At 31.7% G+C, this 142,742-nt stretch overlaps 1 protein-coding gene and 1 long non-coding RNA gene across 2 annotated transcripts; one reads left to right on the plus strand and one right to left on the minus strand.

The window, feature by feature from the left end:
- Positions 1 to 3,111: 3,111 nt before the first annotated feature.
- On the plus strand, positions 3,112 to 87,961 carry LOC130665453 (MAPK regulated corepressor interacting protein 2-like). The gene is made up of 4 exons (XM_057465852.1): positions 3,112 to 3,314; positions 87,323 to 87,435; positions 87,499 to 87,624; positions 87,694 to 87,961. The coding sequence occupies exons 1-4, from the start codon at positions 3,310 to 3,312 to the stop codon at positions 87,768 to 87,770; spliced, it is 321 nt and encodes a 106-aa protein (XP_057321835.1). The 5' UTR covers positions 3,112 to 3,309; the 3' UTR covers positions 87,771 to 87,961.
- Positions 87,962 to 97,277: 9,316 nt separating this feature from the next.
- On the minus strand, positions 97,278 to 99,007 carry LOC130665297 (uncharacterized). The gene is made up of 3 exons (XR_008989531.1): positions 98,832 to 99,007; positions 98,036 to 98,174; positions 97,278 to 97,523 (listed from the first exon to the last, which is right to left on the minus strand). It is a non-coding gene; the product is annotated as an uncharacterized LOC130665297 (long non-coding RNA).
- Positions 99,008 to 142,742: the final 43,735 nt, after the last annotated feature.

Genomic DNA, 142,742 nt, shown 5'->3' on the forward strand with positions numbered 1-142,742 from the left:
ATATCTCGTACTTGTATTAGTAAGAAGTATAAATGTATAAGTATATAACTAGAAAGAACGTTGATATGTATAAGTACATATATAGCACAAGTATGTGTATGAGTATGAGAATGGTGGGAGAAGTCGAAGAGTGAAGAGTCAGAGATCTCTCTGCCGGCTGATGTAACTTCACTTCTCTCCGAGAACTATTGACGAGCACAACTGTTATTACTGATCAAATCTAATCTACACTTTATAATAAAACTCAGTCTTCAGATAAAAGTTATTTTATCAATTACATCCATCCTTATCCATAATTCCATTATTTCATTAAATAATAATCATAATCATCATCATCATCATGGTCAACAATAAATTTATCACTGTTTTCAAATTCAAAATTGGTCCCGCGTGACAACGAACTGCCCACTGTCCAGGAGGTGGCGTCTGCTCCGATCCTAGTAACCTTCCAGGACATAACATATTTGTTATGTCCTCAGTGGCCTCAGGTGCCTCCACCTGTTAATTAATTAGTGAACTTGAGATCCATAAATAGGCGCGCATTTAAATTTCATTTGAAATTATATATTAACATCTTACAACACTTATTGCGTCTTATCAATATTTAGTCAATAATTTAAATAATAAATCGTCGTGGCACATACTTATTAAATTATATATTTTTATTATAAGAAACTTTAAATAAATAGATAAATAAATCTTTATTTTGTATTCAGAGAAATATAAATACCGTTTGAGTGGTCTTGGAACGTTTCCTGTCACCCAATACTTAAAACCTAAACAAAACACACGCATAAAAATCATGAATAGGCCCTTGTTCTATAGTTAACAGTAAATATGGTTATAAACAAATGCATACTCTATAAACAAATAAGAAAAAGATATATTTGATAAATAAATGTTACTTATAAATGAAAACCATATCACAAGAACTCAATTATTATTGTTAATATATATACGTATTAAATAAAGAGTGACTTGTATAATAAATAAATTAATAGAAATATAGAAATATAACATTAGAATAACTATAATGATGTTTCACGATAAATGATAATGTCAATCGTATCAATTAATTAAATATAGAATAATTATAAAAGAATACACCTCTGATAGTCTAGAATATTTAACTGAAAGATTGTATGCAAATACAGAAAAATAGAATATAAATAATATAAGTAATAAGTAAAGTCATAGAATGGGTAAAGTAAAGAACGTAAATATGTAAGTTTATGTCTCGAATTAGTATTAGTAAAAAGTATAAGTATATTTGGTAAAGAACATGGATATATATATATATATGTATATTGTATGAGCCTGAGTGTGAACATGAGAGTAGTGGGGAGAAGTTGGAGAGTAGAGGTCAGAGATCTCTCTGCCGTCTGATGTAACTTCACTTCTCTCCGAGAACTATTGACGAGCACAACTGTTATTACTGATCAAATCTAATCTACACTTTATAATAAAACTCAGTCTTCAGATAAAAGTTATTTTATCAATTACATCCATCCTTATCCATAATTTCATTATTTCATATTAAATAATAATCATAATTATCATCATCATCATAGTCAACAATAAATTTATCACTGTTTTCAAATTCAAAATTGGTCCCGCGTGACAACGAACTGCCCACTGTCCAGGAGGTGGCGTCAGCTCCGATCCTAGTAACCTCCCAGGACATAACATAGTTGTTATGTCCTCAGTGGCCTCAGGTGCCTCCACCTGTTAATTAATTAGTGAACTTGAGATCCATAAATAGGCGCGCATTTCAATTTCATTTGAAATTATATATTAACATCTTACAACACTTATTGCGTCTTATCAATATTTAGTCAATAATTTAAATAATAAATCGTCGTGGCACATACTTATTAAATTATATATTTTTATTATAAGAAACTTTAAATAAATAGATAAATAAATCTTTATTTTGTATTCAGAGAAATATAAATACCGTTTGAGTGGTCTTGGAACGTTTCCTGTCACCCGATACTTAAAACCTAAACAAAACACACGCATAAAAATCATGAATAGGCCCTTGTTCTATAGTTAACAGTAAATATGGTTATAAACAAATGCATACTCTATAAACAAATAAGAAAAAGATATATTTGATAAATAAATGTTACTTATAAATGAAAACCATATCACAAGAACTCAATTATTATTGTTAAAATATATACGTATTAAATAAAGAGTGACTCGTATAATAAATAAATTAATAGAAATATAGAAATATAACATTAGAATAACTATAATGATGTTTCACGATAAATGATAATGTCAATCGTATCAATTAATTAAATATAGAATAATTATAAAAGAATACACCTCTGATGGTCTAGAATATTTAACTGAAAGATTGTATCCAAATACAGAAAAATAGAATATAAATAATATAAGTAATAAGTAAAGTCATAGAATGGGTAAAGTAAAGAACGTAAATATGTAAGTTTATGTCTCGAATTAGTATTAGTAAAAAGTATAAGTATATTTGGTTAAGAACATGGATATATATATATATGTATATTGTATGAGCCTGAGTGTGAACATGAGAGTAGTGGGGAGAAGTTGGAGAGTAGAGGTCAGAGATCTCTCTGCCGTCTGATGTAACTTCACTTCTCTCCGAGAACTATTGACGAGCACAACTGTTATTACTGATCAAATCTAATCTACACTTTATAATAAAACTCAGTCTTCAGATAAAAGTTATTTTATCAATTACATCTATCCTTATCCATAATTTCATTATTTCATATTAAATAATAATCATAATTATCATCATCATCATAGTCAACAATAAATTTATCACTGTTTTCAAATTCAAAATTGGTCCCGCGTGACAACGAACTGCCCACTGTCCAGGAGGTGGCGTCAGCTCCGATCCTAGTAACCTCCCAGGACATAACATATTTTTGCATAGGAATCTATTTAAGAGAGTTGTATGTTGGTAGAGTACTAAAAGTAGAAAAGTAAAAGGCACGCTTGTAACCAGGTACGGTATGAATACCCGCCGCTGATTGTATGTGCTGTAAGCGCCTCAAGACGAATGCCGCCAGAGTTCTACCGAAGCAACTAAGCCTATAAGTATGTATATAGGCTCCGTCATCAAAGCATATATTTTTGTATAGCCAGTGATGTAAACTACGCGTGCGATTGTTTAAGGCGCTATTATGTGTCAGTGTTTTTGATAGTTGTATGAACATCGCTATTTACTAGATTGTTTTAGACAGTTATTGAGTTATTGTTTTAAAATTATTTATTATTATTTCAGTGAATAATTGATTTTATAATAAAAATAATACAATGAGGTACGGTTATATATTCTAATCGTCTTTGAGGGTTTTACATTTACTGATTCTACTGTGTGAAAATGTTAGATTTTGATTATCTACTTATTTTATCGTCTCGACAGAAATAAATATTTTCTGTTATTTTTGCTTATTACGAGTAATAATCTGTGAAATAGATCCTGGAATCTCTAAAATGTGTTTTTATTCAGTTTCCATGTCACCGTTGTATTCAATCTCCTTTCATGTACACTTGCTGACATTAATGCCTAGCCCCCTGTCTGGTTTGGATTTTAGAGTTTTTATTGTTGGCAAGAAGTTCCAATTTACGAGATTTAGAAGTCTCAAAAAACTATAACACAGGTGAGTGCTATGCTGTCGCCCTAAAACCTCTTGTAATAATAGTAAGAAAATAACTAAAATCAGAATTAGCACCTCTATTAAGACAACGATATTCTAATTTATATATTAGACAGGCTTTATAAACATTAAATATACAACAATGTCGTTGATTTACACTGAGAGCTTTTAACTAATGTTATAACTTGAAAACAGTTGAAATAAAAAAAGATAATATAATTCAAAAAAATGCAGAAAAAAGAATATGTATTTATTTACAAAAAGTAAAAAATTAAAATAAGAGTAAATATAAAAGAGTAAAGTATAATGAAAAAATTGGTTTCAACTAAAAGAAAAATAGTAATGTGCTTGTGTTTCCCGTAAGAATGCAATATCTTTAGGTTTATCATTAAAAAAGTAAATATTTCATTCTGTTCTAATATGGAGGAGAGGTGAACAAAACATGTATGAATTATCCCTTATAGCACTAGTTGCTCGTCAAAAAGTTGGTATTCATTAGTTTCCGACCGACTTGACACCAAGTTGTCGACAACTCTAGCTTCTGCAGCTTTTAGCTACAGGTTACCGCCAACTTTCTGAGAAAGTTGGTGCCAGTGAAGAGTCGCAATTCGAAGGCAGGTTTCTGAGAAAATTGAAGGCAGCATGCTGTCAACTTATGGATTGCCAACTTATGGCCACCAACTTTCTCAGCAAGTGACCGTCAACTTATTGGATTTCCAACTTGCTACCAACTTTCTCAGAAAGTGTCTATCAACTTTGGAAATACCAACTTTTTCGCCTAACTTGGCGTCTAGTTGCGACTGTTAGTTTGACGCCAGTTTCTCGCTAACTCGGCTATCAAAGTACCCTGATAGCTGCACTCTAAATACAATTGCTTAGCAAATTCTGCAGTGAAACACTTACGGCTAATTTAATGACAAGTTTCTGGAAAGCTTTGGCTGGATAATACTTGCGTGCAAGTTGTTGCAAATCTGCTGCCGTCATCTGAATGTTATTTGACAGAAGAACTTGCCGGCAATTTGAAGTGAAACTTTCAATCAACTTAATGTCATTGTCTGACAGTATCACTTGTAGTCAAATTGAATTCAAGTTTACAGACAATTTATTGTCAACTTAAAGGTAACTGCTTGCTCTCCAACACTTTCCTTTAAGTTGTCTTCAGAACATGGCAGTAGCTTGAAGTTAACTTACGGTTAAGGTGGCTATCAGGGTACCCTGATAGCTAAGTTCGCCGCAACTCGTTGACAACCTACTGCCGCAATCTGTCGCCAAGTTGGCCGCAAAAGTTGGCATTTCTATAAGTTGACGGCAACTTTCCGAGAAACTTGTCGACAACTTTAAGCTCGTATAACTCTTGCTGACAACTTGTCTACAAGTCGTTCAGAAACTTGGTGACAAGTTGCGGCAGTAGATTGTCGTCAAGTTTCTGAGCAACTTGTAGTCAACAGTCACACAAGCTAAAAGTTGTCAACAACTTGTCGTCAAGTTGTCGCAACTCAGGCACACCAATTTTCTGATCAGAAACTCTGGCTATCCGGGTAGTTGCAGTCGATTTAGTTATTTTACTCAGAAGATAATACTGACTATTGTTGATAATATAGAATTGACGTAAAAATGGTTTTGAAATGTATATATTTTGACCCTGATAGCCAAGTTGGCCGCAAGAGTTGGCATTTCTCTGAGTTGACAGCAACTTTCCGAGAAACCTGTCGACAACTCTCAGCTCGTGTAACTGTTGCTGACAAGTTGGCTAGAAGTTGTTCAGAAACTTGGTGACAGGTTGCGGCAGTAGGTTATCGACAAGTTTCTGAGCGATTTGTAGTCAACTTGTCGACAACGGTTACACGAGCTGAAAGTTGTCGACAACTTGTCGTTAAGTTGGTCGCAACTCATGTACACCAACTTTCTGATCAGAAACTCTGGGTATCTAGACCGGTCATTTCACTCCTAGGCTACCTAAAACTCGATAACATGTGAAATTTTTTTTTTTCAAAAATTTTTAAAAATAGAAAAAAATTAAAAAATCAAAAATGTACAAAAATCGGAGAGTTGCGATTTTTGTTATTAACAAAAAACTAAAAAAAAAAACAATTTCCCTCACTTAAAATTGTATTTTAAACCGATTGAATGAATTAAAAGAAATATATAAATGGCTGATATTGTAAAAAAAATATCAGAGATAATATTTAAAAAAAAACATTTGCCCTAAATGCCTTTGTTTATTTATTAAAAATGTTTTTAGATATTATTTATTAATGCTAAGCTGAAACTTTTACCGACTAGACTATGACATCAAAGTGGCGCTGCTTTCACTCAGGGGGCGTGGCTTACATTAAAATCGCTTAAAACTCCGACACTCAATTTAAAAAATTGAAATTTCTTTTCTTAACTTTTAAACAATAATAAATGAATATTAATAAGTTTAAATAAGTAAATAAATAAATAATTGGATATATTATATATATTACATGATATATTTTATTAATTTACTTACCTTGAGCCATGAAAATGATAAATTTTAATTTCTAAAAAATATTTATTATCATTAATATAATAAATAATATTGTTATTTAATTAAAAAAATGGTTTTGAAATATTTCAGTACTTATTATATACTTAAAATTTTAATAATCTGTTATTCTAATTTATGATTTTTTAAATATTATATCCGAATAATATTTTTATCATTTAACATACTCACCAAAATATTGTCAAATAAGATTTTTAATCACAGTTTAAATTGTAATAATAAATTTTTATATGTTTATGGAACAAGTTCTTATCACGTAACGTTTTTTTTTTTATCAAATAATAACAAAAGTACGACAAACCTTAATTTTTCTAATTATTTCCTGCCCGAATTTGTCATTATTTATAATTTATTATTTTTTATTTTAAAATTATTTCTTTATGTTATTTAGTTTTAAGTTAAAATAATATTTAAAATTTTAAGTATATAATGAGTACTGAAATATTTTAAAACCATTTTTTTAATTAAATAAAAATATTATTTATTATATTAATGATAATAAATATTTTTTACAAATCAAAATTTATCATTTTCATTATTTATTTATTTATTTTTAGAAATTTTTGAAAAAAAAAAATTTTACATGGCATCGAGTTTTAGGTAGCCTAGGAGTAAAATGACTGGTCTACAAGCTACTGCCGTATTTTGAAGCCAATTTAAAGGAAAGTGGCGGTGAGCAAGCAGTTACCTTCAAGTTGACAGTAAATTGTCTGTAACTTTGAATTCAATTTGACTACAAGTGTTACTGTCAGACAATGACGTTAAGTTGATTGAAAGTTTCACTTCAAATTGACGGCAAGTTATTCTGTTGAATTGCATTCAGATGATGGCAGTTGATTTGCATCAATTTACACGCAAGCATTATCCAGCCGGGGCTTACCAGAAACTTGTCGTTAAGTTAATTGAAAATGTTTCACTGTAGAACTTGCTGAGCAATTATGTTTAAAGCGTGGCTATCAAGGTATACATGAGAAAGTTGGTGCACGGCGAGAAAAATCTCCCCTGGTTAAAAAAGAGAATTAAAAAGGATTAAAAAGAATTAATTTTTCAATATTTTTAATACTGCCAATCCTATCTTAAATGGCCAAGTTACATGGCTCAATCCTTTTAAATTCTCTTTTTTAACCAGGGTCGTCAAAACAACTGAAAATTTCGTTATTACAGCTATACTGTCTATGGTCAACTTTTTTTACGATATTCTGTATAGTCATTTTGGTGATGCAAGTATCGTCTCAGCGTAACGTCAAAATGGCAATATCATTGTCATTATAGCTCCCAAGTGGCCAAATGTTAACTTTTTTGTATCGAAAAAGTTAACAAAAGAAATGTTAACATTTATTTTGCGACGTAAAAAGGCAAATTTATTTCAACAAATATCACTACCAATATTCAGCAAAATGTTAACTTTTTTCTGTCTCAAAAAGCTAACTTTTTGGTAACAAATCACAATGTGTTTTATGTTACCAAAAATATAACAAATTGTTAACTTTTCATTGGTAACAAATTGCTGGAAAAAAGTTGATCTTAATTTAACAAATTTCTCTTATTTCAGTTGATTTAATGTTAACAATTTTAAGGATCATTAGAGGTTAGGGGTAGTATAAACCGCGGAAAATTTACAAATAAACAAACTTAAATTCTAAAAATATTTGATCATGAAATGAAATATTTATTTTTTCTTGTTCAATATATTGAATCAACTAAACAATAACAAACAAATATTTATCTCAAGATCGAAAATTTTTAAAATTGTGTTTATTTTTATTTGTAAATTGTAACCCTTATTAAAGGAAACGACACGGAGAAAAAAATATTGTTCTCAGAAGTATACTGTATAGTTACAGTAACAGTACGCTATAGTTATCTACTAGATTGTTACTGCAACGATTTACTGTATCGTTCTGACAACAATACGGTGGATAGCTCTGAGACCTATACGGTATCGTTCTGAGCCCTATCTGACGTCACGCGCGTTGCAAATTATATGAGATATTTAAAAACCTTTATCATTCATAAATAAATGATAAGCAAATAACTTTGATTAAATAAAATAATTTATAAAACTGAATTATTAGTTAGTTATAATCTAAACAAATTTTAAATATAAATATAAATATATCTTTTAATTTTCCCAATTTATTTATTAGTAATTTAATTTTAAATTTAATATTAATTCAGATCTCATTTGTTTATTGATTATTTTTCTTCTATTTACGTATCACATTTAAATTATAAAACATCGACTATATATAATATTTAGATTTTTGGTTATGAATGTATATTTGATTACAAAAAGCATAAAAAAACACTTATCAATAAATGTATCAACATAGTTATGGAGATTCTACTCTGTTAATTTATTAATTACCCGTGGGTCCATATTTCAACATCACAATTATATTTTACACTATTTTTTTTATTAAACGTCTGCTAGCAACAATTATACAATATTCAAAAGTTGGCGCGAAAATGGATGTTTAGTTAGGTTAGACGGTGCCGTGTGAGGTGACGACTACGGAAAGTCGTATAGGGCTCACAGCTATCTAATAGATAGTTACTGGAACGATACGGTATTGTTACCATAAGCATACGTATTGTTGTGGTAACGATCTACGAGTTACTATACTTTAGATCGTTCGAGGAGCAATATTTTTTTCTCCGTGGATTTAAAACGATCAGAAAAAAATAATTTCAAATCCTTTTTAATACTTTTGAATAATTTGAATAGTTGTTAATCGCCCTTCTCATAGGCATTCAACATTACAAATCGTTTTGAATCGTTTCTTTTAATCAGGGAATCACTCGCAGTTGATTCTGACAAATATACAATTTTTTATAATCGGAATGCTTAAATTTATTAAAAATTTTTTTACAACACAAAATGGCTTATTCTATGTCAGGCACTATTTTTTTATACTATAATTGTAAAATTATTAAATTATTTTTTACTTTAATTAGGTCTAGTTACAAACTCATAGGTTTTATATTAATAACGATAATAGTAATAATAATTGTGAGCTTAATATCAAGACTAGTTTTTTGTGACTAGCACTGGTGACGCTAACTTATGGTTTTATTTTTATCTGATAAGCTTACTTTTATATTTTGAATGGGTTCCATCAGTAAAGCCTACTAATGAAAGTGGCTAAAGAGCAATGTGGCTAAATATAAATCGTAACATACACTGAGAAAAGAATTTATCAAATATTAATCAAATTTATCAATATTTGATAAACAGCTTACTTAGATTGTTTCCAAGTCAGTCATTATCAAATATTAATACAGTTTATTAAATATTAATAAACAGCTTATTAAATATTAGTAAACGTGTTTATTAAATATTAATAAACACTTTATCAATTATTGATCGGCGGTTTATCAAATATTAATAAATACAGACTGATCTATAGTTTACGTTTCTACATATCTTATATACTATCGTGATATGTAAGCAGTTTGTTTAGTTAATATAGGTTAGGTGGAATTTAGCAAGTCCCACTTTTTTAATCATTTTTCTATAACACTTTATTTTATTTTTTTTTTTTATTATTTCAGCAAGCATAAAAACAATTTGTTAGTTGTAACGCATGTATAAGGCAATATGTTAGGTTAGAAGGTACAACGCCACCACACTCATTAATACTATATACAAATCTCACATATCAATAGTTGATAAAAGTTTATTAAATATTAATAAACTTCTATTAAATATTGATCAGCGACCTATTAAATGTTAATATCAATTTATTAATATTTAGTCGATGGAAAGATCGATATTTGATATGTGTAGGATAGTATTTAATAAATACAGTCGAATATTTGATAAATCAATTTATCAAATATTAGTAAATTTTTCTCTCAGTGTATCACAAATATTCTAAATGGAAAAGCGGCAACATATGAAAGTGGCGACATGTATTATAGGTACACATACAATTGATTTCATGGTCATCGAGGCACTACATCATTACGGCTAAGTATCATTTCGACCGTATATCACCGAATTCGACTGTCGGCGAAAAATCACCCGTCGATATCGTAGATTTTGTAAAATTCATAAAATTAAACTAAAAAAATCTGGGCGTCGGTTGACCCTGCGGGCCAGCCCCAAAACTTCCCGCTGTTTTCGAGCTAAAGGAGTTTAAAAACATCACTGTGAATATATTTTCGAGCTCTTCGAGCTCGAAAATGCTATTACATGGAGTCATTTTTTTGAGCTATTCAAGCTCTAACAAGTTACGATTTATGCTAGAGTTTGAAAAGTTAAGAATCGAAAATCATTAATGAAGAAGCGGCTTTTAAATTTTTATTATCGATTGTGTTTTCTGAAATAAATGTGTTGAAGCAGAAATCAATGTCAGTGATCAAAATCAAGATTTAAATGAGTTTTGACTTAGGTCAGAGCAATAATATATGGAATATCCGAGAAAAACATTAAATACTGGGTTTTTCAATTTTTTGGTGACAATATGTTTAAAACTAAGGAACAAGTTACATGACGTTATCTGATGATCGAAAGAGACTATAAAGAGAAAGAGTTGGTATGATTTCAGACACATTTTAGCACATTATATTTTGATTTATCTGGAAAAAATAACATGACATGTTATTTTTTTAACTTTTCAGCGCCGATATCTTTTGAACGAATCAACCGATTTTGACGTTTGAGGTGGCAATCGGCGCGTTTTATTGAGTTCTAGAGTTGATTAGATTTTGAAATTGATTGGATGAGTCACTTCAAAGATAATAGAAAAAAACCGTTTTTTATCATTTCTTTCGCCAACGATATCTCTCGAACAAATTAACCGATTGAGATGGTTGAGGTGGCATTCGACGCGGCTTATAAAGTTCTAGAGCTGATTAGATTTTGAAGTCGATCGTTTAAGTCGTTTCTGAGAAATCACTAAAAAACTAAAAAAAATAATTTTTTTTTTCGTAATTCTCCAATATTTTCGAGTCTGCTTGATCAAATGATCTGAAATTTTCAGGAAAGTTGAGGGCCAATAAGCTCTTTCGATTGCCACCTCAACCACCCAAATCGATTCATTAGTTAAAAAGTTACAAAGAGTTTACACCCCCCCCCCCCCACATCCACACACACATACATACACTCGGACATCATTCTGAAAATAGTCAGAATAGCTCCCTAGGACCTCAAAACGTCGACATCTGATGAAAACTCGACTTTCGAAAATCGGGTGAAAACAATAACTTCCCAATTTTTCAAAAATCGTCGATTTTCTTAGCGGGAAGGTAAAAAAATTTAAATAATAATCATTAATTATCTGTAGACTGAAAAGAAAATTTTATTTTGCTTATATATCCCTCGAATGTCAATAAATTCTATCAAAATAATTATTAACATTTATATTTTTTGGATTAATTTTCGATTATAAATATATTTTCGTTATTTTTCTCTAAATCTACGATATCGACGGGTGATTTTCCGCCGACAGTCGATTTCGGTGATATACGGTCGAAATGATACTTAGCCGTAATGATATAGTGCCTCGATGACTATGAAATCAATTGTATGTGTACCTATAATACATGTTGCCACTTTCATATGTTGCCGCTTTTCCATTTAGAACATTTGTGATATGTTAAGATTTATATTTGGCCACAATGATTGGTTGGACGATTGATAATTTGTACATTTCGTATAGTTCCACTATATTACTTAGCCACTTTCTCTTTTAGCCGGTTTACATTTAGCCACATTGCTCTTTAGCCACTTTCATTAGTAGGCTTTCCTGATGGTACCCTTTTGAGTTCATTAATTTTGAGATTGAGTAACCCAAAGCATGAGAAGAAACATGCTGAGATTTTAATCTCACTGTGTAATCCGGACCATCCCGCATGAAAAAACTTTATATGTGAAAACATATATGATAGAATATATGAATATTATAATGTGATATATTGTACAATATATAAAATAATATTTATATTTTTGCCGTGTCAATATATGATAATATATTGAAAAAAAATATATTGTTGGAATATATTATCAATATATTTATCAATATATGACTTTTTATGTATGTTTTACATATATATTTTTATATATATCTTTTTTATATTGATATACACTAATGCAAAAAATTAAAGGAGCAGAAAAATTTTATAAATTTTTTAGTGATTTTTGGAAGGCTGTAACTTGGTGAAAAAAAATCGTATCGAAAATTTAAAAAAAGCTTTTTATAGCTTGAAATCTCTAGTTTAGGTGTATTTTTTTTTAATTTTTTAAAAGCTCCGATTATTGCGCAAACATGAGAAATTCCGCGAGCCAAAAAATTTCGAAATTTTTTTTTTTTTCCGAAGAGTCCACGGACCGCGGAAAAATTCTTTCAACTAAACGAATGCATACATCGTTTAGCAAATTTATTCAGCTTCAATTTGGTTTTTTTTTTAACCTGGTAGGACGCTTTGTCGCAGAGATATCAGCCTTCAAACAGAAAATGATCCTTTTGGCTTTGATCTTCGATATTTCAGGTACCAATGATCGCACAGAAAGTTAAAGGGCGGCGTTGAAAACTTGAATAAATTCTCTACAAGACGCTGTCATCATTTTTAAAAAAAAAAAATTTTTTTTATTTTTAACATCCATTAGAAGAAAGTACAAAAAAATGACTTTTTTTTGGTTTTTTAGTAAATCAACCGCTACTCTGCAAATATCGATAAAAAAAATAATGTTGCCAGGGACTTTTTTAGCTTAATGTACCCCCAAGACCCCTATAAATTTTTAAATTGATCTATCGAACCGTTTTTTGGGAATCATCGATCAAAGTTTAGCTAAACAATTAAAGGAGCAAGTTTTGTTCCTTTAATTGTGTAATCATAATCAAAATGAAAAAAATTTTTTTTTTTGACTTTTCTCAAATTTTTGCGTTGGTAACTCAGCAAATGCAAGGAAATGACAAAAAAAAATAAGAAATTTCCAAAAAATGTCAAAAAAATCGAAGAAAAAAAAAAATTGAAACTTGTTTTTTGTGTTCTAAATTTTTTTTTGACATTTTTTGGAAATTTCTTATTTTTTTTTGTCATTTCCTTGCATTTGCTGAGTTACCAACGCAAAAATTTGAGAAAAGTCGAAAAAAAAAATTTTTTTCATTTTGATTATGATTTCACAATTAAAGGAACAAAACTTGCTCCTTTAATTGTTTAGCTAAACTTTGATCGATGATTCCCAAAAAACGGTTCGATAGATCAATTTAAAAATTTATAGGGGTCTTGGGGGTACATTAAGCTAAAAAAGTCCCTGGCAACATTATTTTTTTTATCGATATTTGCAGAGTAGCGGTTGATTTACTAAAAAACCAAAAAAAGTCATTTTTTTGTACTTTCTTCTAATGGATGTTAAAAATAAAAAAAATTTTTTTTTTTTAAAAATGATGACAGCGTCTTGTAGAGAATTTATTCAAGTTTTCAACGCCGCCCTTTAACTTTCTGTGCGATCATTGGTACCTGAAATATCGAAGATCAAAGCCAAAAGGATCATTTTCTGTTTGAAGGCTGATATCTCTGCGACAAAGCGTCCTACGAGGTTAAAAAAAAAACCAAATTGAAGCTGAATAAATTTGCTAAACGATGTATGCATTCGTTTAGTTGAAAGAATTTTTCCGCGGTCCGTGGACTCTTCGGAAAAAAAAAAAAATTTCGAAATTTTTTGGCTCGCGGAATTTCTCATGTTTGCGCAATAATCGGAGCTTTTAAAAAATTAAAAAAAAATACACCTAAACTAGAGATTTCAAGCTATAAAAAGCTTTTTTTAAATTTTCGATACGATTTTTTTTCACCAAGTTACAGCCTTCCAAAAATCACTAAAAAATTTATAAAATTTTTCTGCTCTTTTAATTTTTTGCATTAGTGTATTATATTGAAAGAAGTATATTAATTAATATATAGTATTTTTTATATTTTTTATATATGCTTTCCAATATATTGCAAAATATATTGTAAAATTTATGGCACTTTTTTTGCTTTTCTTAGGTTATTGCCAGTAAATATAAGGTCAATGAAAAGAAGGAGAAAAAATTATAAATTTGACTTTTTTTTGTGGAATTATGTAGAAATTGGAAAAGTATAATGAAAAAATAAAATTTTTAATATATTGCGAAAAATATAAGTTTTAAATACTGGAAAAATATAATTCCAATATACCGCGAACCATATATTTATTCATATACACTTATCCAAAAAATTAAAGGAACAAGAAAATTTTATAAATTTTTTAGTGATTTTTGGAAGGCTGTATTTTCGTGAAAAATGATCGTATCGAAAAAATAAAAAAAGCAAATTGAAGCTTGAAATCTCTAGTTTGAAGATCTTTCAGCAAAATATTTTTTTGAGCCACGGTTTTTGCGGAATCATAAGAAAAAGATCGAGACAAAATTTTTCTAAATTTTTTGGTTTTGTTTTTTAGGTCTACGGGGCCGGGAAAAATTTTTTCAAAAAAACGAATTCATGGCTTGGTTAGAAAATTTATTTAGCTACAATTTGCTTTTTTTTTGTTTCTCTGTACGACAATTTGCTGCTGAGATATCAGCCTTCAAATGAAAAAGGATCCTTTTGTCTTTGATTATTGATATCTCAGCAAGAAATGGTCACACAGTAATTTAAAGGGTAGTTTAATAAACTTGAATAAATCCCCTACAAGCTCCATTTTTAATTTAAAAAAAAAAATTTTTTTTTCATCCTTGATATCCATTTGAAAAACCTTTAAAAAATGGCCATTTTCTGGTTTTTTAGTCGACTCATCGCTACTCTGCAAATATTGATAAAAAAAATAATGTTGCCAGGTAATTTTACAGCTTAATAATGTACCCCTAAAAACCCTGGAAATTTTCAGATTGATCCATTGAACCGTTTGTCCGGTCCGATTGCTCAAAGTTTTACAAAACAATTAAAGGAACAAGTTTTGTTCCTTAATCTGTGTAATCGTTATCAAAATGAAAAAATCAATTTTTTTCGGATTTTCTTTCATTTTTACGTTAGTTATTCAGTAAATGTAAGGTAAAGAGGAAAAAAACAAAATTTTCCAAAAAACGAGACCAAACAAGAATTTTTTCCGATTTTTGATAACGATTACACAGATTAAGGAACAAAACTTGTTCCTTTAATTGTTTTGTAAAACTTTGAGCAATCGGACCGGACAAACGGTTCAATGGATCAATCTGAAAATTTCCAGGGTTTTTAGGGGTACATTAAGCTGTAAAATTACCTGGCAACATTATTTTTTTTATCAATATTTGCAGAGTAGCGATGAGTCGACTAAAAAACCAGAAAATGGCCATTTTTTAAAGGTTTTTCAAATGGATATCAAGGATGAAAAAAAATTTTTTTTTTTTAAATTAAAAATGGAGCTTGTAGGGGATTTATTCAAGTTTATTAAACTACCCTTTAAATTACTGTGTGACCATTTCTTGCTGAGATATCAATAATCAAAGACAAAAGGATCCTTTTTCATTTGAAGGCTGATATCTCAGCAGCAAATTGTCGTACAGAGAAACAAAAAAAAGCAAATTGTAGCTGAATAAATTTCCTAACCAAGCCATGAATTCGTTTTTTTGAAAAAATTTTTCCCGGCCCCGTAGACCTAAAAAACAAAACCAAAAAATTTAGAAAAATTTTGTCTCGATCTTTTTCTTCTGATTCCGCAAAAACCGTGGCTCAAAAAAATATTTTGCTGAAAGATCTTCAAACTAGAGATTTCAAGCTTCAATTTGCTTTTTTTATTTTTTCGATACGATCATTTTTCACGAAAATACAGCCTTCCAAAAATCACTAAAAAATTTATAAAAGTTTCTTGTTCCTTTAATTTTTTGGATAAGTGTAAATTCTTTCATACATAATCATTTATATAGAGTCCATATACCACTAATTATATGAGTCAAAATATATGGATATATATATCAAGTTTATTATATTATACTTATAAATTATATATATACTGGTGACACGACCGATGATCCGAGGACAATTGATCCGCGACAATTAATCCGCGACAATTGATCCTTGCGACGATTGATCCGTCGATAAAATGCGTGTAACATGAAAAATGACACCCTTTTTTCACTAATTTGTGTGTGAGTATATTTTTTATGTTACACGCATTTTATCGACGGATCAATCGTCGCAAGGATCAATTGTCGCGGATTAATTGTCCTCCGATCATTTGTTACGTAACCATATATACTATCCATATATGATAAGAATATATTGAGCATTATATGAGATAATATATATAGAAAAATACAAAACATTATATACAAGTAAATATATTATGATAAATATATAATCCAATATATGTGAAAAACATGTATTTTTCAATATAGATATTTTTGCCGTTATATATATTTATCACATATTCACCATATATTTTTTTATATACTTTTAACAATATATAGCTTTTCCATGCGGGATGTCACTTGTTTAGCCAACTCATCAGAAATGAATGATTACAATGCGAAACGAATGGCTTTTTGCACATTGCGATCCCCAGCTTTCCGTATCATGTCTTTTTGTAATATTGTAATGATAGTCATTCAGAAATTATTAAATATTTATCAATAAATAATATTAAATAAATAAAAGTTGCGTACGTCGTTTTAGTTGTCGTGGTCCAAGCAAATCAAGCGGTTTTCGTTTCCGCTGTCGAAAATTTTCTATGATTATAAATAAAAATTTACCTCTTATGAGCCGTTGAGTATTGTTGATCAATAGTTATCAATAGTTATAAATAATATTATAAATGATATCACAGTATTTTTAAAGACAAAATAATATCAGGTTATATTGTTCGAATCACTCTCAAGCGTTCATATATCTAAAATGGCGGCTCATACAGCGTTTACCACCTTTTTTGTTAGTGAAAACATTTAAATGTTAACAAATTGATAACAAAATGAAATACTATAATAATAGCAAAATGTTAACCTAAAATTGTTGGAAAAATGTTAACACTAAAATGCTATCTTTTGAATAATCCCAAGCGGCACAAAAAAAAAATTGTTGACTGTATGTTAAATTTAAAACGACAATTTGTTATCATGAATTTAAGTTAACCAATTGTCAACTTAAATTCAACAAAAACTCAACAATTTTTTTTTGTGCCGCTTGGGATCCTAAAAAGTCAAAATATATATAACATTTTTGGGGTGAAAATTATCAACATTTAATTGGTAACTTTTATTTATTTCTACAGTCACCATTTACCACTACATTTTATGGTAACATTTTGCTAACTTTTTCATATTGTATTTTGTTAACATTTTTATGATAACTTTAAGATAACTTTTAAAAGTTATCTTTTTCAAAAGTACTTTTTGTTACCACTTTGATAACGTTTAGAAATAGCAAAAAGTTGACTTCAAATAGGTAACTACAAGCCAATAAAAAGCTAAGCTGGCCACTTAAGAGGAATCCAAAGAAACGCTAATAAGACAATCTTGTAGATTGTTTTGGATAAAAAAAAATTAATGTAAATTGAAAGATGTCGAGTTAAGAATAGAGAGTCATTAAACATTTCATAACATGATATGTTTCAAAATTCAGGCTCAGTGACTTATGTTGATTAATCAGTTACTTACAATAATTTAAAAAAAAAAAACTTTTGACAAATAATTTTATTGGTTAAAAAACAAATAATAAGACATTTTTCAAAACTGAAAATGTCAATTCGCGCTTGATATAAATCTATTAGTTATAACAAAGCAAAATAAAATTAAATGGAAGCTATAAAATTTTTATATATTGGAAAATAATTATTAAAATCAGTCCGTAAAAATTTTTAACCCAGTCATTCATTTAAATTAAATTATCTCAATTATAATAACCTAAAAGCTCATTAATCACTAATAAGAAGTATGTGACACAACGCTCACAAAAACTTTTTGATGGTTGGCTTGACATTTGCTTAACTGCGCAAGTTCTACATTCTTAATCAACGCTGTTACGATCCATCTTATCGTCAATATAATGATACGAATACTTACAATGACAAAACGATAACCTATTTTCTCAAAATAACTAAATCTCGATGGCAACTTTTCGAAGTATAGTTCAAATAAAAAAAAAAATGTATTCTCATTGGAGGACAAACATTGAATAGTTTATTTAACGATACTATACCCGATGAAAAAAGACTTTGTCTAATCATATATGAACAGATATGATTATATATAACCATGCATGAACGAATATAGTCATTTTTAGAATCTCATTTAGAATATCTGTAAATTATTAATTAAGTAATTTCCCGTATGAAAAAACAATATATGGTTGAAATATATAAAATCATATATGTTTGCAACAAAAAAATATATGATATATTATATTGGATATCATAAAAAATCTTATAGAGATTTTGGCCGATTTGATACAAAATTATATACGGTAGTAAATATATGTATTCCAAATATGTAACTTATATGTTTTTTATATTAAGCTATATATATATATATATATATATATATATATATATATATATATATATATATATAATTTGTAGCAAATGATCTATTTATCTTCAAATTTGGATTCCGTGAATGAATAAAATTTATTGAAAATATTCAATTTCATCGGCACTGTTATAAATAATAAGTTTTTAAAATTTATAAACATTAACATAATCTTAGAGTTAATTACCTTGTAAGAAAATGTTTTCGGAAAATCACCCAATTGCTGTACCATTTCATAAATTAGTACAGAATAACCTTTGAGTCACTTTTAGTTCTCTAACCGATTATTTTGGGAATTGATGCTTACTTAGGATTTTATTACTCGAATCGAAAATTTACATGGCGCCATCTGCCAAACAAAGACAAAATGAATCGATAGAAATGGTGTGGAAATAAGGCCCTTACATTTACGCAGCGTGGATTTATCAGAACTTCTCAAGTATGAACAAACATGTCCTATAATTAATCACGTAAATTATTTACTGTGAACCACCATAATGCGGCTGTGTACGATAGCTAGTAGGCTGTATTGTAATCAACAGTAAAGATATTACTCATAATAGTGAAGAACCAGAACTTTGTTTTGATGATCGCACAAATAGGTACCGTATTTTTATCATAGTTCTACCGTTAATTTACCCTATCTTGCAGTCATGAAATGGCAGGATTGGTGTAGAATTGCGGTAATATCATGGCAGAAGTACGGTAAAATAGGGTAGAACGACCGAAAATTACGGTAGAATTACGGTAGGTCTACGGAAAGACTACGGAGGGATTACGGTGAATTACGGTCGGGTTACGGTAGAACTACGGTAAGATACGGTATGTTACGGTATATTACCCTCGTACCGTAATTTACGGTAACTTACCGTAATTCTACCGTAATATCGGGTCCGTCAGGGCGTATATGATAGAAATATATATTTTTATGTATGATAAAAATATAGTTTTCGTATATGACAAGAATATATATTTTCATATATGATAAAAATATATTTTTCGTATATTATTGACATATATATTTTATATGTGCTAAACATATACGGACTCGTATATGATGAATATTATATTTTTTAATATAAAAAAAAAATATAGTTAAATTGGCCACATATACTTTCTGATATTTATCACATATTTTTACATATATTTTGACCATATATGTTATTTTCATACGGGTTAATCAAGATTTATTGTTTTTATCAATATAAATGTCGGTTAAAATTTAATAATAAAAAAAAAAATTATTATCCGTTGACTAGTATTTTACTACGAGGTCACCCGTCAAATTAATGTCCCATGCCGATGCTGCTTAACTTTGGTTATGGATGGATTGTAGTCTGATCCTCTAGTCTGTTCTACACTTATAATTAAGAAAAGTTTATGGCATTACTTAACTCAAATAATCAAATTGATACTTTATACTTTTAAATTGCTGCCGAAACCTTTGAACATTTTTTAAGTAATGGGGATTTAAGTTTGATTGATAGTTGACAGAATAACAATTTAATAACTTTGATATTAAAAATTGTCATATTATTTAATATATATACATATTAGACCGGTTCAAAAAAATCGACTATTTTTTTTTTTCCAAAACCCACAGTGAAATATCTTCCTAATATCTTCCTAGTCATGAAAGGAGGAGCCTGTGGAAACGGGAGCTCTTAATATCAATTTGAAATACCGCATTGTTTTCTAGTTATTTTCATTTTAATGCCAAGCCCGTAAAAATAATAGTCTTCTACTCTATTCTGAGAACTTAAGATCAAAACGAAAATAACTAGAAAACAATGCGGAATTTGAATGAACTTCATTAAAAATAATTTGTAGGGAATAAAATTGTCTATAAAAAAGATTCTATGACATTTTTTGATTAGCCTGATAGTTTTGCTGGAAAAGTAAAAAGATCTAAAAATTTATTATAGATTTGACTTCTAGCTCCGATAACTTTCGAATGGATGGATTTATCAAAAAATGATAAGAGACCTTTTTTGTAGAGCGTTAAATTCTCTACAAGAATATGCTATGGACTCATTGAGATGATGTGCAAATGCCGAGCTAGAATAATGAAAAAATAAAAAAAATTTTTTCCCATGTTATTTAAACGTAAAATAGAAATTTACGATGAGCGACCTTTTAAAATCGATATTAAGAGCTCCCGTTTCCACAGGCTCCTTCTTTCATGACTAGGAAGATATTTCACTGCGTGTTTTGAAAATAAAAAAATAGTCGATTTTTTTGAACCGGTCTAATACATATATTTATTGGAACTATATACATAATTAAATATTTATAGGTTTCATATCAATAAAGTCTGATCAGATTTAATCATACATAGACATATATAACTACATATAAGTTTATATCAGTCATGTTTGATCAGATCCAATCATATATAAACTTATGCACGACTATACATGAATTTATATTAGCCATGTCTGATCAGATCTAATCATGTATAGACTTATATATGATTATATATGGGGTTATAACAGCTAGGTATGATTATATCTAATTATATATAGACTCATATATAATCAGATCTGATCATATACCCGATGAAAAAAGATTTTATACAATTATATATAGACTATATATAATTGGATGGAAAAAATGGCCCGATCCAATTGTATACAATTTGTATAGAAATTGTATATAATTATATAGACTTGTATACATTTTGTATAGAATTGTATAGAATTTTTATACAGTTGTGTACAATTGGATCGGGCCATTTTTTGTATATTATTTTATACAATTGTATAAAATCTTTTTTCATCGGGTATAGACTTATATACGGTTTTAAATGGAATTATAACAGCCAAGTATGATCATATCTAATTATATATAGACTCATATATGATCAGACCTGATCATACATAGACTTACATATGATTATATATGGAGTTAAAACAGCCAGGTATGATCATATCTAATTATATATAGACTCATATATAATCAGATCTGATCAGATCTAATTACATACAGACTTATATATAATCAGATCTGATCATATATAGACTTATACATGGGCTTATAACAGCCAGGTATGATCAGATCTAATTATGTATAGGGTCATATATAATTATATATGACCCCATATATAATCATGCATGATTATATATAACTTCATATATGATTATATATAATCATATATGATCATATGAAATCTTTTTTCATCGGGTAGATCATTAAAATAAATAAGGGTGTTGTTAAATTAACTATACTTATTGCAATAATTAACAAATAAATAGTTATTTTCATTTTCATAATCAACTGTTTGAAATCTCCGAGATGCGACAAGTTGTCGAGTAGACAATCTCGTCGAAAAGAAATATCTATGATTAAACCAAAAGTTTAAAACTTCAAATCTGTAACAGTATAAATTTACGAAACAGAAAATTATCGAAAGAAAATTGTAAAATATAAATCACATCGAAATATTATTTATATAAAATAATTAGTAATAGAATAATAAATACTTGAATTGAAATAAATGAAAACAATCATTGTCATCGAAACATAGAGTATATAGAAAGTTCTATTATCTAAAGATCGATTAAGTTCTACATTGCCAACTTCCGTGGACAGTTAATAACACCAAAAACTATAATACTGACGACAGTTAATTGTACTCTTTATTGTTAGCAAAAAACAAAATCTGTTTTGAAAACAGATTGCTGTAATTATAAAAGAACTAATTAATTAAATTTGTAAATTAATTGTGTGAGTTTATTTTGAATTAATAATTTAAAGATTAACCCTGGTACACTTTAAATAAATTTTTTTTTGTTTTTTTTTTTAGTTGCGATGTCATGTGTTTTAAAATAATATCATATATCTAACTAATTGATTTGTTTAAATAATGGAAAAATTTTATTAGATTTGTAGAGAAGATAATTTTTATTATAAAAATTTCTATCGCATAAGAAATGATCAATACAAAATTCTGTAGATATTTTTTTTTCTCAATAAATCAGATACATAAAAAAATTGAACATTAAAAAATTATTATAAAAATGCTTTTATGTAAACATTTTTCAAGACCAAATGTTCGTGCTTATAATTAAACATAATTAAAGAATGGAAATTAAATAATAAACTTGAAAACATAGTTAGTTGAGTTAAAATAAAGGTAAGTTTAAGCAAGAGGAAAAAATCCTCGCTGGAATATATTCCAATAATAATATATACCCAGTGAACACATGACCTTATTTTGACGTCATACGTAGGTTATAGCAATGTCGCGACATCTTATGTAAATTTGATGTCAATCTGACGTTCTACATGACTTTAATATGATGTAAAGCTTGTGACATCATATTGATGTAAGCATGATTCTTGTACGATGTCACAGTTATGACTTATGTATTACTTACGTTTGACATAGAATCTACATCACATTGTTATGTAGTAATAAAGTCATTATCCGTATATCATAATGACGTAATTTTAAAATCATACATTTATGTCAGTAGCAAAGTCACGGTTATACGTAATGTGGATGTCACTCTTAAATCATATCTTTACATCAGTGACAAGTCAGTATTTTACGCAATGCTGATGTAATATCCGAGTCATAGTTTTTTATCATCTATTTATTGAAATAAAACAATCATAGAATGAATTTTCAAACATGTGTAAATGTGTAAAAATAACAATTAAACGTCGAACATTTTTGTGGTCAAAGTAATCGATAAACTCGATAATAGATCATTCAGACGTTTTAGATTAAAACATTAGCGTGAGCATAAAAAAATTAACTTTATTTTTTTAAATGATATATCGAAAATATCATTTAGGATGACAAAGAAAATGTAACGACAGTTTGAACTCTTTTACTATTATGATTTTAAAGTTTAGTATCACAATTTTTTAATCGATTGAATTTCATACGATTTTGTGAAATTATTTAATGTTTCGCAAAATTTTATATAAGATTTTTTAAATTTCACATCACAACAAAAAATTAAAAAATTTGATGAAACTTAATGAAATTTTATACAATTATCATCAAGGTCGACAAATATTGCTTCTATAAAATTTCATTTAAGTTCATGGAGTTTTTTAAATTTTGTAAAAATCCATCACGAAAACTTATTAACTCTGTCTTTTCCGGCATTTCACTCTAAATACATCAATTAAGCACGAGATTTGAACTCTCGTGATGTGGACCAGTGAGCAACGTTCAGGACTATCAGCCAAGAGGAGCCGTCTTCGAACCCAGCAGACGCCCAGGATTTTTTCATCATTTAACGTTATCTAATCTTGTTTCAGAATTCACAATGCGTTCGCGCGGTAATAATCAAATCAAAAATTCGGTATTTCATTTTATTTTTTTCTTTTTCAAAATATTTTTTCCGAATTGATAATTTTGACATCACCCATATGTCATATTGACGTCATAGAAGGTCACACAGACATCACAATTACATCATGCATACGTCATTAGTTTTACATCATTATCTTACGTAAAAAAGTGGGAAATAATGAGTCACAGCTGACTCATTCGTGACTTATATCTTACGTATATGATGACATAGCGTAACGTCACTCTGACGTCAAATTTACGTCAATGTGTTTACTGGGAATATTCCAATATAATAATTTTTTTATGTATCTGATTTATTGAGAAAAAAAAATATCTACAGAATTTTGTATTGATCATTTCTTATGCGATAGAAATTGTTATAATAAAAATTATCTTCTCTATAAATCTAATTAAATTTTTTCATTATTTAAACAAATCAATTAGTTAGATATATGATATTATTTTAAAACACATGAAATCGCAACTAAAAAAAAAACAAAAAAAAATTTATTTAAAGTGTACCAGGGTTAATCTTTAAATTATTAATTCAAAATAAACTCACACAATTAATTTACAAATTTAATTAATTAGTTCTTTTATAATAACAGCAATCTGTTTTCAAAACAGATTTTGTTTATTGCTAACAATAAAGAGTACAATTAACTGTCGTCAGTATTATAGTTTTTGGTGTTATTAACTGTCCACGGAAGTTGGAAATGTAGAACTTAATCGATCTTTAGATAATAGAACTTTCTATATACTCTATGTTTCGATGACAATGATTGTTTTCATTTATTTCAATTCAAGTATTTATTATTCTATTACTAATTATTTTATATAAATAATATTTCGATGTGATTTATATTTTACAATTTTCTTTCGATAATTTTCTGTTTCGTAAATTTATACTGTTACAGATTTGAAGTTTTAAACTTTTGGTTTAATCATAGATATCTCTTTTCGACAAGATTGTCTACTCGACAACTTGTCGCATCTCGGAGATTTCGCATCGAACGAATGTCTTTTGGACAATGGCTCTGGCCCCCTTCACTGGCACCAACTTTCGCAGAAAGTTGGCGGTAACCTGTAGCCAAAAGCTGCAGAAGCTAGGGTTGTCGACAACTTGTCGTCAAGTTGGTCGCAAACTAATGAATACCAACTTTTTGACGTGCAACTCGTACTATCAGGGTAGTACATTCGTTGTCATTTATGCCTGGTCCCTCAAACTATAGAATCTCTACCAAACAGGGGGCCAGGCATTAATGACAATGAGTGTAAATTAATAAATTTGAACTGTGATGGTATGAAACTACCCAAGCGGCACACTGGTAACATATAGACATGAAAAAAGTTTTAACTTTTAAAAGTTGAATGTTAACCATCATCGATTCCCAAAAGTCGACTAATGTTCTACCGCAACGTATCCCTAATGTCCTTACAAGAAGTCATCTCATAAAGTAACAAATTGATAACATATATAAGTTAAAACAATGTTAACTACAAAATGATGATAAAATGTAATATTTAAGATTACGAAAAGATAACTTGAAAACCAAATTTTTACATTTTGTTGTCAAAATGAGTAAATTTTTGTTTATTTTATGGTTGACTTAATAATGACTATTATTTCAATATTAATTCAACACTTTGTTGCACATAGCAATAACATAATGTGAACTTAAGGATAAAATTTAGTTATGTAAAAATTATTTTATAAATGACTACAAGTTAATATTACTATTTAGGCGTATATATATAATTTTAATTAAATACATTTACAAAATTTATGACAAAAAGAATAAACAATATGCACCGTAAATATTTACGTACAGACAAAATTTAACAGCGAAATCCGTTTACTTCAGTGTCAAAAATTTTATACACGTATTCAATTAGTAATAATAATTTGTAAAAGAAAATTGATATTTTAGAAATTATATAAAATTTTTTTTGGGATTTTTCCAAGAAATATTTATTTTTTTTATTATTTGACTTTATGTCTTTTTCAAAAATATATAATGCATTCAATCGATATCTGAGAACGGTATATCTATGCGACTAATCATATTATGCCTTAGTTTAACATTTAATAAATATTATCAATAAATTAAATTTCTTTCAATATTTGCTTAAATAAGTTGGTCACCTTTAAGTTTAGTATTTGTTTTAAGGAATAAATAATAAACAAAAAGTTTATAGTTTTGAGTATTATAATATCAAAATAGTTATTTATTTACAATTTTCTGACTATAATAAATTATTAATAATATAGATCTTTTTTAAAAATAAATATAATAAACTTAAAAAATTACAAAAACAAAATTTGCGGCACGTGGTCCCGTTGGAACTAAGAGCTCAAACTTGAAGGGAATTTTTTCTGTCGTAATTGAAGCTGTTTGTGAGGTGATCGTAGTGAATTCAAAAAATCCTTTCAAGGAACACTTTACTGCACAATAATGTAAAGTTCCTGATTACTGCACTGTTAGAAGTATTTATTTGAGCCAAATAAGATTTATTAATAGTTAATAAATGATTTATTAAATGAGATTTATTTGAGCCAAATAAGCCATTTCTTAATAGTTAATAAATGGCTTATTTGAATAGAAAGAAATGACACATGAAGTTCAGGTTATAACTTTGAATGGAATGAGTGTGATTGTTAGTAAAAATTTATTATAAAATTTCATTTTTTTTTTATCTTTTGTATAATAATTTTTATCTTCAATTAACATTAATTGTGTGTATTATTTTCTTTAAAAAAATAAAATTAAACAGTCTTATAAAATATTTGTCATAACCTTACTTAATTAACATCACGTGTCATTTCTTTCTATTCAAATAAGCCATTTATTAACTATTAAGAAATGGCTTATTTGGCCCAAATAAATCTCATTTAATAAATCATTTATTAATTATTAACAAATATTTATTTGGCTCAAATAAATACTTCTAACAGTGTGTATTAGTGCAACAAAGATATACCGTTCACCCACATAGGTGCAAAAATGAGAAAAAGTAAAAACTTCTGATAAGGATGCAGAGTGATTTGATATGTTATTTGAAAAAAAAAATTAGATAAAAATAAAAAGAATATTTTTTTTTTTTGATCTTGTTATAACTCCAAAATTATAGTAGCTAAAAATCTGTAAAAATTCTGACAAGTAGCTGCTAATAGAAGGATAAAGTCTACTGAGTTTCAAATTTTTTGAACAATCACTTCGACCGAAATAAAAAATTAATTATTCAATGCCAAAAGCCCCGTGTTATTCAAACGGGAAACTTACATCGCTGTGCGGCACGAATTAAAATTGAGATAGAGACCTGAAACTTGGAGGATATTTTTTTTTATTTATTTTGAACCACATAAGCCTCTGGGAGCATAAAAATTCGAAAATGTCCAAAATAAGGACCACCCGACTAATGATTATTTTAAATTAGACTTTGCCATATTTTTATTTTTTAAAATTGAAGGTAACGGCCGTTCAGCTCTATTTTTATCTTATACTCTTAATATTAATTACATGTAATAATATTATTTTCGCTCAGAAAATTATCACTGCAGGAGATAATATTTACATTTTTATATATTAAGAGAAAAAAAACTCGACGTAACATTTTTTTAAACACGCAAAACTTACAATCAAAGTCATTAGTGCAATATTTAAAATAATATTAACAGTACTTTCGAACACCTTACTTATACACGGAACAAAAAAAGGTTAAAATTTACTCTAATTATCAATACATTTTATTGTTTCAAATAGTAATGCGGTGCCCGGGTGTGATTTTGTTGTATATTATGAAGTATAAGGTTAAAATATATGAGTGATCTGTTAAAATATACTTATGCTCAAAGAAAAAAAGTACAGGGTAAAGATATAGTTTTTAAAATTTCCAATAGTAAAAATTATTATTTTGAATTGTATAGTGTCAATGGCAGAATGATATTTTTTAGACTGACTATAATAAAAATTAAAACTTGAACCATAAATTTTAAAGTTTCAAACAATAAAAATCTGCAAGTCGATATATATAATTTCATCGTCGATCGTTATTTTATGTTATGCTACAATAGTAATCATTTTTTGTTCTAAACCCACATTTTTATTGTTTCGAATAATAAAAAAATATATTTTTTTGTTCTATTATATATTTTTTTATTTTGAATCATTTCTTTCCGCCCTAATTAAGAAAAATAATTCGAAATGAGTCAAAACAATTTGAAATGACTAAAAATAATTTGAATCAACTAATACACTTATCCAAAAAATTAAAGGAACAAAAAAATTTTATAAATTTTTTAGTGATTTTTAGAAGGCTGTATTTTTGTGAAAAATGATCATATCGAAAAAATTACAAAAGCAAATTGAAGCTTGAAATCTTTAGTTTGAAGATCTTCCAGCAAAATATTTTTTTGAGCCACGATTTTTGCGGAATCATAAGAAAAAGGTCGAGACAAAATTTTTCTAAATTTTTTGATTTTGTTTTTTAGGTCTACGGGGCCGGGAAAAATTTTTTCAAAAAAACGAATTTATGGCTCGTTTAGGAAATTTATTCAGCTACAATTTGCTTTTTTTTGTTTCTCTGTACGACAATTTGCTGCTGAGATATCAGCCTTCAAATGAAAAAGGATCCTTTTGTCTTTGATTATTGATATCTCAGCAAGTAATGGTCACACAGTAATTTTAAGGGCAGTTTAATAAACTTGAATAAATTCCCTACAAGCTCCATTTTCGATTTTTTCAAAAAAAAATTTTTTTTCATTCTTGATATCCATTGGAAAAACCCACAAAAAATTGCCATTTTCTGGTTTTTTAGTCAACTCATCGCTACTCTGCAAATATAGATAAAAAAAATAATGTTGCCAGGTAATTTTACAGCTTAATGTACCCCAAAAAACCCTGGAAATTTTCAGATTGATCCATTGAACCGTTTGTCCGGACCGATTGCTCAAAGTTTTACAAAACAATTAAAGGAACAAGTTTTGTTCCTTAATTTGTGTAATCATTACCAAAATGAAAAAATTAATTTTTTTTGGATTTTCTTTCATTTTTGCGTTAGTTATTCAGTAAATGTAAGATAAAGAGGAAAAAATAAAAATTTTCCAAAAAACGAAAAAAAATAACCGCCCGAATAAAACGTAAAAAAAAAAAAATGTAAAAAAATTTTTGTTTTCGTCTCGTTTTTTGGAAAATTTTTATTTTTTCCTCTTTATCTTTAGGATAGGATTAGGATTTAGTTGGTTTAACCGGGCACTCAGCTTATGTTAGCCATTGTACCCGGGCCCAGTGAGGACAATTTTATAGTTATCGGAAAGGATCGCGGTCCTGGTGATCATTGTTATTAGGCCTTGCTTTATTGCCAGTCCACCTAACAACGAACTTGCTAAGCCCACTGTCCTTCCGACAACTATTTGTAATTTGACTACTGTAGATACTATTGTTTGTGAGTTTATAGGTGGAGGAGACATAGTTTTTATTTTTTTTTTATTTCGGTGATTTCCCGCCCCGAGTCCAAGGAAACACGTCGCGGGATACAGCCGCTGTCAGCAGTCCCCACAAGTTCAAGAAGAACCGGGACCTGGCGTTAGCTAAGCCCACCGTCGTTCTCCCGTCACTATGAGCCCTAGCCTTCAGCTACCGTGGCCATCATACGTCGTGTCCTTGTCATCGGGGGGTCTTGTCATCCGAAATTATGTCTCTTAAGAAGTTAATGTGGGTGTTATTATGGTCCATCCTTCAGAGCCCACTGTGTAGGGTAAGGCACTTATACAATGGAGGATGCCTGTTATCCAAGGGCAACGTTGGTGGTGGAGGACTCCCTCTATCACTGCTTTGACACGTTGGCTTACACCAAAGCTAGAGGTTCTGCGAATGTTTATGGGCCTCTGCCGCCACCTATGCTCGGCCAATACCGGTGTTCTTCTTTGATAAGAAGCCCCACCCGCTAGCCTAGTCATAGAAGCAGCAGAGCCCTGCAGATTCGATCGAGTTTTTGTGTTCCGCTATCATTTTGTAATGAAATCGGCGCCACTTCAATTCGGTCGAAAAATTGTCGGTATTTCACCACCAGGGAGCTGACAATATAATGCACATAAATAGTATTGTGAAAATAAAATTCATTGGTGCATGCCGGGATCGAACCTGGTCCTACGCTTTGATAAGCAAGTACCTTGCTCGATAGGCTATTGCTAGCCCCACTGTCCTCTTTATCTTACATTTACTGAATAACTAACGCAAAAATGAAAGAAAATCCAAAAAAAATTAATTTTTTCATTTTGGTAATGATTACACAAATTAAGGAACAAAACTTGTTCCTTTAATTGTTTTGTAAAACTTTGAGCAATCGGTCCGGACAAACGGTTCAATGGATCAATCTGAAAATTTCCAGGGTTTTTTGGGGTACATTAAGCTGTAAAATTACCTGGCAACATTATTTTTTTTATCTATATTTGCAGAGTAGCGATGAGTTGACTAAAAAACCAGAAAATGGCAATTTTTTGTGGGTTTTTCCAATGGATATCAAGAATGAAAAAAAATTTTTTTTTGAAAAAATCGAAAATGGAGCTTGTAGGGAATTTATTCAAGTTTATTAAACTGCCCTTAAAATTACTGTGTGACCATTACTTGCTGAGATATCAATAATCAAAGACAAAAGGATCCTTTTTCATTTGAAGGCTGATATCTCAGCAGCAAATTGTCGTACAGAGAAACAAAAAAAAGCAAATTGTAGCTGAATAAATTTCCTAAACGAGCCATAAATTCGTTTTTTTGAAAAAATTTTTCCCGGCCCCGTAGACCTAAAAAACAAAATCAAAAAATTTAGAAAAATTTTGTCTCGACCTTTTTCTTATGATTCCGCAAAAATCGTGGCTCAAAAAAATATTTTGCTGGAAGATCTTCAAATTAAAGATTTCAAGCTTCAATTTGCTTTTGTAATTTTTTCGATACGATCATTTTTCACAAAAATACAGCCTTCTAAAAATCACTAAAAAATTTATAAAATTTTCTTGTTCCTTTAATTTTTTGGATAAGTGTATATAGATATGCACTTAGCATGGAGTAAATCAATTTTCTTAATGAGGGCGGCTTTTACCATTTGCTCTCGCAGTACAAGGTCCTATTCGGGTTTCTGATTTTACCCCCTCCTTCGCCCTTCTTCCTTTGTCTGATTTCTCATTGTTGTGCATCTAATTTATTGCATCCTTGTCTGTATTATGAATCATTGATTCAGTCTGTCACAGTATGTAGTTTTTCGAATTTTTATATGAAAAATCATCAGAAAAATTTCAGCTGACTCACGGGCTCGAACCGCCAACCTTTCGCGAACAGAGTCCAGTCCCTGGCACTTAGAGCGCTCGTCCACCGCATGCGTATGAGAATCGAAAGTTATTTCCGTACTTGAATGGATGACGGTAGCACATGAAATTTTATCGCATCAAACAATAAAATTTGATGAGGCTGACACATACCTTTTGCAAATTGACGAAGTATAATATACAGTTTCACATAGTCAATCTTCATTGATTTCAGTTGGAATATTTAATATTTGCTTTAATAATAAATATCCGTGAAAATTTATTTATTCCCGTTTATATAATTACACTGTGAAAAATCCGGAGTGAATCCGGATTGAAATTAAATCCGAATTCACTCTGCCACTCGGAGTTCCGGAGTTTTTGAAAAATCACTCCACATGCGGAGTGAATTGGGAGTTTTTTTTAGCGGAGTGATCTCGGAGTGATGCGGATTTTATTTCACTCCGTTCCAGAGTTTTAACATTTAAATTAATTTATATTAAATTGTTAAACAGCGTGTGTGTCTGAGTGCGAGTGTCTGTGGATGTGTGTGTGTGCGAATGTGCGCGTGTGTGTGTTCGGGTGTGTGCGTTCATGCGAATGTGTTCGTGTGTGTGTGTGTGTGTGTGTGTGTGTGTGTGTGTGTGTGTGTGTGTGTGTGTGTGTGCGTGTGTGCGCGTGTGTGCGAATATGTGCGTGTGTGTGTTCGGGTGTGTGTGCGTGTGTGCGTGTCGGTTGATCAGTACTGTAATACACGAATTTTTATTTCGATTTTACTTAGTGGAGTTATATTTTATTAATAATACTTTTAAAACTCCCCTCCGGAGTGAAATTCACTCTGGAGGGATTAAATTAATAGAAAATTATTCACTCCGTGAAAACTCCCCTGCGGAGTGAATTTCACTCCGAGGGGAGTGAATAATTAAAAATTCAATCACTCCGCATTCACTCCGGATTTAATCCGCATTCACTCCGCGAATTTTTTACAGTGTAAATTTGACTGTTGATTAATATTAAAATTTAAAAACAACTGCTGGTAAAGTTTCTTAGTTGAAGGACTTTACAAAATAAAGTTCTAAATAAATTTATTATTTTGTATCCTTTATATTTTCATTGTTTGAGACTTTAATTTCTTAATTTACAAACGATAGATATTGAAGTTTTGGCTATTAATCTTTAAAGTTTAATTTTTTTAGTATTTACTTTGTCTTTTTTATAGTTTCAAATGATAATTTTATCTGAATAAACTGTATATTTTAGCATTTGATTTATAATTATTATTTGTAAAATATTAAAATCACGATATAACTATTTGAATTAATATTAATTGCTAAAAATATTATAATTATTAGACATCAAACTTTTTTTATTACAGTTCCTTTTTTTCCGTGTAACTATTACTTTAGCTTTAAATTTACGACATTCATGTTTCGTCAAATTAATATATATGACAGCGTAGCTTTTTTTCTCAACTTATTTTGATATCAATGATATGTGGTAGGATTATTTTAACTTTGAAAATAATCACAGGATGAGATCACAGTAAATATTTCGATATTAAATCTACAAGGAAACTTAGCATAACATTTTTTAAAACACCCCTGATTAAACAACTGAATTCGACCGGATTAAAAATTTTAATTCTGTTATATTCTGTCGAATTCTGCAAAACAGAATTCAACTGAATTGAAAATTTGAATTTGAATTAAACAGAATAAAACCGATTTAAAAATTTCAAATTCGTTTTAAGTCAGTTCAATTCGGATTCAGAACCAGAAATCGGAGAATTACTTTCGAATTAATCAGAATTAAATCGAATAGAATTATTTAAACTCGTTTTAATTTGGACAAATTCTGGTTTTCCTGCCGAATTAGGCAGAATTTATTTTTAAGTTACGTACCGAATTAACAGAATTTGTCTGAATTAAATAGAATTAAAAATTCAATTCTTTTTAATTCGATCGAATTTAGTTGTTTAATCAGGGACTCAACACTTTTAATCAAAGTCATTTATGCAATAAAGTAAAAGACCTAGTACCTGATCATTCCATGTATTTGTATATCTATATTGAGTAGAATATAGTAAATATAGATATACAAATACATGAGCGACCAGGTACTTGTATCTCTTACCGTATTTAAGATAATAGTAAAAGTAATTTTGAAACTTTTGTTTATAACTACTAGTGTGTTAATAAACTTTTTTCTTATAAATTGTAGTAATTGAAATTTTAGTAACGTAGTTATTTTCTTGTTAAATTAAAAAATACCTTATATTTATAATATAGAACTATTACTCCAGCTACGAATTATGTTTCTGGATTGTAAAAATGAATTATTCATGGAAACAAAAATATTAGACATTAATGTCATCATGTAATGTAGCATCTACTATATGACCATCGAAACAGGCACTTGTCACTCTGTTAAATAACAAAGGAGTACCGTGCCAGAATTGTTTTCAAGTATAGAATATAACAACTCTGAAATATATATCTAACCAGGAACAGCACAAGAGGTTGGGTGCGATCTAGTGGCGAGCACTGAACTACTTCCGCTGCTGCCTAGCACCGGTGACTTTCTCCTCCTCCATATATATCTTCTCACAGTAAATTTTTCTCTTCAGTCTTTTACATTAAAAATTAAAGAAAATAAAAAAAAAGTTGAGAAATCATTATATATATATATATATAAAAGGAAAGTGTATGTTTGTATGTCCAGCCTTTTCTTCATGACCACTCACTGCCACCCACTCATGGTTGCAGTGGTAGATAGCCCTTGGGCTGCACTCGCAAGTAAGGGAGATTGGTAACGGTGGGTGGAAGTGGGTGGATGTGGGTAGTAAAAATGTGTGATGGGATACTTCTGTCTCTTTTTTAACACATTTTACGCCTCATATAACTCGAGATTGTGCTGAATGTCGTTATATGCGTTTATGAGTGACTTTGTTGAATATTAAGAACTTCTCCAGAATATTCTAGATTCATCCAGAATCTTCGAGATTGTTCTCGAAATTTCGAAAATGATTTTACAAGTTTAGAAATTTATAGAACAATTCAGAACGTTCTGGACTGATGAGAATCATTTGTACATGATTTAAAAAATTTAGATCATGAGTTTGGTCGCGGTGGGTGGAAGTGGGTGGTTGTGGGTAGCGAAAATGTGAAAATATATATTTCTGTCCTTTTCTAATACATGAGGACTTCTGAAAAGATCTCAAAATTTCTGTTATGATCAAGAAAGTTACAAAATATTTAGAACTGTTATTATCGATCAGGAATGTTCTAGAATATTTTAAAATGAGTGCAAACTATTGTAATCGATTTATAATGTTCGAGAAATTTCTAGAATGATCTAGAAAATTTGAAAATGAGTGCAAACTATTGTAATCGATTTAGAATGTTCGAGAAATTTCTAGAATGATCTAGAAAATTTAAAAATGAGTGCAAACTATTATTATCAATTTAAAACGTTCAAGAACGTTCTGGAAATGTCCCGATTGATCTAGAAAGTTCCAAAATATCCAAAACTGTTATTATTGATTTAGAATGTTCAAGAACGTTCTAGAAGTTTTCCGATTGATCTAGAAAGTATCAAAATGGGTGCAAATTATTATGATCGATATCCGAATGAATCTGGCATTATAGAAAATAGAAATCTATAATATCTACATTAAAAAATGTATCCTTATATATTTTCTATACCATTATACATACGATGTTTTTTAACCCGAGCAACGCCGGGTTTCGCTGCTAGTTATCGATAAACAAGTGCCTTTTCGACGAAAATTTGTTTAACCTCACCGAAAATTATGGTTTTGGTTTTATTCAATTCGAAATGGCAACTAGAAAAAATCTTAAAGTGGAAAATGGGGGCTCGCAAAAATTGTATAAGTTGTAAACCATTTAGTAAAAAAAAAAGAAGAGGTTTGGTTTTTTGCAAATATTTCGAAAACTCCCTGATTAAGAAATCTAATTTGGGATGATTCGAGATTATGTACACACTGAGAATCTTATAGCAATGCTTCTTATCGAGGATTCTTAATAGTTACCATACTGTATAGTTATTTTAGAATTTTATACAATAATGTTATTAAAAACCATCATATGATGTTAACTATTAATTTCCCCGAGTAATAATCACTACAATAGTAGCGTAGGTAACAATTTTTGCTATAACGCGATGGTAATAGTTACCATCGCGTATGTAAGAGTCACAACAGCTTTTTGATTATACACTTAATTGTATTTCTTACACTGAAATCAAAATAAGCATACTCGATTGTTTGTTTACGTTTATAACAGTGCGTACTCCAACCTCCAACTGTCAATTCATAAGGGAGCTGCCATTTTTTAAGGCTTGCTCGCCCTTTACCGTATAGTTCAACGTACTAAAAAAATTTGAATTTCCAAATAACTTCTAATCTTCAAAATGGAGAAAACTATTTCTTTATCTTAGTCAAATATTGATTTATTTATTAAATGATAATAGATAAACTTATTTGTCATCCCAGGTTACTCTGGTACACTCTCAGTTGCTCACTGGAAAAAACATATACCTTCGATCCTCAAGACTGCTGGGACTAGACTCAAACTGCTAGACCTAGACGCTATCAAGATTAAACCCAGCTGCCAAATTACACTACACAAAAGCCTAGCCTCTCGGACATCAGCATACCTGCATAACAATCCTTTGTATCTCTCTGGGGTGATTGCACCAACCAGACTGGCAAAAATTTGAGAAATTGATTCACATTTTTCTAAAATGTCCTATATATAAACCCTACAGAGATCATTTTGTAACACCCTTGTCGGATCCACGATTTATTGATCCCTCGGATATACTTTTTTCCCGATCAAGCGATTTCTCTTCGACCACAATCAAATCCCTATTTTTATTCGTTACTCGGGCTTTAAAATTTGACGATTAAACGAGCACGCCGAAGGCGTGCGAAGTTTGATCGTAATTATACTACGAGCCTCGTTCGAAGAGATTAATAATAATAATAGTATATTTATTACTAGGTAGTTACCTCAATGGTCACTAGAGTGCATAACTTGTTTAGAGTAATCCAAAAATATCAGGTCTCCTTATCTCGAACTCCCCCTTTGTCTCTCATATTTTAGAGTTAAACGTGTAAAAGAAATAGAAAATTGGCCTCTCAAATCTTCCTCCGAAGGGCCGGGTGTCCAAAGGTCTTCTTTGCGGTGGTGGGACCTTAATCTCTTCGAACGAGGCTCGTAGTATAATTACGATCAAGCTTCGCACGCCTTCGGCGTGCTCGTTTAATCGTCAAGTTATACTACAAGCCTCGTTCTCGAGATTAATAATAATAATAGTATATTTATTACCAGGTAGCAGTTTAGAGATATTGGCCAAATTTTCTATTTATTTATTCATATGTTTTATTTCTTTCCATTTAACACTCTTCATAAAATTTAAGTAAGCCTAACTTAACATCTAAAAGGAACTTAGTTTGTATTTGTTAATCGACCACACCTCTAGCGAACGTTTAGATGTCTGCTATAATCGGTCTGTTGTTAACCCGTGCGAACATTCCTGATCCTCCCGACCAGCCCGCTGTTTTTCTAATGGAATCCAAGCTAACCCCTTTGCAGTAAGCAGCTGAAGTTGCAGCATGTCTCGTCGAGTGTCCTGAGAATACCGCGGTGTCTACTCCGCTCTTGGTCAAGACCGTCTTTATCCATGTACTGATGGTTTGACTCGAGACGGCTTTAAACGGTTTTTTAGTTGATATGCACAGCTCCTTCAACTCCCCTCGTGCTGCTTTCGATTTTTCGATGTAATACTTCAGTGTTGTCGCCACACACAACTCTGGCTTTTGTTTAAGGGACGGTAACACTAGCAACGGTTGCAAGCGTCCCCGACCTGACGTTTTCAACAATTTTGTGATTTTGATCTCCAAAGCATTTCTTTGTTCTACAATATTAGCTATTTCTATCGCTGCCAACGTTTGGGCCCGGTGAGCGGTGCATAATGCTAAAAGTGTCACCACTTTTAGCGTAATCGATATATCGATAGGTCCTCTAACGGGAACAACCCTGCCAAATAATCGAGGACCTTCGCTACGTCCCATGTGACAGCATATCTAGGCGTTGCAGGTTTCAGTCTAAATGCTCCCTTCATAAATCTAGCTACAAGAGGATCTGCTCCAAATTTTTCTTTAGCTATCAGGGAAACTGCCGACCTTAGAGTATTCAGCCATGAGTACGACACTCCTTCTTTTTGTTTGTCAGTTGAGAAAAGTAGGATAGTTTGGCTATCCGGCTCTAGAGGGTCGATGCCATTCAACGTGCAAAACTCGCTCCATTATTGGAGGGCTGACTGGTATTGCTTTAAGGGGGGGGGGGGGGGTAGGGGTTTAAAGGCGAAAAAAAAGCATATTTTTATGATTTTTTCTCAACGAAATGAGTAATATAATTTCATTTAACTTAATGACATATTGTTATACAACTTATAAACTATATCAGAAAAAATTTTCATTGGAAAATATAGAAAAATAAGCCGGTGACGTGGAATCTCCCGAGGCGCCTTCAAAAAAAGTTGTTTTGCGGTGAACATCATAGCTCCATACAGGATCATGTGAAAAAAAAAATTGATATGCATTTTAAAGGTGATGTATTTCTCATGGTAATGACGAAGCGTTTTTTTTTTTTTTTTTTTTTTTTTTTCAATTTTTTACAGCACTTGGAAGTGAAAAACGCGATTTTAGCTCAAAAAATCGACTTTAATTTGTTATTAAAAAATAGAAAAAAATGAAAAAAAAAAAAAAAACGCTTCGTGGTTACCTGTTGATTTGTTAGAAGAAGTAATGTTCAAATTTTCAAAGCGATCGGTTCAGTACATTTTGAGTGATGATGTTCACGGACTTTCAAAATAACGTTCTCGGGAAAATCGATTTAAAGTTTTTTTTACGTGAAAATTCGAAATAAACCATCAATAAAAGAATATGAATTTTTATACTTACATAGAGTCATCAATGCCAGCTCCATACAATGAAACACTGTCATTCAGTGTATCCAATGCATCTTTTTGCTCTTGTCTACGTTGAATTCTAGCCTCTTTTGTTGTAAGCGCAGCTTCTTCGTTCGCTCGGGTTATTCGTAGTTCATCAGTTAGGCGCGCCCACTGGTGAGCACTTGGGCCTGTAGAGATGCCCATTTCATCCAAAAAGGCCAAAAGAGCAAAAGATCCTTCATTGAAAACGGATGCTGCTACATTTGCTACAATTTCAACAACGATTGCAGTACCGCTTACTGATTTGGGAGAGATTCTCCAAATGAGTTGATTGAGACTCTCGTTGTTATTTTGCGTGAAACCTCCGAGACACCGCTGCAATAGTGCGTCTTTGCTCAAATCTTCATAGATTGGCTTTATGGCTGTTGTAACATCTATAGGAAGAGCATTGTAGCTGTGTTTGAACGAATCCAGAGTATTCGCAGCTGCCGATTTTTGCCATTCACACCAAGAGTCCTCACCGCTCGGGCATTTGTCGTGCTGTGGTTTCTCGTCTGTCGAGCAGTAGTGATAGTATGTCGCCCAAATCGCATTTTTCATTTTCGTTACACAATCGTGGTTGCGTCGAATGGCCAGTCCATAATATACGGTCAATTTATCTATCATTTTTGCAGTGATTTTACCTTTTCCAGATAGACTTTTCCTCTTTATTTTTTTGCCTTTTTTAGTTTCACTATCGACCACAGTTATTTTTACTAGTTCGCGTAAACGTGTACCCATTCTTTTCTGCACGTGTCCTATGCACTCTTTCTTATTTATTGTGAAATCTTCACCATACGGTTTTGAATTTATCACACCACTGTAGGTTTTTGAGTCACCATCTCCTATATAATTTTTAAACATCACTCCATAATATTCTGCGGACCGTTTGAACATCTGTATAATAGCGCTTACTTCCATGTTACCTGATGGACCTTCATGATTTGCTTTACAGTCTCCGCTGTTGACGTGTTCTTCGTGCCATTCTTCAAATTCGGCAGTACCTAACTTATTTTCCCAAGTTTTACATTGGTGGCAATAAGAACTCTTGACAAATATATCAATAACCTTTCCCGTGTAGTAACCGATCAAAGAAGAGACACCGAATAGCGAAGTGAACCCACGCTTCTTCCACGTTCCGTCACCTGATATAGTTAATTCGTTAGAATCTTCTACGTTATTCGCTTCGTATGTTTCCTCTTTTTCTTCTTTTACAGCAGCAGCAAGAAATCTTTTCGTAACATCATTTACAGCCGTATGTATCTTCTGTATATGTGTGTTATAACATGATCTTGATAAGAAAGATTCCGCTAAATCCATCAAACCGCAAAACTTATTACATCCAGCTAAGCCTAGGCCTAACAGACGCATCACGAAAGCAAAACGATGATTCACTTCATAATATGATTTCTTTGACTCTGTTTTCACTCTTTCACTAGTCGGAATATACCGAGGCGCTTTGCATTTTTCACATGACACTTTGATGGTGAAAGCTATACCTTCGGCTTTGCATGTGCGAAACTTCATTTTTCCATCACATTCAACGCACTTCACTAATGTACTTAGCGTTGAGAATACTAACAAGAAGTCTATAATCCTGTAATGTTTCTCCAAATCTTGCTCTACATGTTGAGAAGTACTGAGTTTTATTTTTTTATGCGACGCGCTGGACGCTTCAACACTATCATTTTCACGTTTTGAGATAGATCTTCTTCTCGGTCGACCCACAATAGTGCCACTTTCCAGGCGATCTTTCCGAGATAATTTCTTTGGCATTTTGCAAATAAATAAATAAATAAATTACCAAACAACACTAATCGAGTGAAAGTACAACTGTAAACGAACAAACAGGAACGAAAATTTAATAATAATTTCGAGAAAATTTTAGCTCTGTGAGAGTACACAACCGTTCAGCACAAAGTTTGCCAGTAAACTAGTATATACTCGATGTAACTGAAAATATATAATATGTACAAGGTCAGTGTACATCCTATGAAAGACACACAGACGTAAAAAAGGATTTGGGGAAACAAAAGAAATTCCAGCTGCTTTCTACTAGGGATCTCGAGCGGCTACCGAGCTAGTATAAAAATCAGGCATCACGGCCGGTCGTTTGAAACGTTGTAACTCCGTTAGTTGTACTCGGATTGATTTGAAATTTGTACACAATATTCTTGACATATTGTTCATTCAGAAAAAAAATTAAAAATAAAATTAAAAAAAAAAAAATTAAGAACCCTACCCCCCCCCCTTAAAGATAAGTCCGCTAGCGACGACAACATCACTTCCGCTAATTCTTCTGGAGATCCTCTTTTAATAAAGGCTTGTTTGATAATTGACCTTCCATCAATTCTAGCGACACTGATCTCGAGATAGAGCGGATACCACGCTTGATTGGGCCAATTAGGTACCACGACTACTCCTGCAGCCCCTTCTAGTTTTATTTTGTTCAATACTCGGAGAATAAATGCGAATGGCGGAAACGCATAAAATTTTAATTTATTCCAACTAATCGTGAATGCATCAATTTCAAGAGTGCTGGCATCTGGAAATCGCGAACAGAAATTAGTGTATTTCCTATTCGCACTTGTAGCAAACAGATCTATATCTTATGCTCCGAAAGTTTCGACAATATTCATGAATGCATCCACGGAAAGAAAATTCTACCAAAATTTACGATGTTAGCATCGTAATCTCGGACTAGACTTTTATTAATGTCAATTTTTAAATGTTTTGTTTCAAAATTTATTATGTGGGTTATATTTTTTACTATTTAACATCGTAATTTTAACAAAGACTTTTAGGATTAAAAATTACTGCAAAAATTACACTTAACATCGTAAAAAAAAAAATAAATAAAAATTACACTTTAAAAACTATATTTATTCGTACATTTAATATTTCTATTTACTTTTTAACAAAATAAATATTACAGTGCTGCCTCTGTTATAATACGATGGAAGCTATAAAAAGTACGATGTTACATCGTACTTTTTAAATAGTAACTGGGTCCTCCGCAAGAGGCGCTCTCGTGACTTATGACTGTTCATTCAAATCGTTTATATGGATATTGAAAACAACATATAGTGTGGGCCCTTCAGTGGCCGAGTGGTCCAAGGCGTCGGACACTTCGCACTCAAAAGGACTCGGGTTCGAATCCAACTGCCGAACGATTATTATTTTAATCTTTTATTTAAAATTTCTCTTCAAATTTTACGATGTTACATCGTAATTTATATTAAAGAGCTTAAAACTTCGTATTATTTGTCTGAAGTATAATTTCTTAAATGAAATTTCCAACCCTACATCGTAAAAATTACGATGTGAAAAGTCTAGTCCACCAATACTATAATTAATAGGACAAATTACGATGTTAGCATTGTAAATTTAACTAGAATTTTTTTTTCCGTGTACTCTGCTAGCTCCCATTCTGTGTCGTCATTAGCAAGCTTTGACAAACCATCAGCTTCAACGTTTTCTTCTGATGAGATGTAGGAAGAAAATAAAAAATTATTTCTCGCCTACGCCCATTGCCAAATCTCCCGTGTCAACTCAGTAAACTCCGGATGCCTTGTACCGCTTATCTTGTTGACGTACGCTATCGTGGTCGTGTTGTCTATCCTCAATAGAATTCGCTTTCCCTCAGTATCCAATGCCAAAGCTTCCAGAGCTAGTTTGACTACGAACAACTCTTTAAAATTGATAGGCCACCTCGCCTGGCTCTCGTCCCAGAACCCATGAATACTACTTTGCCTATCCGTCGCACCCCAACCTAAGTTTGAAGCATCCGTAAAAATTATTTTGCTGAAGTCAACACTTTTGATTTTACTAATGCCCAAGCTTGCTCAGATGTTCTGTCTTATCGCTCGTCAATTCCACTAGCATATTACCTGTGTCTATCGTAAATCCCAGAAAATTACATCTCTTTTCCGGAAGTAGATTGCTCTTCTTTTTATTTATTAAAAATTCCAAAGACTCAAGAAGTTTCACCGTGGCCTCAACATTCTTTGAACATTTATCTTTCGAATCCTCAACACAAAGAACGTCATCTAGGTAGACTACTGACTTAAAGCCTCTAGCTCGCAGACATTTCATCACCGGTTTTAGTACTTTAGTGAATACGTAAGGACAAGTGCAAAGACTAAATACCAAACATCTAAATTGATACATCTTTCCTCGGAATCTAAATCTCAGAAACTTCCGCCTTGACGGATGAACTGATAAAAGATAGTATGCATCCTCCATATCTAGGTTTGCTAAATAATAATCACGAAAAACCAGCCCCCTAGCCGTTCTTAAATCTTCCATCTTAAAATGAGATGGAGTTATAAACTCATTCAGGAGTTTAAGGTTTAAAATAAATCGGTCAGAACCATCTTTCTTCGGAATTAAAAAGTATGACGATAAGAATCGCCCTTGCTCCCAGCTACATTCCTCAATCGCGCACTTATTAAGTAATTTCTGGGCCGTCGACTAAAACCTATAGATCTCATTACCCTCAATTGTTTCCATGGGCTCTCTCAACTGTACCATCTGACTATTAAACGGTATTTTATAACCTTTTATACAACCCAATACAAACTCATTTTCCGTTATCTTTTTCCAAGCTCCGTAAAAACCTCTTAAACGTCCTGCAATCATACTTACTGGAGTTATTGGGTCTTGAGCTTGAGATTTCTCGCCGGAGGACCCGTGTTCCTCGCCCCTTGTCGGTTTTGCCTGGAAGGAACCTTCTGATTCTGCCGAAACGGAAGGCGTGGACGGGACTGGCCCCAACTGCCCTGATGGATGGGACCGGACCTTCGTCCCACCGGGCGAAACGAGTTTAAATTCTTACTCATGTTGCTTCCACCTCTCATCGCTGTCTTAGGTGTGGACACCACCTTCTCCGCTGCTTTTATCGATTAAATATTATCAACCAGATTCTTACCAAACAAAAATTCGTCTGTTTTCGCTTTTTCCAAAATATCTTTTGTCGCTTTTTCAAAAGCGGGCATTATTGTTGCCTTCCTAGATATCGATTTCTGATGAAAAGTGTCAGCTAGGATCTTTGTAGCCTCGAATAATTTTTCAAATGTATCCTCAACATCTATGTCTTCAGTTTCCGTTATTAGAGTTGAAGCCACAGAGCCTACCGCCATCAGCGCCGACCCAATAGCGTTTTGTGTTTCCATTCTGAACGAATCTCTTTTCTTAGCACTGGCTGATAATTTTGACTCTATCTCTAGGTTAATTTTTGGAGCTTCGAAACCCTCTGACCTCTCATATTTTGTCAAAAGTTTCTCTTTCTCCTCCGTGTCTAGACCTTTTTCGGTCCAATATTTCAGCCGCTTCTTTATAGACAGGTGCAATTTTAACAAAGAACCTTTTGCCTCCGATGGATCCTCACCCAAAATGTTTTTCAACCCTTCTGGAAGATCTAGTTCTGCTTCCACCCCCTCAGGGTCCACATTTTCGTCCTTATCTACAACCAGAAAAACAACAACTTTGACACTAGTTCGGTATTTCTCCGCTAGATGTCGGTGGATTCTCAGTTCACCATAACTAATTTTCTGTCTTGTTGTTAACAACAAGCGCCTAACAATAGTTATTAACTAATTACAATTAATTATTGCTCATATTTGACAAAGACCCAATTACTGATCAGTTCTGCCGCTCGTGCAGACGCTACAGTTTTCTGTCATGGCGTGTACTGCCTGTCAAGGTATAAACGTAACATGTGTGTGCCGTATGCGTACATGGCGTGCCTGGTAGTCGTCTTACCTCCCGTGAAAGCGCGAGCCTAGTTCCGCCATCTTTTTTTTTTGTTTACACCAATTAACGCATAATATATGATGCGAAAATACCTTTTTCCATTTCAGAATCCTCATCTTTTCCCAAAAACTCCTCGATCATCGATGGAGACTTTTGAATATCGTTTAAAATTTCTCCCTCGCTTTCAGACTCTGTCCCGTCTTCATCGTGCTGTTTCTCGGCGTCCTCTCGCTCTTTAGCCAACGAATCTTTATTTAAGTCCACTTGTTATTTAATTAAACAAATTACTCATTTATTTTTAACTTCCCGCTAAGAAAATTGTAAATTTTAAAAAATCCGGGAAGTTATTGGTTTCGGTCCGATTTACGAAAATCGAATTTTCATCAGATGTCGGTGTTTCGAGGTCCTAGAAAGCTATTCTGACTAATTTCAAGATGATGTCCGAGTGTATGTATGTATGTATGCATGTATGTACGTACGTACGTATGTAAATACCTGTATCTTTCGAACGGATGAACCGATTTTGAACTTTAAGGTGTCATTCGACGCGGCTTGTCAATATCTTGAAGCTGTAAAAAATTCAACTTGATCGGTAGGGCTCGTTCAGAGATATTCCAAAAATAAAATTTTTTCAAAAATGTTTTTTTTGATAAATTTTAATGTGCTCGATGGATTGATTCAAAAATCGACTGGGCTCTAAAGCTTTATAAGTTGCGTCGAATGCCACCAAAAAATCAAAGTCGGTTCATTCGTTCAAGAGAAACCGTTGTCGAAAGAAATAAAAAAAAAAATTTTTTTACTTTTTTTTTAAATATCTCAGAAACGACTAGATAAATCAATTCCAAAATCTGATCGGCTTTAGAACTCGATAAAATACAACGATTGCCACCTCAATCGTCTCAATCAGTTCATTCGTTCGCAAGATATCGTGGGAGAAAGAAGTTCTAAAAAACGGTTTTTTTCGACAAGAACGACATACAAAAGTATTTCCGAGCTCGGAGAGCTTGAAAATGTATTCACGATCATTTTTTCGAGCTCAAGGAGCTAGAAAACAGCGGGAAGTTTTGGGGCTGGCCCGCAGGGTCAACTGATAGACCGATTTTGTTTTTTTTATAACCGTAAAAAATACTTTCAATGTTAACCTGATGTTCACTCTAGTGCACAACAAAGAGATATAAGAGACATAGGGGGATTTCGAGGTAAGGAGACCTGATATTTTTGGATTACTCTAAACAAGTTGTGCACTCTAGTGACCATTGAGGTAACTACCTGGTAATAAATATACTGTTATTAGTCTAAGATCCGAAATTAAATCGACCTTCACCGGGCTGATAATTCAATAAAACTTATTCTATAATTAATTTAGTATATTAAAAAATATATTAAAAATAGGTTGTCTGAAAAAATCCTGTACAGAGTATTTTTAATTATTTTTTGAAAAATGATGTTTTATAAAATTTTGCATCATCATGATAATGATATAAATTTTATCCTGACTTAAAGTATAAAACATATAGAATGTGCCAACGTTGGGTTGTCTATTATTTACCTCTAGAAACTACTGGGTTGCCAGGTGTAAACAGGTACATCGATGTCAGTTACCTTCACTCGTTATGATAACTTAAAAAATATTATACCACAATGGAGGGGTTAAGGTACTTTTCCTACTTACATCAAACACGACTGAAATGTTGTGTCTTTTATTATTACACAGTATACTTACCTCGGATCTCTCTGTCACTCATGTCCACACGCGTTAAAATTGAAATCTTTAAAATTCGCTAACCGCTATTAGGACCAAATTTTTTGCAGACAACCCTATATCAACGTGTTCGCAATTAAACGGCGCTTATGGTGATATAAGATTTTTTAAATTATCATGACGAGCGTAGGTAACTGGCATCGATATACCTGTTTACCCCTGGCAACCCAGTAGTTTCTACACGTAAATAATAGACAACCCAACGTTGGCACATTCTAAATGTTTCATATTTTAAGTTAGGATAAAATTTATATCATTGTCATGATGTTGCAAAATTTTATGAAAAATCAATTTTCAAAAAATAATTAAAAATACTCTGTACAGGATTTTTTCGAACAACCTATTTTTAATATATTTTTTATTATACTAAATTTATTATAAAATAAGCTTTATTGAATTATCAGCCCGGTGAAGGTCGATTTTAGTTCGGATCTTCTACTATATTATTATTAATCTCGAGAACGAGGCTCGTAGTATAATTGAGAGCTTTTTATCAAGGTCAATAACATGATCTAATTCTACTCTCTGGCTAGCGTTTATATTGACACCAAAGGTTATGATTAATTGATTAATCATTCAATAATTAATTAATGTAACGGGACCTAAGTCCACCTCCTCCACGGAAGCCGTTTCCTCGCCCTTTTGGGCACACACGCGTTGCGAAATCCCATCTCTTTTACCCAGACGACACTCTCAGTCGAAACCAAGAGTGGACATTTACTGGGGGTATAATCAAAAATCCCCATTGCGTGTGGTATCTAACCACAGCCATCACGAGTCCTACCTCACTCGGCCCCCCATTCCTTCCATCCCAGAAAAGAAAGAGACTCTAGCCGAAATAAGGCTTGGAATGGGGCCCCCATGGTACCAATTCCCTGTATTGGTCTACAGGCTGCAGATAAGTGGTGAGTTGCAGCATAACTCATTACCCTAAAAAGGGTTTCTTCCACGTTATCCCACTTGGATCTCAGGACGGCAACTATTATAGATTGCCCTCTACCGTCATCACCAAGTGATTATCATTTGCTAACTATAGCTTGTGATAGTATTGTGTACGGGCTTGCATACCTTAGAAGTTTAAGACAGTCAAAAGGGTAGGTCTCACCCGCGCAGAGGTACCTATTTGCTTCCTGCAACCACGGAGTTGCCACATGTTACAAGGTGCAAAACATGCGGGCACTGCTAACGGTTGGAGTAATAGTCTCAGAACCCACGAAGAGGGTGGTACTTGCTTGGTCTGACGCCCCCTAGAGGGCGCCAAAACCTCTTCTGAGTAATCATCCAATAATTGATAGTGTTCAGTCACGAGCTTGATTAATTTGAAAAGCTTCGTGCACTTTCGCTACGTCCGGGGGATACACAAAGTGCTGTCGCTATTGATTGTGAACTTACTATTCTGGAAAGTTCACGGACTCTTGTCAAAAAAAGATGCCTCCAATCTCGCTTGGAAATGATTAATCATTCGCTACACTAATCTCGTCGATACATTAGGACGCTACATAGATGGATTCGCTTATTGAGGCACCGCTTCTCGCCAAGGTACCGAATAGTTCCAATTTCGATATCTTTTACAGAAATTTCTAACTCTTTCTGCTTTCAGTTAACTTATTCTCTATTAATTGATGTCTTACTCACTACCGCTATTATAAAGTTGAATTCGCTCACAGGAAGTACATGTACTGCTCGTGTACTGATTGATCAAGGATCGGAGCTATCCTTTGTAAGGCATTTGTTAATCAAGAAGCTGGATATACCACTCAGTAAAGCAGCTGTAATATTACGTGGAATTGGTAATGTGTCAGCTGGGCATTCACTTGGGTCATGCAAGATGACGCTGCATTCGCTACATAGTACCACTTCTATCACCATCCAATCTCATGTGCTTGCTCTATTAACGGTAAACTTACCGTCATTCACGCTAACTAACAAGAAATGGCCACATATAACTGGTCTACAACTCGCTGATCCAGTCTTCTTAACTCCGCGACCTATCGACATCATTCTGGGTGCAGCACTAGCTGCACATATAATCAATGCTAAAATAAGGAAGGGGAATGATAATGACCCAATCGCCCAGTCAACATCGCTTGGCTGGATCATTTATGGTTTTGTGGACACCACTACACAAAAATTGACTGCCTATGGTCATCATGTCACTGTTGATGACCAACTACAAGACTTGTTGAGCAAGTTTTGGTATCAAGAAGAGCCACAGACAGAATTCGCTACACGCTATACCGAAGAAGAAGAAGAGTGTGAACAACATTTTATTACAATACACTACAGACAGTCTGATTGTGGATATGTCGTTCGCTTGCCGCTTAAATCTTCGCCAAGTCAACTGGGTGATTCGCTACGAGCTGCACAATACGCTTTACTACGTCTTCGCAAACAATTGGAGGATGATCCAGTCTACAAGAAGTTGTACTTCGACTTTTTGGAAGAATATGAAGACTTGGGACACATGAGACGAGTAAAATTAAAGGATTTACCACCGAACAGATACCTGTTGCCTCATCATGGGGTTCTAAAAGAACAGAGCACTACCACCAAGCTCAGGGTGGTATTTAATGGGTCCTGAAAAACAACATTTGGCGTATCAGTCAACGAGATACTTCATGTGGGCCCCAAGATCCAAGTTGACATCAGTGACGTACTTATTCGCATCCGCTGCCATCGCTATCTATTTGCTACCGACGTAACTAAATTGTTTCGTCAGATTGCCAAGGAAGATTATCATCTACAGTGCATACTCTGGTTTGGCGAAGATGACATCCCAACAGTATTTGCACCCGCTACGGTTACTTATGGAACAACATCAGCTCCATATCTCGCTGGGCGAGCACTTTTACAACTCGCTGAAGATGAAGGAAATAAATTTCCAAAAGCTGTTGAACCGTTAACAAATACACGCTATGTTGACGACTTCTATGGATGCGCAGATGAACTCGCTGAGGCAATTCAAGTTGCTCTCGACACAAAAAAAATGTGTGCCGCAGGATGTTTTCCGCTTGCAAAGTGGGAAAGTAATTCAACGCAATTACTCTCTCAAGTCGCTCCAGTGGAAATTCAAGAAGATACACCAAGAGAACTTGGGATACTACAGTAAAAGTGTTCAGGTTAACCTGGAATTCAACACAGTATAAATTCCAGTTTGGCTATTCGCTTCCAGAAGTATCACCAACTACTAAACGCACAATTTTATCTGAAATTGCTCGCTTGTTTGATCCATTGGGGTTTTCGGCACTGATCATCGTGAGAGTCAAGATGTTCATGCAGAAGCTCTGGCTGCAGAACTTCAACTGGGATGCTACGCTATCACCGTTGCTTCTTCAAGAATGGAATTTGTTTCGAGATGAACTACATCAGATCTCGAAGATTCAGATACCTCGCTGGAATCATGTAAAACAAAACGTATCTATCGAATTACATGGATTCTCTGACGCTCCACAACTCGCTATGGCTGCTGTCGTTTATCTAAAAGTTACTGATGCTACTGGAAGCTCCAATATTTCGCTATAAAACATGGATCGCTGTGTTTATATGTCTCGCTACATCTGCTATGCACATAGAAACTGTCACCGATTATTCCACTGACGCTTTCGTCGCAGCATTTCGAAGATTTACTAGTCGGAGAAGCGCTTGCACTACCCTATACTCGGACTGTGGTACAAATTTTGTAGGAGCAGACACCACGCTAAAGAAAGAATTCGCAGCAGGATCGAGACAGCTAAAGGAACTTCAGTATTTACTCGCTACAGATGGCACAGACTGGAAGTTCAACCGGCCAAGCGCTCCCTGTTTTGGAGGCAAATGGGAAGCAGCCGTTAAGTGAATCAAGTTCCATCTCATACGAACTATTGGTGAATCGCTATTGACTTACGACCAACTCGCTACAGTTTTAACACAGATTGAAGTACCTTAAATGCAAGACCGATCGCTCCGCTATCCGAAGATCCTGCAGCTTTAACCGCTCTAACTCCCGGACATTTTCTCATTGGTGAACCGCTAATCGCTAACTTCTGAACTTTTCAGACCAATCCCTAAATCGTGTGTATTACCAGCTCACTCTCCAGATGAAAATCCTGTCGACACCGTCGCCAGCGCTGGGGAGAATGTTCAGCCATAAGCTTAATTAATTTGAAAAGCTTCGTGCACTTTCACTACGTCCGGGAGCTGCCGAACTCGCTACTGACTTCAAGGTCAGAATAGTGCCAGGTCACTCGCTATTTGGGCCCGACATATAGTTTCTCGCTCATGGCTGTGTCAAGTCGGCCTGAGAAACCCGCTACCAGCCGACCAATTAGGAAAAATGGCATTTTACATTTCATATGTATTGCTGTAGGTAATTCCTTATGAGCGATTATTTTAATAAATAAAATGAAACTTATTTGTCATAAAAATTAAAATCAGAATATATTCGATTTCAATAATTTTTTTTTTACTGCATATAGGTCAATTAATTTTTAATATTAACTTTAAAGCTGATGGTTATTTGATAAGCCATAGCTTTATATGAAAATTATTTATTTTTCAAGTACAATTAATTTGTACTCCAAAAAATTTCATGAGATTATAATAAACTCACAATAATCAAAAACCAATTAAAGTTTTCAGAAAAACCGTTGGTACTGTACTTTTAGAAACCTTTGAGTTCGAATTCGACTGAAGATCTTGGTTAACTATTTAAAACACATTGTTAAATAGACATATGGTGTTTTGATTAAGTATTATGTTTGAATTTTTTTGATTATGTAAAGAAAGTGATATTGATTCAGTATTAATAAATTTTATTAAATTTACATGACAATTATTCTTGAAAATCGAAAAAAGTTCCAACGGTCAATTTATTAAACTTAATAGTTTAGAAATACACTGGTCACAGAAATTAAGGGATAGAAAAAAAAAACCGAAATTTTTAGGTGATTTTCAACATGCTGTAACTCAGTGAGAAATGGTCGTATAAGAAAATTGAAAAAAGCAAATTGTAGCCTCAAGTTTCTAGTTTTTAGATCTGGACCTCAAAATTTTTTATCATGTACGGTTCCGGAGTAATCATGAGAAAACCAACGAGAAAAAAATTTTCAAAATTTTTGCTGGTCTTTAAATACCTCTATGGGCGACAATAAATTTTTTTGAATAATCCGATTGTCTGACTTTTCTAGGAAATTTTATGCCCTTTAATTTGGTGGCCTGAAAAAGTCTCTACGACGATTTGGTGCCGAGTTATCATTGATCAAAGCAAAAAAGTTCATTTTGGCTTTGATCATTAATAACTCCGGATGTATTGGTCGTACAGAGAATGGAAGTAGGGTTTTGAAAACTGAAAATCATTCTCTATAAGGCAAAATTAGTGGCATTTGATAGAAAAATTTTTTTTAAAGCGATATTGTTTTGTAAAAAACAGGTCAAAATTCACAAATTTAAGGATATTCGGAAATCTTGCTATAACTTTGGATATAACGGATGAACAAAGGATATCTTCATCTTTTTTTCAACCTCAAAGTGTCCTGAAAAAACCCTGAAAATTTCAAATCGCTGCGATTTTTCTTTATTAGTGCCCCGAAGCTTTAAATTTATTGATTTTGTCAAAAATCACCATAATTGGTAGTTTCTCGGCTTTTGTTCATTTTTTCGATTTGAAAATGTTTTTTTTTTACTGATAATCTTCATTTCTTCGATCAAAAAGATCGATTATCGAAAAAAATTGAAAAAAAAAAATTTTGAAGAAAATTTTTTTTTTGGTTGTATCTGCAATGATTTATCAATGTCAAAAATAATTCCTAAAATTTTTTTTACCGCTGTAACTGCATCTGCTTTAAATGTCAACTTAACAAACATACGCTTTGGGTAACTTTAATGCCGGCGGTAAAAAAAATTTTGGGAATTTTTGTTGACAATGACAAATCATTGCAGATACAACAAAAAAAAAATTTTGAAAACAAAAAAATTTTTTTCGATAATCGATCTTTTTGATCGAAGAAATGAAGATTATCGGTAAAAAAAAAACATTTTCAAATCGAAAAAATGATGAAGATATCCTTTGTTCATCCGTTATATCCAAAGTTATAGCAAGATTTCCGAATATCCTTAAATTTGTGAATTTTGACCTGTTTTTTACAAAACAATATCGCTTAAAAAAAAATTTTTCTATCAAATGCCACTAATTTTGCCTTATAGAGAATGATTTTCAGTTTTCAAAACCCTACTTCTATTCTCTGTACGACCAATACATCCGGAGTTATTAATGATCAAAGCCAAAATGAACTTTTTTGCTTTGATCAATGATAACTCGGCACCAAATCGTCGTAGAGACTTTTTCAGGCCACCAAATTAAAGGGCATAAAATTTCCTAGAAAAGTCAGACAATCGGATTATTCAAAAAAATTTATTGTCGCCCATAGAGGTATTTAAAGACCAGCAAAAATTTTGAAAATTTTTTTCTCGTTGGTTTTCTCATGATTACTCCGGTACCGTACATAATAAAAAATTTTGAGGTCCAGATCTGAAAACTAGAAACTTAAGGCTACAATTTGCTTTTTTCAATTTTCTTCTTACAGCATGTTGAAAATTACCAAAAAATTTCGGATTTTATTTCTATCCCTTAATTCCTGTGACCAGTGTAAATAGATATTGATAAAATTGAATAAGTATTTCATCAGATATTTAAATTGGAGTATCAAAAACCATTCTACAGTTCAAATTTTAAAGGTTAATTGTTTGTAAGTACAGTAGCGTGCAGTCGTGCCACGCAAAGTAATTGAATGCTAGCCCTGTTTAAAAATATTGATTGAAAAGAATTGAGAAGCGGTTGCTCCATGCAAACTGTATATCTATATATACAAAACAAAAAAATTCAAATTATTGAAAAGAATTTGAATTTCATCACTTTTAATTCTTTTCAATCAATATTTTTAAACAGGGAGGATATCGGGGTTAGTAGGGGATATATCTTGCTCAGTCTGACTTTTCATTTCTAAGAAGAATGGTCTCTAAAACTTGATTAAACGATTTCATACTGATGAGGACCTCATGATATGTTATGAAATTATTTTTTCCAAAGCTAATCATTTTAAATTTCACAAATTTTCGTGCGTTTCAATAATTACTTTCTCCAATAGTCAATAGAGTGGAGCACTTGATAAATTAGAAAAAAAATTGGCCGCCTCCTTCTAAAATGACAGTTGGGGCACATTTTTTTGTTTATAAGTGATGTATATATTTCCTCCGTGTAAAATATTTACATTAAACAATAAAAGGTCATGGGACGATAAGAATACTGAATCGGCCCCAGAAAGGTATCGCGCTCATAATTTCAGGAAATATTGGTACTCATAAGATACTTCGATGCTGCAAGTTTCAGGTCTTTATCTATTACCGTTTCTGAATAAATCAAGAAATACTGAAAATCAGTAAAAATTGTTATTATCAGCACCTTGTGAATCGATTGATCTAAATACCGAATATTTTTGGGGCATGATATTTTAATTTTTTACTTTCTGTAAATAAATACATATTCTTTTTTCTATATTTTGAATTATATCATGTTTTTTTATTTTAACTATTTTCAACTTATACCAATAGTTAAAAGCTCTCAATAAAAAACAACGACATCGTTGTATATTTAATGTTCATAAAAACTGTCTAATATATAAATTAGAATATCGTTATCTTAATAGAGGTGCTAATTCTGATTTTAGTTATTTTCTTACTATTATTGAAAGAGGTTTTAGGGCAACAGCATAGCATTCCCTGGGCTGTCACCGTTAATGATTCGAAATAATTTCAAATCATAACCGATGACATAAATTCGGATATTATTTTAGAATTGAAAAGTATTCACAAGGATTAAAAATCTATAATCCTTTCAAATACTTTTTAATCCTAAAATAATATTTTAATTTCTGTCTCAAGTTATATTTGAGGATAATTTGGTTAGAATACAAATTTTTAATGTTTCCGAATACTTTGATATCCTTACATATTATCCGAATTACTATCACCGGTGATGATTCAGAATGATTTCAAATCATAACCGATGACAGTAATTCGGTTATTATTTTGGAATTGAAAAATATTTGAAATAATTACAAATTTTTAATCTTTCCGAATACTTTGAGATCCTTAAATAAAATTCGAATTACTACCACTGGTGTTGATTCAAAATTATTTCAACTCATAACCGGTGAGTAATTTGGATATTATTTGAAGATGTAAAAGTATTCGGAAAGATTAAAAATTTGCAATCCTAACCAAATTGCTCTCAATTATAACTTCTCGTATAAAAAACAATATATGGTTAAAATATGTAAAATAATATATGTTTGCAGCAAAAAAATATACAATATATATACAATAATTGTATATTATAAAAAATCATATAGAGATTTTAGCCGATTTGATATAAAATTATGAAATGTAGCAAATATATGTATACCATATATGTAACTTATGTTTTTTATACTGAGCTTTATATAGGGCATTCCACGCCAAATCGATCACTTTTGACCCTTACCCCTTTCGATTCGGCTGAAAATTTATTTTCCTTATCTACTCCATTAAAATCATTTTTCAGGTAATTTTCAAATTTTTTTACCCAACCCAAAAATAGTTATGAGTTTTTAAAAAATAAGGCTTTTATTTTTTCAAATAGCTATAAGTTCTTCAAAAATTGAATAATTGGAACGTGTTTTTTTTCAAAATTTTTGCCTTTGAATGTACTTTTCAGAAAAAAATACGATGAAATTTAAAGATGATAAACTCTATGAAATTTTCGTCTTTTTTTGAGAAAAACCATTATTTTCTTAAAGTTCGCCATTTTTTATTTGTTTTTTTATTTTCTCAAGGAAAACTTCAATTCATTCTGCGATTTTTTCCTCCAATCTCAGAGTGGCCGGACTTTTATTTCTATTATTTTTCTATCAATTGAAAAAAAATTCTTGTTCAGTTGGGCTTATTTTACGAAACATCCCTCTGAAAATTTTTGAGAATTTATAGACGACTTCCCTGTGGAAAAGGTCTTATAAAATCTCATAAAAAAAATTGGCTATGAGAAAACGATCAGTATTTGTCCGCGAAAAATCTCAAAAATTTTGATACAATTGTTTTCTCATAGACGGTGCATCAAAAAAAATTTTTTCTTAAAATTCTCATATAAATTATCAGAATCTATAAGAAACAGAAGCTATAATATTGTCATTATAAGTATTTATAAGTTTTCGAAAAATGTAAAGTTTATAATTGAGTAGATTTTGGAAATGAATAAGATTGTATGAGACGATTTCTGAAGTAATCATACAAGATTTGATACTGATTAATCAATGTGAGTACAGTAATTTTCCATATAGTAACGAAAAAATTTATGAGATTGATTAATTTATAGTTTCTCTAGTATTGATTAAGGTTTATATGCTAAATTATTGAATTTTTTAGTATGAATTCAAAAAGTTTTCATTATGTGTACTCAAGAATATTTGTATGAGTATTTACGCGGAAAATCCTTAGCAATCTATTCACGAAAAATCTATGAAATTGAGTCAGTTCATTTATTCATCAAAAATTACTCAAGTAAACATTAATATTAAATATTAAAGTCATGATGTATTATGGGATATACTATAGTACAACCCAAGTAGGTACTTATTAGTCTGTCAAATGACAGAAGAGTGCTCGAATAAAATCGTATTGAAATTTGGAATATAACACTTCTGAAATAAATGTCTTACCAGGGACACTACAAATCGTAGGCGCGATCTCGTGGCGAGCACCGAACTACTCCCGCTGCTGCTACCTAGCACCGGTGACTTTCCCCTTCTCCATATCGATCTTTTCTCCCGAGAAATTTTTTCTCTTGGCTTAAGCAACTCTTGTTATTTTGGTCGGGGAATACAAAAATACTTGCGGGAAAAGAATAGGACTTGTTCCGAGAAATTTTATTCTGTTTAACCAAAAAAATGCAATATTGCTACAAAAAAATAATGTATCTTGCACCAAAAAAAAAAAAAAAAAATGGGGCAAGATACATTACTGGGTTTGTAAAAAATCACATAAAAACTTATATTTTCACTCATCTCCGAACAGTTAAAATATTCGAAGTACAAGAAAAAGTGATAATATTAGTATTTTTGGTATAAATTCTTATTAAAAAAATTAAATTAAGCAATTATTTTTGAATGAATCTGATGAAATTAATATTTTATGTGAATGAAAATTATTTATAAAATCTCATAAGTACTCCATAATATTTTATTAATAATAGCCTTCTAACTAAAACTTACAAAAACTCATAAATCACATAGCTTTTAAATTAAAAATAAATCTTCTAAGTTTTTACAAGTTAATTCGATTATAGATTTTCTTACTAATTCTCATAAAATTTTTATGAGAAATAGGTCTGCATTTGTCCATGTGATTCCTGATTCAGTCTCATAAAATTTCGAAGAAATACATGTTGAATATTTTCTTATAAAATATGACAAATATTTTATGATATTCAATAAGATATTATCTCCTAGGATAACTCTTACTGAAACTTATAAATTCTGAAAATTTCGTATAAAAAAATAATCTCATTGAGATTTTGTAAGTATTATAACATCGGAATTCGCCTGATCAATTCTTATTGAAAATACATTAGAATAAACTGTAACAATCTTATAGAAGTGAAAGTACTTATTCAATCTCATAATCGTTGGCGGAATTCGAGTCACAAAATCTCATAAATTAAAAAATCTTACTCATTCTTTTAAAAATCTAGTACGAAAATCATGATAGGAAAACATCAAAAGCTTGGACTCATAGATTCTCATAAAAATTCATATGAGAATTTTTTTAAATCTCACAGATATTTTCGAAGCTCATAGATTCTCATCAAAAATATTCAATATCTTATCAGAATTTATGAGAGCTTTTCCACAGGGTTCAGTGTCCGAATAATTGAGATGAAAAAATTAATTGAAAGTGGTAATCTTCGAAAAAATTTGGATTTTTTTCAAAAAATTGAAAAAAAAATAGAAGATACCTATAAATAATTTTACTGTAATTTTTTTCAAAAACTAAACCTGTAAACAAAGAAAATGAAAAAAAAGATTCCATTTAGTTTATTTTTGACCGAGTCACAGGCTTTTGAAATAGCGATGTTTGTTAGATTTATTTTTCAAAAATATTCTTCGAAAATTTTCAGCCAAATCGAAAGGGGTTGGGGTCAAAAGTGGTCGATTTGGCGTGGAATGCCCCATATACATCTGCATCTACCTTATAATATATTGTATCGATATATTTTCATTTACATTCATTAAATGTAAAATTTATATTTGAAATGAAATACCCTTACGTAAAAAATTAAAGGAACAGAAAAATTTTATTAATTTTTTAGTGATTTTGGGAAGGCTATAACTTGGTGAAAAATAATCGTATCGAGATTTTAAAAAAAGCATTTTATAGCTTGAAATCTCTAGTTTCGGTGCATTTTTATCAAAATTTTTTAAAAGCTTCGGCTATTGCGCTAACATGAGAAATACCACGAGACGAAAAATTTCGAATTTTTTTTTTTGCTGAAGAGCCCACGGACCGTGGGAAAATTCTTTCAACCAAACCAATGCAATGGGTCGTTTAGCAATTTTATTCAGCTTCAATTTTGCTTTTTTTTAACCTCGTAGGACGATTTGTCGCTGAGATATCAGCCGTCACTGAAAAAACAATTTCTTTATATTGAATATATTGATGGAGTTGATGCTTCTTAATAAGGTTTTATTTACATTAAAGATATTTTATTAATAATAAATATTAGGGTGATCCAAAAAATAACAAATTTTTTTTTTTTCTTCCAAACAGGTTAAAAAGTTTCACTTAGATAAAAAAAGACGCCTGTGAAAATTAGAGCTCTTAATATCAACATTAAGAGGTTCCTCATCGCACTTTTCTATTTCCCATAAGAATAACATGGGAAAAATTTTTTTCACGTCTTCTGATTTTTATAAGTAGCTAACAATGCGTCATAGAAATAATTGTCAGGCATATTTTTGTAGGGAATTGAATGCTCTACAAAAAAAGATTTTTATCATTTTTTGAGGAATCTATTTGTTCAAAAGTTATTTGAGGTTGAAGTCGAATTCATATTAAATTTTGAGATTTTCTTACTTTTCCGGCGAAACTATCAGACTTATTACAAAATATCATTTGACCTTTTTTGTAGATAATTTTATTCCCTAAAAGTTATTTTGAATGAAGTTTTTTCGAATTCCGCATTGTTTTCTAGTTATTTTTATATTAGTGTCAAGCTCTTAAAATCGATCAGAAGGCTATTTTTTTATGAGCATGTCATTAAAATAAAAATAACTAGACAACAATGCGGAATTCGAAAAAACTTTATTTAAAATAACTTTTAGGGAATAAAATTGTCTACAAAAAAGGTCTAATGATATTTTTTAATAAGTCTGATAGTTTCGCCGGAAAAGTAAGAAAATCTCAAAATTTAATATGAATTCGACTTCAACCTCAAATAACTTTTGAACAAATAGATTCCTCAAAAAATGATAAGAATCTTTTTTTGTAGAGTATTCAATTCCCTACAAAAATATGCCTGTCAATTATTCCTATAACGCATCGTTAGCTACTTATACAATTCAGAAGACGTAAAAAAATTTTTTCCCATGTTATTCTTATGGAAAATAGAAAAGTGCGATGCGGAACCTCTTAATGTTAATATTAAGAGCTCTAATTATCACAGGCGGCTTTTTTAATCTGAATGAAACTTTTGAACCTGTTTCGAAGAAAAAAAAAAAAGTTTGTTATTTTTTGGATCACCCTAATAAATACATATATAGTCATAATTTAAACAGTGACAAAATTTTAGAGTATTTAATACAAATAGATCATATACTTAAGCAATCGATTCTATTCAATTAGATATTATTTTATATTAAATAGATATTCTAGTTACCTTCAATTAGAACTGCGATTCTATTTAAACCAATGTTTTTTAATAATAAGACTACCTGAATTTCCCGCAAATGTGATATCTTAGTAGTTAAGATATCATACTTATTACCAAGATATGCCGAGGGCGTTCACACGCGCTAGCGGAAAATAATGAAATTAAAACAAAAAGAAACTGCCCATCTGTCTAAAAGATCGGTTAAATCAGCATCCATTTTTATCAATCAGTGTCAGTGTGATAATCATTTATAATTGTATATTGTTTTCAGCTAAATAAAAAGTACTAAAAGTGAATCTTAATAATCTATTAAGACCAATAAAACCCCACCTTTTGCAAGAAGAATACGCATTGATTTCAAAAAGAGAATTAGAATGAATAAAATACTAATGTGAAATTGAATAATAATTAAAAAACTATGATTGTTAGTTTCAATTTCACGATATAATTATATTATTTATATTATATTCATTCTTATAGTTATTTCACATTGATTAATGTTTTCATATCATTTAATTAAAATTATAATAATAAAAAATGATAATAAATGTGACAGTTTTATTATTAATTAAAATACATTCAATTTCCTCAAATAGTTTTACGATTAATTAAAAATTTTTTATTTTCAATTTAATCCAATATATTTTCAACGAAACCATTCGAATAATTAATATAAATATAGACTTATCTAATACAAGTACCACATTATTCAATTTGAGAATTCTACTTCTTTATTCAAATATCAATATCTTGACTATTAATATATCTAGAGTTGCGCTAACAGTGAAGGATATTAGTAATTAATAAGTCAGTGCTAGGCTCAAATACTGGTATCTTAACTATTAATATATGGGGCGTTCCATACCAAATCAGCCACTTTTTGAGGTCACCCCCTCCGATATTTTTGAAAAATTTATATGTTTTTGAGGCTGATAAAAAACGCTCTCATGAATTTTTTCAAAATTTTTTGACTACTCGTTTCTGAGTAGTTTTTTCAAAATCTTCGTTTTTAAATGTTCTTTCAAGAAAAAAATACGTTTTTATTCTTAATCAATTCCTTCATTGTTTATTTTGAGTTTTAAGGAAAAAAAAACGTTTTTTCGAAATGAATGCCCCCTTTGATTTTTTTGAAAAAATTCTCAAAAAAACTTGGATGAATTTAGAAAATTTTAAGACCAATCCGATCGTGGGCAAACAATTCGTTCTATTTTTTTTTTCTTATTTGGAAAATTTTTTTTTCCTTAAATATTATTTTTCGACTTCATTTGACTAATAAACATTCTCAGATCTGTCTATTCAGCTGCTATGATTTTTTTAAAAATACTGTGCCGTTCGGAGTATACTATTTTTTGAAGTTTTTCTCCTCATTCAGTAAATGAATTTTGAAAATCAACTAAGAACTACTTATGAGTTATCTTTATAACCTAGGAGAGGTGGCACCCCGAGTCAAACAAAAAATTCGGATTTAAGTCTCAAAGTTCTCAATGAGGTTTTTGAAGATTAATTTAGAAATTTAAGATTGACAACAGTATAGAAAGTTATTTTAGTTTAGTCCTTCGTTTATACAGTGAAGTTTTTCTCAATTCATCTATAAATTGTCTTATTGAGAAGGTTATTTGCATGTTTGCATGTTTAGGTTTCCACTATATTTAAATGGTGTTTTACCGTACGATGGACGGTGTGGCTCAATAAGTTATAGATCATATTGGACGGAATATAGTATAGTGCCAGATAGCTCAACTGGTAGAGCACTCAGCGCAATACCGAATTGGTCTGGGTTCGATTCCCAGTTCGGGCTATCTATATTTTTCTCAATTTATCTATAAATTGTCTTATTGAGAAGGTTATTTGCATGTTTGCATGTTTAGGTTTCCACTATATCTAAATTGAGAAAAAATGTTCCACAAAAAAAATTTCGAAAAATGACAACTTTGTCAAATTTCGAATTCTTGAAATTCTTCAAAAATGACGATCGGCATTAAATTTTTGGCTCAATTTTTTTTTGTATAACACCTCGTACGTATTTTAAAAGATCCTGAAATTTTTAGAACTGTGTTTTTTGTTTTTGCAAAAATATGAACTTTTGAATCTTATTAAATAAAAAATTTTTTTTTTCTTAATTTTTTTGTTAAGTAAAGTAAACAATCACGTAATTTTGTATATTTCAGCAGTACAAAAGCCGTGGGACGATAAGTATACCGAATCGGCCCCAGATAGGGATCGGGCTCATTTTTTCAGGGAATGTTTGTACCCATGAGATACTTCGATGCTGCGAGTTTCAGGTCTTTATCTATAACCACTTCGGAGTAAATCGAAAAATACTGAAAATTAGAAAAAATTGATGTTCTCAGAGCGTACTTATTTGATTGATCTGAAAATTGGATATGTTTTGGGGGTTGATAATAGCAATCTGGAAAAAAATAAGAGCTATTTCGGCTCACAAAAACCTAAAAAAAAACGAGTTTATATTTTTAATTTCAATTTTTAAGCATCTTACCATTACGACACAGTTATGAAAATATTTTTTTTGAATTCCTCACCCAATTTCCTATGAATCTTTGACCTTTCGAAATTTTAAAAAATGGTACTACATATTGAAAAAAAATAAAAACCATTTTTTGCTCAAAAATCGGGTTTTTCTAATAATTTTACTCTTGAACTGATAAAATACAAAACTTACTCGTTTACTAAGGTAGAGAAAACCATAAAAGAAATAAAATATCCTTACATTATTAAAATAATTTTTTTATTTATTAATTTCAACGCTGATATTTCATCCATAAACAATTAAAACTGCAATTAAATATATTAATCTACTACAAATGATAAATAAAATTGTTCTCCTAATTTGTGACTAGTCATCGTCGCTATCTTCATCAATCACAGGAGTAATATTATCTTTATTAAATAAAGTGTTGAGCATTGCTGCTGGTCTGGGGATTTTAGCCAAATATCGCCCGTATGCTAAATAGAAAATAATTGCAGCAACGTGCGAACAACAACCGATTGTCCTCAATCCATTAGCGCATTCACAGCAATATCTTGATATTCCACTCCATCCAATAGTATCAGGTTTATATTCAATGAAACATCTGTACACTTTTCTATTAATATGACGAGATTGCACTTGAGCCTTTAAAATATTGGTTTTATCTCTGACAAACTGGATAGTCATATTATCAGATTCGTCAATCGTCTCTGCTAGATATGGTACTGCTTGTTTATATTAATAAGAACCGGTAAAGAAAAGTTTCAGGTCTTTCTCTGTCATTTCTGGAAAGTCGATCAAATCAGAGGACAAAATCGTTTCGAAAGGAAGTTTTTTTCGCTGCCAACCATTTTTATCGACTTCATCAGCAAGTGTATTATTAGTGTAATTTCGAGTTTTAATCATTTCAACAATTTCGTCTGAGTACTCTTCATCAGAAATAAGACGTTTGTTGTACTTATTGTGAAGAAATGATGCGATTCTATAAAAATTACTGACTCTGGGTAACATTTTATTGTCGAATTTTAGGTCTAGTAGACGATATTTTTGTTTCAGCATTCCGTGTACTGCTTCAACTACCCAACGTATCTTGATGAATTAGATTCAGAAGTTGTTAACCGATTTCTTTTGCCTTTCAATGCTGGCATTAACACTTCATAACCTTTTTCTTCTAAGTGCGCCTGAACATCTCGAAACCCTCTATCAACAACAAAAACATCACCAGGTTCCAACAAATTGCTAATACCATCAGCAGTATCGATAATTTCTTTCATTATACTAGCATCATTTACATTGGCATGATAGGGCCCTAACATATCTACTATATATCCATTGGTAGTACAAATAGTAAATGGCTTACATAACGGTACTTTCTTCTGTCCAGAAAAAGACTTTCTCTGATAAGCGTTATTAGAGCTCTTTTGATGCCGAGCAAACGTTCCATCGCAAATCAAGAAAAGCTTATCACTACGATCAGCAAACAAACTTTTCAAAAGTGGTGATGAATGATTTTCAATGAGGTTTTTTCGAGACATAGATCGAAAACCAAAGTACTGAGGTAATATATCTTTCTCAAATGATTGGATCACTTGGTCACAATATTTTGAAACCAGCATCTCATTTTCCAATTGTAAGGTCGCTGATATCAACCTGTTAGAGTTACCGGTACGTAACTTAAATAAGAATACAATGAGAGCTTGAATAACTGAACGGGAATCTGTATTCCTCATAGTTGTCAATAAGTCTCGCAATTCGAGTATGTTTTCACGTTGTAATCCAGTAAATATAAAAAGTTGCTCATCACCCGAGTCGAAAATTCCACCCTCATTTCAACCGCCTAAATCTCACAACTAGTGAGGTTTAGGCGGTTGAAATGAAGTTTCAATCTGAACTCATCAAATGTAATTTTCAACCTCATTACAACTTCCATGCTACATTTATTTCCCTTTCTGCAGGTAGGAGGTTGAATTGAGGTTGAAATATAATCTCAATTCAACATCTTTAACCTCAAGGTCGAGATGGCTTTGAGGTTGAAATGAGGTTATTTCAACCTCATTTCGACTTTATAAACCTCTATCACAAATATCAATTGACCTTTAGCTTGCTCTTCATAATAGGTACGATTAATTAATTTATTGATAATGATTAACTTGGCTGTTTTTACAGATGAATAAAAAATATCAGTTTATATTTTAACGAAAATTAATTAAACTAATATATTTGTAAGAAAATAAACCGATATTTATTATTTATCTGTGAAAAACAGTAAAGTTTATCACTATCAATAAATTAATTAATCGTACCTATTATGAAGAGCAAGCTAAAGGTCATTTGATATTTGTGATAGATATTCAAAAATCCAATCTTACCATATTATCGAGTTATGGGATATAAAAATTATAGGAAATAATTGAATAATTAAAAATGACATTCCCGAAAAAATCTTCACTTGTTTATTTTTATTAATTCAATATTATCTGATGCTAAAACATAAAAATTAGTACAGTAACGAATTACATCAAATAGTTGAAAAAAAGCCTGTATACACACATAAATAATAATAATTATAATTTCTTAAGTACGATCAATTGTTATTGGTATTATTATTATTTTTATTATTATTATTATTATTATTGTTATTATTATTATAATTATTATAATTATTGGTATTACTTTCAATATTACTAGTTTTATTATTATCCAAATTAGTTGATCGGCTCAATGATCCAATGATTAAAGGTGATTCTGCAATCACTCGAGCAACTGTCTAAGTTGAATTTTTCAACGATGCTTATTTTATTTTTTTTTTTGTAGCATTAGTCTTCTGGTATTTAATAATATCATTCGTAAAATTTTTTGATCCAAAATCTCTAATGTTTCCATTGGTGTCAATCAACATTCAAAAGATTTTTTTGATCACCTGAAGAATTAATAATACCATTAATAATCATGAGCGTGAAAGTAGATGATTATTGAATTAGCAGACAACTAATTTTTGAAACTTTTTGGATATATTTTTTAATCAAATAGTTTAGAAAAAAATCTAAAAAATTTCATAGGAAAAGTTTTTGAAATTTTACATGTGCAAAATAAAAAAAAAATTTTTATATTATTATTTTCATAACATGTAAATTCCCTGATTAAACAAAACGACTCACTCAACATTGAATGTATATAGTAGTAGAATTGAATCGTTTTGAATTGTATTTAATCGTTTCCAATCATTTTGAATCGTTCCCTTCAATCAGGATTGTTTTTTATACATTATGAAAATAAAATTATTTTTATAAACATTTTTTGCAATAAAATTAAAATATCTCATATTTAGTATCTACCTCATTAATAAAATATTGTTAGTTATAGCAAAAATATTTATTCATCACAATAATCAAAGCAAATGTATCATCTTCATCGATGTTTAAAATATACCTCAAATAAAAATAATAGAATTAACTTTGCAAAAAGTCATTTGCTATACCCTGGTGATTTTAGCGCCACGGTGACCTTACAGCAAAAACACCGTTAAAACACCGTGGAACGACTGTGAAAACGTGGTTGTAATGCAGTGAAATCACGGTACTTTTTGTGCAGTCACGCCACTGTAATCCGACCGCGTTTCCATTGCACTTAAAGAGTGTTTCCACGGTGTTTCGATCGTAAGGTCACAGTAATCTCACGGTGGTTTTACGGTGAAAACACCGTAAAACTACGGTGCGCTCCACAGTGGTTTTCAGCGATATCCACGGTGAGTTTACAATGGTTTTCCGATGGCTTGACAGTTTTTTAACCGTGAATTCACCGTAATTCCACAGTGAGTTTATCGTTCCATGGTGTGTCTATAAATTTTATAGCGAAAAAAAAAAAAAAATTAACGCCGGTTCGGCGGATCGATCCCAGCGCCTTCGCATTCAAAGTCTGATCTACTATCCACTGTGCCAAATCACACACTTGAGTGTAGGGATTGATTGTATTTATATAAGCACAAATGAACTTTAGAAAATTAAAGATATCTAATAAGTGATTGATTTTCTGATTTGTATTACATTCAATTATATAATTGTTTATAGGGTAACAAGACCAATACCGGTACACCCACTAGTAGCGGGGCAATAAATACTTTTATTGGTAAATTATGTAAATGAGAAGTCAAAATTTTTCAATCTTAACCATACAATATTTTAAATTTGAAATCTAATTTTTTTATAACTAAATTCATTATTCAAACATCGAAATGTCCTTAACTATCTCACTAATGATCTTATTAGCTTATTTTCAAAAATTTTAAAAAAGTTTGCGTACTTTACAACATTTATGAATGCGGTAAATTGAAAAATTTCATAGACTTTATAAGATTTATGAATCATTGTAAAATCATTTTATTCGAATAATGCTACATTATTTAGTCGTATCTAAAGTATATTACAAAATATAATGATTCACAAACCTGCGCGGCATATTTACTCAGAAATCGCTATTAAATAGAATTTGTTAGAACTCAATTATATAAAATTTTGCATTATTGAATAAAAACAAAATTCACTTTGGTACTAGAAAAATTTTTTGACGCAATAACATTTTATTTTCGCCTAAAAAAATTTTTTCTTCAATTCAGAAAATTCTTTCTCGCCACAAAAAAATTTTTGTTTTCAATTCATTATGCTTAAATTTTATTAGGGCAAGTCAAAATTTTCTTAGGGTGAGTGCAACTTTTTGGCTCCAAGAAATTCCTTTTTTCTGTGTACTCATATTGATAAGATAACTTAAAATGATAAGCTTTGTTCATTTTAATAATTTAACAATACACTTTAGAAAAGATAATTATCAAAAATACTGAGAAAATAAGAAAATATGATTGACAGAGATTTGGAAACTATAAGAAAAAAATATATCAATGGTGAAGAAACAATGAAATCATCGTGAAAACAACGAGGAAATATCAAACTACCACAGAGAAAACGCTGAAAAATCCACGCGAAAATACTGTGAGGCCATCGTGGGACCACCGTGAGCCCACCGTGGAAATTACTGCCAACCACTGTGAAACCACTATAAAAACACTGGAAATTCACCGTCAGAACACTGTGAACTCGCTTTCGAAACACCTTTAAACCACCGTAAAAACACAGTGTGGACTCGGTCGGTACATAGTAGCGTAACTGCACAGAAACCACCGTAAATTCACCGTCGAATCTCCGCCGCTTCACTGTCAAAACACGGAAGACGTGTTTTCACGGTAAAAACACCGTAATTCGACCGTGTTTTCACCGTCGCGGTGAAACCGCTAGGGTATAGATATATATAAAATATTAACGGTGAATTTTAAATGCTTTTTTCAAATTAAAAACATATACTCTGATTAGCTATTAGTAACTTCAAATCAAAAGATCGAGAATATTTGAGAGTACAATACTTGATTCTAACCTCAAAAATTTAAATTTATTGCAAACATAATTTTTATTTTTTATATATTTGATAATACTAATTTCTTAGACAGTATATTGTGAAATTAATAAATTACTTACAGTTTAAGGTTAAAACTCGGATTCTCCTTTTAATACTGATATTTTTTTCTCATTTTTAAATTGTAAGCAGCGTCCACTTTTTGTTTCGTTTTAGGTAACCTCGAGGTAAAAATAATTTTTGTCTCTTCATAATCAATTCACCAATTAACGCAAAGGGAGGAGTTGTTTTGGATATTTTTCACAATATTATTTTTATTAATTACGAATCAGTAGCAATTAAAAAATATTCATTAGGCGTCACTTTCAACCATATTTTATTTTACGTCTTTATGTCGTAAACACCGGAAACCAATGCGCCACATGTGGCGACTTGGGGCACTAATTTCTTCGCCTTTACCTATATATACATTATCGTATGAAACCTATTAGTTTCAATAATAATAATACTGATAATAATAACAATACAAATTATTGTAGTGAGGTTATTCAGATTGAAATGATGTTGAGACATGTATAAAAAATAAAACAAGATTAAGATATGATGAGGTCATAGAGGTTTGTTTGAGGTTGAAAGCAGTTACAGCGGATCTATGAAGTTCTTGAGGTTGGAAAGCGGGTGAGATTCTCAGCTCGGAATTTATAAAAAATAAAACAAGATTAAAATGACAAGGTTATAGAAGTTCAATTGAGGTTCAATAAAGTTATTAAGGTTGAAATTAGGTTCATTATTTGACTCAGGCAAGTTATACAGGTTCATTTGAGGTTTCAACGCGGTTATGGAGGTTCAGTTAATGTTCTGTGAAGTTTTTGAGGTTGAAATGAGGGTGAATTTTTCGACTCGGGCAGTTATTCGAAAATCATCCATTTTATCGAGAAGTGTCGAATCACATTCTACAGCCAAACTTTCCATCATTTTAGACAATTCTGAAGATCTTAAGTTACTCCAATTAGAATAAACTTTCAAGTGGTTCAAATTCTCCGTATAAAAGCGTTTTTTATGAGATGATCGCTGCAGCATCGATTCCCATTCGGAATAAAAATTTTTTTCTTTATAATGCATTGCATACGGGCATCTTGAGGAACAACGACTAGATTTTGATTTGAGACAGAACATACACAACAATATCTATGAGTCGCAACAGTTCTCTTCATTTGAACTTCTATACATTCTTCTATTTCATCATCACAGGCAACATCTAAATGAATAGATGGATCATCAGTACTTGATTGAGATAAAGTCATCGTTGATAAACTCGATTCTGTTCTTTCTAAAAGATCACTCCTATCAGAAGGTAGTTCATCTTCCAACGATAATTTCTGATTCTCATCTTCAAGTTTGGTTTTTTTATATTTTTTTACGCGACAATTCAAACAAAGAATATCACCAACTACAATCGGACACTCAAGAACAGTTGAAAACTCTTCAGCTTCTTCGTCAGATTTTATATGTTTTGGAGTACCCGGCATTTTTTTCAGGTACTTCGAACAAATACAACACTTTGGATTATTAGCTTCAGGGGTCGACATATTTTCACTTAAATAGTTATTTAAACAATTAAAAATAATTACTAAATATAGATAATAGTACAGCCAATCCTTTGGAATGTCAACACTCAGTGATTTTTAGGTTATCTACAGATCTAGTGACTTTTCACAAAAAAAAAAGGCCATTCGGCAGCCGAAATGGAAGGTAGATTTTCCAATTAATCTATATAAAAAGTTTCATACATACATATCTTGTGATACATGTTAGTGTATAATAGCCATGATATGAAATTAGGCTCGTTTTCTAAGAGTGAGAGTAAAAAAAGACAACGACTATTTTCGATAGAGAACTTCAGATAGTTGATTGACAAAACATTATATAGGTAATGTACTAAACTAACCTTCACGTAAACAAAGTATAGAAATTTTAATTAGTATGAGATCATAATTGTAATTACTATTACGATGGCAAGATCAGTTATAATTATCGGACGTACAGGTACGATTGAAACAGCATAAATAATAAAAAAAATACTTTTAAAATATAAAATAGCAGTGAAATTTACAGGTTATTTTCTTCACACTATAATACAACTGACAAAATTGTATTATAATGGGAAATGCATAAGTTATGTGAAATGAAAACCATATTTTCAACATTTTTTGATTCCATTAAAATTTTTAAGGCTATCAAATTATTGGAAGAAATGGTCAAAACATTAAGTTTAAGGTCTTTAATTAAAGCTTATTAGACAAGCTTTCAAATACTTTTTACTGGAATTGTCTATCAGTTTTAGTTTTAATGTTATATGAACTTCAACAGTGAATAAAAACTGATTTTTTCGAAAATTCGTGGAAATTTCAAACAGCCATAACTTCACAACTATTCGAACGATTCAGCCCATCTTTGAACTTGATCAAGATAATCGCCTATAGAATAAGTGTGGAAAATTTCATTAAGATCCGATAAGAACTGTAGGTGCTATCGTAATGACAAGACCAGTTATAATCATACGTCGTAGAGGTACATTTGATACATCATAAGTAATAAAAGAAATACTTTTAAAATATAAAATAGCTGTGAAATTTACAGGTTATTTTGTGCACAATAAAATACAACTGACGAAATTTGATTATAATGGGAAATGCATAAATGATGTTGAATGAAAACCATATTTTCAACATTTTTTGATTCCATTAAAATTTTCAAGGCTATCAAATTATTTGAAGAAATGGTCAAAACATCAAGTTTAAGGTCACAAATTAAAGCTTATTAGACAAGCTTTCAAATACTTTTTACGGAAATTATCTATGAGTTTTAGTTTTAAAGTTATATGAACTCAAAAGTGGATAAAATTTTTTTTTTTTGAAAAATCGTGGGAGTTTGAAACAGCCATATCTTCTAAACTAATCGAACGATTTAGCCCATCTTCGAACTTAACCGTGGTAATCGCCCATAGAATAAGTGTAAAAAATTTCATTAGGATCCGATAAGGATTCTAGGCGCAATCGTGTTCTCAAAACTTGGTTCTATTACATATATATATATATATATATATATATATATATATATATATATATATATATATATATATATATATATACATACATACATAAATTTTTCAACGAATGGTATTTTCGAACTCTACTCAACTAATTATGGTAGGTTGTGACAATATTCCTTGAAAAATCGACCATGAGGACAAATACAATACCTAGATTTTTAAAAAAATCTACCTAAAAACAGTGTTACCAATTTCGAATGACAGTGCCATTTTGTGGTTGTTAAATTCATTGAATATTGGGCGGGAACGTTTAAGTTCTCTGAAACAACGTTGATTTACATAAACAATAGTAATGAATACTGATTTACTCATTACAGTTACTGATAGAGTTTTTAATAATAGTTAAGTACATTGAATGAAATTATTTTAATAATGTAAGGATATTTTATTTCTTTTATGGTTTTCTCTACCTTAGTAAACGAGTAAGTTTTGTATTTTATCAGTTCAAGAGTAAAATTATTAGAAAAACCCGATTTTTGAGCAAAAAATGGTTTTTATTTTTTTTCAATATGTAGTACCATTTTTAAAAATTTCGAAAGGCCATAGATTCATAGGAAATTGGATGAGGAATTCAAAAAAAATATTTTCATAACTGTGTCGTAATGGTAAGATGCTTAAAAATTGAAATTAAAAATATAAACTCGTTTTTTTTTAGGTTTTTGTAAGCCGAAATAGCTCTTATTTTTTTCCAGATTGCTATTATCAACCCCCAAAACATATCCAATTTTCAGATCAATCAAATAAGTACGCTCTGAGAACATCAATTTTTTCTAATTTTCAGTATTTTTCGATTTACTCCGAAGTGGTTATAGATAAAGACCTGAAACTCGCAGCATCGAAGTATCTCATGGGTACAAAAATTTCCTGAAAAAATGAACCCGATCCCTATCTGGGGCCGATTCGGTATACTTATCGTCCCACGGCCTTTCACTCATTGTTGTTACGTCAAAATAACACATATTAAGAGTAGCGCTCCTGTTTAGCCTTCGCCGAGCGAAATAACTGGGACGGAGCTATAAGGATGACTGTTTATTAAAAATAAAATTAAAAAATAAATTTACTTACGGTTCATTGTCTAAGAGATAATTAAAATTATTAAAAATTAAGTTAAATAAAATTTAATTAATTTAGTAAAATAATAAAAGCAAAATTAAAACAACTTCCAAATTTATTTAAATCATAACAATTATTTAAAAATTATTACAAAACAAAATTAAAATTGAATTAGACAATTAAATGCGGTTTACAATTTTTAACGCTTTATAAAATGATTTAGCTCTCGATTTCACTTGTTATACAATTTATTTAACAATCAATTTATTATTTAAATTTATTATTAATTATTTATTTAATTAAATTGTTACCTTGATTTATTTGATTATTAATATTATTATCAACAATTATTTATTTGATTTGTTATTTATTATTCTTCCTTCTCAACCCTTGATAATTGATGTAATTTTATCAATATTGAATTTTATTTATTAAATGAATTATATTTAAATAATTCAAATTAGATTTGATAATCGATGGAATGTTTATCAAAATTATTTATTAATTAAATGAATTACTACTTTTGAATAATTCAACAATTATTTTAAAAAAACTTCTGAATTATATTTTAATAATTCAGTTTATAAACAATTAAATCACCATTACTAATGATTTAATAAAATTAAGGACTTTGCCTTTAAATAAGTAAAATTTCGTCAATGACGAATGAGCTCACTTAGGAAACTGAAATCTTTTTCGATTTCCAGAAGAGCTGTTACCAGGTAGTAACATCTCTTCCTATAATTATTTAATTATACCAATTATTTCATTGGTCATAATTGAATCAATATTTTATTATAATTATTATTTATATATATATTTTTCATGACTTCCAATGCAGTTAGCAACATACGCATAAAGCATTGGAGTCGAATTCATAAATCAATATTTATTGATTCTTACTTTTTCCTTTATTGCAATATATTCTTTTATTATTTAAACATTTATAATTCATTTCATTTTTAATTATTAATAACTTGTTTATTAATAATTATTATTTAATTATATTTTATTCTAACATTTCAAAATTTCATTTCATATTCATTTATTATATCATTTCTTTATTAATAAACATATCATTAATAATTAATTTTATTTCTTTTTCTTTTAACAACAAATATCTTTATCTCTTAAAGATATTTCAAAATTCATTTCATATTATTTATAATGATGATTTCATAATTTTCATTTCATATTTATTTAATTATTTTCATTATTTATTCATTCATATAATTTCATTTTTATTTTATTATTTCTTTTCATTATTTCATATTTCACATTCATAAATTTTTATCATTTCATTATTTCATTATTTCTTTACTTATTTATTTATTTATAAATTTCTATTTTTATTATTAATTATAAAATATAATAATTTGAATTTATATTCAAATTTTATAAAAATTTTTTTTTTATCATTTGATATTTTATTATCATATTTATTTATATTTATTAAACAACAATATTTCATAATAAATAATTTGAATTTAAATTCAAATTTAAAAATCATCAGCCGTAATAATGGCTGGAAATCATTTGCTAATTAATTAATTTATACATAGCCAGATGGCATAGCATGTACGATTTTTAATAAATTGATTGACAGCAAGAATACGACGTCGTGACGTCACATTGTCATAATATTGTGGAAAAGACCATTATTGACGGTTATATTCTTATTTATTTGATATCTATCAACTGTGTTTTTTGTTTTTTTAAAAAATATGAATTTTCGAACTCTATTAAATAAATTTTTTTTTGTTTTATTTTTAGTCAAGTCAAGTTAAGAAATCAATCAATTTTTTGAATTTAAGCAGTAAAAATTCCACTTATTGACACACTCTTTAAATATGAATAAGTGAAATGAGTGTGAATATTCACTGATTAGATTAAATTAGATTAGATAGCAGTTTATTGTTCATATGGTTGAACAAAATAGTATAAAAGTTAGCAGCAAATAAAAATTATCAAAAAATATATAGCAGTTAATACAGTATGCATATAATATAAGTTTACAAAGAATTTGTTAAGAACATCACTTAGTGAATTCGATTTTCAAATTTAGATTTAGATTTAGCAAGTTTATCACAAGCTATCAACCTGTTTCCTGCTGTAGAAGCTAGTCTTGGAGAGCAGATTTGAATGCCGATGTACTCTGAATAAGTCTTAGAGAGTCAGGAAGATCGTTCCAAAGATAAGGTCCAGCAATGGAAAAAGCAGCTCTGTAGTCATCAGTTCTATGATTGGGCACAACAAGAGTAGATGCTGAATATTGGCTACGCAGCGGTCTGGCAGGAACATGAGCAAGCAGCAGATCAGTCAAATATGGTGGGCGACGGTATAAATATGCATTCCTGACCTTGAACCTTGTGGAACACCAATATTGGTACGAGTCCAGTCAGTAAGTTCACCACCAGCGTGCTTTACAGCTTGCTCTCGACCAGAGACATAGGAAATAATCCAGCAGGTGGCAGACGACGAAAATCCAATTGTTATGAGCTTGCGTATTAGTAGTGTAGGATCAACTGTGTCAAAGGCCTTGGAAAAATCAAAGCGTAACAGGATGATTTAGGATTCTGAGTGCCAACCAAACCACTTTTTGAAATTAGTGGTTTGGTTTGCACTTGGAATGAGTGAATATTCACTTATTTGCACTAATTCATGTTTAGAGAGTAATAATGTGAAAAAAGACCATTCTTGATGGTTATATTCTAATTTATTTGATTTCTATAGATAGTTTTTTTCAGCGACTATTTTTTTTTATTCGCTTCCACCCCGAAATTTTGTTGAAAATACCCCCAAAAAAATTCCCTGAGAGTTTGAGCCCGTAAAATTAATATTAAGTACTTTCTCAGAGCAGGTGAAGATTTCCCATTTAAAATACACGTAAACTTGGGTTTTTATTTTTTAAACTTCTATAACTCCGCGGCATTTTATGATATCATCTCGCCCAAAGCCGGGATTTTCTCATATTTAAATGCTCTATAAAAGTGCCCGTTGTCGCGAAGTCGTAACCGATACGGGTAGTACGGACCGCTAAACCGAATTTTTTCATAGAATCCTTGTTTTTTCTCTCAACAACAAGACCTACAGAAAAAATGAAGCCTAAAAACAAGAATCCTATGAAAAAAATTCAGTTTAGCGGTCCGTACTATCCCACCCGTATGAGTTTTGACTTCGCGACATGGGCACTTTTTTTATGAGAAATTTTTATGAGAAAACGGTCTGCATTTGTCCATGTGATTCCTGATTCAGTCTCATAAAATTTCGAAGAAATACATGTTAAATATTTTCTCATAAAATATGACAAATATTTATGATATTCAATAAGATATTATCTCCTAGGATAACTTATTAAAACTTATAAATTCTAAAAATTTCGTATAAAAAAATAATCTTAACGAAATTTAGTAAGTATTATAACATCAGAATTCGCCTGATCAATTCTTATTGAAAATACATTAGAATAAACTGTAACAATCTTATAGAAGTGAAAGTACTTATTCAATCTTATAATCGATGGCGGAATTCGATTCACAAAGTCTCATAAATTAAAAAATCTTGATCATTGTAACGGGGTAAATATTTAAAATTACAACTTTAAATCAACCTGATTTCCCGCGGTTGATTAATTACCCATAGTACCCCATATGTGTTACTATTTTATCGACTTGTCGCCGGGCGCGCTAATTTAAGGGGCTCGTCCCCAAGACCCAATTGGCAGGGTGTGGAGTATAGGGTGGGGACAATCGAATCGATTGTAGCGCCTGCAGTGGACGAAATACGCGTTAAATCGCACTTGTCTTGTGAATAGTTAAATGAAAGCAATGTTAAAAAATAAGGACAAGTAGTTGTTGTGTTGTTAATTGCAAAAATACTGACAGAAATAGTAATTGCAAGTTTTATACATTTCCATCCATGATATTCATCTTTGGCTAAAAATTATTACGGGGAATTTTTTAAATTACAAATTTTTAACCCAAAGTATTTTTAATTGTTGAGTTTTAAAATTTAAAATTACGAATAATTTAAATCACTTCAATTTCTTTACTTAATGCAAATTAATAATTTTAACTTTGAAAAAATTATAATTATAATTATTTTAACTCATTTGTTATTATGACTATTATTGTTGTTATTATTATTATTACAAGCTAACCTTATGTCGTTCAAAATAATATTTATTTTGTATTTATTAAAATTTTTTATACTTATTTTTTTCAGTACAATCTACTCTATATTTTTCCACCTTTCAAATGTGGTATCACACATATATTTCGCAATCTTTAAAAATTTTAATTATTTGTTTACAAAAACTTTCCGTATTCTCTCTGTGCTTTTTGAGGATGATTTAATGCGCTCGACAGATGTCGTTTCCGTCGCGCACCTTGCCAATAAAGAAATAAGTTGGAGTGGTGGATTTTCCGATAAGGGCCGAATGATCGCGAACTTAGATTTGATAAGTGAGTGACAAGAGTGAAAACGGACACAGTCGGACGGACCGGCAGAAGACACGGACGAGTGACCACACGTGAACAGCAAGAGAAGTTGGAGGAAAGAACCAAGTCAACGGAAATCGGCAGGAAGGCTGCTATAAAAAGGGACGCCACGATCGCTGGAAAAATTTAAGGAGAGGTAAATAAATTGTCGGCCGGTTGCCACAATTAATTAATTAATTAATTAATAATTAAATAATTCGTGGAAAATTCTCGGCAAGAAGGCCAGAATTCAAATTAAATTTACACGTGGTCCGTCTGATAATTTCTCGGCAGGAGGACCCGAAATTATAAATAATAAATCTAGTCATTAACAAATTATAAATAGTAAATTAATCAATTTATTTAATAAGAAAAATATAAAATATAAAATTTAAAATATTGAAAGTTGAAAGAAAAGTAAAAGTGCTGTGAAAATAGTGATAACGATAAAACTATAATAAATTAAAATTAAAATAAATGGAGTCAGTTCTTGATATAAAATTTGGGTATTAACGTGAAGACTAAAAATTAATTTAGAGAGAGATAGCGTCAGTCGTGTGTAACAGTTTTCGGTGTCAGTAAATTTTTCACTCAATAACCCGATACTCGGAAAACTGAAAGTATATAAAATTGTCGTGTTGATAAAAGTGTCGTTAATTAAATGTAAAAGAAATAAAATTGTAGCGTCAATAAATGTATAAAGTAAAAATTTCGGATATAAATTTAGTCCAGTGGACAATTAAATAAAATTGAGATTAGTTAAAAGTGTGCGTGAAGTAATCGGGAAAATAATACATTGTAAACGCGTGTGTGTGTGTAATACAGTCTTGGGGACTCGAATGTAAAACGTGTGTGTGTGTGAGAAAAAAATTAAGTTTCCTGTGGGAACGTTTTAAAATAATAGATCCAGGGGATCTGGCAAGTTGCCAAATTGTTTTAAATAATTTGATCCAGGGGATCAGGCCGGTGGCCATATTCGTGAAAGTCCAGGGGACTAAATTTTAATTTAATTAAGATCCAGGGGATCAGGCCGGTGGCCATTTTCGTATAAAGTCCAGGGGACTAATTTTATTAAGATCCAGGGGATCAGGCCGGTGGCCATTTCGTTATAAAAGTCCAGGGGACTCGTTCGTGAAATTTATAAAAGTCCGGTGGACAAAATTTTATTTAGTTAGTGTTAAGAATAAAAGTCCGGTGGACAATAGTGTTAAGAATAGTTATAAGCAAAAATAAAAGCCCGGTGGGCGGAATGTTAATTGGTGAATAAAATCTAAAATTATATTGATTTAAATCGTGTCTAAAAATTAATTTAATCCCTCTATCTCCTCACTCTTATACTTTTCAACGACCCTGATTTATAATATTAACATCTCCGGTTCTGGAAGGCCGAGTCTTATCTTCCAGTGGCGCCCTTATTAAGATCAATTAATAAAGGGGCCAAACTTGGCAAGGTTGAGAAATACCCTGTTATATCATTCTTTCAAAAATCTAGCACGGAAATCATGATAGGAAAACATTAAAAGCTTTGACTCATAGATTCTCATAAAAATTCATATGAGAATTTTTTTTAATCTCATAGATATTTTCGATGCTCATAGATTCTTATAAAAAATATTCAATATCTTATCAGAATTTATGAGAGCTTTTCCACACACTGAGAGAAAAATTTACTAATATTTGATAAATTGATTTATCAAATATTCAACTGCATTTATTAAATACTATCTTACACATATCAAATATCGATCTTTCCATCGACTAAATATTAATAAATTGATATTAACATTTGATAGGTCGCTGATCAATATTTAGTAGAAATTTATTAATATTTAATAAACTTTTATCAACTATTGATATGTGAGATTTGTATATAGTATTAATGAGTGTGGTGGCGTTGTACCCTCTAACCTAACATATTGCCTTATACATGCGTTACAACTAACAAATTGTTTTTATGCTTGTTGAAATAATAAAAAAAAAATAAAATAAAGTGTTATAGAAAAATGAATAAAAAATTGGGGCTTGCTAAATTCGACCTAACCTATATTAACTAAACAAACTGCTTACATATCACGATAGTATATAAGATATGTAGAAACGTAAACTATAGATCAGTCTGTATTTATTAATATTTGATAAACCACCGATCAATAATTGATAAACTGTTTATTAATATTTAATAAACTGTATTAATATTTGATAATGACCGACTTGGGAACAATCTAAGTAATCGTTTATCAAATATTGATACATTTTATTAATATTTGATAAATTCTTTTCTCAGTGCAGGGTCAGGATTCGAAATTTGAAAAGAAAAAAATTTTTTTTACATGCATTTTAAATGTGAAAAAATCAAATTGAAATAGTAAGTACTTAGCATCAGAATTAAGAGGTCATATTTGGTGAGAAATTTTTTTTTTAGATGTAGATTGAGATTTTGCTTGAGCACTTAAAAAAAAAAACTTGCGTAAATGAATGACCCTAATATATATATATATATATATATATATATATATATATATATATATATATATATATATATATACATATATATATATATATATATATATATAGGATATAACGCGGTTCGTGGACATGATAGTGTCTACAATTCCAAACGAATTCGAATGAACATACTTTCATATTGAGTAAAAATATAGCTTAAGTTTGAAGATGAACCAAATCGGTTGGTTAGTTCAAAAGTTGTGGGTGCTTGAAGTTTTTTTAATAAAAAAAAAAATCGGTTTTGGTCCATTTCTCTCAAAATAACTTTCGAGTGATAAACGATAGCTTATTTCTGTTAAATTTATCTCAAAGCTCATAAAATAAGCTTTAATTTTTGTTATTTAACTTACCATTTCCAGAATTTTTTCAAACAGATTTATGACTGAAAATTTTAGAATAACTATTTTTACGGTTTTAACTCTTAATATTTCTTGAATCATACGTTGCATGTTAATTTCGTTACCTGCATCTTGTAGCTAATAAAAATAGCTTTAAATCATACTCTTATATGACTTTACCCCTAGTAGAAATAATCAAGCTTTAACTCGATTTCAAACCAGTAACTGGCCAATGATCTCGAGTAAAAACTTGTAATAGGTGCACTTTTTATATTAATTTAGATTGTGGTCTCAATATAATAAGTGTCCCACTCATGTGCAAAACTTCAGGTGTTTTGCGAACCTGTCTGAATGTCTCAGTACCTCAGGACGAGGATAAGCCCCGTACTGGACCACACAGTATTAAAATTAGGAGAGAGAATTCGTATACCTAACTTATCAGGAAGGTTGTGATAAATTAATTTTATATGTCAAATTTAAATATAAAAACAATGGCATTTATTTAGACGAAGCCGCTTTACAGATAATTGATGAAAGATGAACAATAACCAAAATGACTGATGACACTGACTCGACTGAATTAACAAGACTGACTCGACTAATTTAATTAAATAACGACTCCTCAATTAATAAAATATTATTTAACAAATAAATAGTTAACCCGACAATAACCAAAATCAGTTCACTTACTCCAACAATCTCTAACCTTAACCAGTCCTTCCTTCCACCGATCCTTTTCCTCCAAGACCAAAACCATAACCAGTCCTTCCTTCCAAGTCCACCAAACCATTCCAATCCTTTCCAAATCAACCAGGTCCAATCCACAATAAATATTATATAAATACCCGTTTAAATAACTTAATTAACTTAATAAAAGAATAAGCTTCCACGAGCCGTGGGCTTATATGCTCTTGGCTCATTTTGATTATGACTAGCAGCACGTGTAGTAGTAGTAGTAGTAGATAGAAATTGTAGTGGAAACCAAGATGTTGGTGGTAGTCGTAGTAAGGCACGTCCATCCACGGCGGTTTCTGCGAGCCGAGAGACCGATAGCTCGTCGTCTCTGGCCCTCGTACCTCTCCACTCAGGTTGGCTAACCCCTAAAACCAAATGTCGGGACTCGACCGTAGCGACCCTGGCGCTTCAGTGACTATATTTTCTTCAGTTGTTGACAGTTGTTGAAGAAGGAGGGCGGATCTTTTGGCGCGAGTCAAAATTATATTTAAATTGTAATGTAGGAGCATTCCACCTCGTTACTAACTAGAAATCCTGCAACCTACAACGGAGGCGTAAACATTGGTCACACAAATGTTTTATCTATACTAGTGTGTGTATGTGTGTGTGTGTGTGTGTTTGTGTGTGTGTGTGTGTGTGTGTGTGTGTGTGTGTGTGTGTGTGTGTGTGTGTGTGTGTGTGTGTGTGTGTGTGTGTGTGTGTGTGTGTGTGTGTGTGTGTGTGTGTTTATTTCTTTCTGTTTAACCTATATCAAAAGTTATTACAATAAATACTAAGAATCTGTGTAAGTGAGTCAAGATTTGTGTACGTTAATCCGTCAATAATTATTTCATAGATAATTAATTCACATATTAAAAAATGGATGCAATAAAAAAAATATTAATACAATAACCGCCCGAGTAAAAACAGAATTCCGCCGCACTACCGCCGCAACACCGCTGCACGGCTTTTTAAGCGCCGCACCACCGCTGCACTACAGCCGTGACAATTCCGATTATTTTATAAATGCCGCACCACCGCCGTACCACCGCCGTGACAATTAAAGAATTTATCTATTCGCTGCACTACTGCCGCACCACCGCCGTGACGACTAAAGATTTATCTATTCGCTGCACCACCGCCGCGCCACCGCCGTGAAAACTCGAGTAAAAATGAAATTATTATTTTTACGAAAAAATTATAAATTTTTATCGACAGCCGCACCACCGCTGCACCACTACCGCACCATACCGCCGCACCACCGCTGCACCACCGCCGCACCATAGCTGTGATATTTTGTTGTAAATTATTTTTGATTAGTGATATAAAAGTGGTATATTCTTTTCAATCTCATATAGCACAAGTAAACTTAGTAGTCACTGTCAGTAGCGTAGCCCAGTCGTTAAAGCGTCGGTCTTTCGTCCGTAAGGTCCCGGGTTCGAATCCTTCTAAATCGTGTGTGTTTAGTTGATATTTATAGCGTTTTTTCTCTAAATTAAAAATTTCTACTCGGTTAGAAATTAATTTCATCACAAATCTGATTGGTTTCCGCATCATCAAAGAAAAAAAAAAACTACTGAAATTGAGTAAGTCTTTTTTTTTAATTTAGTTGAAATTTCTACACATGGCTATGTATATATTGAAAATTTTAATACACTGGTCACAGAAATTAAGGGATAGAAAAAAAATCCGAAATTTTTAGGTGATTTTCAACATGCTGTAACTCGGTGAAAAATGGTCGTACAAGAAAATTAAAAAAAGCAAATTGTAGCCTCAAGTTTCTAGTTTTCAGATCTGGACCTCAAAATTTTTTATCATGTACGGTTCCGGAGTAATCATGAGAAAACCAACGAAAAAAAAATTTTCAAAATTTTTGCTGGTATTTCAATATCTCTATGGGCGACAATAAATTTTTTTGAATAATGCGACCATATGATTTTTCTAGAAAATTTTATAACCTTTAATTTGGTGGCTTGAAAAAGTCTCTACGATGATTTGGCGCCGAGTTATCATTGATCAAAGCAAAAAAGTCCATTTTGGCTTTGATAATCAATAACTCCGGATGTATTGGTCGTACAGAGAATGGAAGCAGGGTTTTGAAAACTGGAATACATTCTCTATAAGGCAAAATTAGTGGCATTTGATGGAAAAATTTTTTTTAAAGCGATATTGTTTAGTAAAAAACGGGTCAAAATTCACAAATTTAAGGATATTCGGAAATCTTGCTATAACTTTGGATAGAACGGATGAACAAAGGATATCTTCGTCTTTTTTTCAACCTCAAAGTGTCCTGAAAAAACCCTGGAAATTTCAAATCACTGCGATTTTTCTTTCTTAGTGTCTCGAAGCTTTAAATTTATCGATTTTGTCAAAAATCACCATAAATGGTAGTTTCTCGGTTTTTGTTCATTTTTTCGATTTGAAAATGTTTTTTTTTACCGATAATCTTCATTTCTTCATTTAAAAAGATCGATTATCGAAAAAAATTTAAAAAAAAAAAATTTTGAAAAAATTTTTTTTTTGTTGTATTCGCAATGATTTATCATTGTCAAAAAAAATTCCTAAAATTTTTTTTACCGCCGGCATTAGAGTTACCCAAAGCGTATGTTTGTTAAGTTGACATTTAAAGCAGATGCAGTTACAGCGGTAAAAAAAATTTTTGGAATATTCACAAAATTCGCGGGAAAGTGGACAATAGGATGTCAATCAAAATACTAATTGTTAATTAATTGCGACGTTTCGGTCATATATTTGACCTTCATCAGGCATCTAAATTTTTATTTATAAACACATGTTAAAAATTAAAACAGCCAATAAGATATTTACTTGTAAAAACATATTTACCTCAACACGTAGTACATAATAAACATCATATATAATAGACATTTGATCTTATTAATATCTAAATTATATTACAAATTAATATATTTGGTAAAATAATTAATTTTGGAATATAAAAGTAACAAATGAAACATGTGACTTCGAATAATACCCATTGCACACTAACTATGAACTTAATGTTCAAACAATTTATAACTTTCAAAAAACGGATGTCGCTACATACAAATTTAAATCGGTAATTAAGTAATTTATTTATTTAATTTATTACGATTTGAATGTATTTATTTTGTAATTGTTTGTAGCGACACCTATATTAGACAATATTTAAATTTGTATGTAGTGACATCCGTTTTTTGAAAGTTATAAATTGTTTGAACATTAAGTTCATAGTTAGTGTGCAATGGGTATTATTCGAAGTCACATGTTTCATTTGTTACTTTTATATTCCAAAATTAATTATTTTACCAAATATATTAATTTGTAATATAATTTAGATATTAATAAGATCAAATGTCTATTATATATGATGTTTATTATGTACTACGTGTCGAGGTAAATATGTTTTTACAAGTAAATATCTTATTGGCTGTTTTAATTTTTAACATATGTTTATAAATAAAAATTTAGATGCCTGATGAAGGTCAAATATATGACCGAAACGTCGCAATTAATTAACAATTATTATTTTGATTGACATCCTATTGTCCACTTTCCTGCGAATTTTGTGAATATATACAAAGAATGGACACAATGACAGATTATGAATTTTTGGAATTTTTCTTGACAATGATAAATCATTGCAGATACAACAAAAAAAAAAATTTTGAAAAAAAAAAATTTTTGAAAAAAAAAATTTGAAAAAAAAAAAAAAATTTTTTTCAAAATTTTTTTTTTTTCAATTTTTTTCGATAATCGATCTTTTTGATCGAAGAAATGAAGATTATTGGTAAAAAAAACATTTCCAAATCGAAAAAATGAACAAAAACCGAGAAACTACCTTTTATGATGATCTTTGACAAAATCGATAAATTTAAAGCTTCGGGGCACTAAGAAAGAAAAATCGCAGCGATTTGAAATTTCCAGGGTTTTTTTAGAACACTTTGAGGTTGAAAAAAAGACGAAGATATCCTTTATTCATCCGTTCTATCCAAAGTTATAGCAAGATTTCTGAATATCCTTAAATTTGTGAATTTTGACCTGTTTTTTACTAAGCAATATCGCTTTAAAAAAAATTTTTCTATCAAATGCCACTAATTTCACCTTATAGAGAATGTATTCCAGTTTTCAAAACCCTGCTTCCATTCTCTGTGCGACCAATATATCCAGAGTTATTGATTATCAAAGCCAAAATGGACTTTTTTGCTTTGATCAATGATAACTCGGCGCCAAGTCGTCGTAGAGACTTTTTCAGGCCACTAAATTAAAGGTTATAAAATTTCCTAGAAAAGTCATATGGTCGCATTATTCAAAAAAATTTATTGTCGCCCATAGAGATATTGAAAGACCAGCAAAAATTTTGAAAATTTTTATTTCGTTGGTTTTCTTATGATTACTCCGGAACCGTACATGATAAAAAATTTTGAGGTCCAGATCTGAAAACTAGAAACTTAAGGCTACAATTTTATGACAGAGTGTTTAGCTTGCCAAGTCTGGTCGCACCTAAGTATTATAGTCGAATATTAGGGCGCCACTGGAAGATGGACTCGGCCTTCCAGAACCGGATGTTAATGTAATTTTATTAGATGCTCAGGGTCGTTCGTAAATTTTATAATTTTGTGAGAGAGGAGAGGAATGATGAACAGGCTGAAATAAATTTATTTAAACTTTACTTTTAATTTTAATAACCTTAAGCACCTTGCTTATTATTTATTTTTCCTTAATGACAATTAATAATCTTATGACAAACTATGCTTATGACAAACTAAACTTATGACAAACTAAATGCGTCCCCTGGACGTTTCCACACTCCCACACACACGTATTTTAAGCGTCTTCCGGACGTAACACACACACACACTCTCTTTAAAAAACCGTCCACCGGACGTTAAACCTTTAACCCTAATACACTTTGATTAAAAAACCGTCCACCGGACGTTAAACCTTATTTTCCTCAATTTCTACTTAAAAAAACCGTCCACAGGACGTTAACCCGCATTTTCTTAATTAGTGTCCACCGGACATACCTTAAACCTAACTTATAATTTTGTCCACCGGACTTACATCACAAACACAATTTCTTTCAATTAACATTACTTGATTCTACTTAAAACTCTATTTTCTTTTGTACTTTTTATATCATCACAATCTTTTCACCCAAAACTTCATGACTCTAATTCAACTAAAATTCCAATATAAAATTTCCGCATTAACTCATTTCGATTACAATTTATCACTTCCTTAATTTCAATTAACTCACTGATTTTACACGTATTAATTAATTAATTTGTTGTTTAGATTAAGTATTAATTAATTAATTTTTCCTTATAATTTTCCACTACTAATTTTACCAGTAATTTTATACATTAATTTACTTCACAATAAAATAATCCGTTTCTTTCCATTTTACTCAATAACAATATATCACAACTCTAGCGTCCTTTTTTTACGACTTCATTTTATTTAGATATTTTAATTAATTAACTTAAAATTAATTTATAATTAAATCGTGACTAGAATTACGTTATGAATTGACTAGAATTTCGGCCATTAAGTTGGCGTTACTCGGTCTTGAATCTTACTGACGGATTCGAGTAAATTAAAGTTTATTTATGAATTAATTCAGCCACTGGAATAAATTCCGGCCTCAATTAATTTATTGACGTGATCGAATAATTTATTTAGTTAGTTATTTACGCGGGAAAATTATTTTATTCCAGCCAAAGGCCTCGGATAAAATAAATTCAGAGTTATAGACACAATGGCGAATAAGAGCGGCGTGACACAACTTTTGAAAAACACGAGGCGCGTGGTTGTAATGGCCAACGGCCTACAACTTCCAATTTATATACGCGAGGACCAACGGAAAGATATTAATTAAATTAATTATAATTAATTCTGCCATTGGAATATAAATTCCGGCCTTAATTAATTATAATTTTACCTGATGAATTTTACAGCAGCAACCAGATGAGACTCGTAGCTGATGTCCGGCTATTTCTCCAATTGTCGTCCAATTTTCCTTACAGGTGAATCGGCTCTTCTGGTTCTCGATTGTCCGGGTTGTTCTTGCTCCAGATTGTTAAGGTCCTCGTCTTGCCTCGTATAGAATGGTGTAGATGATGCGTCCAATCACTCTAGTTGTTCACTAACTTTCACTTAGGCGTCCATCGCCTTCGGTCGTCCGATTGACTCTCTTTGGGTGTCCAACGAACTCTCTCTATTTTTGGCACAGCACTCCCTTATAACTCTTCGATTCACCCCCGGAAAACTCATCCCTACTAAAATAATTAGCAAAAGAGAGGGGCGGATGTTCGGGTCTCACTGATTAGCGACACCCGGTGACATGTCGAATCACTCAATTTAATAAACCGAGTTATAATTAGGACCCATTATCGACCGTGGACAAATCCAATTTTAGATCTTAATAAATAGCCATTGGAATCTATTTTACCCTGTTACAATTTGTTTTTTTTTTTTAATTTTCTTATACGACCATTTTTCACCGAGTTACAGCATGTTGAAAATCACCTAAAAATTTCGGATTTTTTTTCTATCCCTTAATTTCTGTGACCAGGGTATATGGCCATATATATTTCACTTTTACCGGACAATTAAATTTCTCTCACCATAAACCGGGTAAATTAATTAATTAATCATCAGATATTTTGGCATATAAATGCCAATTTTCTGTGAAATCGGGGTTATGCTTCGGCATTGGTGCGGCGGTGGTTCGGCGGTCGTGCAGCGGCGGTGCGGCGGTGCTGGCAGAATATATTTTTAGCGTGCGGCGGAATAGTCCGCGAAACGGCGGTGGTGCAGCGGTGGTGCAGCGGTGGTTCGGCGGTATGGTGCGGTAGTGGTGCAGCGGTGGTGCGGCGGTCGATAAAAATTTATAATTTTTTCGTAAAAATAATAATTTCATTTACTCGGGCGTATTGCAACCGTGGGCAATCAAAACAAATATTGCAGGTTGACATTTAGATGACCCTTGTAGTTTTAAAGACACTCTGGAAATACTCTGGTAACATTATGCAACCATACCGGCTCCAGAGTATTTCCAGAATGGTTTTGTGCCCTTTTGAGAGTGAACTTAGAATATTTCCAGAGTAAATCCAAAGTGTTTCTAGAATGTTTCCAGAGTGGAATCAGAGTGTATACAGAGTGACACCAGAGTGAAAATATATTCAAACCAGAGGGTATCCAGAGTAAATGAATACTAAAAAAAATAAAAAATGTTACCGAAATTTATTATTTTTTAAATATTTAAGAGCATATATTGAATACAAAAATCACTTCTTTTTATTACCTAAAAAATATTTTATGTTTCTGGATTCTAAAAAAAATCATCCAAAGAAAACAAAAATATTGAACATTATTGTCACAATATAATATAGGACATACTATATTACCATCAATATAGTCATTTTACTCTGTCGGATGACAAATAAGTAGCCGGGCACAGAGTCGTTCTCACGTTCGGAATATATCAGTTCGAAATTATTCGTTACCAGGGACACCTCAAAAAGCTGGATGCTATTTAGCGGCGAGTACCGAACTACTCCTGCCGCTGCTTCCTCGAGTTCAGTGCTCGCCGCTAGATCATGTCCAGCCTTTTGAGGTGTCCCTGGTAACGAATAATTTCGATCTGATACATTCCGAACGTGAGAACGACTCTGTGCACGGCTACTCCTCTGTCATCCGATAGCGTAACAAGTGACTATATTGATGGTAATATAGTATGTCCTATATTATATTGTGACAATAATGTTTAATATTTTTGCTTTCTTTGGATAATTTTTTCTATAATCCAGAAATATAAAATGCCTCCCATGAAAAAACTATATTAAAAATACATAAAAAGTACATAAATATTAAGCCATGTGGTCATGATAGCGCCCACAATTCTGAAGGGATCGGAATAAAACTTGGCACACATAATTTTTGGTTCAATAGCTAAATCAAGTTCAGAAATAAGCCAAATTGATCGATTGGTCTAGAAGGTATAGGCGCTTGAACTTTCCCAACTTATCTATAAATAACTTGAAACCAAAACTTATGGTGCATTATCATTCAAGGAATTCCAAAGCTTTTTTCATTAGCTTCCATTTTCATCACTCAACTTGCCCTTTAGATGATTTCTTTATATATTTTGATGGCATTGAAATTAACAAAAAATGATTAAAAAAATTTAATTTTTAATTAACTTTTGTCGGAAAGCTTGAAAATTAATAAATAAATGATGAGAAATTTATTTCCATTTCGGTTGCCAAATGGCATTTTTTTTTAATTGGTATTGATACACAACATAATCGAGGTTTTTCAATCCGAGTTTTTAAAAATCCAGGTTTGAATTATTATTGCCAGTATATTAAAATATTTGTACTGTATACGATGTACACACAATAATAATTGAATCCCGGTTAAAAAAAATACCAGCTTGAAAAACTGACCTTAAGTATCTGTATAATATTATAATATTTATGTAAAGACAACTATAAAATCTTATTTTTTATAGTGGAAAATCACAATCAGTAACAATTACCGCAAAACGGCCTTCAGTGAATTCTATTCAACATCAATGTGAGTCATCTGCTCAACATTTTGGTCTCATTGAATATATTTATGAATGTAAGTACTGCTTAATAACACATTCATTTTAGTGCATAATATTTAGAAGCTATCACTTTATAGCATGGAGTTCTGTATCTAAAGAATTGGATATGTGTCATAATCAATCACATGGAGATACCCAAAATTATCGGAATGGAGCGTCTGTTACATATTATCAAGAACGGGAGCCCAATCCTGAGCTTAAAGGTAGGAAAAATGAATTCATAAATGCAGTAGTTATCAGTTTATCAGTTGAAGTTAATCGTTATATTTTAGATTTTCAGCCATTTAATTTGGAAGCATGGTGGGGTCAAAGAGTAGTTCAAAGTATTACCAGAAATACTAATTCTTAGTGCCAGGTTTCAAATTACGAGCATAGCCGAATACTTATTCAAAAGTTTAAAGAACAAAAGAAAATAAGCATTTTTGTATTTAGGGTATTATTTATGTGAGTAACTGAATTATGTAATTGAATCAGTAATAATTTAAAGCTCCAAAGAAGTAAATTAAGTGAAAAAAAATAAAGATACTCATATATATATATATATATATATATATATATATATATATATATATATATATATATATATATATATATATATATATATATAAAAACGTTTCTAAACACATAAATAGTAACTACTGGTCGGTAACTTTTTAAAATTGTAAGATAATCTAAGCAGCTATTCGCAAAAATAATTTTTCACTGCACAATCGTTGACATTCCTTTTTAACAAATAATTTATCAACAATTAAGTTAAGTATTGTATTCAATTCTTCATTGAAATCAATTTTAACATTTGTGCATTATTCGCAAGATCGAATCTTTAATTAAATTTTTAATTAAATTATATATTATTTAGTTGAGAATTGCAAGAAAATTTTAACAGAGATAACAAAGTATTCGTGATAAATTATTTAAAGATAATTAGAATCAAATTTATTCTTGTGATTACAAAAAATTTAAAAACATTCTGACCTTAAGTTCTAAAATAATTTATTCGTGAAGAGAAAATGAATATTACTTAGCATTCGATAATTAAGGACATTCTATTGTTGTTTTCCACCATGCAATGTGTTGTTTTTCGTAAATATACTAAACATCATTGCATATTGGGTATCTGTAACCTGTAGTATATATTTCTATATGCACCCCACATTTTTGAACTTGATGTCATTTAGTTTTATAAATTACCGATAATGATTCTGAATAAGAAATCTGAAGATGACTGAAATTTAAATTATGAATAATCTAAATCATAATTTGACAAAGCTGTTTGATTTATAGCACATTTAGTATTTGAAGAATTTTTGAATCGCTAATACTAAATCAAAATTTGAATTATAAAACTATTTATAGAAAATTGAAAACTCACTTCTTTAATTAAAAAAAAAAAACATAAGATAAATATGAAAAAATAATTTAAACAAGTGGGTGCTTGTGCATCCGGGTAAAAAAAATTGTATATAATTATATATGGTTATATATAATTATATGCAACCCATATCTAATTATATATAATCGATGTATAATTGAATATAATAACATGTAAAAATACATAGTTATATATAGAATATGGCCGAATGTAATCATATAAAATTATATATAAAACTATGTAATGTTTTTTATATGTAATCATGTATAAATTATATATAATTGTATGTAATTACATATAATTATCTTGGTGACGTATATACAATTACATACAATAATATACGATGATGCCATGTTACAGAAACTAATTTCACTGTTATGTAATAGATCAATAAAAGTAATGTTTATTGAATAAATACTTACCTTCATGTTGCTTTATTAAAACTACATGTACAATTGATGCTTTTTTAGCTGATGTAATTATATGTTTACTTATAAGAAATCTATCAAACTTAGAAACCTGGATTTAAAAATTTGGTATAAACTATATGCATTCTAAGCGTCCCGTTAATTTCTTTTTGATCTCTAAAAACTGTAAAATGTAAATATAACCCTGGTGAAAATTTTTCGGACTTCTGTCTGAAAAACTCAGTTCTAGAGTTCTAAAGACTTTTTCAGAGTTTTAAAGACTTTTTCGGACAGAAGTTCGAAAAATTTTCACCAGGGAAGTAATTATTGATAATTATCTGTAATCCCTCGCGGTTTTCATGACACGGTTTGAACACTGTATTAAAAAAGTATAAACGTAGTCGATAACAAGTAGTTTTACCGTATTTCTACGGTATATTTGTGAAATTTAATTACGGTATTCCTACAGAGCATATACTGCGTTTATATGGAGCATATTCCGCATTTATACCGTATTAATACGTTATTTCTACCGCAATAATACGGTACTTCTAACTGTATTAAGGAGGCATTTTTATAAAATTAATACTTCATTTATATAATATTAATACGAAATTTTTACCGCAATAATACGGCATTTGTGCTGCGATAGTACCGCATTTCTACCGTAATAATATGACATTGTTACCGTAATAATACGGCATTACTACTGAATTTATGCGGCATTTCCACCGAGTTCACGCAACAATTCTACTGATTTACTAAGGTATTTCTACGGAATTTATTCAGTACAGGGTAAAAAAAATTATATATAATTATTAATGATAACTGGCTCTATATAATTATTTAAATATATATATATATTAGACTGGGCCAAAAAAATCGACTATTTTTTTTTTTTTTTCGACACAGTGAAAATATTATTCCTGATGACCAAAAAAAATTATTGTGCAAGTTTGAGCCCTTAATATTGATATTAAGAGGTGTATCGTTACGACTATTAGTTTTTTGACAGAAACTTTATTTTTTACCCAAAACTCGTAAATCATCTATCTGAAAAATTTGAGCAATGTATATTCCTAAAGGAAATTGAATTCCCTACAAAAAATGTCTCGTAGTAAATTGACGTAAAACGAGCCGTTTCTTTGTAACCGTGCCTTAAACATTGATTTGTTTTTTAAATTCTTTGTTTCTATTTTGGATTTTTGTAACTACTAGAAATATTAAAATTTTTTTCAGTCAAGATACATATTCTTAAAAGAAATTTAATGCTCTACAAAAAAGGTCTCTTAACATTTTTTGCTAAATTATTTCCTTCGAAAGCTATTCAGGTTATTAAAGTCGTTTTGACTCAACTTCAACCTTAAATAACATTCGCCTGCATTGTTTTGTTAATAAATAAGTGAAGTGCGATAATAATTAATTAACAAAATCCTTACTTACGCGTAATAACGGTATGATACTGAAATTGAACGCGTTACCGAAATAAAATATTATTTTATATTTTATTTTATTTCGTTCGAGCAATTCTGAGAATTACGGATTATCCGTGTCTCATTCGCAACAGCAGTCTTGTCACCTCGCCGTGTAAGAATACTCTGACGTCACGTGTCAAGTATTTCTTTAATACTTCCGCTGTATGTGTGTCTCCGGACAATAAAATTATTTTATTTTAATTTCGTGAACCGACTGTGTTTTCCTTGAGCAAAGAACTGATTTTGTTTCGATCAACGACGTTTTTTTTTTTTAATTTGTTTATATCGAGTCAAGCCAACCACGGCAAATTATTATTTTGTTTGTAACCGATTACTTTTGATTTGTGATACCGATCAACGAGATTGTTTAATTAAAATACGACTGATTATTTGTTTAATTATGATCAATTACTTATCGTAATCTTAAGTGCCGGACCTTTCCCCGATCCGTCACCCTGAGTCGACAGTTTTGATAATTGCTCATTTGGTGATTATAAAATCACCTGGCGCCCAACTTAATTATTTTTGAACAAGGTAGCCAGAAACAGTTAGTGTATTCGGACTTCACTCTGGTAGATCCCCGGTGGTGAAAACCCCGTTACAATATAAATATTATATATAAATACACTTATCCAAAAAATTAAAGGAACAAGAAAATTTTATAAATTTTTTAGTGATTTTTGGAGGGCTGTATTTTTGTGAAAAATGATCGTATCGAAAAAATAAAAAAAGCAAATTGAAGCTTGAAATCTCTAGTTTGAAGATCTTTCAGCAAAATATTTTTTTGAGCCAGTTTTTGCGGAATCAGAAGAAAAAGGTCGAGACAAAATTTTTCTAAATTTTTTGGTTTCGTTTTTTAGGTCTACGGGGCCGGGAAAAATTTTTTCAAAAAAACGAATTCATGGCTTGTTTAGAAAATTTATTCAGCTACGATTTGCTTTTTTTTGTTTCTCTGTACGACAATTTGCTGCTGAGATATCAGCCTTCAAATGAAAAAGGATCCTATTGTCTTTGATTATTGATATCTCAGCAAGAAATGGTCACACAGTAATTTAAAGGGCAGTTTAATAAATTTGAATAAATCCCCTACAAGCTCCATTTTTTATTTTAAAAAAAAAAAATTTTTTTTCATCCTTGATATCCATTTGAAAAACCTTTAAAAAATGGCCACTTTCTGGTTTTTTAGTCGACTCATCGCTACTCTGCAAATATTGATAAAAAAAATAATGTTGCCAGGTAATTTTACAGCTTAATTTACCCCCAAAAACCCTGGAAATTTTCAGATTGATCCATTGAACCGTTTGTCCGGTCCGATTGCTCAAAGTTTTACAAAACAATTAAAGGAACAAGTTTTGTTCCTTAATCTGTGTAATCGTTATCAAAATGAAAAAATCAATTTTTTTTGGATTTTCTTTCATTTTTGCGTTAGTTATTCAGTAAATGTAAGGTAAAGAGGAAAAAAAAAAATTTTCCAAAAAACGAGACCAAACAAGAATTTTTTCCAATTTTTTTTTTTTATGTTTTATTCGAGGGGTTATTTTTTTTTTCGTTTTTACCTTACATTCACTGAATAACTAACGCAAAAATGAAAGAAAATCCAAAAAAAATTGATTTTTTCATTTTGATAACGATTACACAGATTAAGGAACAAAACTTGTTCCTTTAATTGTTTTGTAAAACTTTGAGCAATCGGACCGGACAAACGGTTCAATGGATCAATCTGAAAATTTCCAGGGTTTTTGGGGGTAAATTAAGCTGTAAAATTACCTGGCAACATTATTTTTTTTATCAATATTTGCAGAGTAGCGATGAGTCGACTAAAAAACCAGAAAGTGGCCATTTTTTAAAGGTTTTTCAAATGGATATCAAGGATGAAAAAAAATTTTTTTTTTTTAAAATAAAAAATGGAGCTTGTAGGGGATTTATTCAAATTTATTAAACTGCCCTTTAAATTACTGTGTGACCATTTCTTGCTGAGATATCAATAATCAAAGACAATAGGATCCTTTTTCATTTGAAGGCTGATATCTCAGCAGCAAATTGTCGTACAGAGAAACAAAAAAAAGCAAATCGTAGCTGAATAAATTTTCTAAACAAGCCATGAATTCGTTTTTTTGAAAAAATTTTTCCCGGCCCCGTAGACCTAAAAAACGAAACCAAAAAATTTAGAAAAATTTTGTCTCGACCTTTTTCTTCTGATTCCGCAAAAACTGGCTCAAAAAAATATTTTGCTGAAAGATCTTCAAACTAGAGATTTCAAGCTTCAATTTGCTTTTTTTATTTTTTCGATACGATCATTTTTCACAAAAATACAGCCCTCCAAAAATCACTAAAAAATTTATAAAATTTTCTTGTTCCTTTAATTTTTTGGATAAGTGTATTTATATATATATATTAGGGTGGCGCAAAAAAACCGACTATTTTTTTTTTTTCAATCTCGCATGAAAATTTGTTGGTTTACGATGTTTTAAGAAGCCTCTCCACAAATCAGCTCGATAAAAAATTTTTAAGAGGTCGCTCACGAATTTTGAAAATATCGAAAATGATCGAAATTAGGATTTTTATTTAAAAAATTTTTTTTTTCTCGTGGCAGCAATAGTTTATATTTGTAAAATCATGACTATGCTGAAAATTTCAGCCCAAAATTTAAATATTTAAACGGCGCTCAAGAATTTTGAATGTTTCCGAGCGCAGTCTCTTGGACATTTTTGAGCGACCCTTAAATATTAATAATAAAGTTTCTCGATTTTTTCACCATCAATTTGCATGACAATGAATGAAAATATAACCCGAGAAATAGAAATAATAAGTTATTTACATACTTTTTTATTTTTTAATCCAATTTGTAGGTTTTTCCGCTTATTCAAAACTGACCGAATTTCATTGTTTAAGACTGTTCTGTATATTTTTGGGTATGCAAAAGTTATATTTAAGTGAAATGACAACAATTGAGTTATAAAAACTAATTCAAACTATTAATTACATATTATCAGTAAATATTCGAAATTCTTGAGCGCCGTTTAAATATTTATATTTTGGGCTGAAATTTTCAGCATAGTCATGATTTTACAAATATAAACTATTGCTGCCACGAGAAAAAAAAAATTTTTTAAATAAAAATCCTAATTTCGATCATTTTCGATATTTTCAAAATTCGTGAGCGACCTCTTAAAAATTTTTTATCGAGCTGATTTGTGGAGAGGCTTCTTAAAACATCGTAAACCAACAAATTTTCATGCGAGATTGAAAAAAAAAAAATAGTCGGTTTTTTTGCGCCACCCTAATATATATATATATATATATATATATATATATATATATATATATATATATATATATATATATATATGTCAGAGATAAAATAATACTTGAGTTTTTCCTGAGACTCGGGAAAGTCCCAACTATATTGAGTTCGTTTTTAGGCAATAAAAACTTAGTAAAAATATTTTACAATTTAATCCGCTTAAGATTTAGTTAGTTTTCATATTTACATTTATGACGGTAGACTGAAGTCAAAGGAGCCCGTCTGGGCATCCAACGTAGACACGATCGAGAGATAGCAATATTTTCGGTGTAATGAGTTTTCAAACATATGGAAGTAGTTGTACGAGTTTGTAAAAATTACCTGAGATATAGTTTTGGTCGATTCGAGGACTCAAGAATATTGGGTACAGAGAGTTAGTTCTAATTGAGCAAAGGAACGGACGACATTGCTATCCGACCGATCGTGTATTCGTTTCGATTTTAACTTTACCGCCGCGCACATTTTACAACAGTAACTAGAATATTGTCAATAGTTGTTATTGTCTAGTAAACTAATCGCTTGTAATAATTTGTGTATTTAATATTGTGTATTATTTGATATTTTTGTAATCTTTAATATTCTCTTGGATATTTTGATATTGTGTAGCTGTCAAATACTGATCTTATTGCTTGTAATCTTATTGTTCAGTGCGTACGATATTTGTGAGTAGTAATTACCTGTGTGTGTTCGTTAATTTGTTTAATAAATAAGATGAGTGGCAAAGATAACAACGTAGACCCGAGTCTCATTAATACCTCCACTGTTAATTCGACATCTAATATATGTCGGAAAGTCATTACAAGCTTGGGCGTTATCCCGAGTATTGGTCTCAATACTAATATTAGAAGTATTGTTCACGAATAACGATACTTCCCGTGTAAAAAAATTTGTTCCAAAAAGATTCCAAAAGAGTTCTGCATGTGGAACTTCTAAACATGAGACAGATTAGAACTTCGAATGGAATTTTTTTGGAACGTTAGTCATTTTGATGGTAAATAAAAAGTTTTTATGAATGAATTTAGAGTCAAAAAAGAACGTTCTTAGAAATTTTTGGAATTTTAAATGGATATTCCAAAAAAGTTCCATAATCACCACTTTTGGCCTTGTTCGAAAGCTAAAAAAGACGTTCCAAAAACATTCAAAAATGGTTCAAAAATCGTTACTTTACAACCTATTATAGAACTAAAGTAGATGTTCCAAAAACATTCCAAAAAAGTTCCAGAATCACCACTTTTGGCTTTTTTTGGACTAAAAAAGGCGTTCCAAAAACTTTCAAAAATCACTTCTTTTGCATCTTTTGTAGAATAAAGACGTTCCAGAAACATGCCAAAATAGTTCAAAAATCACTACTTTTGAATTTTTTATAGAACTAAAAAAAAATTCCAAAAAAGTTACAACAACGTCCTTTTTTGACTCTAAATTTGCTCATAACAACTTTTTTTTACCATCAAAATTACTAATGTTCCAAAAAAGTTCCATTCGAAGTTCTAATCTGTCTCATGTTTAGAAGTTCCATATGCGGAACTTTTTTGGAATCTTTTTGGAACGAGTTTTTTTTACACGGGTTAGACAAGTACTAAAATAAAGATAGTGTGCATAAATATCAAAATACACTAAATACGAATTAATGCAATAATTGATTACGCAGGGAATTATAATAATTGTAACACACCCCTCATGGAAAAAATTTATATGTTGAATATATTAAAAATATATTTCTACATATAAATCATATATAAACGTAATATAACAAAAATATACGTCAAATATACTGAAAATATAGACGAATATATGCTACATATAAAAAAAATATAAATAGAATATATATCGAATATATAACTTTTGGCCGATTTTCGTATATATAAAATATATGTTTAATATAATGAAATTATATGTATAATATATTTTGTATGGATAATCATAAAGGCAGTAGAAGTTCAAAGAAATATATACGAAATATATTGGCTCTATATTCAAAATATAATTTATAGAATATATTGTGAATATATGTTAAATATATATAGTTTATAAGAAAAATATAATAATTAAATATAACCAAAATATATGTGACGTATATTTAAATTATATTAAAAATATAAGTAGGTACTTTCAAAAAAAATACTTGCAGATTATAGTAGGTGTATATATAAAATATAAAGAATGATATATAATCTAAATATATTTAAAATATATACAAAATATAAGCCGAACACATAATTGAAATGTATAAAAAATATATTTGAAGAATAATGATTTTAAAATGACTAGGGGGACCTATAATGGAGTTTTCTTTGAAAAATTTGGGCCTGGAAAGTTAGAGGAGGTAACCTACAGGTGTGCCTAGAAAAACCGGTCCAAATTTGTCACTCGGATTTTTGTGGGAGTTCATTTTTAGGAGAAATTTAACTTAAAACAAATAGGCGAGGTCAGCAGCGGAGGTTTCTGACAGGAAAATTCCAAAATGACCGGGAAGACCGTCATACAAGTCTTCGTAAAAAAAACTTGGGCCTGAAAAATATGGGAGTAGTAACTTGCGAGAGCGCCTTCCAAAAAAGTTCCAAAATTATCACAGGAGCCTTTGTGGATGTCTTTCTAGGAGAAATTGAGACTTGAACAACAATATGGCTGATTACTGGCTGGAGTGCCTGATGAAAAAGGTCAAAAATTGTCACAGCAGCCTTTGTATGAGTCTTCCTAAAAAAATTTGGGCCTCAAATGTATAGGGGTAGTAACTTGCAAAGATGCCTACAAAAAAAGTTCCGAAATTATCATAGGGGCCTTTGTGAGGGTCTTCCTAGGAGAAATTTAGGCCCGAAAAAAATATAGCTGATTACCGGCTGAAGTTCCTGGCGAAAAAAGCCAAAAATTGTCACCGGAGCTTTTGTAATAGTCTTTCTAAGAGAAATTCGGGCCTAAAAAAAATGGGACTGATTACTGGCTGGCGTGCCTGGAGAAAAAGGTAAAAAAATGTCACAGGAGCGTTTGTTTGAATCTTCATCTGAAAAATTTGGGCCAGAAAAACAATAGGGCTGATTACCAGCTGGAGTGCCTGAAGAAAAAAGTCAAAAGTTGTCACCAGAGCTTTTGTAGGAGAAATTTGGGCCTGAAAAATCATAGTGGAGTTATACTGCAGAAATTTCTGTAGAAGAGTAGACAAAATGATCTTAGATGTTACAGTAACTGCAAAGTTTATTCGAAAATATATTTATTCTTCTATCTTTCAATTTTGGGCCTAAAATTTAATTAAAATAAGTTGCTTCAACAATAGTTTGGTTTATAACTTTTTAATGATATTCAATCAAATAACATTTTTTCAATTTTCAAATATTAATTTTAAAACATGAATGCGTGAATAATATCATAAACATTAATTTTCAAAACATTACATTTTTAAATCGTCTTAAATTAAAATCTCTTAAATTAATCTAGTTCATATCCATCTCTTCTAATCTCTTTGCTCTACAAATAGCTGACACTTTGTTATTTATGGCAGTATTCATTTTAGCATCATTGAATGTCTTCGGAAACATTTCTCTTACAGTATCTGTGTAATTGAAAATTTAATTTGTTATCAATTTTATTTAGATGTTAATACTCCGGACGGGAGTGAATTGGGAGTGAAATAACATCCGCGTCACTCCGAGATCACTTCGCTAAAAAAACTCCCAATTCACTCCGCATGCGAAGTGATTTCCTTCAAAACTCTGGAACTCCGAGTGGCGGAGTGAATACGTAGTGAATACGTAGTGAATTCGGATTGAAATTAAATCCGGATTCACTCCCGACTTTTTACAGTGTATAATTGTTTCTACACAGTAAACAAAATTCTCGATTGAAGGTAAATATTCTTGATTCAAGAAAATTTTTTGGAAATTTAAATTTTCTCAGATGCAGTAGAAATCTTCTCAGACTGAGACGAATTTTTTTTAACCAAGACAAACTCTCTTGGCTCAAGAAAATCTTGAATTGGTTCCCAAAAACGTTTGTCTTCCAAAATATTTTCTTGACTCAAGATAACTTTTTTTTCTGTGTATAAATAGTATTAGTTTTTTTTACATTTGATCGCGTTCAACTTATTAGAATTGAGCGCCTCCTTTTTCTTAGCATTCTTGTTTATTTTGCTTTTACCACCTTTGACATTACACGTTAATAATTCTACTTCATCAAATACTGCTGTTCCGTCGAAAACGGAAGTCTGAAAATAATTGTCATCATTATAATATTTAAAAAATTAAATAATTAATGAGTCTCCATCTAGCGGTGCTCAATTTCATTTCGTCGCCAACTCGGGTCGCATCACGAACGCGCACGCCCAAAATAGCGTCGGTTTCTCTGTGCACCGTCGTTGCACTCATGCCTTCAGCATATCTCTGTCACTCGGGTGACTAACGTTTCCGTTCCGTCGAAACCACAACCCGGCGTCACCGCGTCTTTTCGTCAGTTGACCACAAGTCTTCATACTGTACACACTTGCTGTGAACATTCTATCTAAAAAATTGCCAAGCCAATATTAAAATCAGTAATAATTGCTAATTAATTGAGTATCAGATTCAATTTGAATCCATCGTTGACGGATAAGTATCTTTCAATAATATTTATTCATTATTTGAATTTATTTCGTGAAATTAGAACATTCTTGTGCTAACAATAAGATCGTGTTTTTATTACGTCGTAGTACAAACAAGCCGGGACTTGTTGCGCGTGGGTCTCACCCATTAAATCTCGAACACTTAGTCGTGTTTCCTTCAATTATTCAATAGGATTGAATTTGATATTCGAAATTAATATTCGTATTAATTTTAAATAATAATCACTTCAAATAATATTGAATATTTAATAATTATTAACTTACATTAATTTCAGTCAAATCGCCGGGTCTATTCGTTTACATTCTAAATACTAGTTACCTTTGCAGTGATTAAACATTAATAATTATCATACATACGTGATAATCATAATCCAGATAAAACTAAAATTTGATATTTGTCCGCGCCTTAATTATTCTCAACGCACCTTGCCGTTGTCATATAGATATCATATCTAATCTGATTTATACAATAGCCCCATGGCTAACAGCATCTAACAATTCAATTGATTAAATTCATATTTAACTGCAGTCAAACAATATCTTTTGTCATAAGTAACAATTTAACGACAACAACGATCGGTCAAAATTAAAACAAATCTCATTCAAATCAACGACTAGTCGCATTATATTGTCACCAGACAATTTATTAAAATTTCAACATATCGAGCGCAATTTGCGATCTCATTACTTGAACAATTCAAATCACATAACCGATCTGATCAATCGGTAACATCGCCTCAGCGCACCGAGAGCTTTCACTCATTCATTCGCTCTCTAGTACCAAGTACTATCTCATTGTCCCACAGTGGACTCTCTTTCACCGCACATACAGACGTGTATATTCTGGTACAATTTCATAACAAAATTCCGACGATCTAACATCGCGTAAACGTCAGCTGTATTTAAATTCTCGTGCACATCATCACAGTACACACATACACACACACACACACACACACACACATATCTCTACATCTCATTCTTGTATCAATTGTTCAACGAGTTACCATCATTATCATATCTCAATCTTCTTAATCTTTCTCACTGTACTTCTTCAAAGGGTTTTATGCCGTAGTGCTTTCCCTAACTTTTTTTGGGTCAAAATATATTCTTCATTTTTGATATACCCAAACCACGACTTTCATTGAATAATACCTATTCATCCTATCCATCCTTATAATTATTTAATTTAAAACTAGATCATTAATTTAATTTCATTTACAGGTAAATTTAGATTTTTAAATATAAAATAAAATATGAGAAAAAACAAAGGGAACATTTTCCCACAAACAACTGCAATTAGTAAAGAGAGCCCCGTCGCGGTGAACGTGTGCTGATTTTTGGCAGCATCCCATGCTTCTGGTGTTATGATTACACCACTCTCTGGACGACCAATCTCTATCTATATAGAAGTTTAAGGTGAATTCTTTAAGTTATCGTGAATCAACTCATATACACTCCTCGCAAAAATTAGGGGAGCAAACAAATTTCTAAATTTGGATAATTTCACCGGCCCTCAAAACAAAAGTAGTCTGTACTTTTGACCGGACATACCTATCTTGATGTATTTTGACGCGTTGAATCCGAATCTGAAGTCAGTTTTGCCCGTACACTCTCAAAATTTTAAGTAAATTGCAAAAAAACCATAAAAATCGCCAAAAATTAGCAGTTTTGGTAAGAAAAAAATTTATGGAACTATAGACCAAGTATGATTTTTATGTATTTTGGTCCGCTGAATCCAAATCTGGCTTATGGTTGAATAAACTTCAGATTTAAGTAACTAGACGAAAGATTTATAGTAACTAGACGAAAAAAAAAATTTTTTTCTTTGATCAAAATTTCAGGGGGGCTGCTCTGCCCAGAGGGGCACTCTGCCCCACCCTCCCCTAATAAATATTTAATTTATTTATCTAAATAATAGTTTTAGTTTATTAAAACTTGGTAAGTACTTCATAACCTAATCATGGTTTGTGTAATTTGAGGGTCAGAAACTAGTCCACTGTGAGGGTCTACAAAAACTTAAAAAAAAAAAATTTTTTTTGAATTTAATGACTGAGAGATCAGTAAAATCACGGAATGCAGCGACGTAAACGTGTTAAAAATTATTGGGTGTTAGTTTTGTAAATTTCCTGAAGTTATTCCAAAAAAAAATTTTTTGAAAATTTTGTTTCGAAAAAAAAGTTTTTTCTTTTTTGGAAATTTAAGCACTGTCTGCAATAAAATTGTGGACAAAGCTCAGAAAAAATGTTTGTTTTCATCTTGTTAAAGATTATGAGCTTTTCAGAGCAAAAAACGTGATCCCTAATTTTTTCAAAAATTTGACCGCGTGAAACAAAAAAACGGCTGGTTGGATTAATCTGGCTCTCTGCAGGGTTTTTGTGGACATATTGAACCGTTAAATGCCCAGTTAACATTATCGATTTCCACAATATTTTCGTTTCAGCGCTTAATTTTCCAAAAAACCACAAAAAGCCCTTTTTTGTGGCATTTTTAAATTCATGTAACGATAGGAAAAAATTTTTTTTTCGAAAAAGCAATGGCTAATCGTTGAAGGGAATTTATTCAAGTTTTCAAAACCCACCATTAACTTCCTGTACGATTATTGGTTTCTGAGATATCGATAATCAAAGACAAAAGGATCCTTTTCTATTTGAAGACCGATGTCTCGGCGAGAAGTGGACATATCAAGGTCCATAAAAAAAGAAATTAACGCTGAATAATGAAGGTATCTGATCCTCATAGTGGTTAAGCAATAATAATTTTTTCCACGCCCGGAGACCAAAAAAAAAAATTTTTTTAAATTTGAAAATTTTTTTGTCGCTGGTTTTTCTAAGATTACTCAAAAACTGCTAACGCTAAAGAATTTTAAAGTTCTAATCCAAAAAGTAGACACTTGGAGCTACAATTTCCTTTTTTTTTTTATTTCTTGTACGACCATTTCTCTCAAAGTTAGGGCCTGTTGAAAATCGCCCAAAAATTTGGAATTTTTTTTTGATCCTTTAATTTTTTCCATTAGTGTAGTATAACCCTAACCGGCACTCTAAAAAGTTTAGAAACTGGGCCCCTTACCTTAGATTCTTACTAGAGCCACTGTTACGTCCAGACAGACATAACATAGAACAGTCCCTTCATTTTGAGTCAAGACACTTAAGTCCTTTACTCGGGTAACGGGGACCTCGTTATTTGGTGCCGAGCATGGATATAGGTCAGGAATATGTATATTTTCTTAATGTTAAAAATAAAAATGTCAGGACTTACAGATACAGGTAGTTTATTTAGTTTTGAAGATGTTTGTTCTTACAATACAACAGGTGCTAGCTGCTGTGGCCTGGTGTTGGCTGGACAATGGCTGCGACACCCCGTGGTGGATTGGACCCTTCGAGTAGCGATGAATGGAGGTGATCACGTCGAGGTTGGCTCTTCTTAAGTGGCACCGAGTTGTTCACAATCACTTCGCTGAATTTAAAAGCCCAAATTCGCGTCCGCACAGAAGGCTAGATAATTTCTAAATAAACCCGCACTATTCGCGTAATCGCGCGTTCTGACCCGGAGCAATAATTGCGTGAATGAAATGAATATCTTGGAAAAATATTATATTAAGCCCAGTTTCCAAAAATAGGCAATAATTATTCTTCGGATTTAGTAATCGAAAAGCAATAGTAAATTGTGATGGGAAAAATGAACCGTATCTCTATTGAGATGTATCAAAATGAGACTGGAGTCTTGAACCAAAAGTAAAATAGATCTGATCGCTTCAGAGTATTTAGTTGATATGATCGATGTAAAGAGAAAAATAATATAACTGAAGACAAAAACGAGGCGACGCTACAATAGAGAAGACTTACTCCTTATATATGCCCGGAGTCTTTGTTCTCCCTGGGGTGTTCATGGAGAAAGGGGGTGAACTCCTACTAGGTAGTAAAAATTACTTATGAGCGTAAGTATTCTAATTTTTCGGGGGACCAATGTGCATCCAGCTTATCGGTGGTTGGATGGACATTACGGCTCTATGATAAGGAGATAATCACATAGGTACCTTAAACGTTAGAGTAACCAATCAGAAGATAGTGAGTGGCTGTTCCCAAAACTGTGATCGTTAGAGAAGGGCGGATCAATATGGTCGTCAATATAGTGATAAGGTGAGTGGCGGATCGAAGATGGAATACAATAGAGGAAGTGGCTGGGTGGTGTCATTTTGAGGGGAAGTATTCTATCCTGGGACTTGGAGCTAGGTATGAGAGTAGAGGAACGCTTGCCCGGCAACTGCAGATTTGGTGGTCAGGTAAGGTAACTAAGACGAAACGTGAATGGTTGGGTCTTATCAATATCACGTCACGGTTGGTTGGCCACCAACTTAACAAAGGCTTCGATAGCTGAATTTTCATTGGCTGATGGGCAATTTAATGAATTCAAATTCTATTGTCTCGCGGTTTACCGGATGCGTTTTTTATATATTCTAGCTAAGAAATTCGTCTTGATATTGATACAGCTGCCCAAAAAACTCATATCGAAGACGTTACCGCGATTTCATATTCTTTTATTAAAGAGGAATAAATGTACTGTCGTGTATAAAAAAGATATTAGAATATGGATCGACTTTTAATTGAACAAAAGACCGGATGCCGCATCGAGGCTAGTTAAATTTGGTGGCACTCTGCGGGAGGTAAGAGCCGCGGTTGGAGACTCTTTGTGCTAGACTCTTAGTCACCGTTTAAGTTGTACTTCTGTTATGATTTTAATGTAGTAGTGATCGGCTTACACAACTGCATTAGGGTGGTCTGATTAGAAATTCCCTTGTTAGCCTTCTGTACAGCTGTCGAAGATAAGAAGCAACAGAAAAAAGACTACCGAACGAAGTTGCTTCGCGCGAGAAATAAAAATTTTTATTCCGTATAAAATAAATTTTATATTAAATATCTTCCCGCTCAATCTCGACGTAACACCACACAGTTTCGCTATTTTAAGAATACGTACTACTGTAGTAACGATCTACGAGTAACTATCTAACAGATGGCTTCAATCACAATATTTTTTTTCTATGAAGTACTGTAAAATATTTTGTGTACAAGTAGTAGGAATTAATTAAATTTAGGAAGATCATGAAGAAATTCTGATTTTCCTCTCTGGACATAGTTGAGTGACTTAAATCAAACCCTAACCTATCCTACAGCTGAATTTCCTCAAATTCCGACAAAATTCTGATTTCCCCCTAAAGATAGTGTACAGTGACTTAAATCAGACTCTAATTTATCGGAAGCAAAGTTAAGTTTTGATGGATCACGATATAATTTCATGGATTCCTTCAACTCTTTCAATAAAAAATAGACTTTTGATTACCTTGCGAATAATTTCTTCATTAAAACTCTTTGGTCGTTCAGATGAAATATTATCTAAAAATGGCCGTATAGATCCTGAAAACGAATCCTTGACAAAAAAAAGAATAATTTTTTTTTGTTTTTATAAAGACAATTATAGTTTTTAAATTGCATGAAATTAACCCTTTCCCGGTTGACCTTGAGTCCCTACTCTTAATTTGTGTTTGTGGGAAAATGTTCCCTTTATTTTTTATTATTTTATTTTATGTTTTCAAAGCTAAATTTACCTGTAAATTAAAGTAAATTAATGATCTAAATTAAATTAAATGATTATAAGGATGTATAGGATAAATAGGTACCCTCGCAGATTTGAATCACGGTGGAAACACAGTGGGTTTGTTCCATTGTACCACTGTGATTACGCGGTGTATCCACCGTGATTCCACGGTAGCTTTGCCACCGTGTATACACGGTGTTTTCACTGTGATTACCCGGTGGATACACCGTGGAACCACGGTGGTGAAATAGCACAAATCCGCCGTGGAATCACGGTGGGTACACCGCGTAATCACAGTGGGAACACCGTGTATACCCGGTGGTAAAATGGAACAAACCCACCGTGTAACCACGGTGGATCCACAGTGTTTACACTTCCACGGTGTTTCCACCGTGATTCAAATCTGCGAGGGTATTATTTAATGAAAGTCGTGATTTGGGTATATCAAAATGAAGAGTATATTTTGACCCAAAACATTAGGGAAAGCGCTACGGCATAAAACCCTTTGAAGAAGTTACAAGGATAAAGATTGAGAGAATTAAGATATGATAATGATGGTAACTCGTTGAACAATTGATACAAGATATTGAATGTATAATTTAATGTATATATGTGTGTGTGTGTGTGAAGATGTGTGTATGTGCTGTATACGTGAGACCGGATACAGTGAAAGATTACGCGATGTTGGATCGTCGTATAAGTTAGAGAGTAAGCGACGTTGGATCGTCGTACTGAGTTCGATCTTGGATCGAGTTGATTGTAAGAAAATATACACGTCTGTATATTGAGAGCGAGAGCTCGATTGCCCACTGTGGGACGATTAGATAGTACGTGGTATTATAGAACAAATGATTGTTTTTGAAAGCTTTCGGTGCGCCGAGGCGATGTTACCGATTGATCAGATCAGTTATATGATTAAATTGTTCAAAGTAATGAGCTCGCGAATTGCGCTCGAGATGTTGAAATTTCAATAAATTGTCTAGAGACAATACGACGTGACTGATCGTTGATTTGAATGAGATTTAATTTTATCTGATCGATTATTGTTGATCGATTGTTACTTGCGACAGAGGCTATTGTTTGACTGCAGTTAAATATGAATTTAGTTTTATTTAGATTATGATTATGAAATATGAATGATAATTATTAATATTTAATCACTGCACAAGTAACTAATATTCAAGATAGAAAAGAATAAACCCGGTTACTTGACTGGAATTAATATAAATTAATAACTATTAAATATTCAATATTATTTGAAGTTATTATTGTTTAATATTAATACGAAACCCACGCGCAACAGGTCCCGACTTGTTCGTATTGCGACGCAATAAAAATGCGATCTTATGGTTTGCAAAAGAAGGTTTTAATTTAACGAAATAAATCCAAATAATGAATAAATATTATTGTAAAATACTTATCCGTCACCGATGGATTCCAATTAAATCTGATAATCAATTAATTAAGCAATTATTACTGATTTAATTATTGGCTTGGCAATTTTTTAGACAGAATGTTCACAGCAAGTGCGTACGGTATGGAGACTTGTGGTCAACTGACGAAAAGACGCGGTGACGCCGGGTTGTGTTTTTGACGGAACGCAAACGTTAGACACCCAAGTGACAGAGATATGCTGAAGGCGTGAGTGCACCGAAGATGCACAGAGAAACCGACGCTATGTTTGGCGCGCGCGTTCGTGATGCGACCCGAGTTGGCGACGAAAAGAATTTGAGCACCGCTAGATGGGGACTCGTTTAATTATTTGAATTCTTTACGTTATTATGACGACAATCATTTGAGGACTTCCGTTCTCGACGGAACAATTTGAATCGTACGTCTTCGTCTTATATAGTATAAGGGGGTGCATGCATGCACTACTATGATTAACTCGTTACTCACACAGCCTTACAACGAAATTTGACTGGCGCTACCCTCATAGAGCTCACATCGATAGATTTCGAGATAAACTTTTGGGAAAGGATTAATTGTCCATTATTATCCTTCATCAATACATACTGATTTTGGCGAATTCAAACTCCGACTGGTTCCTGCTAGATTATCGTTCAGATTTTCTGAACGTAATCTTTTGTTCCGGTGTGGAAAAGGTGGAGTCGATCCTCCAAAATCACTATCTTGCTCCCAATCCTTCAAACGGTGCCCTCCGTTACTTGGCGGAGGAGATGGAGTTGATCCTCCATTATTATGTTCGTGCTCCCGATCTTTTTTATTTTATTTTTTGGAGCTGATTTCCCTTTCACGCTTTTCTTGCGACCATGTTTCTCTTTTCGGCTCTCCCGCTCACGGCTTGGAGACCTGGATCTATGATTAGATACTTGCCTCAGTGATAACTGCCCTTCTATTTGATCCAATTTCTTTTCTAATGTAGATTTCCGTGCTGTAGGTATTCACGAAAAGGGAAAAGTTAATTTATTTTTCAGAGACCAGATGAAACAAAACCGTCAAAAATTGGACTTCCAGTGTATAAACAATAGTCTGCCGGAGGCTGACTGTGAATTACTGGCTTGTATTTATCGTTTATAAGTAGTTAGAACATTTTTAGTTTTCTTTATGTTATGTCCGCCGCTTAGATTTAAATTAATTATCCGGGATTTCTCCCTTTGGTAGCGATAGAAAAATTTAACGAGCGATTTGGAGGATGCGGACAACAGTAAAGAATACGAGGAAGATTTTCGCTTTCTATATTTATTATTTATTGTGGGTTATTCGAAGAGTACGAACCCAAACGCCTTCGAGCTTGGTCACGTTACATTTATATATCGATCAATAGAGAGAAAATATTTTAAATGTCTCTCACTTACCTTTGCACTTATAAAAGATATAAAACCATTTAATTTGGTTATCATTTTAATTTTAATTATTTTTACTTAATTTTGAATACGTCCTTATGTAGCCTTATGGCTTTTTATGCACAGATTATCTCGACCCGAGATCGGACTACAATTACACTTGATTTTTGTGTCACTATTCGATCGAGTCGGAGTGATTTTTATAATAATTGTAAATAACAAAATAATACCGCTACACGATAGGAACTATCGGCCTAGTACCTTTTATTAAGGACGGTTACTTATTGCCTTGTCTAGGACAGATTTTTGCAATAAGATTACGGGCTATCGACGCCGTTTACGCGGACCGTAGGACTCGAAATTTAAAGATCTGATCAACAACCACGACACCGTTTACACGATACCGTAGGACTCGAGATCTGAAAATTTGATCAACAACTAAGGCCCTGAGCCATGGTGCTCAGGCTATTTAAAACTTTTGATTGATATTTAATGGGAGTAATTAAATTGTTGTCATTGGTGGAAAATGACGACAAGTTTTTATTTATTCGTCAATCGTTATTGCAAAAATAATCGCGCAACTTTTATACGCATAAGTGATGGTAATACTGACGCAGCGTTTTCGCATGATTTTGTCAATAGGAGTTTCGTAAATTTATTTATGAAATAAAATAAATTAAGTAAAAAAAAAGTATACTGGACATAACAACGAATACACTGTAAAAAATTGGGAGTGAATTTTAACTCTCATCGCTCGGAGTACCGGAGTGAAGAAATAAAACACTCCCTGTACGGAGTAAATATGGATTTTAATCAGAAAAACATCTGTGTACGGAGTTTTCAGACTAAAATAAATTTTCATTTAGCAGAAACAAGTTTCATAAGCCAAAATTACTAACAATTGCTTCAAACAGTTTTTCTGAAATTTAAGTTTGTAAATATTAATTTTATTTATCTACGTAATTTGACTTTTTTGGAACTGTTCAGTCACGAGCTTGATCATTTTGAAAAGCTTCGTGTACTTTCGCTACGTACGGGAGCAGCCGAACTCGCTACTGACTTGAATGTCAGAATAGTGCCGGGTCACTCGCTATCTGGGCCCGACACCTGCAATTTCTTACTCATGACCGTGCCACGTCGGCATGAGAACCCGCTACCAGCCGGCCAATCAGAGAAATTGGCGGCTAACTATTTCCTGTTGGCGCGCTTTTAAGCCAATAGGAAAATTCGTTACTGCAGCCATGCTGCCACGTCACCACCGAGCAGCCACGAAGGAAGAAGACGACGTCTATTTCCAATCTACATCGATCAGTACAAACTCAGCTATCCATCCAACCGCTTCGCTCAAAATAGTATATCTCTAGTGTGATCTTAGTCTGAACCGCTTCGCTAAATCTCTGTTTAAATATTCTCAATAATTAGCTAGTATATCAAGGCTACTAATTATTGAGTATATATTGAATTGTTGCTCGCGTCTTATTAATTATAAATTAATTATCGCGTCATTAACCGCTACCGACCACGTGTCGGATTTATACGCGTATTCGTTTACAGTCGCATTCGCTATTTTTCTCATAGTTTTAGTGTACATATTGTTTAATAAAGATCTATTCTTTTTTCTGTAATTTGTGTTAATTGTTAGTTATTGAATTAACCACACCTACACCAGAATCCCACAGAGCATTCGCTCATTTTACAGGAACATTGAACCAAATTTTCGTAAAGATTATTTCGTTTTTAAGTCTCGTTAAAAACATATAACCTAAAAAGTAAAAAATAATAAATTAATAACATCACTACTTTTAATTAAATAAAATTAATTACTTTAATATCACAGAAAATAATTGACATATGGCGATTTTCAGGATTTAAAAACAAATAAATTATTATGCAGAGAATTTATCAAAAAATGATATAGAAATTAAAAAAAAAATATTAATGTCATTTTTTTATAATTAAAACTAATTTATGATTATCAAACTAAGAAAAAAGTTAAATTACTTTTTAAGATCTCTAAATATGCATTTTGTAGTTTTTAAACTAATAACAACTATTTTTTCATTCTCATTTAATAAAAAAAAAATATGGAATTTATTTTGCGGAGCTTTTTTCATTAATAATATGAATACAATTCTCCTCGGAGTGAAGCTCACTCCGGAAGGATGAATCAATTCAAAATCATCTACTCCACATCCACCCAGAAAATCATTCCGCAAAGTTTCTACAGTGTAGTTGAGCATTTAAAAATATTCACAACAATATCGACTTGCTTATATAAAATACGAATCGTTAAAGAAAGATAGAAATATCTTATCGTACATTTTTGTTGCTCATACTTACACAAGTTAACTTAATACAATTAAACTTTCTTATTCACATAAAAAAATCAAAATTTAACTCTCACTACAATCATGAGAACATTGTCTATAAGACATAACTTATTTATAAATAGTATCATGTACTAACATGAAATGTCAATGACTACTCCATCATAACATTTCCAACCTCCTCGTGGCATATGCTTCGAATCTCTCCATTCAATTACAGACGATTCCTCCTCATGGACTGTATTTGGATCAAATTTATCGGCTTCAAAACCTACGATCCACTCAATTGGAATACCTGGAGTATATGTATGTTTATTTTCTCCGGAATCAACCCACTTGACCAATGCATATAATTGACGAGGCATTTTGCACTCAATGACAAATTTTTTTTTTTTTACGCAGAAAGTGTCAGATTCAAATTTAATGGTTAGTAAACAAATAGCTGACTATCAATAAAATAAAAAGTTTATTGACATAATTGAACACAGATAAACAATTTCAAAAAAATATCATAAATTTACTAACTTAATTAAAAATTTATTTTAATTATTTAATGCTTGGACTCTTTAAATCCTCCTCTATTCTTCAATTATATCTTTAATGAAAAAATATTTGAGAGTTGAAAATTATTGAATAATTACCCGCATCCATTCGAATTTGTAATGAATTCTTTCCAAATGGTATAAAGTCACCAATCGGAAGAGTAATGAAATATAAATATTATAATCGATGCGGTACATGCAGTATTCCTGCACGTACAAAGCGTCGTTGGATTAAAAATAAGGTGAGGTAATTTATATAGGTGTTTTTTTTGTTAATGGTACATAGAGATTTTGCTTCGTTTACTATTTTTTTTATTAAAAATTTTGGTGATCATTATAGACTTGTCAAAGATGTGTCCAAGGTGCATTATAGCAGTTCAGAACTCCCAACGAGTGAATCACTAGCTTTTAGCGCCACCGTAGAAATTCGGAAAAAACTCGAGCGAAACTGGCTGTAACGTGGAAGTTTCGACGGTGTTTTCATGGCAGTAACGCGGTATTTTTGTATACAGTTACGACACGGAGTTTTTGCGGAGTTTTGTTGGTGTTTTTACTGACTTTCGTTGGTTTTCTCTCAGAGTTTTATTGGTGTTCTCTTGGAGTTTCGTCGGTATTATCACGCAGTTTTCTTCGTGTTTTGTGGGAGTTTTTCATGTGTTTCTTCGTAATTTAGTCAGAGTTTTTACGGATTCTCGTGCTTTTAGCGTCACCCTAAGAATTCGGAAAAAACTCGATTGAAACTGGGTGCACCAAAGGAGTTTTGACGGCATTTTCATGGTAGACACGTTGTATTTTTGTGTACAGCTACGATACGGAGTTTTTTCGATGTTCTTGCTGAGTTTCGTGGGTGTTCTTTTGGAGTTTCATCGGTGTTTTCGCAGAGTCGTGTTTAGATTTGCTCGGAATTTCTATGGTAGTTTTTCATGGTTTTTGCGGAGTATATTGACGGTTTTTTCGTCGTTTTGATAGTGGTAACTTGGAGTTTGTGTGGCATACTTATCCCTCGCGAGTTTGAATCACGGTAAACCCACCGTGGTTCCACGGTGTACCTACGATGGTCCCATGATGTATCCACAAACTTTATTACGAAAAAAAAAAAAAAAAAAAAAATCCGCGCACTCGTAGGCTCGATCCCGAGACCTATGGATTTGAAGTCTGATCTGTTACCCACTGTGCCAAACCTCACACTTGATAGACGTGGTTGATTGTATTTATTTAGATAAAATTTAACTTAAGTAAATTAAAGACATCAAAAAAATGATTGTTTTTTTATTTGTGATATACCGAATTCAAACAATAAAATTGAACTATCAAAATATATATTAAATATATAAATATATGTGTGTATAACGTTTAATCACGGTGGTTACACGGTGGGACCACGGCAGGTACACCGTGTATACACGGTGTATCATCGGAGTTTTAACGGCTTTGACACGGAGTTTTTTTGGAGTTTTTGCGGAGTTTTGAAGGTGTACTGTCGATACAATTTTGGAATTTTTTTGATAGATTCGCGGCTTTCCAACGGTATTAAGTATAAATATAATGTAGTGTATACAAGATTCAACAATTTAATTATGAAAAACGGTATTTCTATAAATCTATAAAACTATAAAACTTTTAAATTGTTAATGACATCTAAACAATGTAAAAAATTTGAAGTCCACGGTATGGTGTGAATCCACGATGTTTCCACCGTGATTCAAATCTGCGAGGGATGGCATTTTGAAATAAAAAACTTGAACATTTACACCATCGGTGGTGTGAACGCTCTAATTCACACAGTCTAAAAATTAACACTGTGCGTCATGTGACTTTTACACCGGCAGTGTTGAAAATTTTAACACCAAATCATTCACACCATACCGTGGACTTCAAATTTTTTACAGTGTTTCGATGTCATTAACAATTTAAAAGTTTTATAGTTTTATAGATTTATAAAAATAACGTTTTTCATAATTAAATTCTTGAATCTTGTATACACTACATTATATTTATACTTAATACAGTTGGAAAGCCGCGAATCTATCAAAAAAATTCCAAAATTATATCGACAGTACACCCTCAAAACTCCGCAAAAACTCCAAAAAAACTCCGTGTCAAAGCCGTTAAAACTCCGATGATACACTGATGAAACTTCGTGAAAACCCTAACAAAACTCCGGAGAAACACCGACAAAACTCCGAGTGACAAAGCCGCTATAACTCCGACGATACACCCACGAAACTCCGCGAAAACCCTAACAAAACTCCGGAGAAACACCGACAAAACTCCAAGAAAACACCGGCAAAACACTGACGAAAGTCCAAAAAAACACAGCGAAAACTCCGGGCGAACACCGACCAAACTCGGAGAAAACACGAGAGAAACATTGTCTCGTAACTGCACAAGAAACGCCACCCTTCTACCATCAAAACACCGTCGTAATTCCTTCGATACACTGTGGAAACACTGTAAGGGAGTTAACACCGTAGAAACTCCGTATTTTCACCACGTTTCTACGGTGTCGTCAAAACCGCTAGGGGTTATAGAAAATTTTATTGAATAAAAACAGTAGAGCATAAAATTTCCAACAAATATTATCCTAAACATATTTTATCCGACTATTTATTTAAATAGTAGAGCGGGCCAACGTTTTTATGAAAAAATAGTTAGGTAGAAAAAATCAGCTTTTTTTTCAACTATTTGTTTAACATACTGCAAGATAAATGAAAATTTTTTAAAAAATCTGGGCATCGGTTGGCCCTGCAGGCCAGCCCCTAAACTTCTCGCTGTTTTCGAGCTCTAAGAGCTCGAAAAAATTAGTATAAATACATTTTCGAGCTCGAAAATACCTTTGTTTCTCTTTTCTTATGAGCTTTTCAAGCTCAAAAGGGTTACGGTTTATGTTAAAATTTAAAAATTTATGAATGAATGTTTTTTATATATTTATTTACAATTATGTTAAAAAATTAGCTCAAAAATAAGTATTTACGTGATACGTTGTATCTACATCGTGTAAGTATATCGTGATACCAGCAAACATGATGAATTTTGAGCAATCACTTTCAATGACTTATATAAAGAAGAACATATTAGTTTTGAGTAATTCTGTTCAGTTATTATGATGTTGATCAATGGAAAAAGCAGATATAGATTTTAAATTTATTATTCCGTCAACAATATCTCTGGAACGGATTATCTGATTGAGACGTTCTTGGTGGCAATCGAAAGCTTTTATCGAGTTCTAGAGCTGATTAGATTTTGGAATTGATCGATCCAACAGTTTTCACAATATTCAAAAAAAAACGAAAAAAAAAATTTTTTTTTTTTTTCGTATTTCTTAAATATCTCAGAGTGTATTTGACTAAATGGTCTAAAATTTTTTTGAAAATCTAAGTTCAGAAGATATCTTTCGAATGCCGCAAGAACCATCTCATTCGGTTCATTCATCAAAAAGATATGAGAAGTTTACATCCACACACACACACACACACACACACACACACACACACACACACACACACACACACACACACACACACGCACACACACACATACATACATACAGACATCGCTCTGGAAAAGTCAGAATAGCATCCTAGCACCTTCAAATGTCGACATATGATGAAAACCCGGTTTTTAAAAATCAGGGTGAAACCAATAACTTCCCGAATTAATATTAAGGGCCCAAATTTTAAGGGATGCCTTTTTTTTATGTGTAGAATAATATGCTATCGTTACAGCGATAAAAAACAATCTTGGTTTCAATTGAAGCACCCTCGTTTCCATGCTTACCTAATAGCTACAAATTTTTTTTAATCTTTCCTTTTCTCGGAACATCCCTTGCCTGATCCAACAGTTAAACTCCTTTTTTTAAACATTATACTTTCTTTAAAATTTTTGTTGGCTTGGTACTAGTTTAAAAAACAAATTTTACACTTAGCTTAAAAATAAAAGGAGCCGCAAAATTTTTCATTCTGTTGAATGTTAGCTTTATATAGCTTATAAACTTTCTCTAGGTTTAATCTTTACGTAATTATCAGATATATTAAATTAATTAATTTTTTTTTAATTTTAATTTTTTTAAATTATCTTCGAGATCAAAAAAAAAAATTTGCATACTTTATTTTTCAATAGATTATTTAGTCTATTGATGAAAGTGATTTGTATGAAAAACTTTTTTTTTTTTAATGTTATTAATATTAAAAATATTGTGGCTTTTTGAAAATCAATAAAAAAAATTTACGAAATTTTCTGCTCTTTTTATTTCTCGGATAAGTGTATTTTTTAATACTTCTGAAACCATAAAAAAATAGATAGTTATTATTAAAATTCACTTGTAGATTGATGATATTAACGATGCAAGAATTTACAAATCAGATGAAAGTGAAGATATATACACAAATGAAGATGAAATATCGTATGATGATTTTCATAACAGCAATGGATTTAACGACGATTCATTCAACATTAATTACAATTGCCATAATGTTGATAGTAAAACCGACAATATTCATGATAATTATATTAGCTCTGATATCGATGAGGATAAAAAGAACAATTCTGATACTTATAACCAGGGCCCGAGACTTTGTGCTATAAGGTTAGCTTTAAATTCTTCTCGGTAAAATGACCAATAATTGTTAAATATGTGAGCAAGTTCACTGTATTTACTAAACTATACTACATGTGTTGGAATGCGGAACGCGGAATTGGAAATTCGATTCCTGAATTTAGCCTGCTAACCATTCCGTGGTTTGTGGAATAGAAGTGTTGTTTAATAATATTAAGGGTAGAGATAGAAGATAGTATATATGCGATTAGGGCCAGTTTTTTAAACCGGGTTAATTTTTAATCTGGGTTGACATTATTATTGCTGGTATATCTATATTATCAATGTATAGAAGTATGCTAGCAATGTTAATTAAAACCTGAATTAAAATAAACCCGGTTTAAAAAACTGGCCCTTACTAAAAGACTAAATCGTACTAAGTTCACTTAGGACTCAGTTCGGCCAAACATGCCCGTAGATTGTAAAAAATATTGTTGATTTATATTTTTAGGTGGATGGATTTTTAGCCAGATGAGAATTTTTTTAAAACATAATTTCCAAAACATATTTTCCTACAATTTTTCTTTATTGTAAAAAAGTTAAAAAATCTCTAAAGTTTACAGCTTTATTATAGAAGGAAAAAATGGAGTATGTATAGGTTTCCAGAATTAGGTTTTCGAAATATTCTCACCTCACATAAAATTCGTCCACATAAGGTGCTAAATCCACTATATTTCTCCCTATTAAAATCCTATATGTTCAAATAATGTTCACGTTAAGGCTAATTTTTCAAACCGCATTTATTTTTAATTTGGGTTTAAATTAATATAGCTGGTATATCTTTATTCTATAAATGTATAGAAATTAGGGTGATTTGCTTGAAACGGCTATTTTCTTATTTTTCACCACTTGAAAATATTATTGTAGACATTCTGATTTAATTCTCTATAAGTCAGCCGCATTTTAGGTTATCGGCTCGCCGTTTGCGGCATTTTGTAGATAATTTGATACTCTTTAATATTTCCTCGGTAATTTTACTTAGACTCGAATTGTTTTTTGTGCATTGGTTCTGAAAAGCATTTTCTTAAAGATAATATTTGTTTTTAGTTGATATTGACTAAATACCGGAATGTACAGTAAAAATGCAGACAACGATTTTTTAAAAAATTTTATCCTCCACAAAAAAGGTTTTCTTAGTTAAGTGGCTCAAGTTTTTCGTTCACGTTATACAGGAATTTAATTAATTTTGTAAATAAAATATTTTTAAAAAGTTATTTCGAAGTTTATGAAATTTAATGCTTCGTATTTTCATTGATAGATTTAATAATAAGAAAATTATTCACTCATTTAAAGTTAAAATCAAAAAGCATTTGATCGAATTTTAAAAAAAATATATTTTATTTACAAAATTAATAAAATCCCTATATCACATGAACGAATAACTTGAGCCACAAGAACTTTTTTTGTAGAGAATCAAATTTTCTATAAAATTGTTATCGGCGTTTTAACTGTAAATTTTGTTATTTGTGCAACACTTGCGCGATACTTATGTGACACTTGCACGACATCTATGCGGCATTTGTGCGACACTTCTGCGACACTTATGCGACATTTGTGCGACACTTGCTCGACACTTGCGTGACACTTACGTGACACTTGTGCAACACTTCTACGCGACTTGTGCGACACTTTGACGACACTTATGCGACACTTGCGCGACACTTGTGCAACATTTGTACGACATCTATGCGATACTTGTGCGACACGTCCGCGACACCTGTGCGACACTTGCGTAACACTTGCGCAACACTTGTGCGACACTTGTGCGACACTATAGCAACATTTGCACGACACTTGTTCGACACTTATGCGACACTCGTGCGACATCTATGCGACACTTGTGCTACACTTTTGCGACATTTGTTCGGCATTTATGTGACACTCTCGCGATACTTATGCGACACTTACTCGACATTTGTGCGACACTATAGCAACATTTGCACGACACTTGTGCGACACTTGCGCGGCACTTCTGCGACACTTGTACGACACTTATGCGACATTTGTGCGACATCTATGCGACACTTGTGCGACATCTATGCGACACTTGTGCGACATCTATGCGACACTTGCTCGACATTTGTGCGACACTAGTGCGACACTTGCGCGGCACTTGTGCGACACTTACGCGCCACTTGTGCAACACTTCTGCGACACTTGTGCGACAACTGTGCGACACTTCCGCGACACGTGTGCGACATTTTTGCGACATCTATGTGACTCTTGTGGGACATTTGTGCGACATCTATGTGACATTTGTGCGACACTTGTGTGACATTTGTTCGGCACTTGTGCTACACTTCTGCGACACTTGTGCGACATTTGTTTGGCATTCGACACTTTCGCGACACTTGCTCGACATTTGTGCGACACTTTGACGACACTTATGCGACACTTGCGCGACATTTGCGTGACACTTGCGCAACACTTGTGCGACACTTAGGTGACACTCGTGTGACATCTATGCGACACTTGTGCTACACTTCTGCGAAACTTGTGCGACATTTGTTCGGCATTTATGTGACACTTTCACGACACTTTTGCGACACTTGCTCGACATTTGTGCGACACTATAGCAACATTTGCACGACACTTGTGCGACATCTATGCGACACTTGTGCTACACTTCTGCGACACTTGTGTGACACTTGTGCGACATTTGTGCGACACTTGTGCGACATTTGCGCGACATCTATGCGACACTTGCGCGGCACTTGTGCAACACTTCTGCTACATCTATGCGACACTTGTGTGACATTTGCACTACACTTTTGCAACATTTGTGCGACACTTGGGTGACATTGGTAAGACATTTTTGTGACACGTGCGACATTATTGCGACTCTTGTGCGACACTTCCATTCGATTCCGTACCGCATGATATGCTCTGGGTCAAGTTAATTAAGCTTGGGTTGAGTGCTAAATTGGTGAACATCCTAAAAAGTCTGTACAAAGGATAAATTGATGAATACCCATTTCCCAGAATTCAATTCTGAATCCAATGCACCAACCGCCATATTTTTAAGAGTGTCTAAACGATTTTTCGCAGAAAACTCACTTCTCGACTAGACTATTTGTCTATCTGACATTTTTAAGGGGGATAGCCACTGTGAAATTTCAAAAAAAAAATTTTTTTTTTTTTATCAAATCAAAATGTATATGTTCAAAAATATGTATCTAGAGTTTTATATGAAAATTCCGAATATTTTCCAAGTTATAGTCATTTTTGTGACAGCGCGTAAACTGACCGTTGCATCGACTAAAAACTTTAAACGCGTTTTTCTCGAAACTATTTTTTTTGAACTGGTGGTATCTGTAATTTGCATAAATATGAACCAATTCGCAACTTTTTTTTGCCGTATTCGTCTATTCAGTAGCTAACGTTGTACGTAGGGGATTTTGAAAATTTCGATTTTTAAGATTTTTTAGGGCTGTTTGAATCCAAAAAAATGCGAAAAAATTTTTAATATGTCGCCATTTTTTTTCAAATCCAAATTTTCAAAATCCCCTACGTGGAACGATAACCACATGCATACAGATTACAACGCCGTTTGTTTTTTTTGTTTCTGATAATCCGTTTTTGAGTTAGAGATGACACCGTGGTGAGGAAAATTTTTTTGCTGCTCCAAAAAAATGCTTATAACTTTGTTACAACATAATATTTTTTGATGAAAATTTAGGAGAATTATCTTCAATGTATACATTATAAAACAAAAAAAAAAACCCGATTCCCAAATTTCTTTATTATTCCAGTCATAAAAATTCCCAAAAATCACCTATTTTTTTGATCCTCACTGTGGCTATCCCCCTTAATATTTATATTTTAACAAAGTTCAATAGCTTGTTTTTTTTAAATAAATAAATGCATGCCTTTAAACTTAATTACTTTCACAGTCATTCAATTTTTCGTGCTTAGTGAATCATTTTACTAAACAAATTTGATATCATTAAAATGATTGCAAAAGCTATAATTTCACTAGATGTTTTCCATTTACACTCTGTATTACCATAATTTTTTTTCTCTAAATTATTTTTGAGTCATATGATAATCGTATTGAAATTTTTACATTTCGGCTATCGGTAATCTAGAATTTTGGGTTAATCGGTAAAAAATATTTCCTACTCAGCCTATATCAACGTGTCGCATTGAATAGCATTGATTCGGATTGACAAGACGGCCATTCCAAAAACAGGATTGAATCGGATAGAAAACTGAATGCAATTTCGTTTGCTGGGAGAATGAAATGCTTTAAACAAAAAGTTTGAACAAAAATTTTTGTAAATTCTACTATTTTTATCACGTTTTTATTATAATGTAAGCTCTCAAAAATCAAACTGTAAATTATAAAATCGCTTAATTCTTCACATGATGAAAATTTATTCATCGTATTTAATTCATATCATTATTAATCTGAGTTTAAGTTTTTAAAAAATGATCTAAAATACTAGTCATGAACCCAGTAATTATTAATTATGTTTTTGTTCAAACTGATTTTCAATTAAAAATTGAGAAAAGGTGTGAATTTAATTAAAGACATAATTTTCATTGGATATTTATATTTGTAATTGATAATTTACATTAATTTGATAGGTCAATTCTAGTAATATCAAAAAGTAAAATGAATTTAATTGAAAAAAAAAAGATTTTAATTAAAATTGGAATGTATTTAATTATTAGTTTTTGTTTTTAACCTCAATAAATGAAAACTCAATACGTTTCCACGTAAATAAAATTTATTGTAAAAAAATTTGAAAAAGTTTGACATGCCAAAGTTCTGAATAAAAAAATAAATTAAATTAATTCAATACAAATTAAAATTTTAAAGGCCAGTTTTTCAAACCGAGTTTATTTTTATCCGGATTTCAATTAATATTGGTAGAATATCTACATTAAGGGCCAGTTTTTCAAACCGAGTTTATTTTTATCTGGTTTTTGATTATCATTGCTGGTATATCTATATATTATTAATATATAGATATACTAGCAATATTAATTAAAACCCGGATAAAAATAAACTCGGTTTGAAAAACTGGCCCTAATAGCATGTAGATATACCAGCAATATCAATTTAAACTAGGATTAAAAATAAACTCGGTTTGAAAAACTGGCCCTACGTTAAACTTTATTTTAACGTTTATGATTTTAATAGTAACAAATATAGTGGATAAAGCACTTTATGTGGAAAAATTTTATGCGAGGTGAGAACATTTTTAAAACCTTACTCTGAAAACCTATACTTACTCCAATTTTTTGCTTCTATTTTAAAGCACCTAAATTAGCGATTTCTTAACTTTTTTACAATAAGGGAAAAACGTAGGAAAATATGTTTTGGAAATTATGTTTTAAAAAAATTCTCATCTGGCTAAAAATCCATCCACCTAAAAATCTAAATCAACAATATTTTTTACAATCTACGGGCATGTTTGGCCGAACTGAGTCCTAAGTGAACTTAGTACGATTTAGTCTTTTAGTAAGGGCCAGTTTTTTAAACCGAGTTTATTTTAATTCAGGTTTTAATTAACATTGCTAGCATACTTCTATACATTGATAATATAGATATACCAGCAATAATAACGTCAACCCAGATTAAAAATTAACCCGGTTTAAAAAACTGGCCCTAATCGCATATATACTATCTTCTATCTCTACCCTTAATATTAGTAAACAACACTTCTATTCCACAAACCACGGAATGGTTAGCAGGCTAAATTCAGGAATCGAATTTCCAATTCCGCGTTCCGCATACCAACACATGTAGTATAGTTTAGTAAATACAGTGAACTTGCTCACATATTCAACAATTATTGGTCATTTTACCGAGAAGAATTTGAAGCTAACCTTATAGCACAAAGTCTCGGGCCCTGCTTATAACATTAAAACTTTGGATGTAGAAGATTACAATGATAATGATGGTAATGACAATCACGATGATTATGGAGGTGATGATGATCATGATCATGATGTTGATGATGATGATGATGATGATGATGATGATGATGATGATGATGATGATGATGATGATTATGATAATGATGGTCATGACAATCACGATGATTATGATCTTAGTGATGGTCATGATAATAATGCTCATGATGTTGTTGTTGATGATGATGATGATGATGATGATGATGATGTTCAACCAAGTTCCACGGCTGACCAACAGCACCCGTCTTATGCTCCGGAGATTTTAGTAAGAACGTTATTGACTATGGCAACGAAGCTTAAACGTAATCTCAGTTACACAGATACTGACACGATTGTGAAATTACTGAATATATGGAGCGACTCAAAATCTACTCATTCATCTAAATATTACTGGAAAAAAATACTTTATAAATATTCCGATTGCTTAACGATCCACCATTTTTGTAAACGATGCTCTCGTTATGCCGGTCCTCAACAGTCTTTACCAAAGATAAAAGATAAATTAAAATGTGACCACTGTAAATTGAAATTTAGTGTTAAAAAAAATATAAAGAGAGGCAATATATTAATCTATTTATCATTAAAAGAACAATTGACTCAACTTTTCACAAATCATCATGATTTAATATTGAATCCAGTTGATCGACCAAAATCCTTTGCAGTTCGCGATATTTATGATGGTGAATTGTATAAAAAAATGTACTCTGATGATATGATAAATATTAATTTTAGTCTTGAGGGTGCTCCAATCTTTAAAAGTTCAAATAGTTCCATTTATCCTTTGCTGTGCTCTGTCACCTATCAATCGGCGAAAAAACATCATGCTAGTTAGCTTGTGGTTCGGAAAAGGAAAATTAAAATCAGTGAATGCATACTTGAAGCCTTTTGTAGATGAATGTAAGCAATTGTACGAAAAAGGATTCAGTTACACATTTAACGGCAAACTTTTCACAAAAAAATGTCGAGTGTTGAATTGTGTTTGTGACTCTGTGCAGAGACCTGTCATGAGAGGATCAACACAATTCAATGGCAAATTTGGCTGTAGATTATGTCTACATCCAGGTGAGAGAGTAGAGAAAGGTAGAGGTCATACCCGAGTATATGCGGTTTTGGATAATCAGAATCTGTTTGGAAGAGGATTGCGTGATCATATAACTACGTTGAGAGATGTTAAGAACCACAAGAATGGCATGAAAGAACAGTCACTATTGTGCGAAATCCCTAATTTTGATATTATTAAAAACCTAGATGTTGACTGGATGCACTGTGTTGCTTTGGGAGTCTGCAGACAGTTTTGTGACCTTTGGTTCAATTCAATAAATAAAAAAAAAAAATTCTTTTGTGGAAGTTTATTGACGAAAGTCGACAAAGTTTTGTTGTCCTACAAGCCATCACTAGAAATTTCAAGAACTCCTAGAGAAATGTCTGACCGCTTGCATTGGAAAGCTCATGAGTGGGTGGTGTGGTTATTGTTTTATAGTTTACCAACTTTGAAGCCGATATTTCCTAAAGATTTACTGAAACACTGGAGCTTATTAGTTGAAGCTGTAACCATCTTATGCAAGAGTTCGGTTATGCCATCAGAAATATATCGAGCGGAGAAATTGCTTTTTGTGTTTATAGAAGAAACCGAAATATTGTACGGGAAAGAAAATATGAGTTTTAATGTACATTTATTGTCACATTTAGCTGAAAGTGTAAGAAATTGGGGTCCATTATATACACATAGCGCGTTTATCTACGAAGACTATAATCAGATAATGAAACAATCTGTACAGAGCGTTAACGGAGTTACTATACAAGTTTGTGACACAGTTCGAATGAAAATTGCTGTTGAAAATTTGGAGGAAGAGTGTGCTCCTTTTCTGTCAGAACCACAAAAAGAATATTTAAATGAGCTGTTTGGCAGGAATGACAAACATAAGAAATCGCAGAAAATAACTGAAACCATGGAAATTATTGGAAACTCGTGCAAAATGTCCAGAAAAAGAGAATATATCCTATTTTTATACTCCGTTGACAAAAAAATTAAAAAAAAGATGAAATCAAAATTTACAGTAGAGCGAAAATCAATAAACGAATAATTCACAGCCGAAAATACTAACAGGAAAAGTTTATAAACGAAACAGCTATACGGTAATATTAGAAAATCACGAAATTTTTGAAATAGAAGTTTTCATAACAGTGAAAAAGGAAAAAGAAGAAATTATAAACGGATATGCAATCGGAAAATACTTTGAAAAAAAACGAGGAAGCATTATATCTGGGAGGAACCTGGACAACTTGATAAGACTCAGAAAAACGCTAGGATCTTTAAAAGCCATAGATGTAACTGCGATAAAAGAAAAAATTACTCTATTGAAAAATGTAGGATTAGATTATTATGTTGCTTGTTTACATCCCAACAACTGTGAATTACTATCGTAGGATTTGTTAAATGTGATTAATGAGCATAACAAGATGGAAGAATAAATATCTTTTGAATAAATTTTGCAGTTACTGTAACATCTAAGATCATTTTGTGTACTTTTCTATCGAAATTTCTGCAGTATAACTCCCCTATTATTTTTCAGGCCTAAATTTCTCTTAAAAGGACTCCGACAAAAGCTCCAGTGACAACTATTGACCTTTTTCTCCAGGTACTCCAGCCAGTAATCAGCTCTATTTATTTTCAGGCCCAAATTTCTCCTACAAAAGCTCCGGTGACAACTATTGACCTTTTTCTCCAGACACTCCAGCCAGTAATCAGCCCTATTTATTTTCAGGCCCAAATTTCTCCTACAAAAGCTCTGGTGACAACTTTTGACTTTTTTCTTCAGGCACTCCAGCTGGTAATCAGCCCTATTGTTTTTCTGGCCCAAACTTTTCAGATGAAGATTCAAACAAACGCTCCTGTGACATTTTTTTACCTTTTTCTCCAGGCACGCCAGCCAGTAATCAGTCCCATTTTTTTTAGGCCCGAATTTCTCTTAGAAAGACTATTACAAAAGCTCCGGTGACAATTTTTGGCTTTTTTCGCCAGGAACTTCAGCCGGTAATCAGCTATATTTTTTTCGGGCCTAAATTTCTCCTAGGAAGACCCTCACAAAGGCCCCTATGATAATTTCGGAACTTTTTTTGTAGGCATCTTTGCAAGTTACTACCCCTATACATTTGAGGCCCAAATTTTTTTAGGAAGACTCATACAAAGGCTGCTGTGACAATTTTTGACCTTTTTCATCAGGCACTCCAGCCAGTAATCAGCCATATTGTTGTTCAAGTCTCAATTTCTCCTAGAAAGACATCCACAAAGGCTCCTGTGATAATTTTGGAACTTTTTTGGAAGGCGCTCTCGCAAGTTACTACTCCCATATTTTTCAGGCCCAAGTTTTTTTTACGAAGACTTGTATGACGGTCTTCCCGGTCATTTTGGAATTTTCCTGTCAGAAACCTCCGCTGCTGACCTCGCCTATTTGTTTTAAGTTAAATTTCTCCTAAAAATGAACTCCCACAAAAATCCGAGTGACAAATTTGGACCGGTTTTTCTAGGCACACCTGTAGGTTACCTCCTCTAACTTTCCAGGCCCAAATTTTTCAAAGAAAACTCCATTATAGGTCCCCCTAGTCATTTTAAAATCATTATTCTTCAAATATATTTTTTATACATTTCAATTATGTGTTCGGCTTATATTTTGTATATATTTTAAATATATTTAGATTATATATCATTCTTTATATTTTATATATACACCTACTATAATCTGCAAGTATTTTTTTTGAAAGTACCTACTTATATTTTTAATATAATTTAAATATACGTCACATATATTTTGGTTATATTTAATTATTATATTTTTCTTATAAACTATATATATTTAACATATATTCACAATATATTCTATAAATTATATTTTGAATATAGAGCCAATATATTTCGTATATATTTCTTTGAACTTCTACTGCCTTTATGATTATCCATACAAAATATATTATACATATAATTTCATTATATTAAACATATATTTTATATATACGAAAATCGGCCAAAAGTTATATATTCGATATATATTCTATTTATATTTTTTTTATATGTAGCATATATTCGTCTATATTTTCAGTATATTTGACGTATATTTTTGTTATATTACGTTTATATATGATTTATATGTAGAAATATATTTTTAATATATTCAACATATAAATTTTTTCCATGGGGGACAACAGTCAAATAATATTCGAATAAAACCTGATCGAATAATTTACCAATACTACGGTAAACTAGGCTCGAGAACGAATCCATGGTCGACAGGAAAACTTGTACTCGCACAACGAATGCTCAATCAGATATTACGTCCGCCGCTTAATTTTTAATTATTTATCCAGGATTTTTCCCTTTGGTAGCGATAGTAATTTTAGACAAGCGGGTTGGAGGGTGCGGACGACAATAAAGAATACGAGGAAGAAATTATCTTCCTATAATTTATCATTTATGGTGGATCTTTTCAAAAATTAAGAACCCAAACATCTCCGAAGAGACTGGTACTCTTGTATAAGCCAAAAATATTTTATGATGATAGAAAAATTGGTTCCTCACCTACCTTTCGATGTATCTTCTTCTAGTACGGCAGGTTCTACCCCTCCAGAACGTTGCAGCTCGCTTGACCTTCCTCCTAGGATTTGGGTTGAGTGGGCGCGGCTGAGTTGTAGGATAAGACCTTATGTACTACTCTCGAATGAAAACCGCAAGGTTGGAGTGATGAACTTTGTCTTTATTTAGATGTTTCAAATTACAACGTTTCAACTAAACGTCACTTACTCACTCTAGTTTTCACAATTTTATATTTAATTTGTATTATAGGATTATTTATACTTAACAGATATTTTTACAAGATTTCAATTTATATTTAATGCGTCCTTTTTACACACCCGAAGAGTGGTTTTATGCGCAAATTAACTCAGCATGAGATGGAATCGCAAATTCACGTGATTTGCGTCACTGGTTCGATCGTACCGGATAGTTTTCAAAATCCGACAAATATTGTACTAGACGAACGATTACTTCAGTTGCGTCAGATCGAATTTTAGATCAATATTTGAGGATTTTTAATCATAATTTGAATTCAATTACCGATTATTCAACGCCGAAGCGGATTCCTGCAATAATTGGATACAAAAGATTTTAGTTTAAATGCCTTACTGATTATTCTACGCCTAGGGCGGATTCCTGGAGTAAGGTTAGTGAAATTTTACAATCTTTGACTATTTCTTATTGATTATTCGACGCCGTAGCGGATTCCTGCAATAAGAATTACGTAGAAAATATTAAAAATCCTCTTATTGATTATTCAACGTCTAGGGCGGATTCCTGCAATAAGACTGCACGAAATTTCGACGTTCGAATCTTCGCGGACCGTAAGGTTTAAGAACCGACTAGCCCTGAGCTATGGGTGCTTAGGCTTTTTATAAACTTTGCTTGACTATTTGATGGGGAATTTATAATTATCGTCATTGGTGGAAAGTGAAGACAGTTTATTGTTTATTCGTTAAACTTATTGCAGTTGTCTTCCCATTATTCTTTGTCGCATAAAAAGGTGAAAAAGCTGACGCTGCGGTTTCGCGCTTTGCAAAGAGGAGCTCAGAAATAATTATTTTAAATAATTATTAAAATGAAAAAAAATTATTTGGACATACCACAGAACTCAAATTTTATTACCCTCGCGGTTTTGGAAATACCGAAATAATACCGGAATTATACGGTATAAATACTGCATAAATATGGTATTATTCAAGTTATTTTGGCCAGTTTTTTTGCCGCATTACTACCAAAAATTTACGAAAAAAATTCAGAATATTTACGATAATAAAACAGAAAAAATACGGTATTTTAACAGCATTAAAACCGTAATTATACAGCACATTTATCGTATATTTTCGGCATTGTTGCAGCATCAAACCGTTCTACCCGGAACAAAAATTATATGTAATTATATAAAATTTTATTTAATTATATATAATTATATATAACATTATAAAGTTATATGTACAATAACTGTCATGAAAAAACAAAAAAAAAAACCCGCCAACTCGTGGGCTCGATCCCGAGTCCTAATGATTTAAAGCCTGATCTGTTAACCATTATGCCAAATCGCTTATTCGAAAGTTGATACTAATTGTATTCATATCTATACAAACAAACTTAAGAAAATTGAAAACCTCAATTTTCCCGGATTCTAATTTTCACTTACATTCTTTTGTTTCAATAAGAAATGTGTGAACTAATAGAATAGAATATAAAATTTTACACTTTGCACATTTTCGATGATTTTAACCGCAGAAGCAAATATAAAATAAAACCAAATTTTTTACAATTTTTCATTATATCAGGATAAATCTGGCAAAATCGCAGGATATCTACGGTATAATTACCAAAAAAATACGATTTTATTATTAAAAAATTATCGCTTTATTGCGGTATTTATATAGCATTTTTTCGGTAAAAGTTCGGCATTTTTAGAGTTTTTTTACAGCATTTTTTTGGTAAAAGTTCGGCATTTTTATAGTAATTTTACTATAGTAATCTGGTAACTCTACAGTATAAGTACAGGAAAAAAACTGGCCAATATAACCATATTATTACCAAATTATTACGGTAAATTTACGGCATGTGTATAAATGCCGAAAATTAACGGCATTCGCAAAACCGCGAGGGTATTTAATTCTACTATAAAAACTAGTCTCGACTGTTGGAAATTTCCCGTTCCATTGGAAACCCTCATTTTATTCTATCATCTCCGTCACGGCCATCCTGACAAGCACACGTCCTCGGGTGCATCTGAATATTATTGTGGTTGTTCACTGGCGTGTCGATTTTCTCTTTTTTCTTTTTAAACTTAATTTTCTGTAGCTCAATTCTATTAAATTTTATTCAATTTTACTCAACTTAATTTAATTCAAAGATCCACTGTCACCCCAAATCCTTGATAGCATTTATTGATTTCAGTTATTCTATTTCTATTTATTTTGCAATTGACAAAACTTTGATTTTAATTAACCTGTCATATTCCCTCAGTGCAAGTACGTATATCACCCTCAACACTGTCCTCCTCAAACACACCATCCTAAACACTACTTTAGATTGTCTACCAATCCAGTTATATCAAACCTCCGCTCCATCGTCGAGTTCGCAATCCACCTTCAGCAAGCCACACAGGTAATGCAGTGACACTGCGACTCAACGCATGTAACATGGTCTGATAAAAGGTGTATGACGACATCGAGCCTGCACTATACCGCCTACTGCCCATCGCGCACCTTCAGCAAGCCACACAGGTAATGCAGTGCCGATCACAGCCCAACGTGTATAGCCAGACTTAACATTCCTCATCACTATCGAAACAATCAGTGTCTCTTTCAACACCTTCCTCATTATTATCGATAGAATTAGTGTCTTTTTCAACACCTTCCACATTATTATCTATGCAATTAGTGTCTTTTTCAACACCTTCCACATTATTATCTATGCAATTAGTGTCTTTTTCAACACCTTCCACATTATTATCAATATGGCTGTCTGCCATGAGGGTCCGTTTTCTTTCAACTGCACTGAGAAAAAAAAATACTTTTATTAAGAACATTTACTTGATACAAGAACATATATTCTTGATTATTTTAAAGAATATATAATTTTGTCTTAGGAATTCGTAGAATTGAAGAAAATAATTTTTATTTAATTCAAATAAAGCTATTCTTTTGTTTACTCATAATATAATATCAAATTCATATAATAACAAAAATAAATTTGATGCTCTTTTCTCAAGAAATCGATAATTAATAACAATAAAATAAATATTTTGAACGGATTTCTTGAACCAAGAAACTCTTGTTTGGAAAATAGTATTTTTTTTTCTCAGTGTGTCATAAATATATTTTTAAGAGTACTCGTTACTCGATAAACCTGACTATCAGCCCTATTGGCACTTGTTACTAGTAAATGTAATTTAATATTTTGAGAGATACAAAATCTCTGAACTCTTTGCCTGTAAAACATCTACCTTAGTTTGCTATTACACAAGCGGATGGACCAAACGAGGATGCAGCGCGATTCAAGGCTCTGATAGTATTTGCTGTATCTACTTTTCTAGTATGCACGGAAAAATGAACTTTGAAAATTAGTGTCTAAAATTATAACCCGGAACCTGGGTGTCAACATAGGAAATTCTAACGTTCCAAACATTAAATTTTATAGTACGTGTCATAAATTTTTCTCAACGTTCAAGTTACGATTATTATCATCATTATTGTTATTTTTTCTTTATTTTTTTTTAAAGTTAAATTATCAATACCTCCTGCATCGACAACAAATTTTAATCTTTATGCTATAGTTATTTACGTTTCAATTATAAATTAACAAATTACTATTCAGAATGAAAGCATTTGCTAATCACTTTATCACTATAATACTTGTCGTTTCTCAATTAATATAGTTAATTTTGTGTTGTTGTGTGTTTAGTGTAACAAGACAAATTTAGTGGATAAATTTATCATAACAATAACATATTCTTTCAAATTATTTTTGCTACTTAATTTACCTGCTATGTTTATATACATAGTACGCCAAGGTATGCTGGTCTTGAGTATAGGATGTAGCTCGACTTGAGTTTTACCTGAGCTCGACTTAAAAAGTCTGCAAGCAAAAGAGTTGTCTATGAATTTACGAACATATTTCGTAATTCCTTCAAACCAGTAATACTTGCAAACTTTATCAAGTGTTTTCTTCCATCCCAAGTGCATAATTGACTCATGCACATGACTAATCACTGACCACCTAAAAACACGTGGTAAGATCAGTAAGCAAAGTGTTTTACCACGCCTTTGAATTTTTCAACGAAGTACCCCAGCCCGCAATTCAAAGGTTTTAGCAAGATCATTGGCTAAATCATCATTTTCTATCTTTGTTACTATTTCAGATATCTCAGAATCGCGTTTTTATTCTACAAGAAACCAAACATCGGAAATTTCTACAATGTTAATACGTTTTTCGGTAACTTTATTAAATTCTTCCCGCGATTTTACTGGAATAGAATTCCTCGAAAACAAATCTACGTGACCCATACGCTTGCCTTCTCTATAAATGATCTCAAATTCGAAAGCTTGTCAGGAAGCCCACCAGCGATGAACTCTTGGAGTCAAATCAACTTTACTACGAGATGCTTTCAACGAATTACAGTCAGTTATTACAATAAATTTACGACCGTGTAAATAATGACGAAAAACTTCAACAGAATCAAATACCGCTAGTGTCACTAATTCGTACCGCTGATTCTTTAACTCACATTTACTAGTTGCTTTACTATAATGCTCGACAACTCGATTTGGAACCGTTTAATTTTTTTTTTTTTTTTTTTTTCAATATAAAAATTGCACCATAACCATCGAAACTAGCATATATATGCAATGCTATCGGAAAGTCCGAATTAAATATCATAAAACAATGTAATATAAAGGATTTCAATATTTGTAAAAATTTAGGTATAAATTTACGGAAATGAGACGAAAGGTCTGTAAATTGTCTCAGCTGAGTGAGACGCTGGGATGCAAGTAGCTCTGTTAGAGCTAAAATGTTTCAAAGGTTTAATCGGACTTCACCGGCCTTAATCTTATACCTGAGATAATGAACAGGGGTCATGAGAAATGAATATTTAAAAAAAGTAAAGCAAACTCCAGCACAATAAATGATGCTATTAAAAATTTTCAATCCACCACACCTCTGGTGCAACAATTTGAAGACTTCGTTCAAAAACAATTTTCTTAATCGAAAAAAACCAAGTTTGTTTTAAGAGATCTTACTTCTTTTTTGATTACAATGTACGTATTATAAATATTCATAAGTATTCATTTGCCTTACAATCACCGGTTACATCTGTATTTACGTTATTTAAATCAATTTAATCATTTAATTCCGATTTATGAAATGCACAAATAGTTTTACTTTTAAAAAATCGTAAAGTGATCTAAAATTATGTTAATGTCAAATCTTTGATTAAAAATTTCACGACTAATCAAGACGTCGCTCATTCAATAATCATCTCATACAACATGGAAAAAAAATTTAATATATGACCAGTGATGGTTACAGTAGATATAATTTGTATCGTATAATTTACAATAGCATTTCCTATTCCCTTTAAAATTATTATTGTATGTTCTCTTTTCCCTGAGAATCAAACAGCATTGCTCTCTTTTAATTAATGAACAATCTATTCAAAAAAAAAAAACAAAATGAAAACGACTCACCAAGTTCTTTTAAAAATTCTGATGTAGCTGCCACAGTGCAAACATTTACACGACGTTCATTATTGTTGGTATTCTCGTTCCCAATTGGAAATGAACACTTTAAAGCAATATGACCACGCATACTATACTTAAAACATAAACGAGCACAATTGACACAGCGACTTCTTCGAAACTCGATTTTTCATTTCGATGCAAACACTGACGAAATACGGCTTAAATATTCACTAATGAGCGCACTACCTCCTAACGAACATTCAGCTGAACACACATTCATTATTGAACACCGAGATTAATTTTATAGAATTCCGAATTTGAATTTCTAACAGAAGACTAATTATACCCGACTAGAATTTCTTCCTGATTTGCCTGAAGTACCATAAGGACCTTATCAGGTTAATATAAGGTTTGTCTTACTAGGGCAAACCTGACAAGTTCCTTGTCAGGACCTTGTCAGGATATCCTTATTCAAAAAAAAGTTATTTGTCATCGGGTCAACCTGACAAGTTCCTGATCAGGGCCTCGTCAGGATATCCTTATTAAAAAAAAAGTTATTTGTCATCGGGTCAACCTGACAAGTTCCTGATCAGGACCTCGTCAGGATATCTCTATTAAAAAAAAAGTTATTTGCCATCGGGTCAACCTGACGAGTTCCTGATCAGGGCCTCGTCAGGATATCCTTATTCAATAAAAAGTTATTTGTCATCGGGTTAACCTGACGAGTTCCTGATCAGGACCTTATCTGGATATCCTTATTCACAAAATAGCTATCCCATCCCTTTAAATATTTCATTTACAGGCTAAAAATTAAAAAAAGTACAAAAGAATATTATATAAAAATCACGTCAATCATTGTAGCACAGATTTTTTACCTCTTCATCAGTTATTCTTTGACATCATAATGAATATTATATTTACACTTTCAAGATCACTTGTGTATGTCAGCCTAGTGGATAGCATCGAGGACTTTGAATCGAAAGGACGCAGGTTCGAGCCAAGCAGTTATCGGGATTTTTTCATCAATAATAAATATGTTTACCCCCTCTAATTAATGCTCTCAATACAATAGATAACGTTCTCGATCGAATTAAAATTCTCTTATTTTTTTTTTGCAATTAAATATTTTTTTAAAAGTAATTACTAATAAGGTAATCCTGATAAGGATTTGATGAGGATATCCTGGTAAGGACCTGATAAGGCATTCCTGATAAGGACGTGATGAGGATATCCTGGTAAGGTCCTGATAAGGCAATCTCGATAAGGACCTCATGAGTCTTAAGCGTTACATCCATATCAAGATCCTCGTCAGGATACCCTGATCGGGACCTTATTTGAAATAAGGTTAACCCGATAAGGACCTCGTCAGCCCTTTATGAAAAATTCTAGTCGGGATATATGGCGGCAAAATAATTAATATTGATTAATATATGATTTATCATATATAATAATTTATACGTTTAATATTATAATAATCCATATCATTTATAATATATGTGATTATATACATGTGATATTATATCAAAAATTATATGTCCGCTTTATATATTAATTTATAACGTAAAATATATGTTTCATCTTATAAATTAATTTATAATTTCAAAATTATTATAATCCATATAATTTATAATATATGTAATTGCATACATTTGATATTACATCTCAAATTATATTCTTGTTTTATATATAAACTTATAATTTCAACATTATAATAATTTCGATATTATTATACATAAATAATGTAAAAAATACATTCATACCAAAAATGAAAGGAACAAAAAAATTTTAGAAATTTTAGTGATTTTTGCAAGACTGTAACTTCATGAAAAATAATCGTATCAAGATTTACAAAAAAACATTTTACAGCTCTTGAAATCTCTAGTTTTATATTTGTGCAAATATATATGAACATATATCTATATAAATATATATTTACATACATTAATGCAAATGTATGTGAACATATATTTATATAATTATATATTTACATGTATAAATATTATATGTCAGTCATATAATTAAATCATATATCTTATCATATAACTTAAAGTATATTATAAAATATTATAAGCAATATTTATAAGTTCGCATGTAAAAAAAATATATTACCGATATATATGGTGCAAATTATAAAATCATATAATATTTCGGCAAAATTTTGTATATGGCTCCATATATGACTTCTTATAATTTCATATAATTTATCATATATTTTGAATTATACTGAAGCTCATATATTGCTTTTTCATACGGGATAGTTATTAATTACAAGCAAATTTAACAATTAAATTAATATTAATTATTCATTGAAAAAAAAAAATATGTAATTGTATTATCAATCTATCATTATCAATTTCGCAAGAATTTATTAATTCAATTCTTCAATTAATAAAAAAAAAATCTGTAATTAAATCTATTTCAATTTTTTTTTAGAAAAGAAGATTAATTTTAATTATTAGTTGAATCAAAAATTATAAATTAAATTTATTTTAATCATCGATAATAAAAAAACAAAATAACTTTAACTACTAACTTCAAAATAAAAATAAATGTTCAATTATTAAAATTTTTTCATCAAAAAAATTTGATTATTCCTGATTAAACACTTTGATTAAATCTGATTCATATATGACTATGTTTAGTCTTGTGTTACGGCGTAACATGTCAAATTCCAGAAACAACTAAAGATTTAATAAATAACAAAAAAATAATAATAAAAGAGTATATTATATATTCAAGGTCAGATGATTGTTGAGACTGTTGATGTGAAACAAAAAAAAACGAGACCCCAGATAAAATAAAAAAAAAACAAATTAAAAATTGGAGACGCAATATTCTAACGTACTGACGAGAAAATAAATAGGATAATCATTCATAATCTACATATCATGAAACCACTATAACATACCGCGACAGGAAATATAAATAATAATTTTGACGTTCTACAGATAATAAACCTCATAGCCACCTATTTATAATAACATGAGAGAATTATAATAGTCCAGCGGGTAACGACAAAAAACGCGAGATTAGGATAAAAGCTTATATACCGACTGGCTAAACAGTATAGATCAGTCAGGGAATCTACTATTTCGTTCCCATTATCTTTCACTAACACATATGTAGGAATATAGTTTTGCCTCTAATAACTCAACTAAGTGTTGTATTTGACGCTTGCGCTTTCACGGTCTTTTCTCTTGACGCGTGCCATCATTATAAATTCTCCTTATTTGGGGATACGTGCTGCTTGACCCATCTTTTACCGCCCCTCCGTAAGATGTATCCCTCCGCTTCTCATTAACACATATGATATTATCCCTAATTTCCACTTGGAATAACTCGATAAATAATTGAAATAATTACAACCTAAAAAACGCCATAATAGTCCGCATTTTTACCTTACTTCATTGAACCAAGAATAATATAAATTTTCCTCATAATTATCCCATAATAATTACAAATGTCATGAAGCTCCTTTATACTAGTTCTATGAAGACTAGCCTCACGCCCCTCCACGTAATGTATCCCTCCGCTTCTCATTAACACATATGATATTATCCCAAATTTCCACTTGGAATAACTCGATAAATAATTGAAATAATTACAACCTAAAAACGCCATAATAGTCCGCATTTTTACCTAAATTCATTGAACCAAGAATAATATAAATTTTTCTCATAATTACCCCATAATAATTACAAATGTCATGAAGCTTCTTTATACTAGTTCTATGAAGACTAGCCTCACGCCCCTCTACGTAATGTATCCCTCCGCTTCTCACTAACACATATGAAATTATCATTAGTTCCCACTTTGAATAACTCGATAAATAATTGAAATAATTATAAATTAAAAATGTCATAGTGATCCGAATTTCCACCTTCATCAATTAAACCAAGAATGATATAAATTTTTTCCATAATTATCTAATAATAATTAAGAATATCGTAAGACGACTTTACATTAGCTCTGTGAAGGTCAGCTCAAGCTCCTCTACGTAATGTATCCCTCCGCTTCTCACTAACACATATGAAATTATTATGAATTACCACCTTGAATAAATCGATAAATAATTGAAATAATTATAAATTAAAAATGTCATCGTGACCCGAATTTCCACCTTAATTAATTAAACCAAGAATAATATAAAAATTATTCATAACTAATCCATAATAATTAAAAATATGAATAACATCTACACCAATAGTGATAAAAAGAAATAATTATAATCAATCGAAAGATAATAATGATAAGATTAATAATCAATAAACACCTATACTTTAAATCTAATTAATAATCCGTAATTAATAATTTAAAATAGTCCCTATCTAATAACATGGAGAACGGGTGTATTCTTCTTGGTGGGGGTATTGTTCTAGAAGTTTCTACCCGAAATGGTCACGTACGCCTTTTTCCTACACCACGCCCCGCAAATCGTCAAATCTTCCAAATAACATTAGTTTTTGGTAACAAATCTCAATTCAAGGTCGCGCGTGTTACCCCTCGCCTAGAAATGCGCCTATAAAAGCTGCCGCAAATTAGTCCTCTGCGCCCATTAATTATCAAGCTCTTGATTACGCGAAACCTTAATTTTAAATATCGAATTTTTATTTCTTGCTCGAGTCGTTATAATATTAAATTCAGAATTTATACAATTTAAATAGAATCATTTTAATTAAAAATAATTTCGATTTTTAATTCTTTTATTCAATATTATAAATAATTTAAATAATTAAATTATTTCTATTGAATATTATTGCTGCTTAATTTTTATTATTCACATTTAAATAAAATTTCATCATATTAAAAAGTATATTCAGACAGATTGTCAATTACCCAGTATAAGTAACCCCTTTTACTCATTCACATCAACAAGTATCAACCTTCAAAGAACCGTAACCAACCATCAAGCCACCTGACAACATCTCATCTTAAATCGAATTTCAATCAACAACAATTCCATACGAGTCGAATTCTAATCAACGATCTTGTCTCCAGCTCAGCCAAAATCTTGTATCCTGACATATTGTTATATTGAATAAACCAACTGTAAGTTTAATAAATTGTTCATTTATCTAGTGATAAGACACATCCATTCACCTCGTACATCCTATTTTCGTATATTGACATACTCGACACTAAATAGCGAGGTCCCCGCTACCCGAGTAAATGGCTCAAGTGCTTTGACTCAAAATTAAGGGACTGAAAAACGTGTTTTCGTCATCTTGGACGTAACACTTGTCTAAGCCTTAAGGCTTATAAAACAATAAAAACTGACAGTTTCACAGTTCAGATAACTTTGGCTGATAATGATTAAATTATTTATGGATCAATACTGTTATGTCCGACTATTATTTAATTTATATTTGTTTGCGTGGATTGGGGCGTTCGAACTAACACATGCAATTTTCGGCTTAAATGGTTAATTCAAGCCTTATTTTATTTTATTTTAGGGATACGTTTCGATGTAAGTTTTCCTTTAATTCTTAGTTGACTAAATCAGAGTTGATTTCATAAGTCGATGGATATAGAATATGCAAATTGATGCATACGATTTAGAATTTATAGCGTCCTTATTTCCAATTAAATTTTGAGGCTGATTGAAAATTTGTTACTGAGTTTGAAAGATAGAATAGTAACTTATAACCTTCTTACCTTTACGGTGATAATTCTCGTTGATTATTTTTTTCTTTTTCCTGGGGGACTCCTTCGTTGTAGACCCTTGGACTGGTTGACGGATTCTCTTTCTCTCTCTCGTGCAAGCGATGTTTAAGCGAGGAGGGGTTATCAATATTAACTAACTTATTTTTAATTAATAATACACAAAAACTGTTTTCACTTTGGTTGTCTTTTATTTTAATTTGGTAACTTTAAATTTTCGCAACGATAAAATTCCTTTAATTTTTCTTAATAAAAATTAGAGATGATACTCTTTAAAGGCTTTTATTTCTATGTTTAAACATTTGTTACACTTTCGTATACACTGATATTTTCTTATTCTCTATGTTGTTAATTTTATGCTTTAATGGAATAAAATTCCTTTAATTATCCTAAACGGAATTAGAGATGATACTCTTTAAAGGCTTTTATTTTTATTTTTAAACATGTATTCACTTTTAGTTACAATATTGATTATTACAAGTAATTGCATTGAACAATGCTATTAAGCACTTAACTACTGACTCACAACCAATAACACTATTTTTTTTTGTTGAAATTTTCTTTTTCTTTATATTATAAATTTTTCTTCGCTGTGCGATTTTATTTTTGCTTTCTTTGAGCAGTATATTTTTTTTATATATATATTTTTATATATCACTGCTATAACTTTTTCTTTACTTTTTATTTTTGTTATAAATATATAGTATATATATTTATTTAATGGTTTGCTAATTTTAGTTCCCGAATAAAATTATACGCGATTTGTGAAAGATACTATGTACCGAATTACGACTCTTTGCTGAAAACTTTGAATTCAGCTAATGGCCGAAATGCAAGCCTGTGCTCGGTAGAGTGATTGCTTTGTTTTGTATATTTGTTATAAATATATAGTATATATATTTATTTAATTGGTTTTGATAAGTTTATTTCCCGAATAAAATTATTTGAGAGATTTGAAAAGATACTATGTACCACATTGCGACTCTTCGCTGAAACTAATCAACTGATAACCGAAAAGCAAACCGGTGCTCGGTAGAGTGATTGCTTTGTTTTGTATATTTGTTATAAATATATAGTATATATATTTATTGAACCATCAAGCGAGGCCGCCGAAGGCGGCCGAAGCTCGATGATAATTATACGAATGTCTCGCCCGAGAAATTACAGATGTAGTACAGCTACTTCATGTCCACAAACCACACGTTTAGAGCCTTAAAAGATTTAAAATTCCCGCCGGGTCACTCCTGGCGCCACCAGGTGTTCACTTTCGTCATTTTGTTCAGAGTTTGTGTCCTCTCATTAATATAAAGAAAAATTTTGAATACTTAACTGAGAGATTGGGTTGGGAAAGTAAAATTGATTAATCAATTTTTTTTTTTTTTTTTTTTACTAATATCATTTATTGGGTGGGTAATCTCTCGGGCGAGACATTCGTATAATTATCATCGAGCTTCGGCCGCCTTCGGCGGCCTCGCTTGATGGTTCAATTATACTTCATGTCTCGCCCTTTGAGATTACAGATGTAGATTTTTAGAGTTACATTAAAAATTTTTCTTTTTACGTCAGCATCACGCTTTCTGCAAAGCTGTCTTCCCGAACCTCAATCGGGAGGTTGTAGAAGTCTGCAAATATTTTGGATTTCTGTGACCATCCCGCAACTCTTTTTATTTCGTCGATATTAACACCTTTTCCTGCTGCCTTCGACGTTGACGCGTGCCGAGTGCTGTGCGCCGTATACCGCTCGTCTACTCCGAGTTCACTGAGTGTGCTTTTTATCCATCTTCCAATCGTATCTCGTGATACTTTTGCATGCGGTTTTTGGAAGGATATTAGGAGACCGTCCTCCTTATCTCTTAAGTCTTCAGTCATTGTTAAATAATAGAGCAAGGTTTTTGCGATGCATAAGCCAGGTTTCTTTTCAAAGAACGGTAACTTTAAGAGGGGCTGTACCGCACCTGCCCTGGATGTTTTAATACGCTCCGGGATCTTTATTTCCAAACCTTTTGGTGTTTTGATAATGTTGCTTATCTTTATAGCTGCTAATGTCTGAATTCGGTGTTCTGTTCCTAGGGCTAGCAGCAGTACCAGCTTCTTAGTTACCTTTTTTAGACTGAGTTGTTCGAGTGGGTACCACTCTGCGATCTTATTCAGTACAGGGTCTACGTCCCAAATTATGTCGTACCTGGGTTTGCTGGGTCTTTTCTTGTATGTACCCCTGATAAATCTATTGATCAAGTTACTATTGGTGACTTCTTCTTTTGAAATTAATGCTAATGCCGCTTTACCAGTATTGATTGTCCCGTGGCTAGCGCCTTCTTGAAATCTTTTTGTTAAAAATGACAAAACTTTAGGCGCTGAAATGATGAGAGGGTCAGAGTGGGATTCTTGGTTGAAATTCCACCACCGTTTGTATGGTGATTCATATTGCTTCATCGTCGAATTTTCTACTGACGCAATTATGATGTCGATGGATTCTTCTGGCGTCTTTTTGTTTAAAAGTGCCTGCCGGATAATTTCGCGGCCACCAGGGTAAGGTTTTTGCTCAGTGGGTGTGTTGCAAGGCTGGAAGAAAATAAAAGATTGTTATTTGGTTCAAAAATTATCCAATCGCCTACTATCATCTTTTTGAAGGCTGGGAACCAGTTTTGACTAGGCCAGAAAGGAACTATTAAGATTCCCACTGCCTCATCGATTTTAATTTTTTGAATTACTTTGGCAATTATTGCAAACGGCGGAAACGCGTAAAAATACCATTTGCTCCAGCTTATAGTGAAGGCATCTATCGCTAAGGCTTTTGGATCCCTGTCCCATGAACAGTAGGTAAGGCATTTTTTATTTTTTCCCGATGCAAAGAGATCAATGTTTGGTGTGCCGAATTTTTTGATTATTCTTTTGTATGCGTAATTTGCTAAATGCCATTCTGTATCGTGGTTCGATATCCGCGACAGCGAGTCTGCTTCCACGTTATCTTTGGATGCGATGTAGGATGCGTGAACCCACAGGTCTCGACTTTCGCACGTTTAGTGCTAAAAGGGCTGCTTTTAGCTCTAAATAATTAATGTGCAGAGATTTTTCGGCTTGGAACCATTCCCCGTGGGCCCCCTCACCATTGCAAAAGGCACCCCATCCTGTTAGACTGGCATCCGAAAAAATTTCTTTTTGAAATTTAAAATTTCTAATTTTCTTAACCCCTACGGGTAGTTTGTTACGCCACCAGTTCAAGTCATCGGCAACGTAGTTTGGAATGTTCATATTTTTGTCATAGTTCATCTGATTAAGTTCCAGAGCCTCTATCTTAGCTTTTTCCAACATCTTGCAGTGGAGCATCCCGTAATCCACTCCTGGGCAACTAGCCACTAACATACCTATTATCTGGGCAAATTTTTTTATTTTGCAAGTTTTCTTACCTAATAAGTAATTTACGTGTGTGATAAGAGAATTTCTCTTTTCACTCGGGAGCTCTACTAACATTTCTTTAGAATTTAACACGAAGCCTAGGTATTTACATTGCTGACTTGGTGATAATTTTGATTTGGCTTTATTTACTATAAAGCCAAGTTGTTCTAGTAAGTAAACCGTACTTTGTAAATTATAGTGACACCCTTCTATAGAATTATCTAAGTACAAGATGTCATCTAGGTAGATAACCGATAAAAATCCATTTAATCTTAGTCTTGCTATCACCGGTTTCATAAGTTTTGTAAAAACGTACGGGCTCTCTGAAAGACCGAAAGGCAAACATGTAAACTCATATAGTTGGCTCCGGAATCTAAGTCTTAAATACTTTCTTTGACTTTTATGTATTGGTATTGCAAAATATGCTTCCTTAATATCTACTGTTCCCATATACATGTTACGTTCTAGTAACCTACAAGCAGATCTGAGGTCTTCTAATTTGAAATGTTCTGTATCAATGAACATGTTGAGCTCCTGAAGATTTAGAATAAATCTTTTGGAGCCGTCTGGTTTCTCTCTTAAGAAATAGGTTGATAGGAACTGACCGGTCGTGTCCGAGCACTTTACGATCACTCCGATCACCAAGAGCCTATCTATCTCCATTTGAATATCTGTTGCTTCTCGTGAAGACCAGATTTTCTTTTTTGGAGGAAAATTTTTGTTAGGTGTTTCTTTAAAATTAATTTTATAGCCTGTTTAATTTTATAGACTTAATCTACCTGCTAGTTTTACCTAATCCTGATCCTTGTTTACTGAGTCCGGGTCTTGCTCATGTTCAGATGTCGACGATAATGGGTCTGATTCAGACTTTGATTTGTTTTGTGCTGGCTGGATTGTCTCGATGAGATCTTCTGAGTGACTGTTTTGTGAGGTTTGAATTTCTGGCCCGTCGAGATCGTCGGTTTTCGAGGTATCGGCGGGCCGTTCCAGTTTCCTGAACTGGTTGGAGTACTTTTCTTTGAGCTTTGGATCTTTAGGTCTTGGCTTAATTTATCCATGCTTTTTATTTCTTTAATCTTGTCTCCAAGCTTTTCCCCGAATAAGTACGAATCTACCTCCCTCTCTTCCAGTGAGGATGCTACCTGCTTTGTAAGGCTGGGTAATATGCATGCCCGTCGTGCGACTGATTGCGAATGATGCAGCTCAGCCTGAATTTTTGCTGCATCCCAGATATTGCTTAGTATCTCTTTTGAATCTACCTTCTCATTTTCTAGAAGCAAGGTGATCACCGGGGCAAGAGCTGATAGACTAGATCCAGCTAACTGTTGTGTAGCGCAGAAATATTTGTCTCTTTTCAGAGCTGAGTCGTTTAGGGTGGATTCTATTTCGGGGTTAAGCTTCGGTGCTTCTAGGAGACAAGGTCCACCCCGAGGATATTTTTTAAGTTACTCGTTCTTCTCTTCTTTTTTCAGACCAGTTTTTAACCATGCGTTCCACTGAATTGAAATGTCCGAATGAATTTTTCGGCATGCTTCTTCTTTTCCTGGTGCCTGACCAATTATTTTTATAATTTCCTCATCGAGGACTAGCGCTTGTTCTGAATCTGTGTTTTTGGCTTGGTTTCCTTTTCCCCCCGGCGTTGACGGGACTGTGTTTTCTTTCGTTTTTTCCCGAGCCGGTGGACCATTTCCGGATAGATCAATTGGATCGTTCTGAGTCTGTAACTCCTGAGCTGGAAGTATTTCCGGACTTCTCCGGTTTGTGTCTCCTGCCTGAATGCCGTTGTCTGCAACAAATCCAAACGCGTCTGAATTAGCGCATGCGTGGTTGTTTATAGTATCTGAGAGTATACCAAGCACATGTCCCGGTTTTATTTATTTGTTTATTTATTATTATTATTTCTTGTATATCGCCTCTCGTGTGATCTTATTATTTATTTATTATATATATATTGTTTTTTTTTTTTTAAATAGTTTTTCAACTTTATTTTTAATTATTTTTAGTCTTAATCCTGCCTCTCGTGCAGGCTTGACTGAATAGTTAGGATTTGACTCGTCTCTCGTACGAGCTCTCCTATTACGATTTTTATGTGTTGAATATTATCGAGTAAAAAGGAAATTATTTACCTTTATCGTTGTTGTTATTATTATTATTTGCGTCCATGTTGGCTTGGTTGTGTGTAGGCTGGGTGGATAAGTACTTCATAACCAACTCTTTTAAATCCCTCATTTCTCGTCGTAACTTTTTGGTTTCTTCGTCTCTATCTTCACTGTGAGAACGTTTCTTATGTTTTCCCATTGTTTTAAATAAATGTTCTCTGTATTCGCTGAAAATGTAAAATTAAACGAGGACGTTTGCTCAAACGTGTAATTTGCTTTGACACACAAATAACTAATGACGAAAGTGAACACCTGGTGGCGCCAGAAGTGACCCGGCGGGAATTTTAAATCTTTTAAGGCTCTAAACGTGTGGTTTGTGGACATGAAGTAGCTGTACTACATCTGTAATCTCAAAGGGCGAGACATGAAGTATAATTTAATTGGTTTTGATAATTTTATTTCCCGAATAAAATTATTTGAGAGATTTGAAAAGATACTATATACCAAATTGCGACTCTTCGCTGAAACTAATCAACTGAAAACCGAAAAGCAAACCGGTGCTCGGTAGAGTGATTTTGCTCTTGAAAAATTTTAAGATGCAACCATGGGGGTCCGAGTTTGGAAAAGAGGGGATTTTGATATCTTTCATAGTGTGAGATGTCCCGTTGACAGAACTTAATTTAAGTTAATGCTAATTGTGGGTGTTACCACGCATTAGAATAATTGTTGTAAAAAGTAAGTGGGGAACTTAAGAAGGATAAGGGAATGAAAGACAGAAGAAAGAAATCTGGTATGACATTCTGTATAGCTCAATTGAACCCATCCTAGTTTCTCTTATGAGAAAATGGAATATTTATTCCTTTGAAGCGTTCAACATGAATTTAAAAAAAGTTTGCGAAGTCGGACATAACAATACAATTTTTCGTAGAGTTAGAGAAAAAAATATGTTTTGTTTTAGAAGAATAT

This window comes from Microplitis mediator, chromosome 3, assembly GCF_029852145.1.
Source record: "Microplitis mediator isolate UGA2020A chromosome 3, iyMicMedi2.1, whole genome shotgun sequence".
NCBI classification, from domain to species: Eukaryota; Metazoa; Arthropoda; class Insecta; order Hymenoptera; family Braconidae; genus Microplitis; species Microplitis mediator.

Bases quoted from the DNA above. Each gene is read 5' to 3' on its own strand.
- LOC130665453 (XM_057465852.1), top strand. The intron at 87,436-87,498 runs GTAAGTACTGCT...ATCACTTTATAG, and splicing joins CATTGAATATATTTATGAAT to CATGGAGTTCTGTATCTAAA. The intron at 87,625-87,693 runs GTAGGAAAAATG...GTTATATTTTAG, and splicing joins GCCCAATCCTGAGCTTAAAG to ATTTTCAGCCATTTAATTTG.